Below are 144,179 nucleotides of genomic sequence, written 5' to 3' on the forward strand. Positions count from 1 at the left end.
GGAGTTTGCAAAATCTAGTGCAGCTCTGCACAGAAACCAATCAGCTTTCAGGTTTTATTGTCATAGCTTAATTGAACAAGCTGAACTTAGAAGCTGATTGGCTACCATACACAGCTGAACCAAATTCTGAGTGCTCCAGTTTTAGTAAATCACCTCCAAAGATTCAAACAACAATACATATGCTTCTGTATTTAGAAAACCCCTGCTTATCCTGTTTAGATTTAAATTAATTATGAGTTTTTCATTTAAATGCAAAATGTCAGTGTCCACGAAATCTGTGCCAGGAAAGTCGTATGAGAATTAATTTTAATTGTCTTCTGGGTGAGGTTTCTGTCCAAGTGCCATCTCCCACATAAAAGCTACAGCCTGGGGATTGAATGGGCTGAGAGAGCAGAAGCTACTGGACTTGGTACCACCATGATAAGATATGTCCTGTTCTTTGTTCTCTTCATTGCCCTCCTGGCCACAGGTTAGGTATTTTATATTTTTATTATAGTGTAATGTAAATGTCAGTATTGTTTAAGGACCATTTGTGTATTTTATGATGTCTTTAAGCCAAACTGCAGCCAATTTGTATTATTATGTATTGAGTGGGGAAGATCGATTAGAACAAATCTGTCAAATCTTGAACACTCTCCGTGGTTGAATTTTTAAAGGTGAATACAAGGTGAAGTTGCTCCAGAGCTTAGTAAATGAGCTGATGCTCTGCTGACTTCCGTTAATGTGCATTTATTTTTATTTCTCTTGAACATGATTGGGTATTCTTTGCAAAGTGAAGCTTTACCTCATTTACTAAGCTCTGGAGCAACTGCACTTGCAGAGTGCACAGTCTATTTGTCTTTAGTAAATCAACCCCTCTGTATCTCCATGGAGGAAATTTTCATATTTTCCTACATTTTCTAACACCCACCACTTGGACAGTGACAGTGGTTACATAGTTAGTCAGGTTGAAAAACGACACAAGTCCTTCCAGTTTAACCATAAAAAATAAATAAAAATTATATCATACAATCCCATATACCCAATTCTATACCCACAGTTGATCCAGAGGAAGGTGACAAACCCCAGCAGAGCATGGTCCAATTTGCTACAGCAGGGGAAAAAAATCCTTTCTGATCCCCTGAGAGGCAATCGTATTTTCCCTGGATCAACTTTACCTATAAATCTTAGTACTCAGTTATATTATGTACATTTAGGAAAGAACCAGACCTTTCTTAAAGCAATCTACTGAGCTGGCCAGAACCACCTCTGGAGGGAGTCTGTTCCACATTTTCACAGCTCTTAGACCTTGTACACACGACCGAGAAACTCGACAGAATCCATCAAGAAACTTGGTGGGAGAGCTTTTTTGTAGAGAAAACCGGTCGTGTGTATGTTTTTCATCAAGGAAACTGTCGAGGAACTCGATGAGGTAAAAAGAGAACAAGCTCTCTTTTTCCTCGACGGAAGTCTTAATTTCCCCGCCGTGTTTCTCGTCGGGCTGGTTTTTGACGAGAAACTCGAGCGTGTGTATGCTAAGAAACCCGTGCATGCTCAGAATAAAGTGTGAGACGGGAGTAAAAGTAGCAATTGTATTGGAGATAACACATTTTTCACGCTGTAACAGACTGAAAAGTGCAAATCGTCTCTTACCAAACTTTTACTTAACACGCAGTAACATGAGATTAGCAAAAGCAGCCCCGAGGGTTGCGCCAGTGGAATCGAACTTCCCCTGCCATTGTATGTGTTGTACGTCACCTCGTTTGAGAACGAGGAGATTTTGTCTTGACGTGTGTACGCAAAGCAAGCTTGTCGAGTTCCTCAACAAGCCTAACAAGGAACTTGTTGAGGAAAACGATGTGTCTTTTCCGACGAGTTCCTCGGTCGTGTGTACGAGGCCTCACTGTGAAAAAACCTTTCCATATTTGGAGATGAAATCTCTTTTCCTCTAGACATTAAGAGTGCCCCAGTGTCCTCTGTGATGACCGTAAAGTGAATAACTCAACACCAAGTTCACTATATGGACCCCTTATATATTTGTGTTGATCATATCCCCCCTTAATCTCCTCTTCTCAAGAGAGAATAAAATCAGTTCCTCTCATTTTTCCTCATAGCTGAGCTCCTCCATGCCTCTTATCAGTTTGGTTGCCCTTCTCTGCGCTTTCTCCAGTTCCCTGATATCCTTTTTAAGAACTGGTGCCCAAAACTGAACTGCATATTCCAGATGAGGTCTAAAGCCCTGTACACACGATCGGTTTGTCTGATGAAAACAGACCGATGGACCATTTTCATCGGACAAACCGATCGTGTGTGGGCCCCATCGGTTTGTTTTCCATCAGTGAAAAAAAATTGTGAAAGAAAGAAAGTTACCGCTCCAGGTGACTTGTGTTAGGATGATCAGTATGGTCTCAGGAGATCAAGGGTGCTGGCAATGCACAAGGCAACAAATGTAAAAAGAAAATATGGACAGCCGCACTCCAAAAAACCTTGATGGTTGTCTTTATTAAAAAAAAGTGAAAAAAAATAGAACATGTTTTAAAATTTTCCTATGGATAAAAAACCGATAGAAAAAAAAGATCGTCTGTGTGGAAGTCCATGGGTCAAAAATCCACGCATGCTCAGAATCATTGAACTTAATTTCTCTTAGCACGTCGTAGTGTTTTACGTCACCACGTTGGACACGGTCGGATTTTTGACCAATGGTGTGTAGGCAAGACTGATGAAAGTCAGTTTCATCGGATATCCAACGAAAAAATCCATCGGATTAGATTCCATCAGATATCCGATCGTGTGTACAGGGCATTACTAATGATTTGTACAGGGGCAACATGATATCTCTCTCTCTCTGGAGTCCAAACCCCTCTTAATACAAGAAAGGACTTTGCTTGCTTTGGAAACCACAGCTTGGCATTGCTACCAGAAGCCCCAGATCCTTCTCCACTACGGATTTCCCCAGTTGTACTCCTCCTAGTATGTATGATGCATGCATCTTCTTAGCCCCCAAGTGCATAACTTTACATTTATCAACATTAAACCTCATCTGCCACATAGTCACCCAATTATACAGAGCATTGAGGTTGGTTTGTAAATTGGAGACATCCTGTAAAGACGTTATTCCACTGCATAGCTTGGTGTCATCTGCAAAGACTGAAATGTTACTTTTGATCCCAGACCCCGTCTTACTGAGCGGGCACCCCTGGGCACAGCCTGGGGGCCCCGCGTTCGCCTGGGGCACAATCAGGGCCAGACATTTCAAGCAATAATCCGCCGCTCTCTGGCTTTGGCACTTTTTTTATGCAGAGTTCAGCGGGAGCGTGCCAGCAGACAGCAGGGATTCGGAGAAGGTGGCCAGCGAGGAGGGGAGTTGGGTGTAAAAGCTGACCCGAAGAGATGAGGGCTTCCTCCCCCCGCTCCCAAAACTTGGATGCCTCCACCCAGTGCCGGCCCAAGACATTGTGCTGCCTGGGACCAAGAATGAAATGCTGCCCAACCCCCCCCCCCCCAGAAAAAAAAATCACGCCAACCAAAAGGCCCCCACATTCATTGTTTTATATCATGATAACTAAAGGGGACCTGTCATGGCTCTATACATGTATAAATGAGTATAAAGAGGACCTGTCATTACTCTTTACATGTAAAGGAATATCAAGAGGACCTGTCATGGCTCTATAAATGTATATAGGAGTATAAAGAGTACTTGACATGGCTCTATACATGTATAAAGGAGTATAACGAGGGCCTGTCATGGCTCTATAGATGTATAAAGAGGACCTGTTATGGCTCTATACATGTATATAGAGGACCTTTTGAGACTCTTTACATGTAAAGGAATATAAAGAGGACCTGCCATGGCTCTATAAATGTATATAGGAGTATAAAGAGGACCTGTCATGGCTCTATACATGTATAAAGGAGTTTAACGAGGGCCTGTCATGGCTCTATACATGCATATAGGCGTATAAAAGGACCTGCCATGGCTCTATACATGTATCCAGGAGTATAAAGGGACCTGTGAATTGCCGGCGGCCACAATGTCTTTTGCGCAAACTAATCAATGTACGCTAATTGTGTTTTTTTTTTTTTTGGTACCAAAAATATGTAGAAGAATACATATTGGCCTAAACTGAAGAAAATAGTTTATTTTTCTAAATTTTGGGGATATTTATTATAGCAAAAAGTAAAAAAATATATATATTTATAGCACAAAAAATATGCTGCCCCCCTAAAAGTGCTGCCTGGTACCCATGGTACCACCCGGTCCCATCGTAGGGCCGGCCCTGCCTCCACCTCCTCTCTGCTCCAGGAACCGTGCGCCGTGTGGCCCGGGCCGGAGGACAGGCTGGCTGGGAACCTGGAAGAAAGAACATGCGGAAGGTCGAGGCTGCCAAGGAGCCACTGGAAGGAGCAGAGTAGCGAGACCCCCCTCCTCTGCCTCTCAGACCCCCCTCCTCTGCCTCTCAGACCCGCCTCTCAGACCCCCCTCTCAGACCCCTCTCCTCTGCCTCTCAGACCCCTCTCCTCTGCCTCTCAGACCCCCCTCCTCTGCCTCTCAGACCCCTCTCCTCTGCCTCTTAGACCCCTCTCCTCTGCCTCTCAGACCCCCCTCCTCTGCCTCTCAGACCCCCCTCCTCTGCCTCTCAGACTCCCCTCCTCTGCCTCTCAGACCCCTCTCGTTTGCCTCTCAGACCCCTCTCCTCTGCCTCTCAGACCCCCTCCTCTGCCTCTCAGACATCCCTCCTCTATCTCTCAGACCCCCCTCTCAGGCCCCTCTTCTCTGCCTCTCAGGCCCCTCTCCTCTGCCTCTCAGACCCCTCTCCTCTGCCTCTCAGAACCCCCTCCTCTGCCTCTCAGACCCCCCTCCTCTGCCTCTCAGATCCCCTCTCAGACCCCTCTCCTCTACCTCACAGACCCCCCTCCTCTGCCTCTCAGACCCCTCTCCTCTGCCTCTCAGACCCCTCTCCTCTGCCTCTCATGAGGTTGGTGTCAGTGGGGCAGTGGATGGTGCCTTTTTTATTTTTTTATTATTTAAAAAAATATATACCGTATATTTAATTTGTACAAACAAGAAGTTATCATATAGAATTTGTCAAATAACGCTTACGGTATATTGGAAGAATGGTAAATAAAGTATGTGCGGTTCATCTGATAATAATAATTTGTACTCTTAATGTAATATTAATTGTTAAGCATGGATGAAAATTGGACCATTTTACAGTTTAACATTTTAACAATTCTAGATTCCTTGTCAAAAAAACATTCTAACTTAGTCATTTAGAGTATTTTAGAGTATGATAAAGCATAATAAAATAAGATATAAAATAAAAACAAAAATCAAAAACTAAAGAATAAAAAAAAAAAATATAAAAATAAAAGGGAAGGAAAGGTAAAGGCTGAAACTGTTGAACAGTGGAACCTTGGTTAACGAGTAACGCGGTTAACTAGCGTTTTGAAAGACGAGCATCTTTATTTTAAATCCTGACTTAGTTTGCGAGTGTTGTCTCACAAAACGTGCACGATTCAAGCCAATGGAGTGTGCAGTACCATATTTGGCCAGAGGTGTGGGGGTGCCAGTGACACTCTGAGCTACTCGAAATCACTCGGAAATACTCCGTTCCAGAGTGTTTCCAAGCATTTCCGAGTTCAGCCGAGCTGTCCCCGAGTATTTTCAAGACTCTCCGGCGCCCCCCACCTCTGGCCGCATGCAGTATTGCATGCAATAGAAGTCAATGCAGAACAAATTATCTTTGTTTCCATTGACTTCTATGGGGAAACTTGCTTTGATATGCGAGTGTTTTGGATCACAAGCATTCTCCTGGAACTGATTATGCACGTAATCCAAGGTTCTACTGTACCCATGTGTAAGAAAGTGTAATTTCAGTCTAGAGGCTATGTGAAGAATTGCGATACTTGCCAAAGGGATTTGCAGAGGGCTACGGGCATGTTGTAGATAATGTATCTCAGTTCCAACCTGCCCAGTGAATTAGAAAGGCTTTCTTATACCTTTCCATTGCTGTTAATATGCCATTGCATGACAAGCCGCAGCTGTGTGAACCGGGGGCTAAAACTCTTGATCTGATCATGTGACCCAAGTTGGCAGCTCCTCCCACTTAAAATCGACAAGTTCATTGACAGGGTCTCTCTTCAAATTTAAAGCCTAAAAATATATGTATGAAATATATTTTAATAAACACCTGGCAGTGTATATATTTAAATTTTGTGCCCAACAAAACTATAGGTTCACTTTCACATTAACAACTTTAAAATACTGATTATACCTGATAACATATGTTCATATTTACAGGCCATGGGCTAACATGTCAGGAGTGTAATACCTCCAGTGGAGCCTTCTGCAGGGGGCACTCCCATAAGTGCCCATCAGTATCAACCAGCTGCATGAAGAGGGTCTCAATAACCAAAATCGGTGAGTCAAATTAAGTGACAAAAACAAAACTGGTGAGTCAAATTTTGTAAACATAATGAATAGAAAAATAATGAATGTTCGAATGTGCAGAGGCAGACAGCTACAATTACACGCTGCCTGCCAACCCTCGTAGCTATTTTCAAGTATCTGAAGCCACCAAACATTTGTTTTGGATAAAAATGAAACTCCAGAAAACTTTTTTCTCCAAAGGGGACAGGTTCAGAAATGAAAACATTGGACTTCCACCACCTTATTCAAAAGTTATAAAACATTTCTTAATTGTAACGGTCAGGGGTTAACACCGTTTACAATATTCCATTCCACCAACCCAAGACAGCTTATCCAACACTCCGACAATCCAGCAGACACGATCCATTAGAATTCCCATTAGAATGCATTAGATGTAAAGCGCTGCGCAAACTGTTGGCGCTATATAAATCCTGTAAAATAATAATAATAATAATAATTCCCCAGAAGGACGAGACACACAGCTCTGTCTCTGTTTCAAACGAATGAATGCTTTAATGGTAAACTCTCAGATTTTTATACAGTTAGAAAGCATGCTGCAGTAATCACAGGGATAATGAAACACTCCACCCAAAACATCACACAATGGGTGCTTAACGAGTCCCCCTCAATCCACATCCCAGACAGACATTCTGGCACCGAATCTACATGAATCAATTACTATAGCTGCCATCAGGACTTTTGGAGTGTGTTAACTCACAACACATATTAGCATCAATAGAACTTTCACACAATACAGAGCTAATTAGCATAGCACAATGAAATATCTTAGGAGCCAGACTCAATTAACACCTCAACAGTCTATGTACCACATTGAATGAATCACTGTCCTGTTGACCTGTTGTGGACATAATTAACCACTTGTAATATCTCAAGTTATCCTGCAATACATGAATTATCATTATTGTCCCATCTCATGTAATTCATGATATCATTTCTCAGTCATCCTAAGCACCTACTGGACATAGGAGGACCCTAAACCCAAGAGTCATTAGTGAAGCTAGCACAGGAGTACCCCACATCCTTCAAAGTCTCTGGGTATCACGGGCCATTCCATTACAATTTTCATCCAAAAAAAAAAAATTAAAAAATGTTTTATAGAGTAGAGAAGTCAAGCTTTTATTGCTTGTAGAAATGGATGGATGGAGCTGGATCCCCAAAGTTTTTTGGATTCTCCTAATAGTGTGGGGATGGCATTGCTGCACAAGATCTTACCACTGGGCTGGTAGCGTCTGCTAGCCCTTATAGCATGCCCGAGACGACGTGACCTATCACAAAATGCGTAGGGCGGAAAGAGCGGCGTGCTGACGTCATCACCCTCATCTGCTCGATCCCTACACGGATGGGTTTACCTGTTGGCGTCCGGCCAGCGCAACAGGTTTAAGGCTGGTCATATGCTTGCTATATGTGAGTTTTTTACTGTCTGATATATATTTTAATAAAGTCATTGGTTTTACACTATCGAGGCATCTGTTTTCCTTGCATGACATGGTATAATAATTGGTGCCTATGCTGTGGAACCTGCCGATTTCCAAACATCACGAATCTTTTCTGCCTGCTGGGCGTATTACACATGCTGGTCTGGGTCCTGTAACAAGGGTCAAGGGACCATTGGCTCTGGTAAGCAGATTACCTACACTACGGTGGTGGATTTCACTTTGGTTTTATTTACTCCGAGAAGAAAGTTCATCTGACATCTTGGAACATCACTGTTTTTTTTTTTTTAAACTACAGATATATGGACTTTATTCACTTTTTTCACATTGTGATTTTGGTTTTGCTTTATTGTTTAAAGTTATGCACTCATATTGTCACTTCATTGATGGCATCTTTTTGGCTTATTTATGTTTACTTATTTCGTTTTCATCACTGATTTTATGATTTGGGTTTGGTTTGATTTACATTTGTACACTCAAAATGTTCAGTAATTTTAAGCTTAGTTCATGGTATGATCAATATTTATATATTGCGCCATTCACTCCACACTTATGGAGGAGGTGATTGAGTCACTCCCCTCCTAATTTGTGGTTCTATAATTAGCGCAGCTATATATATTTTTTCCATTTTTGTTCACTGTTTATGTTTACAGATTAGTTGCTGCTCAATAACTGGAGCCTCAGGCCGCATTTATCGTACATCTTAGCGCGGTTTCTTTTTCCAATTTTCTTATATGCGGTGTCTACTAGCCCTTAGATGTGGTGTCTAGTGTTGAGCAGAATATGCCATATTCGATTTCGCGATATATCTCGAATATATATTCGAATATTCGAGATATATTCGCTAAATTCGAATATTCGTGATATTTTATCGAAAGTAAATGATTGCGATTTTTCGCTATTGCGAATGCGAAAATAATTGCGATTTTTTGATAACTGCGGTAGGAGCACTCTGATTGGCTCAGAATATTCGTGATATTTTATCGAAATATCGCAACATGCGAATGCGATATTTATTGCGCAATTTCGAGAAATGCTGGAGGAGCGCTCTGATTGGCTCAGAATATTCGTGATATTTTATCGAAATATCGCAACATGCGAATGCGATATTTATTGCGCAATTTCGAGAAATGCTGGAGGAGCGCTCTGATTGGCTCAGAATATTCGTGATATTTTATCGAAATATCGCAACATGCGAATGCGATATTTATTGCGCAATTTCGAGAAATGCTGTAGGAGCACTCTGATTGGCTCAGAATATTCGTGATATTTTACAATACAAAATAATTGCGAATATTCGGCAAATGCGGAAGGAGCACTCTGATTGGCTCAGAATATTCTTGATATTTTACAATACAAAATAATTGCGAATATTCGGCAAATGCAGAAGGAGCACTCTGATTGGCTCAGAATATTCTTGATATTTTACAATACAAAATAATTGCGAATATTCGGCAAATGCGGAAGGAGCACTCTGATTGGCTCAGAATATTCTTGATATTTTACAATAGAAAATAAAAAGTGTTTTGCATTGGTGGTGATTCTTTACTCTATCCATCTGTCACAGCCGTTTGTCAATCAAACACCTTGAAGATTGAACACGTTCATGCTGCATGCTTTGGACTTTTTTTCACTTCACATATCAAAGACATTTTTATGATTATTTTTCTATTATTGGGACTATATTTCTTTATATATTTGTTTCACTGTGTATTTCACAAGTTATTTGCGCTTGCTTATTTTATAATTTGCCCACATGTCTTGTCACTAGACATATTTTTTATTCTTGTAGAGCGACTCCATTTTCTGTCTTGTATTAATTTATGTTGTATAACATTTTTGAGTTGCTGCTGTATTCTCCCCTTTTTTAAGGTATGCGCAATTTTTTCCTTCTTACAAAAAATAATAATATCAAACATACAAATATTCATAACATACACATACACAAAGCCCCCCCCTTTTGCATCAGAGACAATCAGAGTTCTCCTACCACAGTTATCGAAAATTCGCAATAATTTTCGCATTCGCAATAGCGAAAAATCGCAATTTTTTTTTTTCAATTTGGCAACATAATAGGATCGCCTCAGCTTAGCTACTCGGCCCAGGGTCTCTAATCATACCAGCAATGCTTTTAGACGTCGATAGGATGTGATCTGTTTTAAAAATCAAATTGAAAAAATGCGAATATTCGGAATTGCGAATATTCACCGCGAAATTCGAAATATAGCGCGATTTCTCGAATATGCTATATTCGAGTCGAATATTCGCAATGCGAATATTCGTGAGCAACACTAGTGTCTACTAACCCTTAGATGTGGTGTCTACTAGCCCTTAGATGTGGTGTCTACTAGACATTAGACACAGTGCCTACTAGCCCTTCAATTCATTGCCTACTCTTCCTTAGATATGGTGCCTACTATCCTTTAGATGTGGTGCCTGCTAGCCCTGAGACACGGTGCCTACTAGCCCTTAGATGTGATGCCTGCTAGCCCTTAAATGCGGTGCCTACTCTCTCTTAGATATGGTGCCTACTATAACTTAGATGTGATGCCTACTATCCCTTAGAGGTGGTGCCTGCTAACCCTTAAAGGTGGTGCCTGCTAATCCTTAGATATGGTGATTAATAGCCCTTAGATATGGTGCCTAATAGCCCTTAGATATGGTGGATAATATCCTTTAATTGTGGTGCCTATTAGCCCTTACATGTGGGGTCTACTGGACCTTAGATGTAGTGCCTGATAGCCCTGAGATGTGATGTCTACTAGCCCTTAGACGCAGTGCCCAATACCTCTTAAATGTGGTGCCTACTAGCCCTTAAACACACTGCCTAATAATAGCCCTTAAATGTGGTGCCTACTAGCCCTTGAAAGTAGTGCCTGCTATTCCTTAAATGTGATGGCTACTAGCCCTTAGATGTGGTACTCAAATATTAAATAAATCCCCTGCATAAGCTGTATCTGTATATCTGCAGCCCTCCCACCTCTACAGCCCCCTAAAGCACACATTTTATGCTGATATTTCTGAGCTTCAGAAGGCAGGGGGGCAGGGATCTGATGTCACACACTGCACATCATAGAGAAGGGAGCTGAGTGTAATCTGAGACCTGAGTGGAATGAAATTACAGACCTGAGTGGAAGGAAATTACACCCCACCCCCCTTTACACATCTCAAAGGGAAACATGCACAGCTGAGACTGTGCTGGAGGGAAGGAGAAAGCCACCTCCCAGGATTGATTGTTGTTGACACATACTGTCAGAAGTGATTTATGCAGATAGCAGAGGGATGGGAAAGGAGACAGAACTCACACTAGGTGTTTTGGATCAAGGAAAGAACACACTATAGAAGGATATGCTCTGTTCATTTTTCATTTCAGAAGTTTACAACTACTTAATCAAACCAAAAGCCAGCAAATAAGAGAATGTCATTGTTGGGTTTACATACACTTTAGTTGCCTTTATTATTATTATTATTATTATTTTTTTTTTTCATATAGGTGATAAATCATTTCAAAGCTTTTCCAGTGGCTGTAATGACGATGAGGATTTGTGTAACAAGGACTTTATAATGAACAGCGGAGCAGGCAATGAACAAATACGTGTTCTTACTGAGTGCTGCTACCAGGATAACTGTAATAGGTGCAAGACAAAGAGTAAGTCTATTCTCTTATGACTTCCTAGATGTTGGTATAAGTGCAAATAAAAATTGACAAGAAGAGAATTTACACTAGTGACCAGTGGCGGCTGGTGCTCAAAATTTTTGGGGGGGCGCAAAACAAAAAAAAACAAAAAAACAATTGCAGCCTCACTGTGCCCATCAAACGCAGCTACTGTACCCATCAGTTGCAGCCACTTTTCCCATTAAACGCAGCCACTGTGCCCATCAAACGCAGCCACTGTGCCATCAATTGTCACCACTGTGCCATCAATTGTCGCCACTGTGCCATCAATTGTCGCCACTGTGCCATCAATTGTCACCACTGTGCCATGCCAAACGCAGCCACTGTGCCATCAAACACAGCCACTGTGCCATCAAACACAGCCACTGTGCCATCAAACACAGCCACTCTGCCACCAAACACAACCACTGTGCCATCAATTGTAGCCACTGTGCCCATTAATTGTCACCACTGTGCCATGCCAAACGCAGCCACTGTGCCCATCAATTGTTACCACTGTGCCCATCAATTGTCACCACTGTGCCATGCCAAACGCAGCCACTGTGCCATCAAACGCAGCCACTGTGCCATCAATTGTCGCCAATGTGCCATCAATTACCTTTCTTGGGTCAGCCATCCTGCTTCCACCGTCCCTCGATGTCTTCTCCCGCCTTGGATGACGCTTCAGTTAATCAGGCTACGGGTAACCCGAACCGGTGAACCTGATTGGCTGAGACGCCTGTCAGTGTTAACCAGGGAACGCACCCCCCGTGCGTCCCCTGGATAACTATTTGGAAGCCGATTACAGCCTGAGGGCTGTAATCGGAAAGCCTATCAGGGCCACTGGCTCTGATAGGCACTTCCAAAGCCAACCAGCTGCCGTTATTCAGATGGCCGGCACTCACCAGGGGGCCGGCCATCTGAATAGTGGGTGGCAGCAACAATACATAGATTTATGCAATGCATGAATCTATGTATTGTATTCAGTGGCGGTGCAGGAGCGAGAGGGGGCGGCGCTCCTGCGCCCTCTATGGACACACCGCCACTGCTAGTGACATTAAAGTTAATAAACCCACAACAGTAAAATCAGTCTGAATACGCATGCTTGTTATACTCACTGTGGAACCTAAGGTGGTAATCCTAAGCTTTGTGCCTGCGCCAGTGCCATAAATCAGTGCCTACCAGTGCCAGCAATCAGTGCCTACCAGTGCCAGCAATCAGTACTGGCTTTCAGTTCCCATCAGTGCCGTCCATCAGTGCTGCCAACCAATGCCACCCATCAATGCCCATCAGTGCTCCCCATCTGTGACGCCCATCAGTGCCCACCAGTGCTGCCAATCAGTGCCCCCCCCCATCAGTGCCCACCAGTGCCACCTATCAGTGCCCACCAGTGCCACTCATCAGTGCCACTTATCAGTGCTTATCAGTGCCACATATTGCCACCCACCAATGCCCATACGTTCAGCATATTAGTGCAACCTAATCAGTGCCCATCAGTGCAGCTTATCAGTGTCCATAAGTGCAGCCTCATCAGCGCACATCAGTGAAGGAGAAAAAATACTTATTTACAAACTTTACTGACAGAAACTAAGAAAAACAATATAACAATTGTCATTCAAAGTGTGACAGCCATGAAAGCTGAAAAATGGCCTGGGCAGAAAGTGCCCGGTATTGTGGTGGTTTACCACTTAAGACCCGGACCAATATGCAGGTTAAGGACCTTGCCCCTTTTTGCGATTCGGCACTGCATCGCTTTAACTGACAATTGCGCGGTCGTGCGACGTGGCTCCCAAACAAAATTGGCGTCCTTTTTTCCCCACAAATAGAGCTTTCTTTTGGTGGTATTTTATCACCTCTGTGGTTTTTATTTTTTGCGCTATAAACAAAAATAGAGCGAGAATTTTGAAAAAAAATTCAATATTTTTTACTTTTTGCTATAATAAAAATCCCCCAACAAGATATAAAAAACCTTTTTTTTCCCTCAGTTTAGGCCGATACGTATTCTTCTACCTATTTTTGGTTAAAAAAAATCGCAATAAGCGTTTAACGATTGGTTTGCACAAAATGTATAGCATTTACAAAATACTGGAAAGTTTTATGGCATTTTTATTCATATATTTATTTTTTTACTACTAATGGCGGCGATTAGCGTTTTTTTGTGACTGCGACATTATGGCGGACACATCGGACACTTTTGACACATTTTTGGGACCATTGTCATTTTCACAGCGAAAAGTGCTATAAAAATGCACTGATTACTGTGAAAATGGCAATGGCAGTGAAGGGGTTAAAGACTAGGGGGCGCTGTAGGGTTTAAGTGTGACCTCATATGTGTGTCTAACTGTAGGGGGGCGGGGCTGGACGTGTGACGTCATTGATCATCTTTCCCTATATCAGGGAACAGACGATCAGTGACACTGCCACTGTGAAGAGCGGGGAAGGTGTGTTTAACCTCGCCTCTCCTCGTTCTTCAGCTCCTGTGACCGATCGCGGGACACCGGCGGCGATCGGGTCCGCAGGTCCCGCGGTCACGGAGCTTCGGACCGGGTCGCGTGCGCGCGTCGGCGGCGCGCATGCGCGACCCACGGCTGGGCTCTTAAAGGTGACGTACATATACATGCCTGTGCCCAGCCGTGCCATTCTGTCAACGTATATCGGCGTTAGGCGGTCCTTAAGTGGTTAAAATGTTTATATATCTTGCTGACTTCCTCTTATATTGAATAGGCAATGCCATGAATTTAAATTGTATACCTCATTTTTTCTTACACAATTTTCTGTGTTTTGTGTTTCAGTACCCCCTTATAATAACACTCGGAATCATCTCCTTTGCCCCGTCTGCTTGAAGTATGAGTCCTATGAGTGTAAACATAAGGGTTACATAGAATGCAGGGGCCATGAAAAGGAATGCTTCGATATTGCTGCGACTGTTCTGAGAAAAGGTAAGAGAATAAAATGTGACATAAAGGCAATATATTATATGTAACCCTAATCAGAAACAAAATGAGCTAGTCAACCTTCTGGGTTAAGGATCTGTTGATATTTATAGCCAGATTCAGATAGACTGGCTTAATATTGAGACGGCGTAGCGTATCGCATATACGCTACGCCGCCGTAAGTCAGAGAGGCAAGTGCTGTATTCACAAAGCACTTGCCTCCTAAGTTACGGCGGCGTAGCGTAAATGGGCCGGTGTAAGCGTGCCTAATTCAAATGATGAAAAGGGGGGCGTGTTTTATGTTAATGACTAGTGACCCGACGTGATTGACGTTTTTAACGAACGGCGCATGCGCCGTTCGTGGACATATCCCAGTGCGCATGCGTTGGATAGAATGCCTAAGATACGTCGAACACTGCCTACGACGTGAACGGAACTTACGCACAGCCCTATTCGCGTACGACTTACGCAAACGACGTAAAAAGATAGGCTTGTTCTGACGTCCATACCTTGCATGGGCTACGCCACCTAGGGAGCAGCTTTATCTTTACGCCAGCGCATCTCTTACGTAAACGGCGTAACTAATTGCGGCGGGCGCACGTACGTTCGTGAATCGGGGTATCTTGCTCATTTGCATATTCGACGCTGCAAACAACGGAAGCGCCACCTAGCGGCCAGCGTAAATATGCACCCTAAGATACGACGGCGTAGGAGACTTACGCTGCTCGTATTTTAGCCTAATTTAAGCGTATCTGGTTTCCAGAATACGCTTAAATTTACGACGGTGTATCTACTGATACGCCGGCGTAAACGTCTCTGAATCCAGCTATTAGATTGTCCAATTCTACACATTTTACAAACATCAGCCAGGCTGCCAAACGGTCTTGTTTTTGTTTTTTTTACGACTCAACAAATAAAGTGGTTGCAAACCTCAGACATTAAAATATTAACAAATCATATCCCTCTATCGTGTCTACTTGTCTCAGTTAAGAGCACTAAGTGCCATTTCTGTCTGCTGCTTCGTTCCTCGGCTATCAGCATGAGTCACTTTTGACCAGTTTTCCTGACACTTATGCCGCGTACACACGATCGGTCAAACTGATGAGAACGATCTGATATCTTAAAGGGACGTACATATACGCCGATCTGGAGGCATTGTGTCGAAGTATATATGCGTGAGCCGGTCCTTAAGCGGTTAAAAAAAATTGGACAATCTAAAACAATGGTGAAAACTAATTGCCTGCCTAATCTTACTTTCTTTAACTGCAGGTCATTCTTCGATGAAATATGCCAAGATGGGATGCACCACTTCACGTGGCTGTTCATTGGGACACAAAATTATCCCAGGGATCGCATTAACTGATATACACCACGTATCTTGCAAAGCAGGCTTTCCAATCACTCACTGATGAAATCTCCAGTATCTGACATCCTATTCATATTACAAATAGTACACAGAGTACTTCTTATTGTTGCCACAAGAATTGTTAAATTGTTATCTCTAGCTACGGTGATTGTCATTTTTAAAATAACAAATACATTAAACTTATCTGCTCTGTGCAATACCATTGGACCTGAACCTCCTTTTCTGGTGTCCCCCGCCGGCTCTCTCAGCATCATCTATTTGCGGTCTGCCCGGCTTGGAAGTGAGCCCTCAGGTGCGGCCACATAGGAAGCAACTTCCTATGGCGACGCACCTTCAGGCTCCCCCCCAAGATGGGCTGTGTGCAGCTATTGACACACACAGCTCGGCCCCGCCCCTACTCCCCCAGTACAACATTTTTTTTGACAGCAGCAACAGCCAATTGTGCCCACTGCTGTCTCTAAGCCTGTGAGGCCTCGTACAGACGGGCGGACTGTCCGCTGAAAACGGTCCGTCGGACCGTTTTCAGCAGACATGTCCGCCCGGAGATTTCTGTCTGATGGTTGTACACACCATCAGACAGAAATCCGCGCATACACGATACGCGGTGACGTGGCCGCGCCGTCGCCGCAACGATGACGCGGCGACGTGCGCGGCCCTGGAAGTTCAATGCTTCCACGCATGCGTCGAATCACTTCGACGCATGCGAGGGTTGGCGGCCGATCGGACATGTACGGTGAGTCTGTACAGACGACCGAACATGTCCGACGGACAGGCTTCCAGCGGACATGTTTCTTAGCATGCTAAGAAACATGTGTCCGCCGGAAAACGGTCGGCTGGACAAATGTCCGCTGGAAACCTGTCCGGTCGGCCGTACACACGACCGAACATGTCTGCTGAAACTGGTCTGCGGACCAGTTTCAGCAGACATGTTCGGTCGTGTGTACGGGGCCTGAGAGGGAAAAGAGAGTTATCACTGGGCTAGATTCAGCATTGATTTACGCCGGCGTATCTATAGATACGCCACGTAAATTCAAAGCTGCGCCGGCGTATCTTGTTTCTGTATTCAGAAAGCAAGATACGCCGGAATTAGGCTAAGATCCGACTGGCGTAAGTCTTTTACACCGTCGTATCTTAGGGTGCATAGTTACGCTGGCCGCTAGGTGGCGCTTCCGGCTTCAGCGTAGAATAGGCAAATTGCCTAGATACGCCGATTCACAAATGTACGTGCGCCCGGCGGAATTTTTTTACGCCGTTTACGTAAGGCTTTACCGGCGTAACATTGCTCCTGCTTCTATAAGGCGTACGCAATGTTAAATATGGACGTCGTTCCCGCATCGAATTTCGAATTTTTTACGACGTTTGCGTAAGTCGTTCGCGAATAGGGCTGGATGTAATTTACGTTTGCGTCGAAACCAATACGTCCTTGCGGCGTACTTTGGAGCAATGCACACTGGGATATGTACACGGACGACGCATGCGCCGTTCGGAAAAAACGTCAATCACGTCGGGTCACCACCCATTTACATAAAACACGCCCCCCTCATACTCATTTGAATTAGGAGCGCTTACGCCGGCCCCATTTACGATACGCCGCTGTAACTTAGGAGGCAAGTGCTTTGTGAATACAGCACTTGCCTCTCTGATTTACGGCGGTGTAGCGTAAATACGATACGCTACGCCGCCGTAACAATGCGCCGCCCTACCTGAATCTAGCCCACTGTGTTGTAGACAGCCACAGAGCTAGATCGATGCAGGACTATGCAGGTATTTAGTAGACATGTGCAGAATGAAAACAATTGTTTAGTTTAGTTTTGTTTTGATACATTATTTACATAAATGTGTTTAGTTAAATGTGTTAAATTCTTTTTCAGGATTTGTTTCATTTATTTGTTTTCAAATCGATTTGAAAAGTTTTCGAATTCGAATAGTTTTTCAATTTCCAAAAAGAATAAAATAGACTAGAATATATATATATATATATTTTCTACCCTATTCCTTTATTTATCATTCTATTTTATTCTCTTTGGAAATTGGAAAACGATTCGAAAAGTTTTCGAATTTGAAAACTATTTGAATTCGAAAAGCTTTCGAAATCGAATTACATTTTTTTTTTCGAAAAGTATTTTGAAAAGTATTCAAAAAGTATTCCAATTCCGTCCGAATTCGAATTTCATTATTTCAGATTTGTTTAAATTCGGTACTATTCTAATTTGGAAATTCAGATAGAATAAGAAAATTCATCCAAATTTTAATTCGGAACGAAACAAACCGCACATGTCTAGTATTTAGAGAGGGGGCTGGGGGGAGCATCTATTGGAAGATTTGTTTTACCTTTAAAGCGGGAGTTCACCCTAAAAAAAAAATTTAAGATTAGATTCATGCTCATTTTGTCTAGGGGAATCGGGTAGTTTTTTTTAAAAACTAAGCAGTACTTACCGTTTTAGAGAGCGATCTTCTCCGCCGCTTCCGGGTATGGTCTTCGGGACTGGGCGTTCCTTCTTGATTGACAGTCTTCCGACAGGTTTCCGACGGTCGCATCTATCGCGTCACGAGTAGCCGAAAGAAGACGAACGTCGGTGCGGCTCTATACGGCGCCTGCGCACCAACGTTTGGCTACTTTCGGAAAATGGTGACGCGATAGATGCGACCGTCAGAAGCCTGTCGGAAGACTGTCAACGGTAAGTACAGCTTCGATTTAAAAAAAACTACCCGATTCCCCTAGACAAAATGAGCATCAATCTAATCTTAAAAATTGTCATTTCCGGGTGAACCTCCACTTTAATCAGGTAATGCTTTAAGTTAAAAAAAAAAACCTTCTGGCTTTTGAAGTTAGAACCACTAAAAAAATATGAATAACAATGGGGAAAAAGGTATTTAATACTTTAAAGGAAATTATTATAAATACCACAATTTGCATCTTCAGAAATTTTATATAAAGCTCATTGACCATTTGCTGAAAATAACAGGAAGGTGCACCTCTAGGGATGAGCAAATGTTGGAGAATTTGCTCCGCCCCTGAGTTTCTGGCTAATTGGTGAAACTGACACTATAACAGAACATGAGGAAAATCTCTACAATGGAACTCGGGATAGCAATAAAACCCAGGAAGGGTTCTAACCCCTCTTCCCTCTAACTAAAAGTAACTAGTTGCTGCCCACGTAATTTATATGTGTAGCGGCAAATAGGAGTGGGCTTTGATGCACACACACTGCACATATGTGTCCATGGGTAACAGAGGGTTCTGTGACGAAAATGGACTCACTGTGCACTTAGAGCACAATGACCAATAGGGGCCCGTCCATTAAAAGTGCACACGCGCCCCCCCCCCCCATCCATGCTTCTGCCCCCCCCATCCATGGGGCGTTTTTTTCAAGCACTGATTAGAGCCAGAGCCTTCAAAATAGGGTGGGCTCGGAGCGCACCCTGTTGAGCAACCCAATTGTAACACAGATCTTCCTTCTGGCCAATTAGGAAGCAGGTCTGAGACCCGTCACCCAATTAGCTGAAAGAGGACTGGCTATTGGATGCCTTTAGGTACCGCCGCCATTCATATTTTTACCGAAGGGTTAAGACTCTCTCTATGTACATCAGGAGGAATAAGACTGTGTAGCTTGGGGGGAAGCAAGCATTTGATCTGGACATTTTAGTACAATCATTTCAAGTGTTAGTCCAGTCAAAACTGATTTCTTAAACCCTTCCTGCCTAGCCCTGATGTCCCTTTAATTGGGCTTTTTCTACTAGGAGGTGGGATGGTCTGCCTGATTACGTGACCACAGCGATTGGTTGTCACACGGGTCACATAATCAGGGGCCAGTCCTGCCATAGGTGTGCGCAGCCTATTGCATTAGGGTGTGCACCCCAAAGCTCCAACACATATGCGTTTGACATATTTACCAGCCTCTTCACCGCTCTCCATCCTGAAACAATGGGAGGAAGGGGGGAGAAAGGGAGCACATGGGGACAAAAGGAAAAGGAACAGGGAAAGGAGGGGTGGCATATATTAGTACTGGTCCCCTATATTTTCCTCCTGTGGCAGCTGAATGTTGACAAAAGGGAGAGGAGGAGAAGCCTACTTTCAGCTGCTGCAGGAGGAAAATACAGATCGGTTCCACTAAATTCCACCCCCACCGCCTCTCCTGTCCAGATTCTGAGGTTTGGCAAGGAAGTGTTGCGGTTTACCTGTCACCTGCCCACTATTGACAGGCTGTCAACCACAGGATTTGGGTGTTCCCAGGCACACCTGGCACACCCCTTGCGCACGCCTATGCCTGGACCACTGAACCAGCTGTGTGGGCACTGACAACTCATTAATACAGGTAAGTACAGCAGAGACAGGGAAGATGTAGTGCATACTTTTTTTTATTTTTTTTATAATACTGTAATATTGTTTTTAATGATTAAAATCAGAAGTAGAAATTGTTGCACTCACAGACATAGAAAAGGATTCTTGCATATACATCAACAGATTCGCCTCCTCTGATGGTCTGTGTGGTTGGATTGGCTCCAGAACCCAATGGGCGATGAGAGAATTTCAGGGCCGAATTCACTCACATCATTTCCCCTTCTCGGCTGCGAGTGACGTCACGTGACGCCGGCTGGTCCGGGCGCATGCACAGCTCCTTGCACCGCTGGGCGGGACACTGTGGTTAGGCTTAATAGGAGTAATATCTCTCATTGCCCATCGGGTTCTGGAGCCAGTCCAGCCACATAGGCCCGGGAGAGGAGGCAAATCTGTTGATGTGTACGCGAGAATCCTTCCTATGTCTGTGAGTGCAACAATTTCTACTTCTGATTTTAATCATTAACCACTTGCCGACCGGTTCACGCACTTAAACGTCAGCAGAATGGCACGGCTGCTCAAAGCAACGTATATATAAGTTGGTTTGAATTTCACTCCGTACGGGCGCGCATTCGCCCGCTACACTGGCGCACATGTGCCCCTGCCGTGAGGGACCCACGGGCTCGATGTCCGCCGGTGTTCAGCGATCGTGTCACGGAGCTGCAGAATAGGGGGATGCCAATGTAAACAAGGCGTTTCCCTGTTCTGACTTGTGAGGCCCCGTACACACGACAGAGTTTCTCGGCAGAATTCACCGAGAAACTCGGTCAAAACCCGGATTCTGCCGAGAAACTCTGTCGTCTGTACAGTTTTGGCTCGATGGAGCCGCCGAGGAGCTCGACGAGAAAATAGAGAACATGTTCTCTATTTTCTCGTTGTTCTATGGGAGAAGGCGGCCCGCCGAGCTCCTCGGCGGCTTCATCCCAAAACTCGACGAGGAACTCGACGTGCCAAGCACGTCGAGTTCCTCGGCCGTGTGTACGGGGCCTGACAGGACAGTGATCTACTGCTCCCTGTGATCAGGAGCAGTAATCACTGGCGTGTCACTGGTAGTCCATCCCCCCCACAGTTAGAATCACTCCCTTGGACACACTTAACCCCTGCAGCGCCCCCTACTGGTTAACCCCTTCCCTGCCAGTGTCATTTACACAGTAATCAGTGCATTTTTATAGCACTGATCGCTGTATAAATGACACTGGTCGCAAAATAGTGTCAAAAGTGTCCGATGTGTCCGCCATAATGACGGAGTCACAATAAAAATTGCTGATCGCCACCATTACTAATAAAAAAAAAATTATAATAAAAATGCCATAAAACTATCTCATATTTTGTAGACGCTATAATTTTTGCGCAAACCAATCAATAAACGCTTATTGAGATTTTTTTTTTACCAAAAAATTGTAGAAGAATACGTATCGGCCTAAACTGAAGACAAAATGGGGTAGATCCACAAAGGAATTACGCCGGCGTATCTCTTGATACGCCGCGTAATTTCAAATTTTGCGCGTCGTATCTTTATTTTGGTATCCACAAAACAAGATACGACGGCATCTGTGTTAGATCCGACAGGCGTACGCCTTAGTACGCCGTCGGATCTAAGATGAAATTTTCCGGCGGCCGCTAGGTGGCGTTTCCGTCGTATTCCGCGTCGAGTATGCAAATTTCCGACGATCCACGAACGTACGAGCGTCTGTCGCATTCTTTTACGTCGTTTCCGTTCGGCTTTTTCCGGCGTATAGTTAAAGCTGCTATATGGTGGCGTACTCAATGTTAAGTATGACCGTCGTTCCCACGTCTAATTTTGAAAATTTTACGTTGTTTGCGTAAGTCGTCCGTGAATGGGGCGGAAAATTTTAGGGACGGCGCATGCGCAGTTCGTTCGGCGCGGGGACGCGCTTCATTTAAATGAAACACGCCCCCCTACCCGCCGCATTTGAATTCCGCGCCCTTACGCCGCGAGAGAGACACTACTCCTCTGGCTCGGGGTGAATTTTTTATACCAAAAGCGGTATCCCCGAGCCAGACTCTGGGCCGCCTCGCAGCATCCACAGGCACAAGTTACTTACCTTGTCCCTGGATCCTGCGATGCATCCCCGCTGTGTGAGCGAGCGGCGTCCTCGCTCGATTCACACAGTGCCCGTGTGCCGCCAATCTCCGTTCCCGCACGGGGGTGGAGAACGGCGCCAAATTCAAAAAAGTAAATAAACACAATACATACAGTATACTGTAATCTTATAGATTACAGTACTGTATGTAAAAAATACACACCCCCCTTGTCCCTAGTGGTCTGCCCAGTGTCCTACATGCACTTTTATAAAATAAAAACTGTTCTTTCTGCCTGCAAACTGGAGATTGTCCATAGCAACCAAAAGTGTCTCTTTATGTCAAAAGTGATTTTAGAGCAGCTAGAAAACAGCGATAATAAATTATAATCACTTGCAGAATTGTGCGATAGCGATTTGTGGGGAAATTCGTCATACAAAATAAAAGTAATGACAGCGACAATTCTGCAACTGAGCACATTTCAGTGATTTTGATTTGATTACATTATTGAATATTTTTTATTATAATTATATTATTATTTGTTATAATTATTTATAGTTATTTATTATATTATAATTTATGATTTTGTGTTTCAAACTTTATCATACCCGGGATGTCTACTAGACTCTTGTTTGGACAGATTTAAGTGAGTTATTCCTAAGGCCCCATACACACGAGAGGATCCATCCGCTGGAATTGATCCGCGGACCGGCTCCAGCGGATAGATCCCCTGGTGTGTACGGATCTGTTTCCGCGGATTTTTATCCCCTGGGATGGATTTCCAGCGGATAAAAATTTGAAGACATGCTTTCAAATCTATCCGCATGAATCCATCCCAACGGATTGATCCGCTTGGTCTGTACAGACTCACCGGATCAATCTGTCCGAATCAATCCCCCGCATGGTCGTAATGATTCGACGCATGCGTGGAATTCCTTATATGACAGCGTCGCGCACGTCGCCGCGTCATCATCGCGGCGTAATGATTCGACGCATGCGTGGAATTCCTTATATGACAGCGTCGCGCACGTCGCCGCGTCATCATCGCGGCGACGGCGCGACACGTCATCGCGATGGGATTTTGGCGCGGATTTCGATCCGATGGTGGACCGTATCCGCGGATAAATCCTCTCGTGTGTATGGGGCCTTAGAATTGCAGGCCTCTCTACTCTTCCTCCAGCTCTGGAGGAAGAGTAGAGAGGCACAGAATCCAAGTTGTATGCGGTCCAGTGTGAAGTTTCCACAGTCAGTGATGATTTGGGGAGCCATGTCATCTGCTGGTGTTGGCCCAATGTGTTTTATCAAGTCCAAAGTAGGCACAGCCCTCAACCAGGAAATTCCCTCTGTTGACCAGCTTTATGGAGATGCTGATTTCATTTTCCGGCAGGACTTGGCACCTGCCCACACTGCTAAAAGTACCAATACCTGGTTTAATGATCATGGTATCACTGTGCTTGATCGGCCTCCATGCCACGCCGCATTGATGCAGTATTTAATGCAAAAGGAGCCCCGACCAAGTATTGAGTGCATACTATACTGTACACGAACATACTTTTCAATAAGCCAACATTTCTGTATTAAAAATCTATTTTATATTGGTCTTATGTAATATTCTAATTTTCTGAGATGCTAAATGTAGGGTTTTCACTAACCGTAAGCCCTAATCATCATAATAAAAATATATAAATGCTTGAAATATATCACTCCGTATTTAATGAATCTACTGTATATAATATATGAGTTTCACTTTTTGAATTGAATTACTGAAATAAATTAACTTTTTGGGGATTTTCAAGTTTTTTGTGTGAGATGCACCTGCAGACACATGTGTAAACAAGCTCTAAATTTAGAAAGTAGCAAAAGACGGATGGACGGCCGCACACCAAAGAACTCTTGAGTTGTCTTTATTGAAGGAACATAAGCAAACACCGCAAATACACAGCAAGAATCATAAACAGCCGACACGTTTCACACTTAGTTAGTGCTTATTCATGGCCATGCTCTAAATTTATTTTTTAAATGTACCGTATATACTCGGGTATAAGCCGAGTTTTTCAGTACATTCTTTTATGCTGAAAATGCCCCCTCGGCTTATACCCGAGTCACCTTTCTGCGCCTGATCTCCCGGAATTTGGGGACCTGGTACTGGCCGGCCGTAGGTCCCCTGGAGTCGAAGCTTGGCATACATGTAGCCCCAGTTCTCCTCTACACGTGTACAAAGTTTGCTGTCTGGGGGAAATACGGCCGGGGAGCACCGATTTTTCAAACCCACGCACCCCTTCTATATACTCCCATGATAAACATAAGTCTAGTCATGGACACAGTGAGGCATGGGTACATTGAGGCATGCACATGGGCACAGTGAGGCATGGGCACAGGGAGGCATGCACATGCACACAGTGAGGCATGGGCACAGTGAGGCATGGACACAGTGAGGCATGGGCACAGTGAGGCATGGACACAGTGAGGCATGGACACAGTGAGGCATGCACATGGACACAGTGAGGCAAAGTGAGGTACAGTGAGGCATGCAGAGGGACACCCTAGGCTTATACTCGAGTCAATACGGTTTCCCATTTGTTTGTGGTAAAATTAGGTGCCTCGGCTTATATTCGGGTCGGCTTATACTTGAGTATATATGGTAAGCTGTGTAATTACCAGAATTTGACCTGGAATCAGCCTCTTGCAGTCCCTATACAACAGAATTGGAGTGTGAGCGAAAGAAGCAGTAAAAGGTGCCAATCAGTTCATGTGTTGATGAGAAACATGCTGATAGGGGAGAAAGCAGAGTCTCCCTGCAGGGATGTAGTCCCAAGGGAGGGGGTGAGCATGCTGACTTACCGCCACAGCGTCTCCTCGCAGGGATGTAGTCCCAAGGGAGGGGGTGAGCATGCTGACTAACCGCCACAGCGTCTCCTCGCAGGGATGTAGTCCCAAGGGAGGGGGTGAGCACACTGACTAACCCCCAGCCAGAACGGCCCGGATGATGGGGGCAAGCTTACTGAGGAGAAACAAAAAGTGAGAAGTTCGGCCAAAGAAAAAAAAACATTTAGTAGGGAAATGGAAGGAAAAGGTAAGTGAACCAACAATGCACTAGCTTAAAGGAACCTATTTAGAAAATAAAAAAAAAAAACCTTTACAACCCCTTTAATGGGTTATTCATTTATTCTTGGTATTTGGAACCAGAGTACTGCTTTGGGAGGCCTGGGCAAAATCTGAGCATATTTTATAATCTAGAACAGGGGTCTCCAAACTGTGGCCCTTTGCTAGCCTTTATCTGGCCCTTGGGGCACTATTCCTTACACTGATATGAGGCACTATTCCTCCCACTGACACCAACAAGGGGGCACTGTTTCTTCCACTGATACCAATGATGGGATACTATTCCTCCTACTAATAGGGGGCACTACTCCTCCTCCCACTGACCACCAACCCTGAGGCCATATTTATTCTCACTGATGCCGGGCCCGGGACTTTTTCTGTGCCCACTGGCCACAATCCGGCCCTCCTAAATTCTGAAGGACAATAAACTGGCCCTTTGTTTGAAAGGTTTGGAGACCCTTGATCTAGAAGAAAAATGAAAGAAGCCATATGTAACAAAATATATTTTGGTATGATGCAACTTTTCTTTCATCTCTGGAAGATTCTGAACAGATGGTGAAGCTTGGCAGGTCTCTGTTTACCTCTGTAAACAATTGTCAGGAACTTCCTCCAGGGATGAGGGTTTCTGCCAGAAGTAAAATTTTCCATAAGATTTTTAAAAAAAGGGGGTAGCCACCCGGAGCCCTGGGGACCTCTGGGCCTGTTAATGAAAATAAAAAATAAAGAAATAAAACAAATATATAAAAAAAAAAAATAAAATGTTTATAAAAAAAAAATATATATATATATATATATATATATATATATGTATATATATATATATATATATATATATATATATATATATATATAAAATTATATATATATATATTTTTAAAGTGGGAGTTGCCATCTGGGCCTTGGGGACCTCCGGGCCCCTTACAAAAAAAAGTAATAAAAAATGGGTGTTGCCATCTGGCGGCCCTGAGTATAGGCAACAATATCCCAAATCCAAGCATATAAAGCAAGCATTGAATCTATGACATAAGTTACTTAAAGTGGTTGTAAAAACTCAAGTTTTTTTTACCTTCATGCAGTCTATGTCTGACTCGGGCAGTGGGGCAGGTACAGGAGGATGTGCTAGATTTCAATTGGCTTGGCGCTTGTTTCCACTAGTTTGAAGAAGTGGGGCAGGAGAGAGAGGACGGACAAATGGATTGCCTGTTCCTGAGCAAGCTTGATGTACCCAATAGCCCACTCTCCCACATTGCCCTACCGCCTGCCAACCGTGCCCTACAGGCTGCATGCATGGAATGAACAATGATTTAGGAGGGAAGTGTGACTAGGGACCCTAAGGTAAGGGGGGGGGGGCGGGAAGATACTGATATAAGGGGGAACTCTGCAAACTCCAGTGTAAAGAGAAACTCTGATGTAGGGGGGGTCTGTCACCAGAGCCTTCTTACATCAGAGTTGCCAGAATTCCCCCTTAAATCTGGATGCCTAGGGCCCCCCTTCATCAGAGTTCCCCCTTACAGCTTAAAGGGGAACTTTACACATTCTGATGAAGGGGTTCATTCAGACAGATGCTGAGTCCACACAGATGCTTTCTACTGTGTGTCCATCCATTTTGGATCTGCATGCAGGCATCCCATAAAAGTGGATGCAGATGCAGCAGCTGCTTTAGATACATGCATCTGCTCCTGCCAGTTCAAATTTTGATATGCACTTTTGTCCGTGGAACTACTGTGCTTGCATAACTGCATTCATTTCTATATAATGCCTGCATGTAGCTCCAAGGTCGATGTGTATACAAACCTGGGGGAGAGTATATCTGTGGCAGACGCCATTTTTCTAAGTCTTTCGCAGGTTCCAGGTGCGGCTCCCACCTTCAGGGTGTGCGCATCCAACGGACCCCGGCGATGGCCTACCAGGCCGGGGTCACATTTTACGCGGAGTTCCATGTTCCTGAGAGGGGCCCCAGTGACTTACTGGGTTCCCAATTCTGTTGAGGAGATTCCAGGCAGGATGCCGGTCGATGGGGGTCGGCTTGAGGAAAACCCGAGGGCAGGTTGTCCGACAGGGCTTGAACGAACCATCGGGGATCTGGTGACCGGATTGTTGACAGGTACACTATTGCTGTCATCTGGTGACCTATGCTTAATCTACTGGGAGGATTCGCTCAATCTCAATCTGTTTATTTAGCTCATTCAAGTAATTGGCCTGTGGCAGAGACCTGTTCCTCCCTGGAACCTAAAGTGACACTTCGGCTGCCAGGCTCGTGGCAGGAGTCTGTCCGGAGGCACTTCACCCACTCTGGCTAGAGTGGCGACGGATTGCAATTGATACTACTGAGAGCAGGATTGCTCGGTCCATATCCAGGCCTGATACTGCAAAGTTCTCTCTTGCTTCATTAACCTTTTCTCCCTATTTGATGTTGATGTTGGCCGTGTTAGGCTTGGAAATAAAGCATTTGAAAACCTTTATTCATTGACTGGACATTAATATGCCGATTTCAACAACAACCAGCGGCTCCTTCGGGGGTAGCGTTACAACGGGTTCAGCTTTAGGCAATATCAAGTTTGTAATGAGCCGTTTATTAGCACTTGTAATTAAAAGAAAATCTAAAGCCTCGTACACACGACCAGTTTTCCCATCTGGAAAACTGCCATTAGAGCTTTTGGCCGGGAAAAGTGGCCTTGTGTATGCTCCATTGCAGTTTTCCCGACAGGAAAACTTCCCGGGAAAAAAAAGAGAACCAGCTCTCTTCTTTTTTGCCGGGATTCCCGGCGATGGAGCATACACACGGCCGAGATTCCCGACCAAAGCTCTCATGGCAGTTTTCCTGTCGGGAAACCCGGTCGTGTGTAGGGGGAAAAAGTTAGCGAGCAGGTTCTCGGTTTTCCCCTCGGGTTTCCTTTAAGCCTCATACGTGTGCACGAGGCTTAATGATCCAACAATCTTATGACAAGTCAAGAAACAGTGACATTCTTTGGCAGCTCATCTAAAGAATAGGTACACAATTCAAGAGCCCTGGCCAAAATCTGAGCACAATTTATGATCCAAGAAGAAAATACCAGAGGCATTTTGCAGTAAAGTAAATTTTAGCATGATAGAAATGTTTCTGCGTCTCTATAAGCTTCTGCACAGGTGGTAAAGCCTTGGCGAATCTTTGTTTACCTATGTAAACAATGTTCAGGATCTAACTTCAGGGAGAAGAGATTCTGCAGGGAAAAAAATAAGGTATTGGTCTGCAGCTTGGCACATTGTGCGCACGTGTTACTTACCAAAGGACATTGTAACTTTAAACATCAGTGGTGGTCCAAGCCTCTGGGAGGCCTGTTAAACAGGCTTCATTACTTACCAGTAAAGTTGCATGCAAGTTACAGAAACTGTTCTTGTCACCAGGGCCATCTTAATAGCATCATGGGCCCCTGGGCAAAGAAATGCTCTGGGGCCCCTACAACAATGACAGTGCAGGTAAACAGACATCAAGTAGGTAAAAGGCAGACTGCCTCCCCTGTGTATCTATCACTCTCAGTGTCATCATGGGGCCCCCGATTTCAGGGCAGTGTGGGCTCAAGAACCAGCTGCTTTGGGGAAAGTGCAGGGGCCCCCCATGCAGCTGGGGCCCCAGGGCAGTGCTCAGGTGTTCCCTCTCATTAAGACAGCCCTGCTTGTCACAGTTCAGACAACAAGGCATAAAAAGTGGAAAAATAAACACTAAGGGCTAGATTCAGAGAGGAGTTACATTGGCGTATCTCCAGATACGCCGTCGTAACTCCGAATGAGGGCCGTCGCATCTCTGCGCCTGATTCATAGAATCAGATACGCCTCACTATTGCCTAGATACGAGCGGCGTAAGTCTCCTACGACGTCGTATCTTAGGGTGCATATTTCCGCTGGCCGCTAGGTGGCGCTTCCGTTGATTTCCGCGTAGAATATGCAAATGAGCTACATACGCCGATTCAGAAACATACATCCGCCCGGCACATTGATTTACATCGTTTACGTAAGGCTTTTTTCGGCGTAAAGTTACCCCTCCTATATGAGGCGTAGCCAATGTTAAGTATGGACGTCGGGACAGCGTCAAATTTTCCGTCGTTTACGTCGTTTGCGTAAGTCGTACACGAATAGGGCTGTGCGTAAGTTACGTTCACGCCGAAAGCATTGACTATTTGCGATGTGATTTCGAGCATGCGCACTGGGATACTTTCACGGACGGCGCATGCGCCGTTTGTTAAAAGCTTCAAATACGTGGGGTCACGAGTAATTAGCATACAACATGCCCCCTACCAGCCTATTTTGAATTAGGCGGGCTTACGCCGGCCCATATACGCTACGCCGCCGTAACTTCGGGCGCAAATTCTTTCTGAATACGGGACTTGCCTGTCAAAGTTACGGCGGCGTAGCGTATATGAGATACGCTACGCCTGCCTAAAGATAGGCATTTCTCTCTGAATCTAGACCTAAGGTCTCAATTTAAAAAGAATTGGTATAGATAGTCTCACCGTGGAAATACCACTGCTTAAAAAAGTGTTATTAAAATAAAGGGGATTCCCCAGGTAACAGGAACACCCCTTGGACTGGATGATTCCTGATTCAGGGCTGATAAGTTTATTTTAGGGGGCCAGCTTGGATATTGGCCAATACATCAATATTTGGCAAATATGCTATGAAAATCTGGGCCAAGTGGTACTACATATACAACAGACCAGTGGTACACATGTTGGGCTATTGAGGGGATCCTCCTTTAAGGTGAGCTACTAGTGCAACCATGTCCTTTAAATATTAATGGCCTGGGGGCAGCAGGGCTCCCAATAGCCACGCACGGCCATGCATAAACAATGTTTTTTGACAATCAGCATCTGTCTTGACACTTCCCGGGTGATTGAATTAATATGACTGGCTATACATGCTATGGTATGTTTCTGACAGTGATTAAAGTGGTTGTAAACCCTTACAGACCACTTTCACCTACAGGTAAACCTAGATTAATGCTTGCCTGTAGGTGTTTGAAATATCTCCTAAACCTACATGGCTTAGGAGATATTTGCAATGTCCCCGAACGATTCTGTCTACTGCACATGCTCCAATGTTTTCGGCATGTGCCCTTTCAAGCTGGGGTCATGCCGTAACTGGCGGCTCGGGAGTGACGACATCCGACTCTGGCCAGTCACAGAGCCGGAGATTGTGGCCCCGGGAAGCAAGAGGGGTGAAGAATGGACACTCGCTGTCAGTGAGGAAATCAGGGACATTGCAGGCTTCGGTTTGAGGTAAGTGACACATAATGGGCTACAATGCGATGCATGCTTTACCTTTGTAGGGAAACAAAGAGAAAGTAAAACCCATCAGTATTTACTTTCTCTTTAAAGCTGAGGAACCTATTTGGATAAATAGTGAAGAGTCTTCATTGCTGAACAAGTCCAGTTGAATGTGGCTAACTAATACTATGTTCTCCGTGGCCCCTTCTTCTCCCACGTAACTTAATCTTTGTCTTTCCCTGCATCTTCAACCCAGCCACCATTGTGATGGAAGTTACTAAAATGAATATTTTTGTGTTGATTACTTTTCTCCTGAGCTACCCAAATGTTGCCTTTCTTTCATTGTATTCTTTTATTTCTTGATCTATATATATATATATATATATATATATATATATATATATATATATATATATATATGAGTTATAATACATATGTATGTATGGGTATATGTTACAATACTGTTATTATCCTTAAATGAAGAAACAGATTATAATGTTTTAAAGTTCAGCTTGAAATGGAGACACAGAAGGACTAATAATAGGAAACAGATGTCACTTCAAACGACCTCCTCCTCCTTCTCCTTCTTTCACTGAGGAACCAAATATGTCTCTGAATGAAACCCCTGTAAGCTTCAGGATGGGACCCTGTGTTTCTGGACATTCCACAAGGAACTTTTCTGCCTCGTGGCAAGAAGAACGTGTAACAGGAAAAGACCCATATATGGACTGACCTATATAAACTGACCTATCAGTGTGCTCATGTGAATGATGTCATGTTGTCTTTAAAAAGCCAATAAAAGTCCCGCCTCCCTCTCTTGGACGCTGGAACACAGAAAGAAGCAGTTTGTTCCTCAGCTCTCTGTATGCTTTCATGATTTGGGTCAACGGCATAATGGGTTTTGCCCTGAAGTTGAGTCAGGGGTTTAATCCTTTTCACCATCTTTTATTCGCCTTTTTTTTTTTCATTTCCTAGGTTAAAGGGAATGTAAACCTTAACAATTAACTTCTCTTATTTGGTTCCTTGTGGTTTGTTAAATATACTATTGAAAGCCTTGTATTTGTTCTCGGCCTGTGCTGCACTCTTATTAGTAATAATGTTACCATTCTAGGACATGAACCTCATTACGACCCCCAAAAATTACACAATTATTTGGGGACTGCTAAAACAGTGGCCAATATATTGCTACAAAATACCCTGTTTTCCAGTAGGGCTTCATAAAGCGGGTATTACACCTGACAGAGAGGTGAGGGAGACTCCAGTTAAGACCCTTTCCATTGTAGATTTCATGAGACGAGAGATGTGGAGATATGTGGAGAAAAGGCCTTTGACATCGCTGCCTGGAATGTCATAGCTGCTAATCTGCAAAATGTGTCTATTCATATATATGAGGATCTCTATTCTATACTCTAAGGCCCGGATTCTGAAAAAGAGATATGCCGTCGTATCTCTGAGTCCGGCCGTCGTATATATGCGCCTGGTTCATAGAATCCGTTACGCATAGATAAGCATTAGATCAGACAGGCGTAAGGATCTTACGCCGTCGGATCTTAAATGCATTTTTTTTTGGCCGCTAGGTGTCGCCGACGTCGTTTTTCCTGTCGAGTATGCAAATTAGGGAGATACACAAATTCCCGAACGTACGCACGGCCGACGCAGTGAAGTTACAACGTTTACGTTAGGCTTGTCCCGGGTAAAGTTGCCCCTGGGTATATGAGGCGCAGCCAATGTTAAGTATGGCCGTCGTTCCCGCGTCGAAATTTGAAAATTTACGTTGTTTGCGTAAGTCGTCCATGAATAGGGCTGGACGCCCTTTACGTTCTCGTCGAAAACCAATGACGTCCTTGCGACGTCATTTGGAGCAATGCACCCTGGGATATTCTTCGGACGGCGCAAGCGCATTAGGTTCGGCGTGGGAACACGCCTAATTTAAATGCTATACGCCCCCTACCCGCCTAATTTGAATTAGGCGGGCTTGCGCCAGGGGATTTACGCTACGCCGCCGCAACTTTACAGGCAAGTGCTTTGTGAATAAAGCACTTGCCTGTAAAACTTGCGGCGGCGTAACGTAAATGACATACGTTACGCCGCCGCAGAGATACGCAGACCTCTGAGAATCTGGCCATAAACCTTCTACCCAAATTAAGCCAAATTGTTTCCTCTCTTAACTGTTTGCAATTACTAATGGAACATGACATGATTTCCCTCTGCCCCTCCCCCCCATAATTTTATTTTCGCTATTGAACCTTTCTTTAGATTAGAACAATCAACTCTACCAATATCAGGGTAGGCTTCAATGACTTCCTTGAGCCTTTATAGATGACTTACTCTACTATATAATGCAATCTTTAACTCCTGTCCTTAATCTTCTACAGTTATCTGAAGAATACGGCTGCCTTCCCAATTTCAAAATCTCAGAGGCCCTAAACATAACAACCCTCTGGCAACACTGGATATACTTAAAGCGGAGGTTCACCCTAAAAAAAAAATTATATATACACCATTACATCCAGCATACTTCCGACATCTACAGTATGATGTGTTTTTTTTGCTGTACATACCGTTGTATTGTTATTTTCCCCCCGGCATCCGGGTTCTGGCTCCCGCGGGAGTGGGCGTTCCTATTCAGAGGTTAGATGATTGACGTCTGCTGCTGGTATGATAGGGATGGCTAAACAAATAGTGAAAAAAAAAGAGAATAATAGGCGCTCCTTCTAATTCCTTCCACCCCACTGCGCCAATGACTGTGCGAACCTCAAAAAAAGCAGCTACTTAAATAATAATAATGTGTACCAGAAATTCTGTATGAACAAAAATAACTAAACGTTTCTAAATATTAAACAATACATTCGTGATACAGAAAATATTGTGAGGAATGCAGGAATATATAAATAAAGTGAAAAAATTGTATAAATATATATGTGAAAAAGCATCCACATAGAAAATCCAAGGTGATAATATTCCAGGTGAAATCAATTAAAGTGTCCAAAGGAAAACAAATCTTCAAAAAATCTTCTTAATATGAGACCTTTCACCACACCAAAGTGCTCAGTGACTCCACACCCATAGGAATTGCGCTTACCAATGCGATATGCCTTGCATTCTCATGCTTGGCACAAACAGCAAAATATTTCTCCACACAAACTGACCAATTCCACCAGTGATTCTCACAAGCCGAATCGTTGTTCCACATGAAAGGTAAAGTGACTCCGATGGTGAAGTATATCAAACTTGTTTATTTAAAATCGGTAAAACAGCTTCACACATTGCACTTACATTTGATACAGCAAATCAAGGTACTTCAATAGTGAACTAAGCAGCGGGTTCCTCACAGGTGATTATCTTGTTGCATTATGGTCACAGCGGACCTGAATAAAAATCGTCAGCCTCACCCCCTGCTCCGTTCGTCAGCTCATTATATACGATCATACAACATGATGATGCCTTACTGGCACTCAATTGGGCATTAAGCAGACGTGAGGACATACCGCATGTGCAGAAATGCTTTTTGGGCAAAGTGCTGGACTTCTGTATGGCCCACAATTATTTCTGGTATCAGTACCAGTTCTTCTCCCAGCAGGTTGGCGTGGCTATGGGAGGAAAAAAAAAATGTCATATATGTTTTTGGGGGATATTTATTATAGCAAAAAGTAAAAAATATTTAATTTTTTTCAAAATTGTCGCTCTATTTTTGTGTATAGCGCAAAAAATAAAAACCGCAGAGGTGGTCAAATACCACCAAAAGAAAGCTCTATTTGTGGGGAAAAAACGACGCCAATTTTGTTTGGGAGCCACGTCGCACGACCGCGCAAATGTCTGTTAAAGCGACGCAGTGCTGAATTGTAAAAACCCCTTGGGTCATTTAGCAGCATATTGGTCCGGTCCTTAAGTGGTTAACAGAGTGTGATTGACATTTGGACTGACGGGGCGAACGTGTGGGCGTAACATGATGCGTGTCAGAGGTCAGCCCATTGATAAAAGGGAAGTTATGAGTCCGTGTAAAGCAACCCTGCGTGAAGAAGTCCAGAGCGACGAAACTAGTGTAGGGGAAGTTACACGGCACACCAATGAAGCGTCCGAGTACCGACCATCGCATGTGTAGTGTGTTTTTTGAAGTGACGAGTGAGACGAACGGAGCAGGGGGTGAGGCTGGCGGTTTTTATTTAGGTCCGCTGTGACCATAATGCAACAAGATAATCACCTGTGAGGAACCCGCTGCTTAGTTCACTTATTGAAGTGCCTTGATTTGCTGTATCAAATGTGAGTGCAATGTGTGAAGCTGTTTTACTGATTTTAAACAAACAAGTTTGATATACTTCATTTATATATTCCTGCATTCCTCACAATATTTTCTGTATCACAAATGTATTGTTTAATATTTGGAAACGTTTAGTTATTTTTTAGCGCTACTATTTTGTTCATTCAGAATTTTTGGTACACATGATAGGGATGGCGCATACACAAGGGACACTGATATGGTCACCTATACCTATCAGTTAGGTAGTAGGACTTTCCTGTAATCCTTTCCGTGGCCCGGATTCAGATAGGAGATACGACAGCGTATCTCCTGATACGCCGTCGTATCTCTAAGGCCGACCGGTCCTATCTATGCGACTGATTCATAGAATCAGTTACGCATAGATATGCCTAAGATCCTCCAGGTGTAACTGTGTTACACCGTCGGATCTTAGGCTGCAATTCCAGGCCGGCCGCTAGGTGGCGCTTCCGTGTCTTTTACGTGTCGAATATGCTAATGAGCATTTACACGGATTCAGAAACGAACGCCCGCCCATCACTTTTTTTTTACGTCGCTTGGGTTCGGCTTTTTCCGGCGTATACTTACCCCTGCTATGTGAGGCGTAGCTAATGTTAAGTATGGCCGTCGTTCCCTGCGCCGAGTTTTGAATTTTTATGTTGTTTGCGTAAGTCGTTTGCGAATACGGATGGACGTAATTTCCGCTCACGCCGAAACCAATGACGTCCTAGCGACGTCATTGGGAGCAATGCACGCCGGGAAAATTCGCGGACGGCGCATGCACATTTAAAACGTCGCGGGAACGCGCCTGATTTAAATACTACACTCCCCCTAGCCGCGGAATTTGAATTCCGCCGGGGGATTTACGATACGCCGCTGCAAGTTTTGAGGTAAGTGTTTTCTGAATACAGCACTTGCCTCACAAAATTGCGGCGGCGTAACGTAAATCAGATAGGTTATGCGGATCTAAAGATCCGCTAACCTATCTGAATCTACCCCCTTGTGTCCAGTTGTACATATTAGGGAATTGTAATTTTATTTCTGTTGATTGCTGATGAGAAAAATAAACAGATGGATTTATTTGCCCCTAATCCTTCCTTTGCTCACTGCCTGGACCACATACATTCATCACTGTGCTACATGTTTTCTGCTGCACCCCTGGCATGGTTATATCCTCTTAGTCCTCCATAAATTTAGCAGAAATTTGTGCTTAACTAGCAGAAATCAGAACTAGTGTCCCCACTGGAAAAATTCAGGGCAGGTCATAAACAGGAAGGGGTGTGACCTTGACAGGAAGGGATGGATCATATTTAAATTAGGGGTTGCACAAATTTAGTCAGGCCTAGGGCAGCACAAAACCTAAATACACCACTGGGCTGATCTAGTGTATTAAGTGTTCCTGTCTGCAAATATGTCTGCTTTCTTTTTGTGAATCCTTGCTTGGGTGATCTTAATTTTCGTTACGGTGAGGCAGAACATGGGGTTTTTCCATGCCTTGTCTATTTTTTGGCTGCCATGATCCCTTTTTATTGGAATCTATTTACAAATCATTTCTCCAGATTTTGCACAGGTGTCTAAAATATTTAAGATCATTGGTTGAGTAAACATAAACCTTCCATAAATTGTGATTTAAACAATACCCAAAGGAACGGGAACTATTTGCTCCTTGGCACAACATGACACATAATAAAGTATAAATATCTATCATGTCACCGTAACTCAGCACTCAGCTCTAGACTCTCAGGTAGGTGACTACAAAACCGGACTAGCAACTCAACTATCAGCCTTCAAACCTGAACCGGGACTTCTATAATCATGAATAACATCTTCGTCTTTTTGATCTTGAGCTGTTTGGCAATTACAGGTAAGGAATACTTGAAATGTAATGTTTTTATGTATTTTGCACCAACATACTAATCAGGCCTCGTACACACGACAGAGTTTCTCGGCAGAATTCACCGAGAAACTCGGTCAAACCCGGATTCTGCCGAGAAACTCTGTCGTCTGTACACTTTTGGCCCGATGGAGCCGCCGAGGAACTCGTCGAGAAAATAGAGAACATGTTCTCTATTTTCTCGTTGTTCTATGGGAGAAGGCGGCCCGCCGAGCTCCTCGGCGGCTTCATCCCTGAACTCACCGAGGAACTCAACGTGTTTGGCACGTCGAGTTCCTCGGTCGTGTGTACGGGGCCTCAGAGTATTTCTATACCTGAGTGATTTTCCTTTACATGAAGCATTCAGTTTAAAGGGGTTGTAAAGGTTCGTCTTTTATTTTCTAAATAGGTTCCTTTAAGCTAGTGCATTGTTGGTTCACTTACCTTTTCCTTCCATTTCCCTTCTAAATGTTTTTTTTTCTGTGTTTGAATTTCTCACTTCCTGTTTCTCCTCAGAAAGCTTTCCACCATCATCCGAGCGGTGGAAATTCATTTAGAACAGCTTATTGAGGAGGAACAGGAAGTGAGAAATTCAGACAAAGAAAACAAAGAAAAAAAACATTTAGAAGGAAAATGGAAGGAAAAGGTAAGTGAACCAACAATGCACTAGCTTAAAGTAACCTATTTAGAAAATAAAAAATAAAACCTTTACAACCACCTTAAGTCCTCCACTTTTCTCATATGTTCTGAAAGGCATTCTGCATTCTGTGTACCCCTTAGGCATGTGCATTTCGTTTCAATCCGAATCGAAATTCGGACAAATTTTTCATTATTCGGACATTCGGATGCATACGAATTCCCGAATTGTAATATTAACGAATTTACCGAATCCGAACGAACGTTTTCGAATCAAAAACCCGCGGACGAAATTCGATCGAACATCGAAAACAACTTCTATTCGTATTGAATTTAAAAAAAAATTCTATTCGTATCGAATTTGAAAACAATTCGATTCGAAAACAAATTTGAATGAAAATTTAAAGCAAATTTGAATCAAAATCTAAAAAAATATAAATCGATTTCTAAAAAAGAATACAATAAAATATAATATTAAATAATAAAACAATAGAATGAAAATCAAAAAATAGTAAAGAACAGAATGGAATTTAATAGAATGTAATCAAATACAATAGAATATGACCTGGCTTCTTCTATCTATCTTCCATTTTCTGAAATTCGAAATTCATATAGAATGAACTCAAATTCGAATAGAAAAATATTAGAAGAGTAGAATAATAAAATATATATATATATATATAAATAAATTTTATTCTACTCTATTCTAATATTTTTCTATTCGAATTTGAGTTCATTCTATATGAATTTCGAATTTCAGGAGATGGTTTTATATATAAATGTAATTATATATATATATATATATATATATATATATATATATATATATATATATATATATATATATATATATATATATATATATATATATATATATATATATTTCGAATTCGACCGTATTTTTCGAAATTCGGTCGAAAACGAACGAATTCTGAAAAACAAATTTAACACATTTAACGAATCTAACTTAACAAAATTAATTAAATAACAAATTAAAACGAAACAAAACAAAATGTTCCCTTTTGCACATGCCTAGTACCCCTGCCCATACAGACAGTAGCATTGAGATGTCTTTATAAAGCTTGGAACTGAATTGCCTGGAAATGGTTGGACTGGGAGAATGGATAATAACATGATAAAAAAAAATAAAAGTTGGTCTATATAAGGAAGCACAGATGTCCACAGCCCATTGCAGATTAGTGCAGCCTAAAGTAAGGTGACCACATTTTTTAAATGAAATCCAGGGACATATTTTTTATTTATTTTTTATTGGCAAATAGTCAACTATTTTATAAGCATATTTTCCTCAAATGATATATGCAGTGTACGTGGTATGTGTTTATGGAATGATTGTATTATATATACGCTATTTCTCACATTTCATGCATGAGATAAATAAATTGGGGAGCCGGAGGAGGACCCGGGGAGCCGGAACAGGGCACGGGGCACAGAGATTCAGGGACATTTGATGGGAAGTCAGGGGTGATCGGTGCGGCAGTGGGGGCAGTTACAAGCACCGATCTCCCTGTGTGGCTTTCAATGAAGCAGCTGACAGCCGCAGGAGGGAGAGGAGGAGAAGCATCTGTCAGCTGCTTCATTGAAAGCCACACAAGGAGATCTGTGTTTGTAACTCCCCCCACTGCCGCACCGATCAGTGCTGGGGACAAAACCGGGGGAAGACTTGGTCCGGCGACAGTGTCCTCAGTCCAGGGACTGTCCCCTGAAACTGGGGACGTCTGGTCACCCTACCCTAAGGCTCAAACACACATGCATGTATCTGTGACTACATATACAGTACATGGTCCCGGTACAATGATCTCCCTGCCGGCACATTCTCTTATGGCAGAGCTGATAAGAGGAAGATCTTTCCCACTTCCCTGCCTGCACTCAGAGTGATAATGCTAATGCACATGAGGTGATTAGGGTGTGCCCAGGCATAAATTGTGGGTTGAATCCGTTTGGACTGGCACCCGGAAATGAGTATATATAAAGTTCTTGATTTTACATTATATTAATGATAATAGTGTCTTAAGGGGCTGGGTTTGGGGTTTGTAAAAATGTACCTGTCGAATCTACCAGAAATCCAGTGAGCTGATAGCTTTCTGTCCCCTCTGCTTGTGCTGCATGGAAATCCCAAGCAGTTGTTATCAGTCCTGCCAAGTTCTCTGGGGACTACAGAAAACCTTGCACCTATATTGCGGAGAAGAGGAGAGGGGGAGGTGGCTACCAGTCTTAAGGGGGGCAATACATATACTATCAATGTAAATGGGTGCACTAACCTAAGTGTTCTGCACTGACCATCAAAGTAGTTGGGTGCACTACACAGACCCCCCAGGGAAAAGTCACTGACTGTAACTGGGGATACTTTACTGGACCAATATAACTGGTCATACGTAACCGCTTGAGGACTGCCGTGCGATGATATACATCGACAAAATGACACGGCTGAGCACAAGGGCGTACATGTACGTCCCCTTTAAGCCGTCGGTGCACTGGCAACCCAGTCCTCTTCTCCGTAACCGTCCCCGTGGGAACAGCGGACCCGATCGCCGACGGTGTTCTGTGATCGGGTCACAGAGAGGAAGAACGGGGAGCGGTAAGTGTAAACAGACTGTCACTGATCGTCTGTTCCCTGTCATATTGAACAACGGTCAGTGACATCAAACACCAAGCCACGCCCCCCACAGTAAGAATCACACATTAGGGCACACTTAACCCCTACAGTGCCCCCTCCTGGTTAACCCCTTCACTGCCAGTGTCATTTTTACAGTAACCAGTGCATTTTTATAGCACTGTTCGCTGTAAAAATGAGTGTCAAAAGTGTCCGATGAGTCCGCCATAATGTCGCAGTCACGATAAAAAAAACCTGATCGCCGCCATTACTAGAAAAAAAAAATAATAATAAAAATGCAATAAAACTATCCCCTATTTGGTAGAAGCTATAAATTTTGCGCAAACCGATCAATAAACGCTCAGTAGAGGAAACTAGAAAAGTTTAGTTAGGGCCACAGGAATGCAGAGAGCCTTGTAAGCGGCCTGGGGCTTATCCATATATTTGCAAATGTGTGCAACCAATCCTCTGCTTTTAACATACAAAGTTAGACAGTTGAATTCGGCTTGCAATTTGGTTGGTAAGTTTGAGCCTGGTTATTACGCTATACTACTTTATTTATTTACTTATACATACTGTTTGCATCAACACGCATCTCATTTAAAGTCCCAACCCTTTCTTTCTTTCAATTTTCAGGGATGGAGGCATGTGTCATCCACATGCCTCATTCAAAGTCCCAAACCCAGTTCCATATTGCTGGTCAAAGACCAGAGCACTTTTTGCGATTCGGCACTGCGTCGCTTTAACTGACAATTGCATGGTCGTGCGACGTGGCTCCCAAACAAAATTGGCGTCCTTTTTTTCCCACAAATAGAGCTTTCTTTTGGTGGTATTTGATCACCTCTGCGGTTTTTAGTTTTTGCGCTATAAACAAAAATAAAGCGTCAATTTTGAAAAAAAATAATATTTTTTACTGTTTGCTATAATAAATATCCCCAAAAAATATATAAAACTTTTTTTTCCCTCAGTTTAGACCGATACGTATTCTTCTACATATTTTTGTTAAAAAAAAAAAATCGCAATAAGCGTTTATTAATTGGTTTGCACACAAGTTATAGCATTTACAAAATAGGGGATCGTTTTATGGCATTTTTATTAATATATTTGTTTTACTAGTAATGGCGGCGATCAGCAATTTTTTTCGGTACTGCGACATTATGGCGGACACATCGGACACTTTTGACACATTTTTGGGACCATTGTCATTTTTATAGCGATCAGTGCTATAAAAATGTATTGGATTACTATAAAAATGCCACTGGCAGGGAAGGGGTTAACACTAGGGGGCGGGGGAAAGGGGTTAAGTATGTTCCCTGGGTGTGTTCTAACTGTAGGGGGGGGTGGACTCACTAGGGGAAATGACTGATCTCTGTTCATACATTGTATTAACAGAAGATCAGCATTTCTCCCTCTGACAGGACCGGGAGCTGTGTGTTTACACACAAAGCTCCCGGTCCTCGCTCTGTAACGAGCGATCGCGGGTGGGCGGCGGTGATCGCACCAGCCTGGCACGCGCGTCGGGATCAGGGACGAGCGGGGGGCGTGCGCCTCCGGCGGCACGCACACGCCCCTAGTGGCCGCTTCGCAAGGTGACGTAGAGCTACGGGCGGAGTCGACCTGCCGCCGTATAACTGTTATACGGCGGCGGCTGGTCGGCAAGTAGTTAATCCCTGTGTCTTACCGTTTCCTATTTCAGGCCAGCTAAACACCACATGCAATCAGTGCTGGAATATCGACTCAACCCAATGCTGTGAGGAAAGAAAGCTTCAATGTGATGGATCAGGTTGCATGACCTTGTCGGAGTACACCGTTATCGGTAAGTGAGATTGTGTTTTTCCATGCTATGGTTCCATGCTATGGACTCATCTTCCCTTGTTTAGGAGGTAAGATGTATTTAAAGGGAAATCTGAAAAATGTTATTAAAATTTCTAGATTTTATGTCTATAAATGTATAAATGCACAATGTATTTAGGCTGCATTCAGCTCGTAAAACGCTCATCTCAAAAGTTACAAAACGCCCAACAAGCAAAATCCCATTTATTTAAATGGCCCCTGTTCACATCTGAGCATTCTGTCGCATAAAGGAAAATGCCTGAAGCTCAAAAAAAGCGCATGCGCTTCTTTTTTACTGCTTTTTACATTGGGGACCTTTGGACCTCAAAACGCCTGTACAAAAACACTTCAAAAACTCTGCAAAAACGACTGAAAAAATGCCCTAAAAAGCACCTGAAAACGATATGCTCATGTGTGAATGCAGATTTTAATTAATTTCATAACATCATGTTGCCACCCATTAGGAGCTGCTTGTGGGTATATATGTGTAGCACTACCCCGGAAGGAGCTGCTGATTGTTTCAAATGGCACATTACCTCATGGCTCTTCCGAATTCCTAGGGGTGAAGGATGAGTATTGCATATAGTAGAAGTAAAGGAATGTCCGCACAGGTGCTCTTTGCTGTGTTCTTTATTAACCAGCCGGGTAAAAACAATAAAACTTGTGGCGAGGAAAGTAAAGTTGAAGAAGAAAGGAGAATAGCAAATTCAGGCGTAATGATAGCATAACAATTCTATGCGCCACTCCTGCCTGAGTGGGGTTAGCGTACCCGGACAGGCCTCACTCACTGACCTGGCAGCCGGAGTATCACTCGAACATTTGTAGGATAAAGTCCCTGCCACAGACCCTCCTTAGTGAACTTAAACTTGAGGAAAAGTCTCTGCCACAGACCCTCCTTGGTGAACGTCAGGGAGATACCTCTGCCACAGGCCCTCTTTGATTTGTAGTTACGGAGGAAATCCTCCTTAGATGAATCACGCATGGATCCCCATCAACTTGTCACCCAGGTACCGACTGACAGGTGATCAATCCTTCAGTGTCCGGCTACCTTGATCCCCGGTGGTTTGTCGAGGCCCTTTTGGACCGCCAGCCTCTCAATGGCGCTCCTTAGACAGACTCCCCACCGAACAGCAGTACAGCTTGGGATCCTCAAAAGTGGGAACCCAGTCGCCCACTGGGTCCCCGTCGCTGTTCAGATGCTCCTGGCCATCGTGGTCCCGGAACCAGGAACACCGGTAGGCCATAACGCCGAGGCGCCGTGATGTGGTCACCCTAAAGGTCGGTGCCACACTTGAAGAAGAAGACCTAGAACCAATGGCGTCTGCCCCATAAATACCCCTCCCCAGCATGCACAGCGAGGTCACACCCTCCTGATTGGCTGCTGGGAAAGAGCACCCAAACCTTGACTCCACTGCTGCCACCTACAGCATCGGGGTTGGAAGAACACCCCAGCACAGCAGAATAAGGCCACAGCACAGCCAAGCTGAGACAGAGACCCTGTTTAACACATAACAATTTGGATCAGAGTTTATATAGGATGCATTAAGGTGAAAAAAACACGATGGGTTACAACCCCTTTAAAGCCCTACATTTGATGCTAGTCCTTTACAATATATATTTGCTTTTGGATTTAAACACATTTGAATGTTTATTTTCTTATTTTTATCCTCCATCAGATAGTGATAAATTTCGTACAATACAGAAAAGCTGTTCTGTTCCACTATTATGTGGTAATTGCTTTTCTGTAACCACCAACGATAACTTCCTTGTCCGAGTGAGCGGTCAATGTGGGGTAGGAAATGGCAGCAATGAAAATCTAAACTATAAAGGTGAGTTTATGCATCCATATCTTTGAAAATAAGTAAAACATTGTATAATATAATAGTTAACGTATTTATCGGGGTATTGCGCGCTCTGGCGTATAGCGCGCACCCCTAATTTTGACCCTAAAATCCTGTAAAAAAAACATTTTATTACATTTTACTACTTACAGTTTTGGTGTCTTGTCCGGCGTCCATCGGCGGCCTCGTCCAGTCCGGCGTTCGTCTGCGGCCTCAGTGGTGTCCTCCCGGCTTCTCCCGCGCTGTCTTCATGTCGAATCCCTGCTTCCCGCGCTCAGTTTGAAGCCTCCGCCGACGTATACCGAGCGCAGTACACCCAGGTATATTCGGCCAGGCTCGGCTTCTCACGCAAAAACGTCACAGAGTGTGACTACGAGCGAAGCCGAGCCTGGCTGAATGTACCCAAGTGTACTGCGCTCAGTATATGTCGGCGCAGGCATTCAAACACGGTGTGGGAAGCGGGTATCGGCGTATATCGCGCACCCACGATTTTGCCCTGATTTTCAGGGCAAAAAAGTGCGCGGTATATGCCAATAAATACGGTACTTTGTGACATACTTGCCCAAACCAAATATGCAGATAAAGTCAGAGGTATAGTCAAAATTCCTGAATGGAAATTTTTGTTCTTTATTGAAATGAGTGACAGACCTAAAAACTGCTGTCACGTTGTCACTTCATGAGCACAGGTCAGTACTGGCCCCAATATAGATCTGGGAAGTCCATCCAAGTTTCATCCTGTGCTGAGCCCTGATGAAGGGGATGCGTTGTCCTGAAATGCTTTGGCTGTTTTTATATGACTTTTTTTTTTTTTTTTTACAAATGATTTAAACCAGAGTTCCCCTTATATCAGGTTCCCCATCTGTGTCCTCCCTTACATCAGGCTCCCCATCTGAGTTCTCCCTTACATCAGGCTCCCCATCTGAGTTCTCCCTTACATCAGGCTCCCCATCTGTGTCCTCCCTTACATCAGACTCCCCATATGTGTCCTCCCTTACATCAAGTACCTCATCTGTGTCCTCCCTTACATCAGGCTCCCCATCGTGTTTCCTCCCTTACATCAGGTTCCCCATCTGTGTCCTCCCTTTCATCATGGTTCCCCATCTGTGTCCTCCCTTACATCAGGTTCCCCATCTGTGTCCCCCCTTACATCAGGCTCCCCATATGTGTCCTCCCTTACATCAGGCTCCCCATCTGTGTCCTCCCTTACATCAGGCTCACCATCTGTGTCCTCCCTTACATCAGGTTCCCCATCTGTGTCCTCCCTTTCATCAGGTTCCCCATCTGTGTCCTCCCTTACATCAGGTTCCCCATCTGTGTCCCCCCCTTACATCAGGCTCCCCATATGTGTCCTCCCTTACATCAGGCTCCCCATCTGTGTCCTCCCTTACACCAGGCTCACCATCTGTGTTCTCCCTTTCATCAGGTTCCCCATCTGTGTCCTCCCTTACATCAGGCTCCCCATCTGTGTCCTCCCTTACATCAGGCTCCCCATCTGTGTCCTCCCTTACATCAGGCTCCCCATCTGTGTCCTCCCTTACATCAGACTCCCCATATGTGTCCTCCCTTACATCAGGTTCCCCATCTGTGTCCTCCCTTTCATCAGGCTCCCCATCTGTGTCCCCCCTTACATCAGGCTCCCCATATGTGTCCTCCCTTACATCAGGCTCCCTATCTGTGTCCTCCCTTACATCAGGCTCCCTATCTGTGTCCTCCCTTACATCAGGCTCACCATCTGTGTCCTCCCTTTCATCAGGTTCCCTATCTGTGTCCTCCCTTACATCAGGCTCCCTATCTGTTTCCTCCCTTACATCAGACTCCCCATCTGTGTCCTCCCTTACATCAGGCTCCCCATCTGTGTCCTCCCTTTCATCAGGTTCCCCATCTGTGTCCTCCCTTACATCAGGCTCCCTATCTGTTTCCTCCCTTACATCAGGCTCCCCATATGTGTCCTCCCTTACATCAAGCTCCCCATCTGTGTCCTCCCTTACATCAGGCTCCCCATCTGTGTCCTCCCTTACATCAGGCTCCCCATCTGTGTCCTCCCTTACATCAGGCTCCCCATCTGTGTCCTCCCATACATCAGACTCCCGATCAGTGTCCTCCCTTACATCATACTCCCCATCTTTGTCCCCCCTTTCATCAAGTACCCCATCTGAGTTCTCCCTTACATTAGGCTCCCCATCAGATGCTCAATTGCATTAGGCTTACCATCTGATTCCTCCCTTAGCTCAGGTCCCTTATCAGAGTCTCTCCTTGCATCAGGGTCCCCATTAGAGCCTGCCCTTACCTTACATTTACAGCGTAGCAGGATGGGAGCTGGGAGGCAGAGATGATCGCTGGGGCAAGTGCGTGATCAGTTGTTAGGATGCTGGAAGTCTTAGCAACCAACAACAGGGAAAATGACAGTGCAGCAGAGGGAACCCGAAAGAAAACTTGACCTGAAGTCAGACCCATGTAAGAGCACAGTGGGCCCACATTGAAGGTGGGCCACTGACCTTAACTGCTCCCTTACACCGGGCTCCCCATCTGAGTCTTCCCTTACACCAGGGTTCCCCATCAGAGTCCTTCTTTACATCAGGGTCCCTGTGAAAGTTCTACTGACATCAAGCTTGCCATCCGAATCCTCCCTTATATCAGGCTCCCCATTGGAGTCTTCTCCTTACACCAGGGTTCCCCATCAGAGTTTCCCTTTACACTTCCCTTTATAAAAACCAACAAGTATATAAATGGCAAACAGATGAAATCTATCATAATAATTCTATAGAAGAAGAATCGAGAGAAAACTCCCCAGAAATGGAAACTAATATTTGGCAACCCACTACAAATGTGGAAGCGAGACCAAATAGAACCGTACGTACCACTAATATGACAGCACCACAGAGGAGGGAAGAAATAAGTCCCATACGTCAGACGTATAGAGAGAGACCACAAAACGAAGAAAGGAGACCTCAAGCACCATACACACCAAGGATTCCAAGACATAGAAACAGGTTCTCCCCATTAAGGAATCACCCACAAGAAACTCCATATAGAGGAGGACAAAATAGAGTTTTTTTTCCCAGGAGATACAGAGGCAGACCACCCGTCGTGAGAGAAGACAACCGACCTTACAGGTCACAAGGATGGAGACAACCTTTCAGGTACCCACAGAGGAGAGGCCCATACGGAGAACAACAAGGATGGGGCCAGAGACCATACAGACACCCGAGAGGGGAATATTGGGACCAAGAAGAGAACGAGTGGGAAGAGAGGAGAGACCAGACTTACAGACCACAAGGATGGGACCGAGGATACGCAAATGAGGCAAACGAGGGGGGCACAAGAAAAAGAAGGAGAGAATATTAGGAGGAGGCATTTTTAATTTAAGTAATGAAATTTTTACGGAAGATGAGATGAGAGTTTTAGATTTAGGATTGAAATATGCACCGGATAAAGAATTGGATAAGTTTGAAGCATATATAGATCTACAAAAATTTGTACGCAAACTGAACATAAAAAAATTTTTTGCAAATAAAACACCAAAACAAATGGATAATATAACACAATATCAGCATTCCAACTTGAGAAATAATTCAACTTTCAATCCCAAGAGTCAACAAAATGAAAGTCTGACAGTTTTTAGAAAAATGGTTGAAGAAGATATAAGAATTTTAAAAGTTAACAAATCAAAACGTAACAAAATATGGAAAATTATTAAGGAGCTTGAAAAGAAGAAAGATATTATTATTCGTCCCGCGGATAAAGGGGGAGGATTGGTCATACTTAAGAAAAAAGATTATGAAGAAGAAATGAGCAAATTATTAACCATCCCTAACACGTATAAGAGATTGAAGACAAACCCCAAAAAAGAATACAATAAGAAATTGATTACTTTCGTAGAAAAAGGCAAAAAAATGGGCATCCTTACTAAGAAAGAGGCAAAATATCTAACTCCAAAAACAGCAAAAACACCTATCATTTATTATGTTCCAAAAGTACACAAAGATGAAGTCCATCCTCCAGGGAGGCCAATTATAAGCGGCATTGACTCGCTTTTTTCAAGACTTGGGGCATATATCGATGGGTATTTACAACCGCTAGTCAAAGAAGGACCATCGTACCTCAAAGATAGCAGGCAGCTTATAATAGAACTCAATGACATGGTAATAGAACCTACTGACCTTTTAGTTACCATAGATGTGAACTCTTTGTACACTAATATAGTACAAGAAGATGGTATTAAAGGAGTAAAATGGGCTTTGCATAGAGATTCCAAACTGAAGCAGGAACAAATAAACTATATTTTGGAGGGTTTAACTCTAGCTATGAGCCACAATTATTTTTGGAATAAGGGACAATATTACGTCCAAACAAAAGGGGTGGCCATGGGGGCTAAGTACGCCCCCAGTGTAGCCAATATCTTTTTGAATCACTGGGAGGCGGAACAAATACAAGGAATAACGAGACCACCATTGAAATTCTATAGAAGATATATAGATGATATTTTAATTGTATGGGGAGGCACAGAAATGGAATTACAGATGTTTTTTGACGAAATCAACAACAACATCTATGGCATTACGTTCTCGGGGACCTGGAATACAGAATCGATAGACTATCTAGATCTACAATTATTTAAAATGGACAATAGAATTCACACTAGAACTTTTTTCAAAAAAACCGACAGGAACAGCTATATCCCTGTAAACAGTTGTCATCATAAGCAATGGATTCAAAATATCCCCAAGGGACAACTGATGAGACTGTTTAGAAACTGTAGTAACAGTGCTGACTTTGAAATACAGGCCACACAAATTATTAACAAATTTGTTGAAAAAGGCTATAAAAGAAAAGAGCTAGAAATTTTGAAAACGAAAGTCATGAGAATGAACAGAAGTAACATCATAACAGGCACATACAACAAGAAAAAGAAGAAATTTATGGATACAGCGTTCCTAACAGGTTATAACATACAGCACAAGGACATTGAAAGAATTTTTAAACAACACTGGCCTATTCTACAATCAGATAAAAGTCTAAAAAATCTGTTACCAAACAAACCGAGTTTTATATACCGAAGAGCCCCTAACCTCAGAAATAGACTAGTCCACAACGCAATAGACCCTCCCAAACAAATTCAAATTTTTAAAAACTTGAAAGGTTTCCACAAATGTGGAAAATGTTTACCATGTCGTGTTAGTAAAAAAACTAACAAGAAAAAAACAGAGTTCTCCTCAACAACAAATGGTTCCTTACACAAAATAAGAGAACTCATTACTTGTAACAGTACACATGTGACGTATGTTTTAGAATGCCCCTGCCACAAGCAATATGTGGGCAGAACGACAAGAGAATTACATATTAGAATAAGAGAGCATATTGCCAACATAAAAAAGGGTTTCCACAAACACAGTGTGTCCAGACACTTCAGGGATTATCACAACAAAGACCCTGGGTGTATGACATTTTATGGGATAGATAAAATAAAAGAACACTGGAGGGGTGAGGATAAAACTAAAAAAGTATCCCAAAATGAAACCCGATGGATCTATACATTAGATACCCTCCAGCCGGCAGGTATGAACATTGACGTAGATTTGAACTGCTTTTTAACCAATTTTTAACAATTATTTTAATGTCATTGGAAATGTGAGCTGACACATTACAATACTTACCATTTTCACTTATATCTCCATTTATATCTTCAATACATTTTAACTGCTTTTTATAGCCTCTCCACTTCCAATATACATATATACTATTAAAGATATCCTATTCTTCTTTTTTATATATATATTTATATACTTTTTATATATATATTTATATATTTTTATATTAATATTTACATATGTTTTTAACTTATATTATTTAAGGTCTAATATGCAACTCTCAAGCTCTAATAGCAATGACCTATATAATCATGTAATCTTCATTGTAGCACTTTATGTCTGAAAAACACTTGCTTTTACGATTCAAATATTTGCACCAAAATACCATTCTGTTTACCAACGCATAGTATTTTCATTAATATAACAAGGGAGATTCGTTTCATTCCGTTTGTTTTAATATACAGAGTAATTTTTAAACAGGACTCCGGTCTCCAAAAAACCACAACATGGCGAATGTGTCTTTTGTTTTGTTTTATTTACATAATAGGGAGACACGCTCGATGTCTTTTTCCTAAATACATAGAGTAATTTCAGCTCAGGACTCCGGTCTTCACAAAACCACAACAGATGCATTTGCAAGCCCAGTCTAACACCAGAAAATCCCATAAGATCTCTATTAGGTGGACTTCTGTCTGCCATAATCTACAACATGGCGGATGCGGTTTTTTAAACTATAGGGCCTCTAGTGGCTGGACTTCGGTCCTCAAAAACTACAACATGGCGGACGTTTCAGACATAAACGTCCCATATAAATAAGGTAGTGCTGGGGCTTAGAGGCGCGCTCCAGATGACGTCAGATCGACGAAACCGGTAGAGCAGACGCTACTCTAAGCTACAGCACGTTTTTATGTTATGTGTATTAACCTTTCTACCAAATTGTGAGTACCCTGTATAATGTGAATAAAAATTGTTCCTTTTTAAAAACGATATCACACTATTGGGCAATCCATTTGTCTCCTCCTCTTCTGAGCGGTGGAATTTTAGATTCTGGGAAGATCCAGGGATCTGTCAGTATTTATACTGTGAACGCCTGTTACCCCTGTAGGGGTTCAAGTATCTGGTGAGTGCGGGACCATAGGGAGCGAGCACGGTTTTTTTGCACAGAAGATTTATACCTACGTTGCTCTCACGTGGAAGAAGCACACAGCACTTTTAATATTTTATTTATTTATTTATTTTTGCATGATTTTTTGCATAAAGACTCTTTTACTGACAGTATGGAAACTGTTTGTTGAAAGCACACTGCACTATATTTATATTTTTACTTTTATATTTATATTTATATTTATATTTATTGATTCACTCAATTTTGCATGAAGCAGAGATGGAATGATTTTTCAGCACTTGAACACTTTTTGAGTTTTTTGTTTCTTGAATAGTTTTTTGAACAGTTTGTTATTTGGATCACCACGCAACAATTTTGTTGTTTTTGTTTTTGTTTTTGTTTTGGCTTTATTATACCACCCATACAACATTCATTATTTTTTGATATTTAATCTACACTTAAGGTTGGCGCCACCACCTGCTTCCCATATTTCTCCCTTTACACCAGGGTCCCTATCAGAGCCCTACATACATCAGGCTCCCCATCGGAGTCCTCTATTATATCAGGCTCACCATTTGAGTCCTCCCTTACCTCAGGCTCCCCGTGAGAGCCCCACTTATACCAGGCTTCCCACCTGAAATCAGGGTCTCCCATTAGAGCTCACCCTTGCCTTACACATATAGCATAGCTGGAGCAGCAGGATGGGAGCTGGGAGGCTGAACAAATCTGTTCTTCTGTAATTGCTGAAAAAAGAACATGATCGGTTGCCAGGATTCTGGCATTCATAGCAACCAACAACAGGGAAAATGACAGTGCAGCAGGGGAAACCTGGCCTAAAATGAGACCCATGTAAGATAAGGTGACCAGATTTTTAAAATGAAATCTGGGGACATATTTTTTTTTACTTGTAATGGTGGCAATCAGCGACTCTCTGCCTGTCGCCGCCACCCACCTCACAGCCTGTCAAGTCTTACATCAGGGTACCCTGATGTACAGAGTCCAGCACATCAGGGTACATGAGGCACATGAGGGTACATGGGGCACATGAGGGCACATGGCACATTGGGGCACATGAGTGTACATGGGGCACAATCAGGGCACATGAGAGCACATCAGGGCACATCAGGGCACATGAGGGAACATGAGGGCACATGGGAGTACATGAGGGCACATGGGAGTACATGAGGGCACATGGGAGCACATGAGGGCACATGGGAGCACATGGGAGCACATCAGGGCACATGGAAGCACATGAGGGCACATCAGGGCACATGAGAGCACATGAGGGCACATCAGGGCACATGAGAGCACATCAGGGCAAATGAGAGCACAATCAGGGCACATGAAAGCACATTAGGGCACAATCAGGGCACATGAGAGCACACCAGGGCACAGGTCAGCATTTACTTGTTGTTTTCTTCAAAGGCAGAGTAGCGCAGGAAGCGTCTGTCATAAGTTCACTTGTCTCTCATGTCACGCTGCTATTCCCCCGGCAGCCCCCCCCCTCTTGTCCATCTCAGATAATGTCACAAGAAAATGGGGATGGACGAGAAGAGAGGAGGGGCCGCCGGGGAGTAGCAGTGTGACATAAGAGACAAGTGAACTTATGACAGACGCTTCCTGCGCTACTCTTCATGCACCTCGATCTACACTTCCGCGGCACCCGCCCTGCCTGCGGGCCATTTAAAACCGGTCCGCGGGCCGCAAATGGCCCGCGGGCCGGTACTTTGAGACCCCTGGTGTAGACAGTTGTTGTCATTAGCTGTGATTGGCCAGAGCTAATCACATGGTACAAATGGGCTGTGATTGGCCCTCTCTGTATCATGTGATCACTGTGACCAATTACAGCTAGCAACACAATTTTATACAATGTTGTTGGACGAGAAGGCCTGGCTCGCAGTCTCTGCTCTAAATTATCCCAAAGGTGTTCTTTGGGGTTGAGGTCAGGACTCATCTATGTCTTTATGGACCTTGCTTTGTGCACTGGTGCGCAGGGCCATCTTAATAGCATCACGGGCCCCTGGGCAAAGTAATGCTCTGGGGCCCCTACAATGATGACAGTGCAGGTAAACAGACATCAAGTAGGTAGGAGGCAGATGGCTTCCCCTGTGTATCCATCACTCTCAGTGCCATCATGGGGCCCCCAATTTTAGGGCAGCATGGGCTCAAGGACCAGCTGCTTTGGGGAAAGTGCAGGGGGCCCCCCATGCAACTGGGGCCCATGAGAAGTGCCCAGGTGTGCCCTCTTATTAAGACAGCCCTGCTGGTGCGCAGTCATGTTGGAGCTGGAAGGGGCCATCCCCAAACTCTTCCCACATAGTTGGGAGCATGAAATTGTCCAAACTGTCTCAGTATGCTGACGCCTTAAGAGTTCCCTTCACTAGAACTAAGGGGCCAAGCCCAACCCCTGAAAAACAACCCCACACCATAATCCCCCTCCACCAAATGATTTGAAGGGGTGACCCAATACTTTTGACAATATTGTGTGGATGAGCAAGTTTGGGATGGAGGAACTTGACTGGCCTGACCTTAACTTGATAGAACACCTTTGGGATGAATTAGAGCGGAGACTGCAAGCCAGTCCTTCTTCTCCAACATCAGTGCCTGACCTCACAAACACGCTTCTGGAAGAATGGTCAAACATTCCCATAGACACACTCCTAAACCTTGTGGACTGCCTTCCCAGAAGAGTTGAAGCTGTTATAGCTGCAAAGGGCGGGGCCAAATTCAATATTGAACCCTACGGACTAAGACTGGGATTAAAGTTCCTGTGCGTGTAAAGGCAGGTGTCCCAATACTTTTGGTAATATAGTGTATATATCGTTCCACTTGCAATGTTTTATAAATGGGCCCTTTTTTATGAATCACTTATTTATTATTATTTTCCCTCTAGACCCTTGTGACGGTCAGTTAATACCAAACAACTATCAGTGTCCAAGCTGCTTCAGCATTGGTTCCCCTACAGGTTGCGAGAGCACAGGATATGTGGACTGCCTTGGAATGGAAGAGGAATGTTTTGATTATGGTGCATTTGTTATGTTGTCTGGTAAGTATCTATTCCTATCAATGCACTTTTAGCAGCTGATTTAATCATTTACTGAGTGTGCAGCTATCTTTTTAATCCTTGCCTTTGTTCCAGTCTAAGTTGGGGCCATGACCAATCCCCCAGATTTCCTGTTTCAGGGTGGCTCCTTACACTTGTAGGGACTAGAGTTGTGTCTCCCTAGTCCCTACACTGTGTGCATCAATAGAAAAACACAGCCCTATAGCCTAGGGTGGCAAGGCACTCCTCCCACCTCCCTCCTCCTCTTCCCTCCACCTCTCCCCTCCCTTCTCTATACAAAAAGAGTGGTTCTAGACTGCACTGTCCATTTTTAATTACTGTATTTATCGGCGTATACCGTGCACTTTTTTGCCCCTGAAAATCAGGGCAAAATCGTGAGTGCGCGATATACGCCGATACCCGCTTCCCGCACTGTGTTCGAACCACTGCGCCGACATATACAGAGCGCAGTACACTCGGATATAGTCAGGCAGGCTAGGCTCCTCTTGCGGTCACGTCCTGTACGTCCTTTACGCGAGAGGAGCCGAGCCCGCCCGACTATACCCGAGTGTACTCCGCTCGGTATATGTCGGCGCAGTGGTTCGAAAACAGCGCGGGAAGCAGGGATCGAGCAGGGAGGACACCACGATGGCTGCAGAAGGACGCCGGACCGGACGAGGCCGCCGATGGACGATGGGCAGGACGACGGGCAGGACGACGGGCAAGACACCGACGAGGGGCATCCAAACTGTAAGTATTTTTTTTTTTTGCAGGAATTTTCCTTCAAGTTCGGGGGTGCGCGCTATACGCCGGGGCGCGTTATAGCCCGATAAATACGGTATTTCCAGTCAAGACTGTAAGTTAAAGTGGTTGTTTAAGTTCAAGTTTTTTTACCTTTATGCATTCTATACATGAAGGTAAAATAACCTTCTGTGTGCAGCACATCCCCCCCTCCCCCCCAATACCTGCTAGGCTCTGATGAAGAAGGTATCACTTCAAAACGCATCAGTCAGCAGAGGTCCTGATGTACTCTCCTTTATTTTTTGGAGACCGTTGACACCTAGACCGATTGCCACCATTAGGAGGCTTTTACAAAGTGATTTTTCTTCACATGTTTGTGAGTAGTTTTTAATTCTGTTTTTAATAATACATTTATATAAGGATAATACACAAGGCCAGTGCGCTCTCTTTTCTTTATTTCTTTTATGCTCCACAATACCTACCTGAGCCCCATCTCGATCCAGCAATTTGCACGAGATCCTCAGCTATCCCAGCTCTCTCCCTCCTCATTGGCTGAGACAGCAGTGGGAGCCATTGGCTTCTGCTACTGTCAATCACAGCCAGTGAGCCAATGAGGAGAGAGTGGAGGTGGGGCCAAGCAGCGGGTGTGTGTGAATGGAGCAAGCAGCTTGCTGTGGGGGCACTCGGCAGGAGGGAGGCGTCTGGTGTACCAGGAAGGGACCCAAGAAGAGGAGGAGCGGGGTTGCTCTGTGCATAAAAAAATGCCTTTAATATCCCTTGTACCATGTGATTAGCTCTGGCCAATCACATGGTACAGATGGGCTGTGATTGGCCTTGTCTGTATCATGTGATCAGGAAATAAAGAATGCTGTATCTAAACAAATGGAACAGAATTAATTAATAATAATAATACAAATTTTTTATTATTATTGTTATTTATTATTATTAATTTGTTATGCTCCATTCGTTTAGATACGGCATATACTTTTTTAGATCATTTGTAACTTTGAATAAATTAATTTTCGCTATTTTCACTAACAGCCAAATCTGAAAGGAAATTCCAATACCTATAATTTAATACTTAGTAATAGTTGAGTAATTATTAGTTAGTTATTATTTCAGATTTTCGAATTTTCAAATTTTCTGACTTTTGTTATATTCAGATTTTCGTTGTTTTGAATTTCCGTTCTTATTTCCGGATTTTTTAATTTTTGGATTTTTGAATTTATAACTTTCCGAAATTACAGATTTCCAAATGTTTTATTTCCGAATTTTTGAATATTTGAATTTACGAATATTTGGAAAACTGGTTTTCGTTAATTCGGATATTTTTAAATTAACGAAGTAGTTGAAATTCCATATAAAACTAATTAGAAACTAAACAAATTGCACATGTCTAAAGCTCACCAACCATACCTTCCCCTTGCCTACCAAGCTGCATGTTCGGATAAGGGTCCGGTATGGAATATTGGGAGGATTCCAGGAAATGTTCTGTGAGTCCCCCTTAAAATTCATGCCATATCATACTTTAGGTATTATAGAAAATAAAACTTTATTTTAATATTTGAAATTTGATTTGCAGATGGAAAAACAATGAATGTGTCACTTAAAGGATGCATTACCACTGGTGGTTGTAACATTGGATATTCAGGTGTACCTGGAAACAAGGAACTGCAGAGGGATCATATGATTTGTACACCTCCAATAAAAAAAGAATAGAATGTGGTATAATATCACTATACAAGAAATGCACATCAGAACCTGCATCATTGTTAATGCACAGAAACTTGTATAAGAGATGTATAAAAAAATAAGCTTTGCCATAAAATCTCTGTCAATAAAATCTAGCCATTATTAAAAAGTAAACAGTCAATGTGCTTAATAATTCTAAATAAAATCTTAGACTCCTTGTAAGTGTCACTTTATTTTTCGCAAAAGATAAACATGAGAACGATGAGAAAGCGCTTATTCAATAATGTGCCATAAAGTAATATACTCAAAGAATGAATATGACGAGTATCCAAACATACAAATAAATACTAGACATGTGCGTTCCTGTTCGGAACAAATGGATTTTCGTACAAATTTGTTAGTTTTCATACATTCGGATCAATTCGAACATCCAAAAAGCTGAAAGAACCAAAATATGAAAATTACGGAATTACGAATAAGCGAAAATACGAACGTATGATTGGACAACCTTACTAAAATACGAAACACCGAATGAACGATTTGCATTCCGTATTTTAAATCCTTTGTCTGTTCGTAATTTCGCATATTCGTATTTTCATTCCTATGTTCGTATTTTCATTTGTGTGTTTTGTAAATCTGTTTCTTTGTCTGTTCGTAAATTTGTGTACTCATATCGTTCTTTCGAATGGGCAGTGTAGTTAGTGGGCTAGATTCAGATAGGTTAGCGGATCTTTAGATCCGCGTAACCTATTTGATTTACGTTACGCCGCCGCAATTTTTTGAGGCAAGTGCTTTATTCAGAAAGCACTTGCCTCTAAAGTTGCAGCAGCGCATTTTATTTATAATTATATTTATTTGTCCAATTACATTTGAGCCCATGAAATTGGGGAGACTGTGTATAAAAATGGTTGCAGTTCCTAAAATTTGTACTTGATATTTATGTTCAATACCTTGAATTAAAGCTGAAAGTCTGCACTCCAAATTTATTAAGATTGTTTCCTTTTATTGTATTCTGGTGGCATATAGACCCAAAAGTATGAAAGTTGTGCCGGTGTCCAAATATATATGGACTTAACTGTAATAGCACTGTTGCACCCACTAATAATGTAAGTGTAGACAAATTTACTTTTGAAGGACTCATGGTAGCTGTGTGAGTCTGTAATTAGGTTGGGTTACTGCAGATCAGGCTGGATGGCTTCACAGGATGGGTTTCTGATAACCCCCCCATCTTCACCCAACTGCCCCTGGTGGCATGACTCATACCTATTTATGAAGTGAGCTGCCTCCTGCCAGGCCTTTACTGGGGAGGCCCTCATAAATATTCCAAACAACCCCTCCATGGCCTCCACCCACTGTGTTTAGAACATTCTCCAATGTCACAGAGAACATGGGGAGGTACCAGAGAAGCTGCTAGGATGAGTCACCCAGCTCTGAGTCACTAAACCCTGACCCAGATCTAAGGCTTATCCCTGAGCTAAACTGATTTTTAGATATGTGCATTCCCGTTCGTACGAATGTTATTTTCGTACGAAAATGTTAATTTTCGTACCCGCAGAATAATGTGTACATACGAAAAAATGAAAGCACCAAAATACGAAAACGACAGGATTACGAATGAGCCGCATAATGAACAACCGCAAATACCAACGAACGATCTGACGAAAATACGACAAAACGAAAACGGCAAAAGATTGAAAATGACATCTATAACAAAAGATTTGCATTCTGTATCCTGTTTGAATCCCCTCTCTGCTCGTATCCTCAGCCGTATGTTCACACGACATCCACAACAAAAGATTTGCATTCTGTATCCTGTTTGAATCCCTTCTCTGTTCGCACCCTCAGTCGTATGCTCACACGACATCCACAACAAAAGACCCGCACTCTGTATTTTGAATTCCTTTTTTCTGTTCGTATTTTGCATTCAACAGAATGCAGATCTTTTGCCACAGATGTCACACGAACACACGACCGAAAACACGAACAGAAAAAGGAATCCAAAACACAGAATGCAAATCATTGACGAAAATTCACGAAAATTATTGTCTAACAAGTAACGAACATGAATTACTGTAAACAGAATAACGAACCATCCCGCATGTACGAAAATAAAACGGTAACGAAAATACGAAACGACCTGAATACGAAAAAATCTCGTCGTACGAAAAACGAACGGGAACGAACAGGAAAACGTGCGTCTTACGAAAAACGAACGGAAACGAACCTACGGAACGATACGAAACAGAACAGAAAAAAACGAAAAAAAATTCTGTGCACATGTCTACTGATTTTTACCTACACTAACAACAAACCTATCTACATCTAGCACCCTAGAAGATACTACACTAATGCTTCCGTTACTGCTCAATAACTGCTGTTAATTTGTTTCTCAATGAGGACAGATCACTACTGGTTTTAATACATATCTATCTATCTATCTATCTATCTATCTATCTATCTATCTATCTATCTATCTATCTATCTATCTATATGTATATATACTGTATATATATATATATATATATATATATATATATACACACACACTGTATTTGCTGGTGTATAAGACTACCTTTTACACTTAAAAAAAACTGTCCAAAAAGCAGGAGTCGTCTTATATGCCAGGTCAGCTGCTCGGGTGCCTGCTGGATGTGCGGTAATACTGTATGTAGCTTCGACTACATGCAGTATATACCGCTTTGCCAATACCGGTGAGCAAGGTATTCAAATGAATACAGAGCCTACTCATATTGGAGTAACAACCTCTGCCAATCCGAACAGGCTACATACAGTAGTCTGCTCGGATTGGCTTTGAGAGTCAGAGAGGTGTGGGCTAATGATGTTTCAGCCTCTGCCAATCCAAGCAGGCTCTGTATTTATTAATAGAATACATCGCTCGCCGTGATTGGCTCCAGCAAAAATGAAGAAGAATATGACTCCAGAAGGAAGAAATATGAAGCGTCGGAAGCCTCGGAAGGGGGGTCGTCTTATACACTGAGTACAGGCAAAAAATCTTAAAAAACTGTAAAATTAGGGGGTTGTCTTATACGCCCGGTCACCTTATACACCGGCAAATATGGTATATATATATGAAGTCACTGTCCACCCAAGTTTTATCCTGGGTTTAGCTCTAATGAAAGGGGAGTGTTGTTGCCTTTGAAAAATGTTGACTGTATTTTTATGATAATTTTTACCAATTTTTTTTTATTTTTAAATTAATTTTTTATCTTGAACTCTTTTATCTTGTTTTGGTCTGGCGGCCCTTTCTGTATTTATATGCTTTGAGCTACTGTTGGGTGCTCTTCTAGGGAAACCTTGCTGTACGGGAGCTACCTTGCCAGAACTATTAAGCTTGTTTGAAGTTTCCTTCACCTAACTACACGTGCAAGCATAAAAGTTCTCAGCTCCTCTTTAAGTATGTTGTTCTAGATTTATCTACCCATGGCATCCTTACTCTGGTGTATTAAGTGTTCCTTTCTACAAATATTGCTTCAATCTTTTTCTGAATCCTCTATGGGTGACCTTGGTTTTGATTTAGGTGAGGCAGAATATGGTGTTTTTCCATGCCTTGTCTTTTGTTCGGCTGCCATGATAATTTTTTATTGGGATCTATTCTGTCACAGGATTTGCACAGGTGTGTGAATATTTAAGATCGTAATTTCAAGAATACTGAATGGCATTGGCATCGCTAGGGGGTGGCTACCATGCCCACCAGCGCTGAATTTGGGCACCCGGCCCACTGACATTTTCACCACTGTTGTCTTCATTGGACAGCGGCAAGCGGTCAGTATCACTGGGCTGGATGGGTGTGGGAACTCCTGGAGTTAACTTTTTACATTAAACAGCAGGTGATTGGTTGCCAGGTGATCCTAGCAACCAATCACCAGCCAGGTAATGTGAAAAGTTTACTTCGATCTCTGTGATGTCGATCTCTGCTGCTCTGCTTGCTGTACACCTGTGTAAGGTAGGAGAGTTCTACCTACACAGTGTGTGTTTATGGGGTTTAGGGGACAGAGGACACTACAGTGGGGGTGCAGGGGACAGCGGACACTATGTTGGGGGGTTTAGGGGACAGAGGACACTACAGTGGGGGGTGCAGGGGACAGAGAACACTATGTTGGGGGTTCAGGGGACAGAGGACACTATAGTGGGGGTGCAGGGGACAGCGGACACTATGTTGGGGGGTTTAGGGGACAGAGGACACTACAGGGGGGGGTTCAGGGGACAGAGAACACTATGTTGGGTGTTCAGGGGACACTACAGTAGGGGGGGGGCAGGGGACAGAGAACACTATGTTGGGGGTTCAGGGGACAGAGGACACTACAGTGGGGGTGCAGGGGACAGATGACACTACAGTGGCAGGGGGTGCAGAAGACAGAGGAAACTACAGTGGCGGGTGCAGGGGACAGAGGAAACTACAGTGGGGGTGCAGGAGACAGAGGACACTACAATGGGGGTGCAGGGGACACTACAGTGGGGGGTACAGAGGATACTACAGTGGGGGTGCAGGGGACAGAGGGCACTACAGTGGGGGGTGCAGTGTTGAGCACTGTTGAGCCTGCATCCCTGGGCACAGGTAAGGCTGCATCCTGGGCACTGATAAGGCTGCATAGATGAGCACAGTTGAGCTCTGCATTCTTTATGAAGCGCACTCCTGAGCCCTGCATTCTTTATGTAGTGCACTCCTGAGCCCTGGTGCTCTCTGGAGACCCTGATGTAAGGAAGGGGCTCACTGGGGACCCTGATGTAAGGGGGAGTGATCTCTGGGGACCCTGATTTAAGGGGGTATTTCTGGGGACCCTCATGTAAGAAGGGAGGCTCTCTGCAGACTCTTATGTAAGTTGGGGGCTCTCTGGGGACCCTGATGTAAAGGGAGATCCACACTCAGATATGTAGCAATATTTTATATATAATATTAATATATAAATATATATATATATATATATATATATATATATATATATATATATATATATATATATATATATATATATATATATATATATATATATACATATACACACATACACACACACATATATTATATACCTGTGTATGCCCGCCCAAGCATATGACTCTCTTTACTTCTCTGCTATGGGCTCTAGCAGCACTCCTGCTGAACGGAAGAGGAACTGTTTGCACCTTGGCATAAATATCTTTCTTGTCACCATAACTCATCACTCAAAGCTAGATGCAGACAAGTGACTACAAGACCGCACTAGAAACTCAACTATCAGCCTTCAAACCTGCACCAGGGCTTCTATAACCATGAATAACATCTTCATCTTTTTGATCTTAAGCTGTTTGGTAATTATAGGTAAGGAATACTTAAAATTGTATTTTATTATTTATTTTGCGCCAACATACTAAGCAAAATATCCTTTCACATTAGTGCTTGTGCTTTATATTAAGCATTCAGTTTAAGTCTTCCACTTACTCATATGCTCCCTAAAGGCAGCCAGTTATAGTATATGTAGACCCTAACAGCAAACTTCTCTTATTTGCTATGCTGCCTTGTAACCACTTCAATGCTGGGTTCTTTTACCCCCTTCCTGGCCAGGCCACTTTTCAGCTTTTAGGCCTTGTACACACGACCGAGAATCTCGTCGTAAAAGAAACGTTGTTTGCCTCGACGAGTTTCTTGACAGGCTTGTCGAGAATCTTGTCAAGCTTTCTTTGCATACACACTGTCAAGACAAAATCTCGTCGTTCTCAAACGTGGTGACGTGCAACACGTACGACGGCACTATAAAGGGGAAGTTTGATTCCACTGGCTCCACCCTTGGGGCTGCTTTTTCTAATCTCGTGTTACCGCATGTTAGTAAAAGTTTGGTGAGAGACGATTCGTGCTTTTCAGTCTGTTACAGCGTGACAAATGTGCTATCTCCATTACGAACGCTACTTTTACCGAAGGTGCGCTCCCATCTCATACTTTATTCTGAGCATGCGCGGGTTTCTAAGCATACACACAAACGTGTTTTCGTAAACCAGCCCGACGAGAAACACGACGAGGAAATTGAGACTCGGGACGAGAAAAAAGAGAACGTCAAGATCCAGGACAGTTTTTTTCGACGAAAAACATACACACAATCGTTTTCCTCGGCAAAAATGCTCTGGCGGAAAACGGTCGTTTGTACGAGGCCTCAGCACTGTCACATTTTGAATGACGATTGCGTGGTCATGCAGCACTGTACCTAAACTACATTTTTACCATTTTGTTTGCACAAATAGAGCTTTCTTTTGGTAGTACAGTAAAATCTTGGATTGCGACCATATGTCATTCCAGAAACATGCTTGTAATCCAAAGCACTTGTATACCAAAGCGAATTACCCCATAAGAAATAATGGAAACTCAATTGATTCGTTCCACAACCAAGTTCTTCAGTTTATAGTCCATAAAAAAAGATTATAGCAATGTGGTTGTGTAACCATAAAATGTCCATTCACAAATGGAAGCCTCCACAAGGGGATTAGAAGCAAAATCCATCAGGAGCTACAGAGTATAAAATAGAAGAGAGGAGCCTCTGAGGCCTCGTACATACGACCGAGGAACTCGACGGGCGAAACACATCGTTTTGCTCGTCGAGTTCCTTGTTAGCCAATTTTCTCCATTCCCGTCGAGGAAAAAGAGAACATGCTCTCTTTGGCCTCGTACACACGACCGAGTTTCTGGGCAAAAAACAGCAAGAAACTTGCTGTGTTTTTTTTTTTTGCAGAGGAAACCGGTCGTGTGACGAGGAAACTGTCGAGGAACTCGACAAGCCAAAAAGAGAGCATGTTCTCTTTTTCCTCGACGGGAATGGAGAAAATTGGCTTGTCGAGTTCCTCGACAGCCTAACAAGGAACTCGACGAGCAAAACGATGTGTTTCGCCCGTCGAGTTCCTCGGTCGTGTGTACGAGGCCTTTTTGGCTCGTCGAGTTCCTTGACAGTTTCCTCGTCGAAAAATGTACACACGACCGGTTTCCTCGGCAAAAAAAAAAAACAGCAAGTTTCTTGCTGGTTTTTGCCGAGAAACTCGGCCGTGTGTACGAGGCCTAAGTGTAGCAATATGGCTACATTTAATAAAGGTACATAATTTAGCAACTCACATGGTTGATGATTAAAACAGACACATCCAAGTATGCAGGGATCCGGGTTAAAGCTGTCCAGGATGCCGGCATGCTTAGATGTGCCTCTTTTTTTTTTTTTTTTGTTTCAAATATTTTATTGAGAATTTTCATAGGTAAATACAGAAAATGATACTTGCACAAATTGTATAATATGCATATCATACAAAACATTACTCAGAAGACAAAATCGTTTGTTAAATAGATTTACAAGAAGTCATCCGAGTACAAATGTAAGGAAAGAACAAGGAGAGGGGAGCGGAAGAAGGGAAGGGGAGGAAGAGGGGAGAGAGGAAAAAATAAAATAAAAATAAACAAATAAAATAAATAAAAAAGAAAAAGGGGGGGGAAATTTCAAAAGAGATGGAAAATGTATGCAACCCATCTGGTAAACCTCCCTTATCGAGAAAGTAAAAGAAGGAGAGTTCAGAGATGGTGAAATTAAGCAATCTTGAAAAATATCAATAAAAAATAAAAAAATAAAAAAACTATTGAAATAAAAAGAAATTAAACAATCTTATAAAGAAGCAGTCCTTATTGAATGAAATTCAACGGAGCTCTTGAAAGATAACCAGCATGCCCATATGTCGTAAAAGGTCTTTGGCGAGTCTTTGGATTGAGAAATAAGCTCTTCCATTTCGGCTATGTGCCCAATTTTGGTAAACCAATCCGAAATGAGATGTGCCTCTTTTAATCATCAACCTTGTGAGTTGCTAAATGTTGTAACTTCATTAAATGTAACCATATTGCTACACTTATACCTTGTACACATGATCTGAATTTCCGATGGAAAAAGTCAGACGTTTTTTGCCGGAAAAAAATTCTAGCGGAAATTCCTTTCATCTGTAGGGAATTCTGACCGAGAAAAAAACATGCATGCTCAGAATCAAGTCGACGCATGCTCGGAGGAATTGAACTTAATTTTTCTCGGCTCGTCGTTGTTTTGTACATCACCGCGTTCTTGACGGTCAGAATTTGGTGTGACAGTGTGTACAGTATGTAAGACAGCTTGAACGGAATTCCATCGGAAAAATCCGTCGGAGTTTATCCCGACGTAAAATCCGATCGTGTGTACAAGGCATAAGAGACGTCTCTCTTCTCTTTTATTCTCAGTTGTGATGTGACGCTACTTGTATATCAAGACATCACTTGTATATCAAGTCAAAATGTATTAAAAAAATGTTGCTTGCCTTGCAAAACGCTCTCAAACCAAGTTACTCTCAAACCAAGGTTTTACTATATTTATAGTTATAAAATTTTGCAAATTATTATTAATTTCATGAATTTAGGCCAAAACGTATTCTGCTACATTTCTTTGGTGAAAATAACCCAAATCAGTGTACTGTATATTATTTAGTCTGTAGGAAAGTTATAGAGTCCACAAACTACTGTATGGGATATATCTGGAAATTGATCAGTCCTGATGTACTGACAGACAATCTAATTTCTTGAGGCCCAAAAATGTCAGCACAGTAAAAATATCACCAAAATGACTCCTTTTTGCAAAGTAGACAGTCCAAGGTATTTAGTAAGAGTTTTTTGAAGGTTTAATCTTTTGTCATAATTTTATATATACTATCACCAGTGCAGTGCAGGGCCATCGTATAACTGGTGTGGCGGTGATCAGGGACACTGACTGGTGACAGTTCAGAATCAAAAAGTAATAATAATATATTGTTTTTTTTTTAAATATTTTTTATTACATTTTTCTTTTTTTACTTATGATTTTTTTTACACACTTTGACCAGAGCAATATGTACTACATTCTGCTACCCTAATGAAGTGATCAGTATTTTTTTTTCTTTTTACTCATTGTGTTTGCATATAGCAATGAATTTCATTGCCATTTGCAAGCATTTAAAGTGGACTGTCAGTAATTTTTTCATCTTTCCATCTATTAAATCTTCTGCCCTTGTTGTTTTAACTTTGGATAGTAAAACATATTTTATTCTGCCAGTAAATACCTTATACAGCCCACTTCTTGGCTTATGACATCATGCACAGCTCTCTCTCTATCACTCTTGTGGGAGTTTGCCAGGAATGGAGGTGGGGGGGAGTCACAAGAAGTCCAATGAGAGCTTTAGGGCTTCAGAGCTGGAGGTGTCTCTCTGTGTCTGTGTAAATCCAGCTTCAGCTGCCCACAGTTAAAATGGATGCAGCCAGACTCAATGGAGGGTGATTTCTGCAGCATATTTGGCAAGTACAGAATCACAGTATACATAAAATAATATGCAAAGTGGTTGAAGGGAAGCTTCAGAATGGCAAATATATTTTAATTACAAATTATGTGAGCAGACTGCAGTGTCTTTTTTGTTTTGTTGTGATTAGCTGTGATTGGCCAAAGCTGATTACATGGCACAGCTGGGCCATGATTGGCCCAGTCTATACAATGTGATCACTGTGACCAATAACAGCTAGAAACACAATTGTACACAATGGATGGCTTGAAAAGAAGCCTTCCATTGTTTACAACTGTCATATGACCTGCTGTGATTGGTTACAGCAGTCACATGGTACTGGCAGGGGACTGGTCCAGTAATCAATATTTTTCCTCAGTTTAGGCCGATACATATTCTTCTACATATTTTTGGTAAAAAAATTGCAATAAGCGTATATTGATTGGTTTGCACAAAAGTTATAGAGTCTACAAAATAGGGGATAGATTTATGGCATTTTTATTATATATTTTGTTTACTAGTAATGGCGGCGATCTGCGAATTTTATCTGTCTGTGACTTTATGGCGAAAACATCGGACACTTTTGACACATTTTTGGGACCATTGGTATTTATACAGAGATCAGTGCTATAAATGTACACTGATTACTGTAAAAATGTCACTGACAGGGAAGGGGTTAACGCTAGGGGGCGATCAAGGGGTTAAATGTGTTTCCTATAGTGTGTTCTAACTGAAGGGGAGAGGGGAGTGACTAGGGGAAGAGACTGATGACTGTTCATACATTGTATGAACACACAATCAGTTTCCTCGCCCCTCAGAGAACGGGGCACACACATCCCCGTTCTCGCTCTGTAATGAGCAATCGCGGATGTCCGGCGGTCATTGTGACCGATGGGGAAATGCATCAAGTCCAGGCATGTGTGCGCCACCGCAGGTGCATTAAAGAACAGGCGTACTGCTACGACGGCTCACACAGGGGGGCCAGCCTGCCGCAGTAAAACTGCAGGGGCTGGTCCGGAAGCGGTTAAAACAAATAACATGGAGTATACATTACAATAGCAACTGATAGTACAACTTGTGCAAAATGATGATATGCATAAGATATCCTTCACTTGACGCGTTTCAGAGTCTGTTATAGACACTCCTTCCTCAGGGGTAGGTAAGATATCAAATCTAATTGTTACAGTTGAACATATGCAGCCACTCCATGTAGCTTAAAAACAGAACACAGCGCAGCCATAGAGAGTTGCTCCCCTTCACATCCCCATCAAACAAAGGCAAGTTCGGTTATATGTGAAATGGACATCAATATTCCAAACGCCATGGGGAACCTCAAGGGGAGTCCCCTGTGTGTAAAAAGAATCCAGACCCACTGAGGCACACAGATGGGATCCTTGGAATTGAAGGCTCAACAGTAAAAAAAACGTTGTCCTCCTGGATGGTGTGTAAGAGGGGCGCCGGATTTAGACAGCATCCATCTTGGGTCCTGGCCTAGTATGGACAGGTTGCACTTTCGTAACTAGAGACACTTCACTGGACCAATGTAACTAGTAGTACTAAACTGACCACCAATGTAACTGGGGGGGACTATGCCAACCATCAATATAATTGGGGGCGATAAACTACACATATACATAAATACATTTCTGTTCCTGAAAATTATTTCATAAGATTACATTTTGTGCTTTGCCAGCTAGGTTATTAATCCCTGTATCTCACCTTTTCCTATTTCAGGCCAGCTGACCACCACATGCAATTTTTGCTGGAATATTGGCTCAAACAAATGCTGTGATGAAAGAAAGCATCAATGTGATGGATCAGGTTGCATGACGGTGTCGGAGTACAGCCTTGCCGGTAATTGGGATTGCGTTTTTCAGCCATCACTCTAGTGCCAATAGAAGACATGGACACATCTTCCCTTGTGTGTGTGTGTGTGTGGGGGGGGTAAGATGTATTTCAAGGGAAAAATAGGGTATTTTTAATTTAATTCAAGTTTCTAGAATTCTTTCAAGTCTATAAATGCCCATTGTATTTACAGGTAAAACTCGAGAAATTTTAATATTGGGCAAAAGTTAGTTTATTTCACTAATGCAACCTAAAAGGTTAAACTAATATATGAGATAGACTCATTACAAGCAAAGCAAGATAGTTCAAGACGTGATTTGTCATATTTGTGATGATTATAGCTTACAGCTCATGAAAACCCCAAATCCACAATCTCTGAAAATAAAACAAGGATTGTACATAGAACAATATCGGACCTCTGAAAAGTAGAAGCATGCATATGTACTCAGGACTTGGTTTGGGCTCCTTTGCAGCAATTAATGCCTCAGTGCGGCGTGGCGTGGAAGCAATCAGCCTGTGGCACTGCTGAGGTGTTATGGAAGATCAGGATGCTTCAAAAGAGGCCTTCAGCTCTTCTGCATTTTTCGGTCTCATGTCTCTCATCTTTCTCTTGGCAATGCCCCATAGATTCTCTATGGGGTTCAGGTCAGGCGAGTTTGCTGGCCAATCAAGCACAGTAATCCCACAGTCAATGAACCAGGTTTTGGTGCTTTTGGCAGTGTGGGCAGGTGCCAAGTCCTGCTGGTAAATGAAGTCAGCATCCCCATAGAGCTCATCTGCGGAAGGAAGCATGAAGTTCTCCAAAATCTCCTGGTAGACGGCTGCGGTGACCCTGGACTTAATAAAGTTCAGTGGGCCAACACCAGCAGATGACACAGCTCCCCAAATCAACACAGAGTGTGGAAACTTCACACTGGACTTCAAGCATATTGCAGTGCGTACCTCTCCATTCTTTTTTTTTTCCACAAAGGTTTTATTAAAGCTTATTACAAAACATATAATAAGACAGATGCAATACAGGATCATACATCTATGACTAACAGTTGTCACATTACATAAAATACAAACAAATTACATTGTCAGATGAATGAGTAGACATTACATGGGGCATATATATGCTATAGAAATATTATAAGAAAGAAATGGGGAAAGGGAAGGTATTGGGGTAGGGAGGGAAGTTGAAGGGGGGGGGGTAGAAGCATAGTGGATGGAGCCCAGAGGTTAAGGTAGAGGTGATATAACAACAGTCTATAGGTTGCACAGCATGAGATAACATTAACACATTATCCTTCCTTGGTACATGTTCAGTGTAACCTCATGATTTGGCAGGTAATGAGTAGTTGGAATTCCGGGGAGTAGAAGAATAACAACCATGGATGCCAGGTTTCGTTAAAATTCGTTCTATTCTCCTTTTTCATGGCAGCAATTTCCTTCATTTTGTAAATGTAGTTCACTCTATCTAACCAATCACTGAATTTGGACATATGTGTGGTCTTCCAGTGAAGGGGGATAAGTGTTTTAGCTGCTAATAAAATATGTCTGGTAAGGGACTTCTTGTATTTGCTTATGGTAATCAAGCAGGCAGCTGCGGTAAGTTCTAATTTGGTTTCTGTGATGAATTTAATCCATTTTCTAACCTCATCCCAGTACTCAAGAATTAGTGGGCATTCCTAACATATGTGAAGGAAGGTGGCAGTTTCGTTACCACAACACCAGCAAGAGTCTGAGGTTGTGAGGGACCACCTCCTGGCTCTCTGAGATGTAATGTACCACTGGGCAAGAATTTTGTAAGAAATCTCTTGATATTTGGAGCTCAAAGAGCCCTTGTGAGTCATAATACATGCCTTTTCATGCCTTTTCCCATTGTTTTACCAATATCTTAGTTTTTAAATCACTTTCCCATTTTTCTTTATGATTTATATCATCCATATGCTGAGCATGGTTTAACCGGGAATAGGCTAGAAGATGCTCTGAGAAGACTAGTAAAAAATACCTCAAGAATTCTAATGGGAAGGGCGTTAAAGAGATAGAGTAATCTCGGAAGAATTGTCATTTTCAGAATTGAAGCTCTGCCAAACCACGAAAAGGTTTTGGAGGACCATTTTTGAAGATCTCTAATCAACGAGGATAGTAGTGGTTTGTAATTGTTGTGGTAGAATGTGTCTAAATTGTTGGTCAAATTTATTCCTAGATATTTCAGTGTGTTTTGCTCCCACTTATAATTATAGTTGTCCTTTAATAGCTTCAGTTGGCTTGGTGGGTTGGTTGATATTTAGGGCTTCAGACTTAGATTGGTTAATTTTGAAGTTGGAGATAAATCCAAAGGTTTCAAAGATTTTTTTAAGATTGGGAATAGAGATATGAGGTTGTGTTAAGAAAAATAAGAGATCATCTGCGTAAGCGGCTATTTTATACTCTCTCTTCCCCACCTTGAATCCATGTATGTCCTCAGTTAGATTTACTTTTCTTATTAGGGGTTCCAAAGATATAATGAAGAGGGGAGAGGGGGCATCCCTGGCGTGTACCATTCGGGATTTTAATAGGATCAGAAAAAATGTTGTTGACTTCAATTTTAGCCTGGGGGTTTTGATAGAGAGCTGAGATCCATGATAACATATTATCATTTAATCCAATATGGGAGCATGTGGTCATCATGTAATCCCAGGAGACCCTATCAAAAGCCTTCTCGGCATCAGGAGAAAGCAAAAGGCCTTTTGTAATAGAATTTGGGGTGAAGTGAATTAGGTTTAGTGCTTTAGTAATATTATCTAGGGCTTCCCTACCTGGCATGAATCCTACTTGTTCTGGTCCTATAATCTTTGATAGAAGGGGTTTCAATCTGTTGGCTAGTATTTTGGCTAGGAGCTTCAATTCAGTATTCAGTAGGGAGATGGGTCTATAGTTTACACAATCCGTATGGTCCTTATCAGGTTTGGGTATTACCGCGATATGGGCCATGAGAAAGGAGTCAGAGTATTGTTTTTTTTTTGCTAGAAAATTAAATGCAGATAAGAGGGGTTTAACAAGTAAATGTGTATAGGTTTTGTAATATTGCAAAGTGAAACCATCTGGTCCTGGGCTTTTCCCTGTTTTTAGGTATTTGATGGCTTCCAATAGTTCATTGGTGGATATTGGTCCTTCTAGTTTAATAGCATCTTCTTCAGTGAGTGAAGGGATTTTGCTATCTTGTAGGAACTTATAAATTGTTTCCTGTTTCATGGTTGACAGATGTGGAGGTTTATGTTGTTCTAGGAAATTGTATAGTCTCGAGTTTTTTTCCTAGCGCCCCATTTCATGAGTTCCCCTCTTATAACGCTTTTGTGAGCCTCCCAATTATTTAAAGGATTGGTATCAGCGTCTACATTGGTTCTAAAATATTTGTTCATTGTGTCATGGTTTTCGTCTTTTACAGTTTGGTCAGTCAGGAGTGAAGCATTGAGTCTCCAGTTAAAGGTTGATTGTTCGGGAGGCTCGAATCTTATGGAGACAGCTGTGGTGGCGTGGTCTGAAAGAGAGATAATACCTATCAGCTCATGTGTACAGGGCAAAAGTCTGTAGGGTATAATATTAAGTCGGCCCACCCTGTACATCTATAACAGCTTCAACTCTTCTGGCAAGACTGTCCACAAGGTTTAGGAGGGTGTTTATGGGAATGTTTGACCATTCTTCCAGAAGCACCTTTGTGAGGTCAAGCACTGATTGGACAAGAAGGCCTGGCCCGCAGTCTCCTCTCTAATTCATCCCAAAGGTGTTCTATCGGGTGTAGGCCAGTCAAGTTCCTCCACCCTAAACTCACTCATCCATGTCTTTATGGACCTTGCTTTGTGCACTGGTGCGGAGTCATGTTGGAACAGGAAGGTGCCATCCAGGGCTCAAGTCCTGCAGGAACTCGTGGGAACGGAGTTCCTGCACTTTTTTCACAGCAGGAACGCAGTTCCCTTTGCAGGACTAGAGCAGCCGAGCCGCCCGAGCCAATCCTTCACTAAGCGGCGATGCCCAGCTCGAGTCACTGTCAGGGGCAGGCGAACCTTAGTAATCCTTTGTTACTGGCCGCTTCCTGTATATGGATTCATCAGGTAGTGTGCGGGTATTCCGTCACTTCCTCAATGCCGCAATGTCTCCTGGGAGCTTTTGTCATTGTTCCCAGGAGACTTTGCGGAGATCTGCCGCGAGTTATTGCGGGATTTAGAAAGAAGTTGCTTAAAAAAAAAAACATGCGTTTTAGTAATTATGCATATGAGGGTATAATTTTTATTTATTTTTTTGGTGGGGGGAGTGGATCTTGGGTGGGAGTTCCCACACTTTTTTCCCCAGGACTTGACCCCTGGTGCCATCCCCAAAATGACGCCTTGATGCCCTGTATACACGATCAGGTCGTCTGATAAAAACTGATCGTTTGTGGGCCCCATGTTTTTTTTTTGCCCATCGGTGAAAAATCCACACATGCTCAGAATCAAGTCGACGCATGCTCGGAAGCATTTAACTTCATTTTTCTCTGCACGTCGTTGTGTTTTACGTCACCGCGTTGGACACGATCGGATTTTTAACTGATGGTGTGTAGGCAAGACTGATGAAAATCAGCTTCATCGGATATTTGATGAAAAAATCCATCGGTCCTTTTTCATCGGATGAACCGATCGTGTGTACGTGGCATAAGAGTTCCCATCACTGGAACTAAGGAAGGATGAGCAGACATCCCGGTTTCCAGGGACAGTCCCCGGATTGAGGACACTGTCCCCAGTTTTGCCCCAGGATTGGATTTGAACAGGGCTGGGGCAATTTCAAAGACAGCCAGTGCAGAATAAAACAATAATAATTCTGAATTGCACACTCCCGCTCCGCCGCTCTTACTAGCTTAGGGGGGTGTATTTTTTCCATTATCTGTGCCCCTTTCTGATGATCATGTGCTGGTCGGAGTGGAGGGAATATTTCTTCAGTTTCGGGTGCATGCCCATTCAGCTCCGCTCGCATGTTCTCCTGCCTTGGCTTAAATCCCGGCCAGCTGCCTGCCTGCTTATCTCCTTGCCTTCCCTGGCGGAGTGATCCTCCTCCGCTCCCCACCCAGTAGAGGAAGACTTAACAGGCTGTGAGGTTTCGTTTTAAAAATCTGGTCACCTTAAACCAGTGTTTCTCAATTCCAGTCCTCAGGCCCCCCCAACAGGTCAGGTTTTCAGGATTTCCATTATTTTGCACATGTGATTTGATCAGTTTCACTGCCTTAGTAATCACCACAGCCTTTTCATCTGAGGGAAATCCTGAAAACCCGACCTGTTGGGGGGGCCTGAGGACTGGAATTGAGAAACACTGCCTTAAACTAAGGAGCAAAGCCCAACCCCTGAAAAACAACTCCACACCATAATCCTCCCTCCACCAATTTCATGCTTCCAACTTTTTGGAAACAGTTTGCGGATGGCCCCTTTCTGTTCAACCCAATAGAACACTTTTGGGATGAATTAGAGCGGAGACATCGAGCCAAACCTTCTTTGTTCAATCAGTGCCTGACCACACAAATGCATTTCTGGAAGAACGGTCAAACATTCCCATAGACACACTACTAAACCTTGTGGACAGCCTTCCCAGAAGAGTTGAAGCTGTTATAGCTGCAAAGGGTGGGCCAACTCAATATTGAACCCTACGGACTAAGACGGGGAGGCCATTAAAGTTCATGTGCGTGTAAAGGCAGGCGTCCCAATACTTGGGATAATATAGTGTGTGTATATATATATATATATATATATATATATATATATATATATATACACACACACATATATATTTGTTTTGGGATTTAAATACAATATTATGGTTTTTTTTTTATTCCATCAGGTAAAGATGAATATCCTTCAATACAGAAAGGCTGTTCTGTGCCACTATTATGTGGTAATTGCTTTTCTGTAACAACCAACGATAACTTCCTTGTCCGAGTGACCGGTCAATGTGGGGAAGGAAATAGCAGTAATGAAAACCTAAACTATAACTATAAGGGTGAGTTTCTGAATCCATATCTGTGATTTTTGTTTTATTTTTTATAAAAATGTAATATAATAGTTACTTTGTGACATACTTGCCCAAACCAAATATGCAGATAAAGTCAGAGGGATGGTCAAAAATTCTAAATGGAAGATTGTCTCCCAGCGCTGTCAATCAAAGCCAGTGATAAGGGAGCAGGGGGCGGGGCTAAGTCCTGCTGTCTATGTAAATGGACACAGCAGCGGGCTCGGGTGCGATCACTGGAAGCGGCTTCCCAGGGGGGCACTGGATAGAGGGGAGGGGCCAGGAGCGCAATTCATTTGGGGTCCGAAGCTCCGTGACCGCGCCCCCGAGATCCGCGGACCCGATCGCCACCGGTGTCCCGCGATCGGTTACCGGAGCTGAAGAACGGGGAGAGGTGAGTGTAAACACACCTTCCCCGTTCTTCATTGTGTCAATGTCAGTGATCGTCTGTTCCCTGATATAGGGAAAGACAATCACTGATGTCACACATCCAGCTCCGCCCCCTACAGTTAGAAACACATATGAGGTCACACTTAACACCTTCAGCGCCCCCTAGTGGTTAACTGCTAAACTGCAATTGTCATTTTCACAGTAATTAGTGCATTTTTATAGCACTTTTCGCTGTGAAAATTACAATGTTCCCAAAAATGTGTCAAAATTGTCTGATCTCGCAGTCATGAAAAAAATTGCTGATCGCCGCCATTAGTAGTAAGAAAAATAATTATTAATAAAAATTCCATAAAACTATCCCCTATTGTGTAAACGCTATAAATTTTGCGCAAACCAATCGATAAACGCTTATTACGATTTTTTTTTTTTACCATAAATAGGTAGAAGAAAACGAAAACTGAGGGAAACATTTTTTTTAATATCTTTTTTGGGAAAATTTATTATAGCAAAAAGTAAAAAATATTGAATTTTTTTCAAAATTGTCGCTGTATTTTTGGTTATAACGCAAAAAATAAAAACCGCAGAGGTGACCAAATACCACCAAAAGAAAGCTCTATTTGTGGGAAAAAAAGGATGTAAATTTTGTTTGGGAGCCACGTCGCACGACCGCGCAATTGTCAGTTAAAGCGACACAGTGCAGAATCTCAAAAAGGGGCAAGGTCTAATAATGGTCCGGGTCTTAAGTGGTTAATACAACAAAAAAATAACCCTTATTCACTTTAATGTGGTGTATTTATAAAATGCTCCTCCAGAAAAATTCATGCAAGCTAAACAAAACTTCATCACATTTTGTAATAGATTAATTCCTGTATCATCAGCTCCATCTAGTGGCCAATATGAAATATACAGATAGATTTCTGAAATTATGCAATATGAACATTATGTCCACTAGATGGAGATGATGAAGCAGGAATTACCATGTGGTGATATTTTGTTTCGCTTGAATGAATGTCTCAGACCCTTTATTACGAATAGTTTATTGATTATTTTCCATTTTTTTGCTCTAGACATTTGTGACACTCAGTTAACACCAAACAACTATCAGTGTCCAAGCTGCTTCAGCACTGATTCCGCCTCAGGTTGCGAGAGCACAGGATATGTGGACTGCCTTGGATTAGAAAAGGAATGTTTTGATTATGGCGCATTTCTTATGCTGTCTGCTAAGTATCTATTCCTATCGATGTTTCCTTAAAATCATTTTAAATCCTCCGTTTTTATGCACTTCCAGCAGCTGATATAATAATTTACTGAGTGTGCAGCTTCTTTATCTTTTAATCCTTGCCTTTGTCACAGTCTAAGTTGGTGCCATGACCGCTCCCCCAGGTTTCCTGTTTTGGATGGACTCCTTTCGCTTGTTGGGACTAGAGTTGTGTCTCCCTATACTGTGGGCATCAATAGAAACACACAGCCCTATAGCATAAGATGGCAAGGCACTGCCCTGCTACTCCCTCCTCCTCTCCCCTCCCTTCTGCACTGTTCATAGTTAATTCTTACCGATCAGGACTGAAGGAAGCAGCACTGAGAGAACAGTAGCAAGCAGCACCGAGAGAACTGTAGCCAGTATCACTGATTGAAAGGTAGCAAGCAGCACAGAGAGAACAGTAGTCAGTATCACTGAGAGAACAGTATCCAGCAGCACCGTGAGAACAGTAGACAGCAGCCCTGAAAAAACAGTAGCCAGCAGCACCAAAAGAACATTAGCCAGCAGCATTAAGAGAACAGTAGCCAGCAGCACTGAGAGAACAGTAGCCAGAAGCACCGAATGAACAGTAGCCAGCAGCACCAAGTGAACATTATCCAGCAGCATGAGAGAACAGTAGCCAGTAGCACTGAGAGAACAGTAGCCAGCAGCACTGAGAGATCAGGAGCCATCAGCCTTGAGAGAAAAGTAGCAGCAGCAGTACAGAGAGAACAGTATCCAGCAGCACAGAGAGAACAGTAGCCAGCAGCACTGAGAGATCAGCAGCCATCAGCCTTGAGAGAACAGTAGCAGCAGCACAGAGAGAACAGTAGCCAGCAGCACTGAGAGATCAGCAGCCATCAGCCTTGAGAGAACAGTAGCAGCAGCAGCAGCACAGAGAGAACAGTAGCCAGCAGCACTGAGAGAACAGTAGCCAGTAGCACTGAGAGAACAGTAGCCAGCAACACCAAGAGAACAGTAGCCAGCAGCCTTGAGAGAACAGTAGCCAACAGCCTTGAGAGAACAGTATCCAGCAGCACTGATAGTACGTTGTTCAACAGCACCAAAAGAATGGTAGCCAGTAGCACCGAGAGAGAACAGTAGCCAGCAGCACCAAGAGAACAGTAGCCAGCAGCACAGAGGGAACAATAGCCAGCAACATTGAGAGAACAGTAACCAACAGCCTTGAGAGAACAGTATCCAGCAGCACTGAGAGTATAGTATTCAGCAGCGCCAAAAGAACGGTAGCCAGCAGCACTGAGAGAACAGTATCCAGCAGCACCTAGAGAACAGTATCCAGCAGCACCAAGTGAACAATAGCCAGCAACACAGAGGGGACAGTAGCCAGCAGCACTGAGAGAAAAGTAGCCAGCAGCACTGAAATGTGTAAACTGCTGGGATAATAATTTTAACTGGGGAATGTTTATTTAACCGTGGTCAACATTTTTGGCTAAAAACTATAAGGGCTTATTTCTACTTTATCTGCCATATCCATAGTGCCATATTAAAATGTATGTATAGGATTTTTTGTTTTGGATAGAGTAGGAGAGGATTGGAATGCCTGTTGAACTTTCATTGACCTCTATGTCCATTTGGGTACTCATCCTCTTTATTCTTCCTGACGACCACTGCCCCCGAAACAGAAAGTTATGGGAGAGAGGTCCAGCTTTTATTCCAGAAGGGTCTGGTATAGATGAAGGAAGCAGCCAAAGCTGTTATAAACTCAATTTTTATCTTTAGAAGGTCACTACCAAATGTATTTATTTTTGATTTACTGCATGTCCCCCAGAGTATTTCCCAGCCCTTCGTGTACAGTATTTGTTTGATAATCTCTTCCCCATTAGCCTAGAAGGTAGCCCAAACAGATTTTTAACATTCAGCATCTGTGACTTCACTAGGGTTTGGATTTGACAACCAAACTTCTGCAATGTTCATCAAGCCTAATAAATACAGTAAATCAGTGACGGCTGGTGTTCAACTTTCTTGGGGGGGGGGGGCAGCAAGCACCAACCACCCCCCCTTAGCCAGCCAACCACCCCCTACCCCTGGCGCTCGATTGATCGCCGCTTTCCCCCTCCATTGCTCAATCGATCGCCGATTCGCTAGCCTGTCGCCCGCTTATTGCCCTGCCAGCCCCGCACTTACCCCATCCAGGTCGCGCCTTCGGCGGCTTCTCTCCCCCGGGTCTCCTCCCGGGTCCTGGCGGTTGCTTCTAAAAAAAAGCTGTTATGCCGCATACACATGGTCGGAATTTCCGACAACAAATGTTTGAGAACTGGTTCTCAATTTTTCCGACAACAAAAGTTCTTGTCGGAAATTCCGATCGTCTGTAGCCAATTCCGACGCACAAAAATCCTACGCATGCTCGGAATCATTGAACTTAATTTTTCTCGGCTCGTCGTAGTGTTGTACGTGTTTGCGTTCTTGGTGTTCGGAATTTCCGACAACATTTGTGTGACCGTGTGTATGCAAGACAAGTTTGAGCCAACATTCCGTCGGAAAAAAATCCACGGTTTTGATGTCGGAATGTCCGATCGTGTGTACGCAGCATTAGTGTCTGCAAAAGACTTGAGACTGGGGTGGAGGTTCACCTTCCAGCAGGACAACGGCCCTAAACATACAGCCAGAGCTACAATGGAATGGCTTATATCAAAACATACAGGGGCAGATTCTGGTAGATTTGCATAAAAATTTGGCGGCGTGACGTATCTCATTTACGTTACGCCACCGCAAGTTTTACGGGCAAGTGCTTGATTCACAAAGCACTTGCCTGTAAAGTTGCGGCGGCGTAGCGTAAATCCCCCGGCGCAAGCCCGCCTAATTCAAATGATCCGGGTAGGGGGTGTGGATCATTGGCTTCGACGTTAACGTAAATGGCGTCCAGCGCCATTAACGGACCACTTGCGCAAATAACGTAAATTTTTAAATTTCGATGCGGGAACGACGGCCATACTTAACATTGGTTGCCCCTCATATAGCAGGGGCAACTTTACGCGTCACAACAGATACGGAAACGTCATAACTTCACTTCGGGAATTTCGTGTAAATAGCTAGTTTGCATAGACGACGGGGAAAATGACGGAGGCGACACCTAGCGGCGGAAAAAAAATTGCATTTAAGATCTGACAGCGTAAGAGCCTTACGCCTGTCAGATCTAATGGATATCTATGCGTAACTGATTCTAAGAATCAGTCGCATAGATACGACGGCCCAGATTAGGACGTACGATGGCGCAAATGGCGTTGCGCCGTCGTAAGCCCTTTCAGAATCTGGGCCACAGTATTCATGTGTTAGAATAGCCCAGTGAAAGTCCAGACCTAAATACAATTGAGACTCTGTGGCAAGACTTGAAAATTGATGTTCAGAGATGCTCTCCAAAATGTATTAGGTACTAATGGGAAGTTCCCCTAAGGGGTTTTAATGCAGCAAATTATATGAATCCAAGAAAAATAATTGTATAGAAATCTTTTATTGAAATATATTGGGATACACGTTATCACTAAAATATAAATATAAATTCTGGTAGTAGAGATACAGTACAAATTCCATAATACAGCAAGGCAGCCACGTGATTTATACAGCATTACATTATATAATCAAACTGTATGTAGACCCCGACGTGTTTCGACCTTAGGGTCTCTTCAGGGGGATGAGTGGCTCCTGAATAAGGTAGAGGGTCATGTCCATCTGATAAACTTATACTTTATCACTTCAGGTGAAGGTAACGTTCGCTAAACCTAACTTGAACCAAATGCAGGTTCATTTGGCTTCCTATTCAAAAAATAAATCGATTTCTATATTATAAAGGGTCTTCTGATTACACTTAAAGAAGAATTCCATGCTTCTTTGGAAAGAAATTCTGTATCTGCTGTTCAAGGTTAGGACACTTACCTGTACTGGAATCCAGCGATGTCGGCACCCCAGCCGATGTTTCCTTAGGCCGCCGCCATTGACTGTAAGTGAACCTGGGAGTGAAGCCTTTCTGGCTTAACAGCCGGTTCCATACTGTGCATGCAAGAAGTGCTCTGTGCTTTGTGAATGACCCGGAGGCATGAAAAGGAGGAGGGGGCCGCACTTCCGGGTGATCTTGCTGCATCAAAACCAGGTACACGTCCGCCCCCCCCCGAAAAGGTGCCAAATGTGGCAGGGGGGGGGCAGATAAGCGGAGCTTCCCCTTTTGGGTGGAGCTCCGCTTTGAGATCTTCTGCATTTTTGCTAGTTTTCCTTCTGAATTTTGTCACAGATTTCCAAAGACAGAAAAAAGAGGCAAAGAAAATAGGGAATGAGCTATTACAAATTATAAATGATAAACATTATAGTAATCATTATCTTGTAAGTTATAAAAGTTGCCATCTGAGTTTATTATTACTCAGGTTTATTCATACTTTAGGTATTATGGAAAATAAAACGTTATTTCAATATTTGAAATTTGATTTGCAGATGGAAAACCAATCAACATGTCAATTAAAGGATGCTTGACCACCGGTGGTTGTGAAATTGGATATTCAGGTGTACCTGGAAGCAAGGAACTGCAGAGAGATCATATGAAGTGTACACCTGCAATAAAAAAAGAATAGAATGTGATATATAACTATACAAGAAATGCACATTAGAACCTGCATCATTAATATTGCATAGAAACCTGTAAAAGAGATGTATTAAAAATAAGCTTTGCCATAAAATCTCTGTCAATTAAATCTAGCCATCACTAAAAAGTAGAAGGTCCATGTGCTTAATACATCTTAATAAAATCCTGAACTCTTTATTTTTCACGTTTATGCTCAATATTGCATATGGAGTACATGCGCACAGTAAGATAACTCGCTGTACAATGGGTGCGCCTCAGTGAAGGTAAAAAATCTCAAACACTAGAGAATAAAATGTAAAGCCAAAACATGTGACCTGAAATTAAACTTGAAACGATAAGCAAGATTTCAATCCCTCTAATCCTCAGGAATAGGGCTGCAGGCTCACTGATCCAGCGGTAATAGAATCTATAAACATGGAGAACGCTGCACTCCCAACCCAACCGGAGTGTAAATGTCGATGCTAGACGACCTCAACCAGCAACCGTGCAAACCACGACCCCTGACACATTTTGTGCCGCCCACTGGGGCTTAGTGATAGAGCCCTCTATTACTAAGCCCCAGTGGGTGGGGTGAAATGCATCAGTGGGGTGTCTACACTTCTACACTTCGGTTGGGTTGGGAGTGCAAGAGTCTCCATTTTTATAAAGCTGAAACATGTTGTTTTAGCTTTGCATGGAGTGGAGATTAATTAGAACTCCTGTGAGGTTTTAATTACCCAAAGCATAAACTAACAGAAGGAACACCATAAAGGAGTCAAAAGCAACTCTAGGCCTATGTCATATGAGTGGGGGTCCCTGATGCTTCTCCAAAAAAACAATCTATAATGAGGTTGTTTTTGCAGGTGTCTAGAAGGCCATACTGCATCGTTTCTGAATGCCTTTTTTTTAGCACCACCTGCCACTGCCTGTGATGCTGGTATGTATACCTTATCTGGGATGCTGACCTATATACCCTATCTGTGCTGACCTATATACCCTATCTGTGCTGACCTATATACCCTATCTGGGATGCTGACCTATTTAACTCCTGACACTATGGGTGGAATACAGGGAACGGAGTGGGTGGATTCTATAAGGGGTGAGGCTTATATGAAATGGGAGGGGTCAAAAAGGATGGGCGGGGTCTGGAACCCCTCCACCCAAAAACTTCACCAGCCGCCACTGATCTTCCATAACTCTCTAAAGCAACTTAAAGCCCACTGCATGTTTAAAAAAACCCAAAACATCTTTAATCTCACTCTCCCTATTAATTACAAAGCATTAAGTCATAATAGCGAAATGTTTCTGTATTTTGATTGGTAAAATTACATTACTCAATCTCGCTCAACTCCCTGATTGAGGAATAAGGCTACCCGTGTGGGAGATTGACATTGGCAAATATGATACAGTGTGAATGAGCAAAGGGCATGTTCAGCTTCAGAAATTCTGTAATTTTGAAAGTCTGTAATTTTTAGATTATTAGCACTTGTATGCAAAAGGGAACATTGGCTTGGCCATCTAAATTGGAGCAGAAGGGGTGAAATGAACTAATTTTGAAAGATCCAAAGATCTCATGACAAGTCAAGAAACAGTGACGTTCTTTGACAGTAGAACACTTTAGGAGCCCTGGGCAAAATCTAAGCAAATTTTATAATCCCCTGAAGAAAATGTCAGAAGATAAACACTATGCAGAAAAGTATATTTTCTGGTGATGCAACGTTTTCTTGGAAGTCTCCACAGAAGCTTCTGCACAAATAGAGAAGTCTGAAATTATTGTTTATCTTTGTAAACAATGGAAAGGAACCAACATCAGGGATGTGAGTTTCGGTGGAATAAAATTGAGACATTTGTTTGAAGCTTGGCACATTGAGAGCAAGTGTTCATTTCCAAAAGAACATTGTGACTTTAACCATCAACGCGGGTCCAATTTTCTAGGAGGTTTGTTCAACAGGCTTCAGTAATCACCAGCAAAGTTGCACACATGTGACAGAAACTGCCCTTGTCATGGGTCAGACAACTGGCCAACCAGGCGAAAAATTGGAAAAAAAAACATTTCAGGGGTGTAATATTCTATGAAAATGTATATCATTGCTCTTTGGACATGATATGAAATATGGCTTCGCTCTAGGAACACACTGCAAAATAACATTTACACATTTAGCCAACTTCAAAGAGGGCTAGGCCTTAGATTAATGCATGGGTTCATTAACACTTGACTAGTGGAACACCTGCCCCCAAACCCCGACAGTATGGGTTACCAAAGAGGGAGGGATGGGATGGACATTCTCAATTCCAGGACCCCTGCAGGGGTCTCCTGCCCAGATCTCGATAAAATGACTTTTCTCCTGGGCTAAGAGATGATGTGGACAGCTGATGTGGTGATTAAGAAGTCAACTGTAAGCCTGGGAATGCACTTTAATGACCTTTTGTTTAAAGGGATTGTAAAGGTAAAACATTTTTTCCTAAATAGCTTCCTTTACCTTACTTAGTGCAGTCCTCCTTCACTTACCTCATCCTTCCATTTTGCTTTTAAATGTCCTTATTTCTTCTGAGAAATCCTCACTTCCTGTTCTTTTGTCTGTAACTCCACACAGTAATGCAAGGCTTTCTCCCTGGTGTGGAGTGTCATGCTCGCCCCCTCCCTTGGACTACAGGAGAGTCAGGATGCCCACTAACACACAGATCCTTTCTCTATCTGTATCGTAGAGAGCATCCTGACTCTCCTGTAGTCCAAGGGAGGGGGTGAGCACTACACTCCACACCAGAAAGAAAGCCTTGCATTACTGTGTGGAGTTACAGACAGAAGAACAGGAAGTGAGGATTTCTCAGAAGAAATAAGGACATAAAAGCAAAATGGAAGGATGAGGTAAGTGAAGGAGGACTGCACTAAGGTAAAGGAAGCTATTTAGGAAAAAAATTACCTTTACAACCCCTTTAAGATATCTTCACTGACTTAGAGATCACCTGTTGAAATGTTTACAGAGTGATGAGTCCCACAATGCCTGGTTGACCTCTCTGTATTCAGGAGGTCCAGGTGGTCTGGTAAGAGTACATCTTATTTGGGTGTCGCTTTTGGCTTTCATGGTGGAGGGAAGTATTTTCCTTATTTGGATTGGTTGAGAATCACTCTTATTTTTCATCAAAACGTTAATGGATTAATTCACTTAGGACACTTGCATGAGTATTTGAATATATTCAACTATACGGCCACTAAGAATAATAATTTAATTATTTCTTTTATTTTTGCATTTATATAGACATTTGATGTTTTTTTGAGCGTGACACATTGTATCGATTATAATGTTGGATGAAATATTATCTCACTTTAGTGTTCACAGCTAAACTTTGAGTCACACACAAGCACAGTTCTTGATTTACCATCTTCTCTGACAGCAATTACCAACCTCCCTCCAATGCCCTGGAGGGCATGTTTTAACTGTGGAAAAAAAGGGCTCTTGGTATGAGAGATTCAGAGAGAATGCATGTATGCGTGTGTTAGATAAGTGGAGATCCCCTTCCGCTATTACCTCATCCCCTCTCCTTATTTATAACTGTAATGTATTTGTATCCCTATTGTAAGTAAATTCAACCCTTTAAATCACTTGCCTACCACTATTGTAATATGACGGCCGCAGGTACCCTTCGTCCCCCCGGGCGGCCGTCATATGAGGTCCTCGGGGTTCCCGGCATTGTGGAGAGCGCACTGCAAATTCCGCCGGGCACCCGCGATTGCTCATCACAGAGCAGGGACATGGATCTGTGTGTGTAAAATAGAAATGCGTAGAATATCACTATACAAGAAGTGCACATCAGACCCTGCATCATTGTTAATGTAGAGAAACCTGTAAAAGAGATGTTTAAAAAAAATAAGCCAATCATGATCGTGATGTGCATGGTAGCAGTTCTCTCCGCTGTCACCCTGATTGATAGCCATTGGCTCCCGCTGCTGTCAATAATACATAGTTACATAGCTAATCTGGTTGAAAACAAGACACAAGTCCATCTAGTTCAACCAAATAAAAGGAAAAAAAATACAATCCTATATACATAATCCACAGTTGATCCAGAGGAAGGCAAATAAAAACAGCAAAGCATGCTCCAATTTTCTCCAGCAGGGGAAACAATTCCTTCCTCACCCCCCAAGAGGCAATCGAATTTTCCCTGGATCAACTTTATCTACAAATCAAATTCTGTGGGAAGAGTTGGTGTGGGGCAAAGCCAGGTGCACCAGCTCCCCAGAACAGGAGGATTGGGGCTGTTCTGTGCATATCATTCCACAGAGGAGGTAAGTATAACATGTTCATTATTTTAATAAAAAGAGCCATAGCAGGTGCGCGCCCATGCGTTGCACGGCGGGGGACCTGATGCCCGTGGCCTGGTCCCCGCCAGTTACCCGCGATTGTGGGCATGAGAGCAGGAAAAAGGATTTGTGTGTGTAAACACACAAATCCCTGTCCTGCCCTGTCCTAAGTAGGAACAACGATCTGTCTCCCCCCCCCCCAATCAGTCACATCCCTTCACACACCTAGGGAACACACTTAACCCCTTGATTGCCCCCTGGTGTTAACCCCTTCTCTGCTAGTGACATTTATATAGTAATCAGTGCCTTTTTTTTTTAGCTCTGATCGCTGTATAAATGTCAATGGTTCCAAAAAAGTGTCAAAAGTGTCGGCTGATCACCGCCATTACTAGTAAAAAAAAAAAAAATAATAAAAATGCCATAAGTCTATCCCCTATTTTGTAGACGCTATAACTTTTGCGCAAATTTGAAACGAAAAAATTGGACAGCCGCACATCCACAAAATCCTTAAAAAGGTGGCCTTTAATAAAAGAAATGGAGCACTACAAAACACAGCAGGCAGTGGGGTGTATAGCTGATGCGTTTCGCACTGTAATGTTCAATTTTTTTTTACCAAAAATATGTAGAAGAATACACATTGGCCTAAACTGATAAAGACATTTTTTTTTATTGGGATATTTATTATAGTAAAAAGTAAAAAATATTGGGCCAGATTCACATAGAACTGCGGTGGCGTAACGTATCGTAGATACGTTACACCGCCGCAAGTTTTCATCGCAAGTGCCTGATTCACAAAGCACTTGCGTGGGCGTGTGCCATTTAAATTAGGCGCGCTCCCGCGCCAAACCTACTGCGCATGCTCCGTTTCCTAACTCCCGCCGTGCTTTGCGCGCCGTGACGTCATTTTTTCGAACGGCGACGCGCGTAGCGTACTTCCGTATTCCCGGACGTGTTACGCAAACAACGTTAAATTTTAAATTTCGACGCGGGAACGACGGCCATACTTTAGACAGCAATACGATTGCTAACTAAAGTTAGTGCAGGTCAAATAACGACTAAAATTGCGACGGGAAACTTGACTACGGACAACGTAGCGAACGCGAAAATCCGTCGGGGATCCGCCGTAACTGCTAATTTGCATTCCCGACGCTGGTTTACAGCGGCGGCCGCGGTATTGCATCCTAAGATCCGACAGTGTAAAACAATTACACCTGTCGGATCTTATGGATATCTATGCGTAACTGATTCTATGAATCAGTCGCATAGATAGAAACAGAGATACAACGGCGTATCAGGAGAAACGCTGTCGTATCTCTTTGGTGAATCTGGCCCATAGTTCTGGGAGAGGAATACATAAGAGATTAATTCGTCATAATTATTGTTGTCTTTCTACGTTCAATAAAGTTTTCCAACTTTACAGAAGTACAGGAGGAAGAAAAAATAAAGAATCTCAATACCTCTAATGAGCGAGAAACTTATGAAAACAATTGACTTTTGATTTTTGACGACTGATATAATTTTATCCATCAGATGTATTGCAGTTTTTATATATCAACTTTTTATGTGAAGAGATATGTTTATCATATCAAGATGAGATATTTTTTACACATCAATTTTTATAAACACATGTAGTGTACTTTCAGAGTTGATAGGGTTAAACCTCTTTTACAATAGAGTCATTCTAGTTAGGAGAACCATCTTGTGTTAAGATAGAGTACATTTTCTTAAGGGTACATAAACAAGATAGGATTAACTTTACATTGTAAAATGCATGTTGTTTTAAAATCATTTCACATATATGAACAAATTGAAGTTAAGAACATATTATATGTTTACATTTTGACAAGGTTATTTGAAAGATTGTATGGTTATAGTTAAATATGCTAAACATATATTGGAGGGAAAATATGAAACATATATTTCTGAAATGACATTCATATTTCAAAGTATTGTACAACAATGTTACATTCATGAATTTAGAAATATTAAGGGGATTGATTTTATGGTAAAAGAAATTAATAAGGTAGAAATATTTTTATGGTATATGAAGCAAAATGTTTACTGTAATCACTTTTCCTTGTGTGGAATTAAATTTGAGATTATATTCAAGTCAATTATCTTAAGATCTAGGTATGTTTGGATACAAATGTGATGCATTTGATTATGAATTTAGATAGGAAAATGATTGGAGATTGTTTAATCAATCATTTTGAGAGGAAAATGTTAGAAAATGTTCTTTAATCTAACATCTAATATGTATCTATTAACAAATATTAACAAATGAGTGAATGGATTTGTCAGACTATTTGGGGTTAAAAGAATACATATAAGATTGCACATTTTATATGTTTCATAGGGTTCCACATTCATATAAATGTTTAGTAGAGGAGACACCATTTTGTGTCTTAAGTTGAGTCACAGTTCTAAACTTGTGAATAAGGCTGTGTTACCAGATGGACTTTATGTCTCACAGGGGGGTGTATAAACCTTGTCTGTGCCATCTCCCAGGTCATATTTCTTTTGGGTTTGACACTTATAAGATAAGAGAATGATGAGGAATTCTGGTTTCACATGTGAGATGAAAGGCGCTGCACAGCATGACACAACATAGTATTGTCTTTATATATTGAGGCCATGGGTTTATTCACAATCCCGGTGGAATGATATACTGTATCTTAAATAGTATTCTTTCTTTATAATGCCATAACAATATATGTGTATTAGTAGTTCATATAGTATAACTCGTTAAGCACATATACATATATTATTATCCTTACAAATGTGAGATCACAAGTGACACTAAGAATCTATATTTGGAGAGCAAGGGTTCCTGTAAAGATACTTCAAAGGTTTTCACTTGTCTTAAGAATTAAACAGATGTATGAGCTAATGATATGTAAACATTCCCAACCCACAATTCACTAAGAACGCCAAGATGTCTGACAATTGTTTGACATATAAAAAATTTATGGTGCTACACCAAGATAAAGTCAGAGGGGTCGTAAATCCTGATTAACTCTGAATAACCCTAAAATTAGGAATTATTCCTTAGGCACCACTACCCCTTACAGGTTAATATCGGCATGGTTCAAGATGGTCACCCACCAAAACATATTGTGTCATGTGACATCGCCAGTCATGTGATAGTGAAATACACACCCACTTCTTTGGGGAGATAAAAAGTGATTAGACAAGAGAAGAGGAGATCTGGAAAAGCTCGGTGGGGGAGAGATGGCCAGGCTGAGGGGAGCTGATCTCTGGAGGGCTGATGGCTGAAGCCTGTTCTGATCTCTGATCTCTGAAGGAAGCTGGAAGGCATAGAGTGACCGCAAACATGTAAGGGGTTCACAGAAGTCCTTCATTTGGACTTTCTCACTTCTCAATACAGGAAGAGCTCTTACATACTGGTAAAGTATAATCTTACATCCTCTATGCAATAGGTAGTTTAAACAGATACCAACTGGGGACACTCTATTATCTTAGCAAGTGTTAATTGGATCTGGAAGATCTTTAACTGCAGCATAAGATCCTTCAGAGGCAATTAAAGAAGTAACACATAGACGTACTGTATATAGACACTTGTTACATATACCCAGGGCTTTTTTTCAGGGGGAACTTGGGGGAACTCAGTTCCACCACCTCTGGCTCAGACCCTTTGGTGTCTGCTCACCACAATCACTTGTAAACACAGAAGTCTGGTTTCTGTGTTTACAAGTGACAGCTTTGTAACCCCCTGAACTCTGCACTCTGTATGTAATGCAATTCTGGTATTTAATGCCCCTTTAAGACCTTTCTACTGTTTGTGAAATCTGAACGGGTCGTGGTTGAGTTCCTGCACCTATTTTCTGAGAAAAAAAGCTCTGCATATATCGATCACAATATCATTGTGAATCCTAGTGAATGGCCTAATGTTGGGATATGTTTAAACAGGTGATGCATTAGAGATAGCCTTGTGTGTTAAAAATACATTATTGGCCAAATTACCAAGAAGTGTCCACAGGACATCTTGTCTTTGTGTTTTAAGAAGCAGTAGCTAGAGATCTGTTTGATATTGAGAAGGAATAACACAAGGTCAAATTACAAGCTAAAAGGTTTTAAATACACCAGGATGATTTAAATAACAGCTATGAATATACCTTGTCATATAATGTACATATCATCTGAACATTCAACCATTGTTCATATCTGATTGTAGAAGCATACCAATTATTTGTTGTAACACGAATTGTACCTGGTTTTAGTTTTTACACTATATCTTTAGTTAATAAAAATATATATATTTTAAATATTCATTTGTATTGCTTGTCCTCAAAATAGGACGGATAAAAGAATTTTAATATCTTGTATCGTAGGAAAAGTGTATATCTCCCAAAGCACAGATTTACATATTTCCATAAATACAGTAATATTTTATAGTTCAGAATAAACATTCTGGGGCAGATCCACGTACATCGGCGCATATATCCGTCAGGCGTAGCGTATCTCTGATACACTACGCCGCCGTAACTTTTTTTTTGAATCCTCAAAGAATGCGCGCCATAAGTTACGGCGACATAGTGTATCTTTGGTGGCGTAAGGGCGCGCCATTCAAATGGATGTGATGGGGGCGTGTTTTATGTAAATACGTCTTGACCCGACGTAAATTACGTTTTTTTTTCAACTGTGCATGCGCCGTCTGTGGGGGTATCCCAGTGTGCATGCTCGAAATTAAACCAGAACAAGCCAATGTTTACGATGGTGACGTCATTCTACGCAAAGCCCTATTCGCGAACGACGTAACATTTCTAAAATTCGACGCGGGAACGACGGCCATACTTAACATTGGCTGCGCCTCATATAGCAGGGGTAACTATACGCCGGAAAAAGCCGAACGCAAACGACGTAAAAAAATGCGCCGGCCGGATGTACGTTCGTGGACCGCCGTATCTAGCTAATTTGCATACTCGACGCAGAAATCGACGGAAACGCCACCTAGCGGCCAGCGTAAATATGCACCTTAGATCCGACGGCGTACTAAGTCGTATGCCAGTCGGATCTAGCACAGCTTCAGGCGTATCTTGTTTTGTGGATACAAAACAAAGATATGCCGGAGCAAACTAGAAGTTACGCGGCGTATCAATAGATACGCCAGCGTAACTTCTTTGTGGATCTGCCCCTCTGGCGGTATATGTAGGCTCTATGCCGAGATACGTCAATGGTTCTGACAGATTTTTCTAATGATAGTTTCTTAACAGCTCAAACATGTGGTTGCAAATTAGTCTGAATGGTTTTCTTCTACCATCCTCCCATCGTAAGAGATAAGGTTACATCCTTTTGTAGGATACAAAAGTTTCAGTTTATGCTAGCTCAGATTATAAGTTCTTAAATATTACAATGCTTCTTGATTAGGATTTTGGTGGGAACATTCGGTTTTCAATTAAATAATACACATAATGATTCATATTAGTATTTGATTTAGATGTTAAAGGAAACGTGTATTGTACAAGTTAAATATTTCTCACATGACTTCTCAGGAATGTTAGACTGAGTAGCCCCACCCTTGGGTAAATAAGGAGAACATTGAAATTTGCGGGCTTTTCTGTAGAACTACAAGGCAGATAAGGAACATTGAATTAGCCTGTTTTAGAAAGATGGGGGGCGAATATAAGAGCAGACATGAGGAGACTTGGGGTCTCTTGAATGCTACACACACTCACACTTGGAGACATGGGAACTGATTAATCTACACAAAGACATGTATTTGATTCAATATTAATTTTTAGGAATAATCACATTATTGATGCTATGTTTTATATTCTACAATTGATATTGAGAACTGAAAGATTTTCTTGGAACTTTCCTCATCAATATGAATTATTGAATATCGATTATTAATACAGTAATATTATCGATTTATTACAGAACGTCAGACTAAAACCAGATGAAAGAGTCCTAGATCATTTTCATTTTTGGTAACAATATAGGAGCAGTTGTTGAGTAGCAATGGTCTCCATTACTGCTCAACAACTGCTGTTAAGTTGTTAAGTTAAGTTGAGATCACTACTGGTTCTTATACAGATCTGTAAAGTCACTGTCCACCCCGGTTTTATCCTGGGTTGAGCTCTGATGACTGGGGAGTGTTGTTGCCCCTGAAACATGTTGACTGTATTTTCATGATTTTTTTACCAAAAACTAAAATGAACTTTTATCCAATTTTGGTCCGGCGACCCTCTCTGTATTTATATAGTTTAATTTACCATTTGGTCCCCATCTAGAAAAGCTTTGATGTGCGGTATCTACCTTGCCAGAAGGTTTGAGCTTGTTTGCCATTTTTCTTCACCTGATTACACTTGCAAGTCTAATGCTGCGTATAGACGATCGGACATTCCGACAACAAAATCGTGGATACATTTCCGATGGATGTTGGCCCAACTTGTCTTGCATACACACGGTCACACAAATGTTGTCGGAAATTCCAAACGTCAAGAACACGGTCACATACAACACGTACAACGGCACAATAAAACAGAAGTTCCATACCAAGCGTGCCGCCCTTTGGGCTCCTTCTGCTAATCTCGTGTTAGTAGAAGTTTGGTAAGAGACGATTCGTGTTTTTTAGCCTCGTGCTTTTCAGTCTGTTACAACGTGACACATGTGCTATCTCCATTACGAACTCTAGTTTTACCAGACTTAGCGCTTCTGTCTCGTACTTGATTCAGAGCATGGGTGGAATTTTGTGCGTCGGAAATAGTCTACACACGCTCGGAATTTAGATGGATGGATATTGTTGTCGGAAAATTTGAGAACCAGCTCTCAAATTTTTGTTGTCGGAAATTTCGACAGAAAATGTCTGAGGGGGCCTACACAGTTGGAATTTCTGACCAAAAGCTCCCATTGAACATTTGTTGTCGGAAATTCCGAGCATGTGTACGTGACATTAGAGTTCCCAGTTCCTTTATGAGTATGTTTTTCTCGATTTACAGTATCTACCCATGGCATCCATACTTTAGTGTATTAAGTGTTCCTGTCTGCAAATATGGCTTGAATCCTTTTATGTATAATTGCTTGGGTGATCTTGTTTTTGCCTTTGCTGAGGCAAGAAAATTGGGTTTTTCCATGCCTTGGCTATTTTGTTTTTTGGCTGCCATGATCCCTTTTAATTGGAATCTATTTACAAATTATTTCATAAGATTTCATAAGATTTTGCACTGGTGTCTAAATATTTTGGATAATTGGTTGAGTAAACATGCCTATCCAATGTACTTCAAAGACTACTAAAAGGAAGAGGAACAGTTTGCACCTTGGCATAGCATGACACTCAATAAAGTATAAAAATCGATCCTTTCACCATAACTCATCACTCAAAGCTAGTCTCAGACAAGTGACTACAAGACCGGACTAGCAACTCAACTATCAGCCTTTAAACCTGAACCAGGGCTTCCATAACCATGAATAAAATCTTCGTCTTTTTGATCTTGAGCAGTTTGGTAATTGCAGGTAAGAAATACTTAAAATTGTATTTTATTATTTATTTTGTGCCAACATACTAAGCAGAGTATGCTTTCACATTAGTGCTTGTCTTTTGTATGAAACCTTAAAGTGATACTATAGGTTTGTGTTTTATTTTTTTCGGTATGCTTCTAGCATTAATAAATATATAAAAAGGTAATTTATACTAACTTGTTTTAAACATTTTTTTTTTTAATGTCTTCAGTTTTTTACTGGTTTTTGGCCTAGGCCAAAACAATGTTATACATCCCAAGAGCCTCTTTTTCTTTCATCTGGAAGAGGGGCTTTCCCAGCTAAGCACACCCTCCTGTATGCATGCCTGACCTAAGGGCAGATGGATTCCGAGAAGAAAATGCTAAATGAATCATCTGCCCTTACTCTAGGTGGCAGCTGCTAGAAATAATAGGGTGATGTTTTTCAAAGTGATTTCTCATCAAAATAAAGCACGGATGAATGGGCAATTTGCTTTGAATATTAAAATAAATGAAATAGCATTTTCAGTTTGCGGTGCTCAGACACAGTTAGATACTAAAGTCTCTGTTTTTCTTTCTTTAAAAATAACAAACTTGTTATACTTACCTGCTCTGTGCAGTGGTTTTGTACAGAGCAGCCCCGATCCTCCTCTTCTCGGGTCCCTTGCCGGAACGTATAGCCCCACCCCCCTGCCGAGTGCCCCCATAGCAAGCAGCTTGCTATGAGGGCACCTAAATGGAGCTGCTGCCTGCCCCCTCTCTCTCTCTCTTCTCATTGGCTCACTGACTTTGATTCACAACAGCGGGAGCCAATGGTGTTGTGCCAATGAGCAGGATGAGTCCCAGGCTGCCGAGTATCTTCGCTGGAAATAGGTTTCAACAGTAAAATAAAGTACACTGGTCCAGCATACCTGTGCCCTGTGTACAAAGCCAGCTCTATAAAGGCTGATATATGGGGGGGGGGGGGGCAATATGTTTACTATCAATGTCAAAGGGTGCACTAACTTCAGGGTACTGCACTGGCCATCATAGTCGGGTGCACTACATTGACCCCCAGTGTAATAGGGGAATGTCACTAGCTGCAACTGGGGACACTTCACTAAACCAATGTAACTGGTGCTACTAAACTAACCACCAATGTAACTGGGGGGACTATACTGACCCCCAAAGTGATGGGGGCACTACACTAACTGTAAGCAGGGGTACTTTAGTGACCATCAATGCAACTGGGGGTACTAACCTGACAACCAATGTAACTGGGGGAACTACATTGACCACCAATATTATGGGGACCCTACATTGACCACCAATATTATAGGGACCCTACATCGACTAATGTAACTGGGGACAGTACAGTGACCCCCCAGTGTAATGGGGGACCATCATTCACTGTAACAAGGGACACTTCATTAGACCAATGTAACTGGTGGTATAAAACTAACCACCAATGTAAGTGGGGGAGGGGGGGGACAATACCGACCCCAAAAGTGATAGGGGCACTACACTAACTGTAAGCAGGGGTACTACAGTGACCATAAATGCAATTGGGGGTACTAACTTGACCAACAATGTAACTGTGGACAATATTACAGGGACCCTACATTAACCACCAAGGTAACTGGGGACAGTACACTGACCCCCAGTGTAATAGTAGACTGTCACTCACTGTAACTGGGGACACTTCACTTGACCAATGTAACTGTAAACTGACCGCCAATATAACTGGGGGGACTATATTAACCCGTAAAGTAATAGGGGAACTACACTAACTGTAAGGGGAGGTACTACACTGACCAGCAATGCAATTAGGGGAATCACTGGCGGTGCATCCATAAAGGGCAGCATCTGATGGGGCGCAGTAGTGTAACAGTAACAGACAAAATACAGTGGCAGTGTTTGATGGGCACAGTGGCTGCGTTTGATGGGCACAGTGGCTGCGTTTGATGGGCTCAGTGGCTGCGTTTGATGGGCTCAGTGGCTGCATTTGATGGCACAGTGGCAGCGTTTGATGGCACAGTGACTGTGTTTGATGGCACAATAGCTGCAATTGATGTTTTTTTTCCGGTTTGTTTGCACCCCCAAAAAAATTTGAGCACCAGCCGTCACTGTTAGGGGTGCTAAACCTACTCCCAATTTAACTGGGGCACTATAGTAATTATCACCAATATTACAGGGACACTACATCAACCACCATTGTAACTAGGACACTACACTACACACTACACTGACCCAGTGTAATGGGAGAACTGCACTGACTGCAACAGGGTACACTTCACTGTACTAATGTAACTGGTGGTACTACCCTGACCCCCCCCCCCCACATCTACTGTAATAGGGCCAGTACCCTAACCATCCCAAAGCTCAAACACACATGTGTGCATGAGTGTATATATAACACAGTTTACTACGTTTCATTTATGTTTAAACACAATGAGTGATTCGTACTGACTCACTCACTGTGTTCATTCAGAAAATTAAGGGGCTGGTAAATGACATAGGGGCCCAGGCAGCAGGGGGAATCTGCACCACATGGGGTGTTTAGGGTGTGCCCAGGCACATCCATCATACCCTGTGCACACGCTTGTGACCCTAACTGTAATTGAGGGCACTACGGTGACCGTCAATGTAATTGGGGGTTACTAAACTGACCACCAATGTAACTAGGGCACTAAACTGACCAATAACATTACAACAACACTTATCAGCAATGCAACTAGGAGAACTTGATTAAGCATCAATAAATTGGAGTCACTACATTGACCATTTGTTATACATGTACATAAGGGCATTTCTGTTCCTGCAAATTATTTCATATGATTACATTTTGTACTTGCCAGTTGGGTTGTTAATCACTGTGTCTTACCTTTTCCAATTCAGGCCAGATGACCACATGCAATCGGTGCTGGAATATCGGCTCAACCAAATGCTGTCGCGAAAACAAGCTTCAATGTGATGGATCAGGTTGCATGACCTGGTCGGAGTACTGCAATGTCAGTAAGTGGGATCGTGTTTTTCAGCCGTGGCTCTAGAACCAATAGAAGCCATGGACACATCTTCCCTTGTTTAACCGCTTAATGCCCGCCGTCAAATGACGGCGGGCGGAATCCACTATTGTTCTGACAGGACGTCATATGACGTCCTGTCATTTAAAGCCGCTACGGGGGCGCGCACGCGCACCTGTCGCGTTACTGGGAACACAATACGCGTGCCCGGCAGCCGCGATGGCCGTCGGGCACCCGCGATTGCCCAGTAACTGAGCAGGACCGTGGATCTCTGTGTGTAATGATGGGGTGTAAACACAGAGCTCCACGTCCTGTCAGGGAGAGAGGAGACCCATCTGTGTCCCTTGTACATAGGGACACAGATCGGTCAACTCCCCCTGTCACCCCCCTCCCCCTACAGTTAGAACACTCACTAGGCTACACATTTAACCCCTTCCCCGCCCCCTAGTGGTTAACCCCTTCCCTGCCAGTCACATTTATACAGTAATCAAGGCATATTTATAGCACTTATCGCTGTATAAATGTGAATGGTCCCAAAAATGTGTCAAAAGTATCCGATGTGTCCGCTATAATGTCGCAGTCCTGAAAAAAAAACGCAGATCGCCGTCATTCCTAGTAAAAAAAGAATTAAAAAAAAACATTATGTCCCCTATTTTGTAGGCAATATAAGTTTTGCGCAAACCAGTCACTATACGGTTATTGCGATTTTTTTTGATTTTTTTTTACCAAAAATATGTAGAAGAATACGTATCGGCCTAAACTGAGATAAAAAAAATGTTTTAAATGGTTTATTATAGCAAAAAGTTAAAAATATTGTGTTTTTTTTCTAAATTTTCACTCTATTTTTGTTTATAGCCCAAAAAATTAAAACCGCAGAGGCGATCAAATACCACCAAAAGAAAGCTCTATTTGTGGGGAAAATAGGACGTCAATTTTGTTTGGGAGCCACGTCACCTGACCGCGCAATTGTCAGTTAAAGCAACGCAGTGCCGGAAGCTACAATTTTGTCTGGGCAGGAAGGGGGTGTATGTGCCCAGTAGGCAAGTGGTTAAAGGGTGAAATGTATTTAAAGGAAAATTATGATGGCATTTGGTCAATATAGTTTCTTAAATGTTTTCAAATATTTACAGTAAATGTAAAAAAATAAAAAAAAATGTCTTTAATTACATTTTATAACATTTATTTTGAAAAAAAGGGTGCTTTCATGGTGTTTCGATGACAACCAACCATACTAGCCAAGGAATAACCAAGAAATAAATTAACCACTTAGGGACCCCTTCACACCGATATACGTCGGCAGAATGGCATGGCTGGGCACAAGCACGTACCTGTAGGTCCTCTTCAAGGCCCAGCCGTGGGGTTGCGAGTGCGCCGGCGTGACCCGCGGACACGATCGCCACCGGTGTCCCGCGATCGGTCACAGGAGCTGAAGAACGGGGAGAGGTGAGTGTAAACAAACCTTCCCCGTTCTTTATTTTGACTTGTCACTGATCGTCTGTTTCCTGATATAGGTAAAGATGATCACTGACGTCACACGTTCAGCCCTGCCCCCTACAGTTAGAAACACATATGAGGTCACCCTTAACCCCTTCAGCGCCCCCTAGTGGTTAACTCCTTCCCTGCCAGTGGCATTTTTATAGTAATTAGTGCATTTTTATAGCACTGATCGCTATAAAAATGCCAATGGTCCCAAAAATGTGTGTCAAAAGTGTCCGAAGTGTCCGCCATAATGTCGCAGTACCAAACAAAAACGCTGCTCGCCGCCATTACTAGTAAAAAAATTATATTAAGAAAAATGCCATAAAACTACCCCCTATTTTGTAAACACTATAAATTTTGCGCAAACCAATCAATAAACGCATATAGCGATTTTTTTTTACGAAAAATATGTAGAAGAATACGTATCGGCCTAAACTGAGGAAAAAAAGGATCACCTTTGCAGTACAGGCCCCAGTCAGACAACTGGGCCCAACAGACGAAGCCGCAGCCCCCGGCCAACGTGGTCCCAGAACTAGGATTCACAACACGCACCCCTGGCCAGGCGGGCCACAAATCGCGAACTGACGAACCCCACACCAATGGCGTTTATCCCTTAAGTACCCCTCCCCAGCATGCACAGCGGGGTAACCACTCCCACTAATTTGTTGCTGGTGGGGGAGCACTCAATATACCATGACCTGGCTGCTGCCACCCTCAGCCTGGGGTGGTAATAACACCCCCAGGCAATCAATGGTGGATCACTCCCAGCATAGCCATGGCTGGAACAGAGGCTAAATTGCCTTTAATCATTCTGGTCTGAGCCAAGTAACAGCTCAGACCCCCAATAAATTTGAGGCAGCGCCTGTTCATCAGAAGCAGGGCGCTACATAAAAAACAGAATTTTTTTTTTTTTATAAAGGCTGACAAGCTGATATATACAGTATACATATTTTTTTAAAGTTTAAGTACATTTTAATGTTTATTTTCTTTTTTTCTTCCATCAGACGGTGTGGAGTATGAAACAATAATGAAAGGCTGTTCAGTTCCATTATTATGTGATAAATGCCTTTCTGTAACAACCAATAGCGGCCTTCTAATCCGAGTGGGCAATGCATGTGGGGAAAGAAAAGACCGCAATGCAAAACTGAACTATAACACCAGTAAGTTAATGTGTCCTGTCCTATGAAAATAATAAAAAGGTTAGAATAGAAAAATGACTTGTGGATGACATGTGGATGAAGACTTCCTTTGAGTTACACAAAGCCTCAGGTTTTCATTATGCACCATTACAACCTTCTAGCTGCCGGTGTCCTAAAGACCAATGGCATCAGCCGTTGATATGGAAGATATCAGTCTTCTGCACAGCATCCTTGTATCCCCCTTCCCTGCCCCTCTCCATCAGCGTTGGGGTGGCATTAGCTGAGTGATAGAGAAAAACCAAGGGAGAAGAGAAACATTGGAATACTAGTCAGTACCAGTTTGCGAAAGTGGGCCAGATCCACAGTGAGAGTACGCTGGCGTATCTACTGATACGCCGGCGTACTTTCAAATTTCCCGCGTCGTATCTTTAGTTTGAATCCTCAAACCAAGATACGATGGCATCTGGGTTTGATCCGACAGGCGTACGGCTTCGTACGCCTTCGAATCGTAGATGCAATACTTCGGCGTCCGCTGGGTGGAGTTTGCGGCGTTTTCCACGTCGAGTATGCAAATTAGCTATTTCCGACGATCCACGAACGTACGCGCGGCTGTCGCATTCTCTTATGTCGTCTGTAGTCGGCTTTTTCCGGCGTATAGTTAAAGCTGGTATTTTGCGGCATATAGTTAGACTTGCCATGTTAAGTATGGTCGTCGTTCCCGCGTCGAAATTTGAATTTTTTCTTTTTTTTGCGTAAGTCGTCCGTGAATCGGGATGGACGTAAGTCACGTCTAAGTTTAAAAAATTCCGTCGTCGCGACGTCATTTCGCGCAATGCGCGGCGGGAAATTTCGAAACGGAGCATGCGCATTTCATTCGGCGCGGGGACACGCTTCATTTAAATGAATCACGCCCCCTAATCGCTGATTTGAATTCCGCTGCCAGAGATACACTACGCCGCCGTAACTTACGGCGCGAATTCGTTGTGGATTTGAAACAAAGCCAAGTAAGTTACAGCGGCGTAGCGTATCTTAGATACGCTGCGCCGGTGCCGATCTATGTGGATCTGGCCCAGTGTATTTAGTTTGGATGAATAAATCACCTCTAACGTTGGGTGTCCTACTTTGTGTTGCTGCATTATGTAAATCTATTAGAATGCTTTTTACATTTTAGAATGGGGTGCCTCATCATTTTTAAAGGGTGCCTTGAGATTGTCCATCATTTTTAAAGGGTGCTATGACTGAATAAAGGTTGATAAACACTGCTCTAGACTGATAACCTATAAAGAACTTTAAAGCCTTGCCATTCAAATTTTGGGTACCGGAGTTTTTTCTTTGCAATGTGCACAATTGTCCAGCCAGGACAGAGGCTTTTGGAGGCCTGCAAGGTGGCCTCTTACCCACTGACTATGGGCCCTAGCATTTTTGGGGACACTACTCTTTGGGAGGTGTATGCCTGGGGGACCCTTGGAGTGTTCTTGTTTCTGATTCAAGTTCATGTCTCCACAAAATACAGACTCTGGGAATCTAGGCCCCGGATCCATGTTTAGGGCCTAGATGCCCCATTACCAACAATAAATGTTCAAAGTAAATTGATTCAGCAGTATCCTGATATAATCTGTTTAAGGTGTTATGTGTCAAGGGTATTTCTCCCATTGTTAACCAAGTCACCTATTGTTTCTGTCTGTCTGCTAGTATTGTGTGAACTCCACATAGGCTGATTTAAGTGACTAGTTAATTAGCTCAAGTTAATTATATCACTGTCAGCTATTATGCCCTGTACACACGATCGGATATCTGATGGAATCTAATCCGATGGATTTTTTCATCGGATATCCGATGACGCTGACTTTCATCAGTCTTGCCTACACACCATCAGTCAAAAATCCAACGCGGTGACGTAAAACACTACGACGTGCTGAGAAAAATGAAGTTCAATGCTTCCGAGCATGCATCGACTTGATTCTGAGCATGCGTGGATTTTTATGGGCAACTGGGCAAATATCATGCATCTACCATTATTTTATTCCCCAGGATCTCGCCTTTCAGAATTTTTTTTTTTGCGCTGGGGAATTATAGAAATTCCTTTATGTCACATGACTGCATATCTGAGTGATGTGCAGGGCCACAAGGCCAACAATTCCTTATGGCGTTGATATCACATACTTGCTATCTTTGCTCTAGGAGTTGTTGAAGGGGGAGACAGTCTCCTCTCCCTCTCTTCAAGCAAAAAAGCACCTGATACCTGGAGGGGCAGTGGGGGTATCTGCATTTAAAAGACAGAGCTTAAACTTTTTCACTAACTCTTAAGGTATTACTAAAGGCAAACTTTTTTTGTGTTGGATAAAGTGAAGATTAATTTAGAATGCTTGTCAGATTTTATTGTTGTCTGTGCCCCCTATTAGTGAGAGTCACGCTTTCTATTAGTAACTTACCATTATCATTGGAAGAGAAAGAAAAGGAAAACCCCAAATTTTGGGTTGTTCCCTGAAAAGTAATACAGTAAAACCTCGGATTGCTGCTGGGGTGTGCAGTACCGCATGTGGCCAGAGGTGTGGGAGCACCGGTGATGCTAGGAGACGCTTGGAGACATCCGTTCCCGAGTGTCTCTGTCTCTGGCTCCCCCATACCTCTGGCCACATGCAGTACTGCATACACCGGCAGTCACTGTGGAACGAATGATCTGAGTTTCCATTGATTCCTATGGGGAAACTCGCTTTGATATATGAGTGCTTTGGATTACAAGCATTGTTCTGGAACAAATAATGCTTATAATCCAAGGTATGAGGCCTCGTACACACAGGCCAGAATCTCGTCAGGAAAAAAACGTTGTTTTTCCTGACGAGATTCTTGGCAAGAATCTCTTGCCGCCCAAGTGTAAACACAGTCCTTTCAAAAGAACCGCGGTTCTCTTGAAAGGCAAGAACGTGGTGATGTCATCGCGTACGATGAGCATGCGCTCGTCACATTCGATGCCATCGCCGCCATCTTGCTTCACCCTACCTGTGCCGTGGAAGCTACCGCGCATACGTCAACGTCATTTCGAGCATGCACGGGTTTCCACCGCGACAGGTAAGTGTACACACTCTCGGGTTTCTCGTCGGGAAACAGGCCAACAAGAATCTCGACGAGAAAATAGAGAGCAGGATATCTATTTTTCTCGTTGAGATTCTGGCCAGATTTCCAGACGAGAAACCTAAAAGCCCCGTACACACGCTCGGTTTACTTGGCAAGAAGGCTCTGCCAGCAGTTTTCTTGCTGGTTCTTGCCAAAAAAAACGAGCCCGTGTACGAGGCTTAACTGTAGAGGGGAAATCTTCCAATGAGAACACTAGTTCTGGTGATCTTGGGGGCCTCTTTCCTTAATTCGTAGGGATTTCCTCTCACTTCCTGTTTGGGTATGGGACAGGAAGAGATGGGAAATCTCTGCAATGGAACACAGGTGGCATAACAAAAAAAAATCTGGCATGGGTTACAACCCTCCCTTGCTCTATCCAAAACGGGGGAAAAAAAGCTTTGCCTATAGCTCTACTTTAACTCCTAATGGGACTCTGCCATAAGAGTAGTCTTATAAGAGGAAGGCATTGCTGAACTTTCCTTTTAAGAATGCTTGGTCCCTGGCTGAAGACCGGTGTGGTCTGAGATTACGACCCAGAAAAAGTACTGAGACAAGGATTCTGACTCTTTTCTGGAACCCATTATATCAAATTAGAAACCCTTTGCTCATGACAGGGTCTCGTTAAATGTAACACACTGAAATGAGTCATCAAGCAAATACTTAGGGGTCTATATATAAAACACTCCTTGCATGAATGTCAGAAACATTAGCGCAAGCTGAATGAAATGTCCTCATATGTTTTCTAATAGATTAATTCTTGTATCATCAGCTCCATCTAGTGGTCAATATGAGGTATAGTTTCCTGAAATAATTCCATAAGAATTTATACCACATTCTGGCCACTAGTTGGATCTGATGATATAGGGATTATTATTATTATTATTATTATTATACAGGATTTATATAGCGCCAACAGTTTACGCAGCGCTTTACAACATCAGGGAAGACATTATAGTTACAATACAATTTAATACAGGAATGATCAGAGGGCCCTGCTCGTTAGAGCTCACAATCTAGAAGGGAGGGTGAAGTGGAACAGAGGGTAGTAGATGTGGGGGGTGATCAGGTGGGCAAAGTTAAAATACAGTTGTTAGGTGTGGGTAGGATAGGCTTCTCTGAAGAGGAGGGTTTTCAGGGATCCTCGAAAAGCTGAAAGAGAAGGAGATAGACGGATAGTTTGGGGTAAGGAGTTCCATAGGCTTGGAGAGGCTCTGGAAAAGTCCTGTAGACGAGCATGGGAGGAGGTGATGAGAGAGCTAGAGAGCAGGAGGTCTTGAGAAGAACGAAGAGAGCGATTAGGTTGGTATTTGGAGACTAGGTCAGTGATGTAGCAGGGGGCAGAATTGTGGATGGCTTTGTAGGTCGTAGTTAGTATTTTGAATTTAATTCGTTGGGTGAGCGGAAGCCAGTGGAGGGATTGACAGAGGGGAGTAGCAGAGACAGAGCGGTTGGTAAGGTGGATAAGTCTGGCTGCAGCATTCATGATGGATTGAAGGGGGGTTAGAGTATGCAGCGGTAAGCCAATGAGAAGGGAATTGCAGTAATCAAGGCGAGAGATGACCAGGGAGTGAATTAAGAGCTTTGTGGCGTCATTGGTTAGAAAGGGGCGTATTTTGGAGATGTTGCGGAGGTTGAGGCGGCAGGATTTGGACAGTGATTGAACATGAGGCTTAAAGGACAGTTCAGAGTCCAGGACTACTCCTAGGACCTTGACATGTGGGGATGGGCTGATAGTTGTGCCATCAATTTTGACAGAAAGATCAGGGGAAGAGGCACGTGGGGGAGGAAAAATGATAAGTTCGTTTTTGGATAGGTTGAGTTTGAGGAAGTGACGTGACATCCAAAGTGATATATCTGATAGTAAATTAGTGATACGTGAGGAAAATGAAGGAGTGAGTTGAGGGGCAGAGAAATAGATTTGAGTGTCATCAGCGTAGAGGTGGTATTGGAAGCCGTGGGAGGCTATCAGCTGACCCAGGGAGGAGGTGTAGATTGAAAATAAGAGGGGTCCAAGAACAGAACCTTGGGGGACCCCAACAGAGAATGGTAGAGGAGAGGAGGAAGTAGAGTTGTAAGTAACGCTGAAGGTGCGGTTGGATAAGTAGGTAGAGAACCAGCGAAGAGTAAAGTCACAGAGACCAAAGGTGTGGAGTTTTTTGAGGAGGAGTGGGTGGTCAACCGTGTCGAAGGCGGCAGAGAGGTCCAGGAGTAGGAGCACAGAATAGTGTCCTTTAGTTTTGGCCGTTAGTATATCGTTTGTTAGTTTTAGGAGAGCAGTTTCAGTGGAATGTTGTGGACGAAATCCAGACTGAAGGGGATCAAGAAGGTTATTGTCAGCAAGGTGTATGCTCAGTTGGTTGTAGACTAGACGTTCAAGGAGTTTGGATAAAAAGGGGAGCAAGGAGATGGGGCGTAGGTTGTCAAGATTGGATGGGTCCAGTGAGGGCTTTTTAAGTATGGGGCTGACTAGTGCATGTTTCAAAGAGTTAGGGAAGATGCCAGAAGAGAGGGAGAGATTGAAGATGTGGGTAAGAGAGTGTAGAATAGAGCAAGAGGGTGAACGTAGCATTTGTGAGGGAACAGGATCTAGAGCGCAGGTGGTAAGATGGACATTAGTTAGTAATTTAGCGACCTCCTCTGTAGTGGTGGGGTTGAACGAGGGAAGTAGTGACTGTACCTGTGTGCATGAGGTGTGAGGTGTGGAGGATGTCTGAACAGTAGAGATCTCCTTGCGAATTGTATCAATCTTCTGTTTGAAGTGATTGGCAATCTCCTGGGCGTTAGACTACTAAATTAGACTACTAAAAAACATAAAGTGAAATTTTGTTCTGCTTGCAAATGTTTTTTTGTTTTCTTTAAATAGGCCCGTTACTGATGAATAGTTTATTATTTTCCATTTTGTTCCCCTTTAGACATTTGTGACAGTCAGTTACAACCAAACAATTATAAGTGTCCAAGCTGCTTCAGAACTGACACCTCCGGAGGCTGCGAGAGCACAGGATTTGTGGACTGCCTTGGATTAGAAGGGCAATGTCTGGATTATGGTGCAAGTGTTATTCTGCCTGGTAAGTACCTATTCCTACTATCAATGTTTGCTAAAAGTCATATTAAACCCTCAGTTTTATGCATCCTTAGCAGCTGATTTAATAACTTAGTAAATATGTACAGTAGGTGACTGCGATATTTTGTCAATCTCGCTCCCTTTCTCGGCGAGATTGACCACCTACGAGCACCATCGCGGGAGCCAGCGCCGAGCTGGCTTGCCGCGATGGAGACAAAGCCGTCATAGAAGCGACGGGAGATCCGACTTGGATTCCCGCCAATTCTAGCTGCGGCATTTGGTATGCATTCCTGAGAGGGAGAACTCCACGCCAATTTTTAAATAAAAAACCGACATGGGTTCCCCCTCCAGGAGCATACCAGGCCCTTAGGTCTGGTATGGGTTGTAAGGAGCCCCCCCCCTCCTGAGCCGTACCAGGCCGCATGCCCTCAACATAGGGGGGTTGGGTGCTCTGGGGCAGGGGGGCGCACTGCGGGGCCCCTCCACCCCAGAGCACCCTGTCCCCATGTTGATAAGGACAGGGCCTCTTCCCGACAACCCTGGCCGTTGGTTGTCGGGGTCTGCGGGTGGGGGGCTTTTCGGAATCTGGGAGCCCCCTCAAATAAGGGGGTAGGGAATCGGGCGGTGAAGCCGCAAGGCTTCACTTCCTGATTCCCTGACCGAGAATGGCGGCGGGCAGTCAAGAACCGAGCGTTTGCTCGGCTTCGGCTACCGTCAACTCGGGCACCCTGGACAGGTAAGTCTCCTTAGTAAAAGTCAGCAGCTACAGTGTTAGTAGCTGCTGAGTTTTTTTTTTTCACCTGACCTTCGCTTTAATTTAGTCGACTAAAATTACTAAAACATTTTAGTCGACAAAATAAATACTATTTTGGTCGAATAAAATACGACTAAAACTTAAACAATTGAGATGACTAAAATTTGACTACAACTAAAATGCAATTTTTAGTCAAAAGTCTAAGGGCCAGATTCTCGTCCAGCGGTGTAATTCTGTGCGGGCGTAACGTATCAGCTTTACGTTACGCCTCCGCAACTTAGACGGGCAAGTGCTGTATTTTCAAAGCACTTGCTTCGTAAGTTGCGGCGGCGTATCGTAAATCGGCTGGCGTAAGCCCGCCTAATTCAAATTTGGATCAGGGGGGCGTTTTATGTAAAACTACTGTGACCCGACGTGACGCCCTGTCTGTGGAATTTCCCAGTGTGCATTGCTCCAAAGTACGCCACAAGGACGTAATTGGTTTCGACGTAAATGACGTCCAGCCCCATTCACGGACGACTTACGCAAACGACGTAACTTTTTCAAATTTCGACACAGGAACGACGGCCATACTTAACATTGGTACACCGCACTTATGCCTCATATAGCAGGGGCAACTATACGCCGGGAAAAGCCTAACATAAACGTCGTAACTTTACTGCGTCGGCCGCGCGTACGTTCGGGAATTTGCGTATCTAGCTAATTTGCATACTCAATGCGGAATTCGACGGAAGCGCCACCTAGCGGTCAAAAAAAAAATGCAGTTTAGATCCGACGGCGTAAGAGACTTACGCCTGTCGGATCTAATGGATATCTATGCGTAACTGATTCTAAGAATCAGGCGCATAGATACGACGGGTCGGATTAGGACTTACGACGACGTACATGGCGCTGCGCCGTCGTAAGTCCTTTCAGAATCTGGCCCTAAGACTAAAATTTAAATTTGACTTCAAAATGAACACTGGTCTGTAGTGTATGTTCATACCTCAATCATAAATAATAACATATTAGATTTTTCACGCCAGCAGTATATAATGAGTTTGGACATTGTAGAGAAATGTTAACTAATGCATTACAATTCAATTACACTCATTAGATTTTAGACGACTAAAATTAGTTTTAGTCAACTAAAATGTACTGGAGATTTAGTCGACTAAATACGACTAAACCTAAAACAATTGCAGAAGACTAAAATGGGACTAAAACTAAAATGCCATTTTAGTCCTAAGACTAATGCTGCGTACACACGACCGTTTTTTGGGATGTAAAACGTGATTTTTTTTTTATGTAGCGCTCACCCCCGAAGGAGCCGCTGGTTAGATTGGGACGGCATGTTATGTTACCTCTATGATGTGCCTAGGGATGATGATGATGATGAGAGCAATGACGGAATGTCCAAACAGCAGGGTGACGTTTTCTATGCTTTTATTACTGGTCCAACATGACCAACAGTTAACTCGAGGTAGATAGAGAAAGGTTGGTGAAAGGAGAAACTTGCAGATTCAGGCCTATGGATAACAGAAGCAGTCCTGCTTCTAATGGTATCTCTTGCTTCGTCGCCACTCCAGCCGGAGTGGGTATAGTGTACCCGGACAGGTCTCTCTCACAGGCCTGGCAGCCAGGGTGTTACTCGGAATTGTTGAGAAGGAACAAGTCTCTGCCACTGACTTGGCTCAGATAGGAATGAAATTAGAAGTGAGACCTCTGCCATAGGCCCTTCATTCAGGAACATGGATAGTGGAGCAAATCCTCTCAATGAACATAAATTTGCCTGAACCTCCCTCAGGTAGACTTCTCAGTTTTTGAGGTCACCGACTGACAAATTGCAGCATTCAACCTGTCAGTGTCCGGTCACCCAGATCCCCGATGGATCGTCTAAGCCCTGTTGGATCACCTGCCTTCGGGTTCACCTCAGACCGACTCCCCACCGAACAGCATAACTCACTTGGGATCTTCCTCATAGAATGTGGGGAACCCAGTAAGTCACTGGGGCCCCCTTGCAGCTTTAGTTGCTCCGGGCCATGAGGGCCCAGAGTCAGGAACTCCGTGCATCATGTGCGCCCCGGCCTGGTAGGCCACATTGCCGGGGCCCGTGATGTGCGCTCACCCTAAAGGTGGGTGCCGCACCTGGAACCAGGAACGTGCGAAGAACCCCACAAAATGCCGTTTGCCAAAGAAATACCCTCCCCCAGCATGCCCTGCAAGGGAAACACTCCTCTGATTGGCTGCTGGAGAAAGGCGCCTCCGCCTGGACCCCTCTGGCGCCACCTGTCGCCCAGAGAGGAAAGGTATCTCTGGAACACAGAAGGAAACCACAGGACAGCCCAGAGCTGGCAGAAACCCAATTTAAACAAATCAACATGGATGAGAGCAAGGTAACTCTCTCATCCCCCAACTAAATTTGACATAGCACCTGTACTGAAAGTACACAGGCGCTACACACTCCCCCCACTTGAAATGACACTGTCCCCAGTGTCCTAAGGCATTCAAACCTGAATGCCGGCCTAAATCTGCGTAACAGCAATAGAAAAGTAGGAAAGAAAAATATAAATGCATAACTTTGAGATACAAATATTAGCTTCCTGGAATACTACAGTAAGAACTATGACATTACACAATCCTATCTATCTAATCTGCCCCAGTCTCCGACAACGTTGATAGTAGGTCAACAACCTGCAAGAAATAAAAGAAAAACATACACACAAAATATACACTCCGATATATTAATTATTTCTATGTACAACTATAAGGTCAGAGTTGAAACTGCACCCTCCAGCCGGTGTGTGAAATTTCCCTTCCTCCCAGAGAGACATCAATAAGTGCTAGACATTTCTTCTGAATTGCAAGAAAAATAAAAACAAAATATGTACAGCAAACTTCTGCAATGGTAGAAAAGTTCCTGCAGAATACTGCCCCTTGTGGTCAGTGCGCTGGTACTACACGGCAGTCCATAGTTCAGTTCAAAAGGAACAGTAAAAGAAAAGAAATATAAAACATACGACGGCGCATCCATGGACTTATGCGGCGTATCATTAGATATTTTTTTCCAAAAAATAAGTAGAAGAATACGTATCGCCCTAAACTGAGGAATTTTTATTTTTTTTTATTTTTTTGGGGGATATTTATTATAGCAAAAAGTAAAAAATATTGCATTTTTTTCAAAATTGTCGCTCTATTTTTGTTTATAGCTCAAAAAATAAAAACCGCAGAGGTGATCAAATACCACCAAAAGAAAGCTCTATTTGTGGGAAAAAAAGGACGCCAATTTTGTTTGGGAGCCACGTCGCACGACCGCACAATTGTCAGTTAAAGCGACGCAGTGCCGAATCGCAAAAAGGGGCAAGGTCCTTAACCGCTTAACGACCGCCGCATGTATATATATGTCCACAGAATGGCACGTGCAGGCATATGGGCGTACATGTACGTCCCTGCCTTTCCGCAGGTCGGGGGTCCGATCGGTGGTCGGAAACCCGCGGGGATCGATCCGGGACGAGGGCGCGGCTATTCGTTTCTAGCCACCCCCTCGCGATCGCTCCCCAGAGCTGAAGAACGGGGAGAGCCGTATGTAAACACGGCTTGTGTCATCCCTTTTATAGGGAGACACAATCGATGACATCAGACCTACAGCCACACCCCCCTACAGTTGTAAAAACACACTAGGTGAAACATAACTCCTTTAGCGCCCCCTGTGGTTAACTCCCAAACTGCAACTGTCATTTTCACAATAAACAATGCAATTTAAATGCAATTTTTTGCTGTGAAAATGACAATGGTCCCAAAAATGTGTCAAAATTGTCTGAAGTGTCCGCCATAATGTCGCAGTCACGAAAAAAATCGCTGATCGCCGCCATTAGTACAAAAAAAAATAATAAAAATTCAATAAAACTATCCCCTATTTTGTAAACGCTATAAATTTTGCGCAAACCAATTTATAAACGCCTATTGCGATTTTTTTTAACCAAAAATAGGTAGAAGAATACGTATCGGCCTAAACTGAGGAAAATAATAAATTTTATATATGTTTTTGGGGGATATTTGTTATAGCAAAAAGTAAAAAATATTGCATTTTTTTCAAAATTGTCGCTCTATTTTTGTTTATAGCGCAAAAAATTCAAACTGCAGAGGTGATCAAATACCACCACAAGAAAGCTCTATTTGTGGGTAAAAAAGGACGTCAATTTTGTTTGGGAGCCACGTCGCACGACCGCGCAATTGTCAGTTAAAGTGATGCAGTGCCGAATCGGAAAAAGGGGCAAGGTCCTTAACCTGCATATTGGTCAGGGTCTTAAGTGGTTAAAAAAAAAAACTGCTGCGCAAATGCAGTGTGACATAAACGATTGCAATGACCACCATTTTATTTTCAAGGGTCTCTGCTATAAAAAATAGGGTAATTTTCTAGCAAAAAAATACTGAATCTTACTTGTAAACAACAAACGCAAAAAAAAATTGTAAAACATTTTTTTTTTTTGCTTTGCTTGTTTCCCGGGGCATTTCCCAACCCCCCATAATATTTGTTCTATGTTATTTACCCCATTTTATTTGTTCCAAAATAGATTCATTTATAAATTATACAGAGCTTTGTAAATCCTCCAAAAATCTTCTGCGCCTTTTTTTTTCTAGTTTTCTTGCTGATTTGAATCACATACAGTAATCCCAATAGTTGACAAAAGAGACAAAAAATAAAATAAAAAATAAGGAATATATTATCACAAATTGTAAAATAATAAAAATTGTAATAATTCTTTTTATCTGGTAAATTATAAACAAAAAGTATGTTGTTTGAATAGTGTTATGCCGAGACAAGTCGTTTTATTCATACTTTAGGTATTTATGGAATATAAAACTTTATTTCAATATCTGAAATTTGACTTGCAGATGGAAAACCATTGAATGTGTCAATTAAAGGATGCGTTACCAGCGGTGGTTGTGACTTAGGGCTTGCAGCATTTCCCGGATGCAAGGAAACGAATAGAAATCATATAACTTGTACACCTGCAATACCAAAAGCATAGAATGTGGTATATCACTATGCAAGAAATGCACATCAGACCCTAAGGAATAAGAAATCGAAATAAAAGATGAAATGTAGAAAAAACACGCTTTGCATAAGAACGCTGTTATTTAAATCCATCACTGAAAAGGAAATGGTCAATGTGCTTAATAAATCTTAACAAAATCTTCGACTCCTTGTGTCATTTTTTTTTTCTCACATGTTTATGCTCAGTATTGTACACTATATTACCAAAAGTATTGGGACACCTGCCTTTACAGGCACATGAACTATAATGGCATCCCAGTCTTAGTCCGTAGGGTTCAATATTGAGTTGGCCCACCCTTTGCAGCTATAACAGCTTCAACTCTTCTGGGAAGGCCGTCCACAAGGTTTAGGAGTGTGTCTATGGGAATGTTTGATCATTCTTCCAGAAGCGCATTTATGAGGTCAGGCACTGATGGTGGACGAAAAGGCCTGACTCACAGTCTCCGATCTAATTCATCCTAGGAGCCGGCCGCAATAGTTGCTTGTGTATGACAGCCATCGGGATTATGGAGGACTGGCAATCATGCAGTAGAGCGGCGTGCACCTGAAGGAGGCTGTGCGGGTTGGAAATAGTTTGAGGTTAGGGCAACATTTGGTCCACGGGTCATGGGTTTACCATGCCTGCTTTAAGAATTAAATGAGATAAAGGGGTTGATTTACTAAAGGCAAATAGACTGTGCACTTTGCAAAGTGAAGTTTCTCCAGAGCTTAGTAAATGGGGTAAAGCTTCACTTTGCAAAAAATACCCAAGCACATGCAAGGAAATAAAAATACTGTATATACTCGAGTATAAGCCGACCTGAATATAAACCGAGGCACCTACCTTTACCACAAAAAAATGGGAAAATATATTGACTCGAGTATAAGCCTAGGGTGAGAATGCAGCAGCTACTGTAAGTGGAAAAAAGGGTCAACAATGCCCATTTGCAGCCTCACTGTGCCCATTTGCAGCCTCACTGTGCCTATTGCATGCCTCACTGTGCCCATTGCATGCCTCACCGTGCCCATTGCATGCCTCACCATGCCCATTGCATGCCTCACGGTGCCCATTGCATGCCTCACTGTGCCCGTTGCATGCCTCAATGTGCCCGCTGCATGCCTCAATGTGCCTGTTGCATGTCTCACTGTGTCAGTTGCATGCATCACTGTGCCCGTTGCATGCCTCACTGTGTCCATTGCATGCCTCACTGTGCCTATTGCATGCCTCACTGAGCCCATTGCAGCCTCACTGTGCCCATTGCACGCCTCTATGTGCCCATTGCATGCCTCACTGTGTCCGTTGCATGCCTCACTGTGTCCGTTGCATGCCTTACTGTGCCCATTGCATGCCTCACTGTGCCCATTGTAGCCTCACTGTGCCCTTGCAGCCTCAATGTGCCCACTGCAGCCTCACTGTGGCCATTGCATGCCTCACTGGGCCCATTGCAGCCTCACTGTGCCCATTGCACACCTCGCTGTGCCCATTGCAGCCTCGCTGTGCCATACCTGATCAGCCCATGTCATGCATTGCAGTCAGATGGCGGCCATCCAGTGTACAAAAGCCTCGCCTACTCCTCGTCCGTGATAACACTCAAATTCACAGCAGTGAGTTTGTGTTCAGTGTTCCACCTATCATGGACATCCTCTCGTCCTCGTCCGTGATAGGCGGAACACTGAACATATATTATATACAGTAAATTAAAAAAAAAAATTCTCAAATAACTTTTTATTGAAAACAATTGCTTACAACAAACAAAAGCATGGAATATAGCATAAGGGAAGATGTACAAAGTAGGACACAAATCTGCATACGTTACAGACCTTCCAGCAATGAGAAGTATGGTTTGTCGTTGCACTGTTAAGCAGTAGTAAGCACATATCCGAAGTTAAATCTGCTAAATCATTGAAGCATACATTAGGACTTTGCGAAATATTAAACCTGAGGTGAGTCACAGGAGTACTCACGGAAGAAAGGGAAAAAAAGGAGAAAGAGAAAAAAGAGAGAAATGAAGGGGGGTAGGAAAAAAGGGGAGAGAGAAAGGTGTCATCGAATCGGCTCGTTTACCTGGTTATAGTGGGTCCTCCCGAAGGCACCACGGCTCCCAGACAATGTCATGGGCTTCCAGCCTGTCCTGTATCCTGGCAGTCGTTCTCTCCATCAGCTCCACATCCTTAACTCCAGCGTATAAAGCCTTTAGGGGTGGGGGGAGAGCGATTTTTCCAGTTGAGGGCTATGAGACAGCGCGCAGCTGTGAGAATATGGCGCGTTAACTTTTATAGGGCTTGGAGATTCTCAGGGGTGACAGGTCTAATAGGAAGAATTTGGGGCAATATCGGGACCTGCGTGTCCAGGAGACGGCCCAGAAGTTGTTGGACTGCAGTCCAGTAGGGGGAGATCATCAGGCAGTTCCAATAAATGAGGGAGCCCCTATCTGTTTGACATCGCCGACAGCGATCTGAGCTAGAGGGGTATATGGCGTGAAGTACGTCAGGGGTCATATACCAGAAGAAAAGTACTTTGTATGTGTTCTCCTTGTACAGTGTACAAAGTGAACTCGTCGCCGCCTGGGACCATATTATCCGCCATTGCTCTGTTAAAATTACCTCATTAAGGGCTTTTTCATATAGGAGTGTTCACCCTGGGATTCTAATCGATAGGTGTTTAGTATCCTGTATATGTCGGAAATTAGGCCTTTCTGGGCCGATCCGGCCAGGATCAAAGTCTCAAAGGGCATTGGAGGGGAAAATTGCAGGTCAGGCGCTATGGATAGGGCGTAGTGGCAAATTTGCAAATAGCTATAGAATACCTGCCAAGGGAGGTCAAATTTGGTTTGGAGGCTAGAGAAGGGCAGTAGTTTGCGTGAGAGAGGATCCACTAGGGTACCAAAATGAAACAGGTTCCGAGATGTCCACGGATGGGACATTTGGTGGGTGAGGCTATCTGGCACCTTGGGGTTATACATAAATGAGGTCATGAGCGAACGCTTTGAGGACAGCCCGAGCGGTCTCGACAGCCGACACCAAAGACGTCAGAGCTGTGTCATAGATCCCAGCAAACGTTCAGGGGGAACCTCTGAGTCCTCACTCCAAAGTAGGTTATTAGGATGAGTCCATGTGGAAGGCAATGTCCATGCCTCGCTGGACAGGGCGGTCAGTGGTAAAGTGCATATTACCGCTGACTCGTGGTCCAGCAAGCATGGACAGGGATGTTACCTCTCTTTCACGGCGCATTGGGTGACTCTGCTGGCAGCTGGGAAGGACACAGGGCAAGGTACAGTAGTGTTGGCGGTTGTTCCGCCACCATGCCTCCAAACCACTACTACTGGTTGTGACACAGCTCTCTCCTCCACCCCCTCCACTTCTTCTTCCTCTGTGGCCTCTTCCTGTGCTGAAATGTCCTCGGAACCAACCGTACTCTGTAGGCGTACGAGGGGCTACGCAGGAATGCAGGCAAAGAGATGCCATGCGGTGCTAGAGCTGGTGTGCTTGGGAGACAGGAGCCACACTGGGGCAGAGGTTCTGTCAGCTCTGCAGGGGCAGGCTCAGAGGTGGTTGACGCCACACCAGCTTAAGCCAGGAATGGTGGTTAGCGACAATGGCACCAACCTCCTCTCTGCCCTGCGACAGGGACAACTGACCCATGTGCCCTGTTTTGCTCATGTTCTGAATTTGGTGGTGCAGGCCAGTCTGTGTGCATTTCCGAAGGTCATATAATGCCACTGCTCGGCTGACAGACCTCCAAAAGGAATACAACCTGCCCAAGAACCGCCTAATCTGTGACATGCCCACCAGATGGAACTCTCTATTGGCCATGCTGCAGCGGCTGCACACGCAGCAGAGGGCCATCAATGAGTACCTGTGCCAATATGGCAGCAGAACTGGGTCAGGGGAACTTGGTTTTTTTTCTCCACGCCAGTGGGCCTTGATCAGGGATGCATGCACTGTCCTGTCACCATTTGAGGAGGCCACAAGGATGGTGAGCAGTGACAGTGCAGCATTAGTTTCCCTCTTATTCACATGTTGGAGCACACGCTACATGGAATAATGGACAGGGCCCTTGAGGCAGAACAGAGGGAGGAAGAGGAGGACTTCCTTACCTGTCAAGGCCCCCTTTATCTAGACAGTGGTCCTGCTTGCCCGCCTAGCACACAGGAAGAGGATGAGGAGGAGGAGGTGGAGGAGGAGGAGGATGATTGTATCAGCAGCATGGAGGTGGAGCCTAGCACTCAGCATCAGAAGCAGCAGTCTTCAAGGGATCACTTACAGTCCCAAGGAACCCATGGACTTTTACGTGGCTGGGATGAGGTGGCTGCGGATCCTGTCATCCTCAGTGACCCAGAGGACTGTGCCCCGAATGCCTCAGCAAACCTACGCTGCATGGCCTCCCTGATCCTTCAAAGCCTGCTTAAGGATCCTTGTATTCGTCGTATCAAGGAGAGGGATCATTACTGGCTGGCAACTCTCCTAGATCCACGTTACAAGAGTAAGGTTGCGGAGCTTATTTTGCCGTTGCAGAGGGAGCAGAAGATGAAACATCTTCGGGAGGCCTTGCAGAAGGGTCTGTGCAACGCGTTCCCAGAACCTGGGGGATTACCAAATCCTGGTCCTGGACAACGTGTTTCTGAGGCTTCGGTGAGTCACAGAAGGAACGGTAGAGAAGGTGGCCATCTGACCGATGCGTTCAGACAATTTTTTAGTCCGCAGCCCAAAGGTATGACCGGTTCCAGCAACCATCGCCAGCGCCTGGTTTACATGGTGCGGGAATACCTAGGGGCAAGATCAGACTTGGACACCTTCCCCACCGAAAATCCTCTGGCTTACTGGGTCTTGAGGATGGATCACTGGCCAGAGCTTGCACAGTACGCAATTGAGCTACTGGCTTGTCCTGCATCCAGCGTTCTTTCAGAATGCACATTCAGTGCTGCTGGAGGCTTTGTGACCAATCACAGGGTGCGCCTCTCCACCGACTCCGTCGATCGACTGACCTTCATAAAAATGAATCAGGCTTGGATCAACACCAGCTACCAAGCACCTGATGCTGATGTAACTGAATAATTTTTTGGAAATGTCAGATCCCTTGGAGACTGCCTATGCTGATGCTGAGTGACTGTCCTGTTATGCTGCTGACTGAATATCCTTTTCCTCCTCAATGATCTTGCTGATAGCTAGTAAGAACATTGTTGGTTCTGGGCACCGCCACCAGTGCCTAAGGCCCAATTTTTCTGTCCCTGTTTAACAGGGGCGTATAATAATAATTTTTTATGCAATTCTTTGCATGTGGCTCTTTGCTGCGCTACAATTACATTATCTGTGAGGGGTTGCAGTGTTGTGGCACCGCCACCAGTGCCTAAGGCCCAACTTTTCTGTCCCTGTTTAACAAGGGCGTATAATAAAGAAATTTGATGCAATTCTTTGCATGTAGCTCTTTGTTGCGCTCCAATTACTGTATCTATAAGGGGTTGCAGTGTTGTCCCTAAGGCCCAATGTTTCTGACCCTGTTTAACAGGGGCGTATAATAACAATTTTTGATGCAATACTTTGCATGTGGCTCTTTGCTGCGCTACAATTCCATTATCTGTGAGGGGTTGCAGTGTTGTGCCTAAGGCCCAATTTTTCTGCCCCTGTTTAACAAGGGCGTGTAATAACAATTTCCGATGCAATTTTTTTGCAGCAGGGCTTATTACTGCCCTCCAAATAGAGTATCTGTAAGGGGTTGCAGTGTTGTGGCACCGCCACCAGTGTCTAAGGCCCACATTTTCTTCCCCTGTTCTAGTATTTTTCTTTGTTTGATTATTTTCTAATTTGAGTCTATTGTAGCTTTCTCCTACGTTATCATAGTGCCATGTTTATTTTTCTGTACTAAATACTCATCATTGTCAATGTAAACACCACACATCTAGATTTGTTCTTTCAGGCAGAATTGATATAATAATAAGACACACATTGTTGAGTATCCAAAAATATTTATTGTTTCACAATTAAAATGTGTCATTTTTATTTTTTCAAAAAATATCTTAATAGAAATTGTTTATTTATTTATTTATTTATTTTTTATTCTCAAGAAATATATTTTTGCTTAGAAATATTTGTCAACATGAATTTTTTTTTCTTTAGAATTTTTTTTTTTTTTTTTTTAGAGATATCTTTTTTATTCTTATATATCTTTTTTTTGGTGTATTTTCTTTGACAATAACAAAATTAACAAATATCTGGTTAAAACGCATGAACAATGACCAACTTTTTAGCAGTTGTCATTGTTCATGCGTTTTAGCCAGGAAAATAGAGATTACACTTTAAAAAAATAAAACAAAACATACATAGAAAACCAAGAAAAATGTTAAATCTTTTTTTTGTTTTTTTAAACCCTCCCCAGAACATCCATTAAATTCTTTCGTTTTCGCTCCACCCTTTGTGTTTTCTTTCCACAGCCCTAAGCAGATGTGGATGTCCTCAATTTCAGCCCTGCAGGACAACACCTCCCCAATTAGGACCTGGGCACTGTAGGTGTCCAATCCGCCCCCAACAGCACGAATACCTCCTGAAATTTGGAAACAAACCATGTATTACAATTATGCAGGCCTACATCTATTACCTGAAGCTGTGCTGTATGACACTGACCTGATGGCATTTCCACTTCCTGCACATCCGGCGGGGGTGGGGCTTGGGTCTGTTTGGGGTTTGTCTGCTCCACTCCTGAAGCTTGATTGTGCCCTATGAGATTGTAAAAAAGGGATACGTGAATCAAAAAGATTAGAGGTCTGAAAGAGGAATATCAATCAATCTTTTTATAAAGTGTGGTACAATTGTCTGTTTTTACAATCCTTTTTTACACAGGATTTTCTCCATTGCCAAAGCTGCTACATTTCTCTATCTTTGGCAAAGTTTCCTACATGGAAAAACACAGATTATCCACTGGATCACCTCTGTGTGACATCCTAACTAGGTTGTTCTTGTGGCCAACACTCAGTGCCGATCCTGATCTCCTTGGGGCCCTAAGCAAAATGACATGGCACATTAAAAATGAGAAGCAGGGGGGCGCTGACGACAGTGACATGTCACATTAAAGAAAGTTGAGAAGCGGGGGAAGGGGTGTTCTGCTGTCGGAAATTAGATCTTACATTAAATTGAGAAGCAGGGGGTGCTGACTTCTTACCTCTTCTCCCATGCAGCCAGCGAGTTGAGAAGCGTGGTGAGGGGGCGAAAATGACTTCTTACCAGGCGGGGCCTCTAGTTATTTGGGGGGCCCTTCGCAGCTTTGCGGGGCCCTAAGCGGCTTGCATAGTGAGCCTATAGGGCGGATCCGCCATGCCAACACTTGTGCTACTGAGTCAATATGTGTAATCAACTGCTGAGCATACTCTACTTTTACTGTATATTGACTTAAGTTGGATTATTTAAATCTAGTTAAGAACACATCTACATTAAATAAATAATTGGTCTCACATAAATAGATCATAAATAGAATGAATGACGACTCAAAAGACCAAGTATTATTCCCACAAACATGAACCTTGAGACATCTATTCTTGAACTGTATATATACAACCTGAAAGAAAAAGAACATGCCGCAAAATAATAAAAACAAATAATCAGAGTACACATGAAAATTACTTACTTCTTCTGATGACTTTTTGAATCCTCTCCATCTGCTCCGGCTCTCTTAATTTAAGGTCAGACCACCATTTACGCAACTGTTCCCTTGACCTCTGCACCCCAAATTTCTAAAAGATACTCCTCTGCACATTCTCCAGGATCTGGGCCTTCACTTTCTTTGGGTTCTTGTAAGGGCCATGTTTGCAATCATAGTCTTCCCTCCTTAGGATTGCCACCATCTCTACCATCTCCTCAAAGGACATATTGGTGGCTTTGTACCTCCTGCTCCTGGTGTGTGCTACCGCCTGGCCTCGCTCCTGACTTGAGGTTGCAGCTTGTTGTGTGTCCTCCATGATGTCTTCACTGTATTGCAATGACCAACCGAAAAGGGGCGTGGCAAGTACTAGAACGATCGTCAGGGGCGGGGAAACGTGCGGAAATTCTGTAGCTGCTTTAAGGTTAGGATACTTACCTGTACTGGAATCCAGCGATGTCGGCACCCCAGTCGATGTTTCCTTAGGCTGCCGCCATTGACTGTAAGGGAAACTGGTAGAGAAGCCTTTTTGGCTTCACAGCCGGTTCCATACGGCACATGCAAGAAGTGCTCTGTGCTTTGTGAATGGCCGGGCGGCAGGGAAAGGAGGAAGGGGGCCGCACTTCCGGGTGATCTTGCTGCCTCAAAACCAGGTACATGTCCGGTGGAGGCAGATAAGCGGATCTTCCCCTAAGCTCCGCTTTGAGATCTTCTGCATTTTTGCTAAGTTTTCCTTCTGAATTTTGTCACAGATTTCCAAAGACAGACAAATGAGGCAATGAAAATAGGGAATGAGCTATTACAAATTATAAATGATAAACATTATAGTAATCATTATTTTGTAAGTTATAAAAGTTACCATCTGTGTTTATTATTACTCAGGTTTATTCATACTTTAGGTATTATGGAAAATAAAACTTTATTTCAATATTTGAAATTTGATTTGCAGATGGAAAACCAATCAACATGTCAATTAAAGGATGCTTGACCACCGGTGGTTGTGAAATTGGATATTCAGGTGTACCTGGAAGCAACGAACTGCAGAGAGATCATATGAAGTGTACACCTGCAATAAAAAAAAGAATAGAATGTGGTATATAACTATACAAGAAATGCACATTAGAACCTGCATCATTATTATTGCATAGAAATCTGTAAAAGAGATGTATTAAAAATAAGCTTTGCCATAAAATCTCTGTCAATTAAATCTAGCCATCACTAAAAAGTAAAAGGTCAATGTGCTTAATAAAACTTAATAAAATCTTGAACTCTTTGTAAGTGTCACTTTATTTTTCACGTTTATGCTCAATATTGCATATGGAGTACATGCGCACAGTAAGATAACTCGCTGTACAATGGGTGCGCCTCAGTGAAGGTAAAAAACCTCAAACACTAGAGAATAAAATGTAAAGCCAAAACATGTGACCTGAAATTAAACTTGAAACGATAAGCAAGATTTCAATCCCTCTAATCCTCAGGAATAGGGCTGCAGGCTCACTGATCCAGCGGTAATAGAATCTATAAACATGGAGAACGCTGCACTCCCAACCCAACCGGAGTGTAAATGTGGATGCTAGACGGCCTCAACCAGCAACCGTGCGAACCACGACCCCTGACACATTTTGTGCCGCCCACTGGAGCTTATGCCGCGTACAGACGGTCGTTTTTTGTGAAAAAAAAAACGTCATTTCAAATGACCGTGTGTGGGGAAAACGTTGTTTTATGTCTTCTGAAAAACGACCAAAGAAAAATTCGAACATGCTCGAATTTTTTGTGTCGTTTTTCAAAACGACGTTTTTTGTGTCAATGAAAATGATAGTGTGTGGGCAAAACGACGTTTCAAAACAACGTTTTTAAACCCGCGCATGCTCAGAAGCAAGTTGTGAAGCTAGCTTCAATGGAAAAGAGTGCTGAAAGTAACCGCGCTTTGCTAGAGCATTTTGAAAAAACGATGGTGTGTAGGCAACGTCGTTTTTGAAAATTAAGTTTAAAAAACGTTGTTTTATTTCATGATTCAAAACGTCGTTTTTTTTTTCATCACAAAAAACGACCGTCTGTACGCGGCATTAGTGATAGAGCCTTCTATTACTAAGCCCCAGTGGGTGGGGTGAAATGCATTAGGGGGGTGTCTACACTTCTACACTTCGGTTGGGTTGTGAGTGCAAGAGTCTCCATTTTTATAAAGCTGAAACGTGTTGTTTTAGCTTTGGATGGAGTGGAGATTAATTAGAACTCCTGTGAAGTTTTAATTACCCAAAGCATAAACTAACAGAAGGAACACCATAAAGGAGTCAAAAGCAACTCTAGGCCTCTGTCATATGAGCGGGGGTCCCTGATGTTTCTCCAAAAAACAATCTATAATGGGTTGTTTTTGCAGGTGTCTGAAAGGCCATACTGCCTCGTTCCTGAATGCCTTTTTTTTTTAGCAACACCTGTCACTGCTGACCTATATACCCTATCTGGGATGCTGACCTATATACCCTATCTGGGATGCTGACCTATATACCCTATCTGGGATGCTGACCTATTTAACTCCTGACACTATGGGTGGAATGCAGGGAACGGAGTGGTTGGATTATATAAGTGGTGAGGCTTATATGAAATGGGAGAGGTCAAAAAGGAAGGGCGGGGTCTGGCACCCCTCCATCAGAAAACTTCACCAGCCGCCACTGATCTTCCATAACCCTCTAAAGCAACTTAAAGCCTACTGCATGTTTAAAAAACCCCAACACATCTTTAATCTCACTCTCCCTATTAATTACAAAGCATTAAGTCATAATAGGGAAATTTTTCTGTATTTTGATTGGTAAAATTACATTACTCAATCTCGCTCATCCTACCCATGTGGTCGATTGACATTGGCAAATATGATACAGTGTAAATAAGCAAAGGGGACATTGGCTTGGCCATCTAAATTAGAGCAGAAGGGGTGAAATTAACTAATTTTGAAAGATTCAAAGATCTCAAGACAAGTCAATAAACAGTGACATTCTTTGGCAGTAGAACACTTTAGGAGCCCTGGGCAAAATCTAAGCAAATTTTATAATCCCCGGAAGAAAATGGCAGAAGATAAACACTATGCAGAAAAGTATGGGCCAGATTCACGTAGATCTGCGGCGGTGTAACGTATCGCATTTACGTTACGCTGCCGCACGTTTTACAGGCAAGTGCTTGATTCACAAAGCACTTGCCTGTAAAGTTGCGGCGGCATAGCGTAAATCCCCCGGCGCAAGCCTGTGTAATTCAAATCAGCCGGGTAGGGGCGTAGAGCATTTAAATTTGGCGCGTTCCCGCGCTGAACCTAATGCGCATGCGCCGTCCCTAAAATTTCCCGACGTGCATTGCGCTAAATGACGTCGCAAGGACGTCATTGGTTTCGACCTGAACGTAATTGACGTCCAGCCCTATTCACGGACGAGTTACGCAAACGACGTTAAATTTCAAAATTTCGACGCGGGAACGACGGCCATGCTTTACATAGGATATGCCACCTAGGGGGCATGTTTATCTTTACGCCGCGTATCGCTTACGGAAACGGCGTATATTTACTGCGACGGCAAGCGTACATTCGTGAATCGGCGTAACTACTCATTAGCATATTTTACACCGACCTCAATGGACGTGCCACCTAGCGGCCAACGTAAATATTGCACCCTAAGATACGACGGCGCAGGCCATCGTATCTTAGGCATGTTTAAGTGTATCTCAGTTTGAGAATACATTTAGACATACGACGGGCTTAGATTCGGAGTTACGTCGGCGTATCTACTGATACGCCGGCGTAACTCTTTGTGAATCTGGCCCTATATTTTCTGGTGATGCAACGTCTCCTTGGAAGTCTCCACAGAAGCATCTGCACAAATAGAGAAGTCTGAAATTATTGTTTACCTTTGTAAACAATGGAAAGGAACCAACATCAGGGATGTGAGTTTCGGTGGAATAAAGTTTAGATATTTGTTTGCAGCTTGGCACGTTGAGAGCAAGTGTTCATTTCCAAAAGAACATTGTGACTTTAAACATCAACGTGGGTCCAAGTTTCTAGGAGGTTTGTTCAACAGGCTTCATTAATCACCAGCAAAGTTGCACACATGTGACAGAAACTGCCCTTGTCATGGGTCAGACAACTGGCCAACCAGGCAAAAAAATGGAAAAAAAAAACATTTCAGGGGTGTAATATTCTATGAAAATGTATATCATTGCTCTTTGGACATGATATGAAATATGGCTTCGCTCTAGGAACACACTGCAAAAGAACATTTACACATTTAGCCAACTTCAAAGAGGGCTAGGCCTTAGATTAATACATGGGTTCATTAACACTTGACTAGTGGGACACCTGCCACCAAACCTTGACAGTATGAGTTACTAAAGAGGGAGGGATGGGATGGACATTCTCAATACCAGGACCCCTGCAGGGGTCTCCTGCCCAGATCTGGATAAAATGACTTATCTCCTGGGCTAAGAGATGATGTGGACAGCTGATGTGGTGATCAAGAAGTCAACTGTAAGCCTGGCAATGCACTTTAATGACCTTTTAAGATATTTTCATTGGCTTGGAGATCACCTCTTGAAATGTATACAGAGTGATGAGTCCCACAATGCCTGGTTGACCTCTCTGTATTCAGGAGGTCCAGGTGGTCTGGTAAGAGTACATCTTATTTAGGTGTCACTTTTGGTTTTCATGGTGGAGGGAAGTATTTTAATTAATTGGATTGGTTGAGAATCACTCATATTTTTCATCAAAACGTTAATGGATTAATTCACTTTGGACACTTGCACGAGTATTTGAATACATTCAACTATATGGCCACTAAGAATAATAATGGCTGGGATGGGAAAGGAGCTCTGCCAATAGACCTGCCAGGGGTCCCTGTCCTCTGATTCTCCAGGGGTAATCACTGTCCTCTGATGTAGGGAGGAACTCTGGGAACTGAAAATTCTTAAGCCACTTTGAGTATCTTGGCGTGCAGTGTGTGCATCTGCACGCACGGTGAAAGTGGTGAGTGATAGTGGGGGGGTGGGAGACCAGGTCAACTTTTGCATCGGGCCCACAAGCTTCAAGCTACACCTCTGCCTGCAGGAGAGAGGCCTAAGACGTCAACACTTAGCAATCCCTACGGAGACAGTGCTACATAAGTTATGAAAAAGGTTGCCATTTGACTCAGTATTATACCTAGGCAAGTAATATTATTCATACTTTAGGTATTATAGAAAATACAACTTTATTTCAATATTTTAAATATGATTTATAGATTGAAAACCAATACATGTGTCACTTAAAGTATGCGTGGCCACCGGTGGTTGTGACATTGGATATCCAGGTGTACCTGGAAACAAGGAAGCAGAGAGATCATATTTTTTGTACACCCGCAATACAAAAAGTATAGAATCTGGTATAATATCACTATACAAGAAATGCACATCAGACCCTGCATCATTGTTAATGTAAAGAAACCTGTAAAAGAGATGTATAAAAAAATAATAAGTATAAGTAGTAGGAATAAGTAGTCTTATTCCTTAAAGGGGAAAACCTGATTAATCCATCTGAGGGCCCCTCGGGTTTTGCCCCTTTAAGGAATAAGACTACTGAATATGTCTCCCTGAGGGATAACCGTAATAATCCATCTGAGGGCCCCTCAGGTTTTGCCCCTTTAAGGAATAAGACGGACAATAATAATTTTTTCAGGAAAGGGACCAAGCTAAAAGGGAAGAATTAGATGCCCTTATTTTGATAGGAATTTTCCATGTTCAGATTATTATCATATATGAATATTTCTACCTTTCGTGTCTGGTAAATATATCTCATGTTCCAATTTATGGAGATTAAGTAATAATGTTTTTTTTACATATATATCATTTTTATTAGGGTTGTCCCGATACCACTTTTTTAGGACCGAGTACAAGTACCGATACTTTTTTTCATGTACTCGCCAATACCGAATACCGATACTTTTTTTTAAATGTGTCCCCACAAATGCAGCCATGTCACCCCATAAATGCAGTCATGTCCCCCCATAAATGCAGCCATGTTCCCCCATAAATGCAGCCATGTCTCCCCATAAATGCAGCCATGTCCCCTCATAAATGCAGCCATGTCCCCCCATAAATGCAGCCATGTCCCCCCTAAATGCAGCCATGTCCCCCCTAAATGCAGCCATGTCCCCCCATAAATGCAGCCATGTCCACACATAAATGCAGCCATGTCCCCCCATAAATGCAGCCATGTCTCCACATAAATGTCTCCACAGAGAAAGCCAAGCCCCCCCCCCCCCGCCGCCTCCGCCTAATTAATCCCTTGCTCGGATTGGACGGGTGATCTATCTATCAAAGTGCCTGAGCAAGGGGGAGTGTCTATACATGACAAGGCGCGGCGGGGAACACACAGCTATTCAAATGAAAGCTGTAATGTTCCCCGCGCTGATCAACTAGGCAGCGGTGGCGGGGGTGGCTTTCTTTTTGAGGACACTGCTCGGCTCCGCTCTCCGCCCCCTCCCCACCCGCTCACTAGAAAAAAAAAGTATCGGGTTTGGCATCGGGAGCATTTGCGCGAGTACAAGTACTCGCGCAAATGCTCAGTATCGGTCCCGATACCGATACTGGTATCTGTATCGGGACAACCCTAATTTTTATGTATTTTTGCTTTTTTATATTTATGTATTTTTAATTATTCATTGTTACTTATATGGTAATGTTTTGGTATACATTGTCGTATTTAGACTCTACTAATGGGTGTTTTTATATGTGCTCATTTTGATAGAGCCTTTTTGAATTTTAAAAGTCAGGATATTAACATTGAACTTTTATATTGATATTTGCCGATTTCTAACTTTGTGATGTGCAGCTCGGATCCTTATGTGGTGAGCTCTAATTTGCTTATTAGGATCAGACTGCAAGCATTTGTGTATGGTAGTGGGACACACCGGTGACACAATTGCATTTTCCCCTTTTTGTTGTTTCCGGTGTCTCTCTCGTGGTCCACACCCTCTTTTGGTATTTAAATGGTGTGGTGCTTGGCGTCTGGATATGATCTCCTTTCCCAGAAGAATCCTTATGTGGGGAAATGCATTGGGTGGAGTCACTATCCTAGATGCTATCATACCTGAGCCAGTCAGGCTATGTGCTGTGGTTGTGATTTTTTTTGTTTTTTTGTGTGGAACTTTGTTTTTAGCTTGATGTTATGTTCTGATTTGGAGTAATACATCTTTTAAACTAACTGCCCCATGAAGCCTTTCTCTTTCTGCTCCTATTAACAATACCGGTATGGTGAGCAAGTTTGGATATCCATTTGATGTATAAAATCCATTGAAAAAGGAGTTTTGCATAGCTCGGACGGGATATCTGCACCTTCATTGGAAACTTCAGATGCTGATCCCTATCTGGCTGATGGTGTTCTGACATGCCTATTTGATCTCTATTACCTGAGATACAACAGATTTGGTAAGCGGCAGTGATTGCCTTTTTTCTTTGATGAACAGAAAATCTTACCTGCAGACAAGTTGTCATTCTGTTGTAATTGTGGATACCGGGAATTGTGAAGCTACTCCGATTATTTTTTGGATCCCTAATTGCTTGTTAAGGACATTGTATCTATTTTTCTAGATATTCTCTCATTTAAGGTTTTTCACTCATTAACACATTTTCACAAGGGATGAGCCGAACACCCCCCCCCCTGTTCGGTTCGCACCAGAACCTTTGAACGGACCGAACGTTCGCATTAACATTTAGAACCCCATTGACGTCTATGGGACTCTAACGTTCAAATTCAAAAGTGCTAATTTTAAAGCCTAATATGCAAGTTATTGTCGTAAAACATCTTTGCAAACCCGGGTATTGCCCCAGGGAACATGTATCAATGGAAAAAAAGTTCTAAAAACGGTCGTTTTTTTCAGGACTCCTGAAAAAATTACAGTCTTTATAACTTTTTTTCCATTGATACATGTTCCCTCGGGCAAGACCCGGGTTCTCAAAGACGTTTTCACAGGCATACTATAGACACCCAGCAGGTACAATATTTAAAGGAATTTTAAATTTATTTATTTTTTTATTTAAACATCATTAAAATCACTGCTCCTGAATCTTAAGGTGCAAACTACAGAGCACACGGGCAGTACACACCAAGTAGCTTTAGGTGCAAACTACAGAGGACACAGGCAATAAACCACGTAAGAATACTGCAGCTAGCACAATCACCTGCCTTCCAGTAAATTAGGAAGAACTGATCTATACAGTGTATAAATATATGTACAACACCTGGGATGTATATACTGTATATCCTCTACACACTGTAACATTAACTGACTAGCCAGCCTGCTCTATCTACCTGCAAAAAATGACACTCTCTCTGTCCTCTCTTAACCACCGAAACACACTACACAAGGCCGACCTGCAGGTGGCCTTTTATAGTGTGGGGCGTGTACTAAACCCCCTGAGCCATAATTGGCCAAAGCCACCCTGGCTTTGGCCAATTATAGCTCTCCGTTTTTTGCAAGTTGTGATTGGCCAAGCATGTGGGTCATAGTGCATGCTTGGCCAATCATCGGCCAGTGATGCCGCAGTGAATTTTGGTCTGTGAAACGTAACTCGAATTTGGCGCGAACGACCCGTTTTGTTTGTATTTCGATGAACGATCAAACATACGATGTTCGAGTTGAACATGAGTTCGACTCGAATACGAAGCTCAACCCTAATTTTCACCTCATTTATGTGGTAGCGCACTATTTTTGTTTTACACTATGAGATCCAATAGCCTTATAGAGGGCATTAAGGTTCTGAAACCCAGAAAATAGGGCTTTTTGCAGATGACATCATCCTAGTGGTGACGAACCCTGTACCCTCCATCATAGAAGCACTAAAATTATTAATTGAGTTTGGCCGAGTCTCATACAAGGTCAATACTAGTAAATATTTTGCTTTAACTCTTAATCTACCTTCAAGGAATAAAGTGGAGCTTAAAAATATATTCCCCTGCAATTGGGACCCTCCCTCTATCACTTATCTTGGGGTGCAGCTGTCCTCCTCTTCCAATAACTTATATCCTTGCAACTATCCACCATTATTAGCAAAACTAGAAGATGAAATGAACCAAATAGATGAATTGCATTTATCCTGGATGGGGAGAATAGCTGCATACCAAATGCAAATATTGCCTAAACTATTGTACCACTTTAGAACTTTACCTATCCCTATCCCCCCCAAAAAATTCTCCCAACTAACTAATAGCTTAAGGAAATTCATTTGGGCGGGGAAAAAACCTAGAATTGCGCAATTATATAAACCTAAACGCCTTGGCGGTGTTGGCCTCCCTAATGCACAACTTTATTATCATGCGGCATTATTGGATCAAATGCGTTATTGGTTTTCTTGCCAAACAGATAACCGGTGTTCAGACATAGAATGTGGAATTACGCAAGGGCATGATCTCCCAGCTTTGGCAATTGCTGCCTCTTTACACCATAAGCCCATCACCGCTCCTTACCCTACTGTGCAAGCTACTTTGACTGCGTGGTCTGTTCTGACCCGTCAGAAATTTACTAATACTCCAATGTATAACCTAAATACCCCGATAGCGGCCTATGAATACCCAATCCCTAATATAACAAATCAATCCTGGAAGAAAGAGGGTTTGAACTTCTCTTTATCTGAAAGAACCGATCTAGATGTACTTGATAAATACCACATTTTCCAAATAAAACATTACATTTCATTCAACACCAACAGGCCAATAAGCATACCCCGAATATTATGGGAATACTTGATTTCTAAGCATTCAGGGAAACGCAAAGGGATATCCATATTTTACAAATTATCTTCCCCCCTTCACATGCATAATAAGCTACCCAGTATGCTAAAATGGGAACGGGAATTGCAAAGGGAATTCTCTATATCCCAATGGCACTTAGCTATAAATTATAATAGTAGATCCTCTGCATGTGTGGATCATTGGGAGAACGCTCAAACAATTCTGCATAGGTGGTATTTAACTCCCCTACGTTTGCATAAAATGGACCCCAACATATCACCACTCTGCTGGCCAAACTGTCAGTCTACTGGCAACCTACTACACATATTGTGGAATTGTAGTGTGGTTAAATCCTATTGGTTGGAAGTGTCTTCTCTTATTCAAAACTCTTCCGGCTTTACAGTTACATTAGATCCTGCGTTGGCACTTCTAAGCATTGGTATTGATAACTTCCCTCCTCTACTGAGGAAAATGGTTTCTCACATACTGTTTGCAGCTCGCATTTTGTTGGCTAGAGGATGACGCTCAATTTCACCTCCAAAAATTGAGAAGCTAATATCTAGGGTAAATGCTCAATATGTAATGGAAAAACTCCTTGCATACAAGGAGAGAAGAGCTTCAGTTTTCCACAGTCATTGGGAGAAATTAAGAACTTCTTGTTATGCCTCATCAAATTTGTAAATGTTGTAATTCCTGTGACTTTTGATACTCATTAGATACCTCAGGTCATCAGTGGTTAGAACTATTGCATAGGATGGTCGTATTAGGTACTATTGTATAGCTTCTCTGAATTATTCACCACCTTTCGAATGGCATTTATGTATTCGACCGGTCTTCGACCGGTCTTCAGGATCGATACTCTGATCTATAAGCCTAAAGCCTCAGTGCCGGGATGTGGGCACTTTCCAAGTAAGCCTCCACTCGTCACTGTGTTTGTTTTTATCCTTTAAATTAAACGTTATTATACTATGGCGGTATCTCTCTGTTTTTATATTTATGCGATGCCCTAACGAGTGGACCAACAGGAACTTCAGATTCTTTATGTTTTGTCCATGGTGACAACCAAGCTTGAATTGACCTCTTTTTAGCGAAAAAGGTCAACTACATGCGGTAAGGGGCCATCTTCTTATGCACTATTGGGTGACTAGACCGGTGGAGGTGAAATCCTGTTTATCCTACATCTATCACACACGCAGTGTCGATCAAGGAATATATGGACATTTGCTATCTAGTCTATGTAGCCCATTGACTGTTTTTCTGTGTGTTTTCCATCCCTATGGTTTACACTTTGTGATTCACTCACAAAACTTTGTATTCATTGCACATGCACTTTAATTGTATTTTCTGTCCTCTTTGGACAGTTTCTTGTGATTAAACATAGGCACTTTATGTAGCATCTTTTCACGGTTAATATTTCAACATTTTTATGAACAGGCACTTTATTGTAAATTGTCATTATTTATTTGGATTTTCACATAACTAATTAGCGCCCCCTATCCATTTTTCACATTTATGTATTACTGAGCTGTTACAGTTTCTCAATGTTATGTTGTGGATTGTTATTATAATTGTGTTGAACTTACGATGAGCTCTGATTCCAAGGACCCTCATTAAGGTCCAAGGAGGTCTACCCGCTATTACATTTAAGCTGAGCCAGGTCACAGTGTGAACCTGAAAGGGGTGTCAGGCTCTACCTCCTGTTGAGGTTGAGAAATGTATTGCTATGAGTAGCCCACTCAAGAATGATATTTTAGTATCTGTAAGTTTGATGGTGAAGGCACATTCTGTTATTAGATGGTGTTAATCATAAAGCTTTGCATGTTATGTGTTCTCTATGTTTAAAAAAACAAAAATCAGTAATTTAGTAATTCTGCAAGTCTAAAATTTTTCATTTATTAGCACTTGTATGCAAAAGGAACATTGGCTTGGCCATCTAAATTAGAGCAGAAGGGGTGAAATGAACTTATTTTGAAAGATCCAAAGATCTCAAGACAAGTCAATAAACAGTGACGTTCTTTGGCAGTAGAACACTTTAGGAGCCCTGGGCAAAATCTAAGCAAGTTTTATAATCCCGGAAGAAAATGGCAGAAGATAAACACTATGCAGAAAAGTGTATTTTGTGGTGATGCAACGTCTCCTTGGAAGTCTCTACAGAAGCATCTGCACAAATAGAGACGTCTGAAATTATTGTTTACCTTTGTAAACAATGGAAAGGAACCAACATCAGGGATGTGAGTTTCGGTGGAATAAAATTTAGATATTTGTTTGCAGCTTAGCACGTTGAGAGCAATTGTTCATTTCCAAAAGAACATTGTGACTTTAATCATCAACACGGGTCCAAGTTTCTAGGAGGTTTGTTCAGCAGGCTTCATTAATCACCAGCAAAGTTGCATACATGTGACAGAAACTGTCCTTGTCATGGGTCAGACAACTGGCCAACCAGGCAAAAAAATTTCAGGGGTGTAATATTAGATGAAAATTGATATCATTGCTCTTTGGACATGATATGAAATACGGCTTCTCTCTAGGAACACACTGCAAAAGAACATTTACACATCTAGCCAACTTCAAAGAGGGCTAGGCCTTAGATAAATGCATGGGTTCATTAACACTTGACTAGTGGGACACCTGCCCCCAAACCTTGACAGTATGGGTTATTAAAGAGGGAGGGACGGGATGGACATTCTCAATACCAGGACCCCTGCAGGGGTCTCCTGCAGGGGCGTACCTAGAGCATTTGGCACCCGGGGTGGGTCCTATATCTGGCACCCCCCCTTAAAATGTAAAAACACCCCACTTTGCCCCCTGCATACCTCTGTATCCTTCAATATCTATTTGTCACTACTGTGTACCCCCTCTCCACAAATGCACCTCTGGACCCCTTTACATTACACAGCACCCTGCACCTCTGGACCCCTTTACATTACACTGCACTCTGGACCCCTTTACATTACACAACACCCTGCACCTCTGGACCCCTTTACATTACACAGCATTCTGGACCCCTGTACATTACACAACACCCTATACCTCTGGACCCCTTTAAATTACACAGCACCCTACACCTCTGGACCTCTTTACATTACACAGCATCTTACACCTCTGGACCCCTTTGCATTACAAAGCACCCTGCACCTCTGGACCCCTTTACATTACACAGCACCTACACCTCTGGACCCCTTTGCATTACACAGCACCCTGCACCTCTGGACCCCTTTACATTACACAGCACTCTGGACCCCTTTACATTACACAGCACCCTACACCTCTGGACCCCACAGCTCTAGATGCCTGTATGCTACACAGACACCCCCCTACAGTGCAGATCCCCCTACAGTGAAGACCCCCCCTACAGTACAGAGACCCCCTAAAATGCACATCCCCCTACAGTACAGACCCCCCTACAGTGAAGACCCCCCCTACAGTACAGAGACCCCCCTACAGTGCACATCCCCCTACAGTACAGTTCACATCCCCCTACAGTACAGTCACCCCCTCCCCCCCTACAGTACAGAGACCCCCCTACAGTGCACATCCCCCTACAGTACAGTTCACATCCCCCTACAGTACAGTCGCCCCCCCCTACAGTGAAGACCCCCTACAGTACAGAAACCCCCCCTACAGTGCACATCCCCCTACAGTACAGTTCACATCCCCCTACAGTACAGAGACCCCCCCACAGTGCACATACCCCTACAGTACAGACCCCCCCCCACAGTACAGACCCCCTTCAGATCCATAATGTATGTACCTCAGATCATGGACAGGACATGCACAGTGCTACAGCACTGGTCGGGTGACTGGTCCCCTCCACCAGTGTAAACAGGAGGGGGAGGCAGCTTCACTATGAGACTGATCAGAGCTGCGGAAGCCAGCTATGAGAGAAGGGGATCATTGCGATTGCGGGTCCCGGGTGTCACTCGGGTGCCTCGCACATCCCCCCCCCTGCAAAGCCACTACAGGCTAAGCTCTCCATCGCCACGTGTGTTGTGTTGCCACTGCGGTGCCGCTGCTTAAGCCCGCCCGGCGCCCGCTGTCTCTGCTTCAGTGGGGGGGAGCGCCGGCCTGACACCCCCCCACCACACTTACTGTGGATCCTCCAGTCTGAGCCGCTAAAATGTCCCGCTGCTTAAGCCCGCCTGGCGCCCGCTGCTTCAATCGTGGGGGGGCTAACACCCCCCCCCCCAGTGTGTGGCACCCGGGGTGGCCCGCCCCCCCCGCCCTACGCTTAGTACACCACTGGTCTCCTGCCCAGATCTGGATACAATTACTTATCTCTTGGGCTAAGAGATCATGTGGACAGCTGATGTGGTGATCAAGAAGTCAACTGTAACCCTGGGAATGCACTTTAATGACCTTTTGTGATATTTTCATTGGCTTGGAGATCACCTGTTGAAATGTTTACAGAGTGATGAGTCCCACAATGCCTGGTTGACCTTTCTGTATTCAGGAGGTCCAGTTGCTCTGGTAAGAGTACATCTTATTTGGGTGTCGCTTTTGGCTTTCATGGTGGAGGGAAGTATTTTACTTACCGTATATACTCGAGTATAAGCCAACCTGAGTATAAGCTGAGGACCTAATTTTACCACAAAAAAACTGGGAAAACGTATTGACTCGAGTATAAGCCAAGGGTGAGAATACAGCAGCTACTGCTGGGGTTTTTTGCCTTCCTCTGGATCAACTGTGGGTATGGAGTTGGGTGTATGGGATTGTACTGTGTTTTTTATTTTGTTTGTTTATTTTTTGTGGTTGAACTGGATGGACTTGTGTCTTTTTTCAACCTGACTAACTATGTAACTATGTAACTATGTAACTGTAAGCGAAAAAGAGGCTCAACAATGACCATTTGCAGCCTCACTGTACCCATTTGCAACCTGACCTCACTGTGCCCATTTGCAGCCTGACCTCCCTGTGCCCATTGCAGCCTGACCTCACTGTGCCCATTGCAGCTCTTCAACTCGACCATCCTCTCACCTACATTCTCTCTACTGTAACCGGCAGGTCCCGTTACCATTGCAGCCTGACTTCACTGTGCCCATTGCAGAATCCGATCTGTGTATCCGAGTCTGTGACATATTCAGACGGCGGCTGTGCAGTTTTAAAAACTCACGCTCCTCCTTGTGCTGTTCCGTGATAGGCGGAACATTCGATTTCCCAGCAAACACTGTGTTTAGTGTTCCGCCTATCACGATCGCCCTCTCGTTCGTGATATCCCCGTACTCAGGGGAGGCAGCAAAATGTATTTTGGGGTGCAATTCCACATATAACCATGGCATGTGTGAGCAATATTAGGATTTTTTGTACAGCCTTCACAAGTCTTGACATATGGATTATGTTCCTCATGCAGCCTCAGTTCGTAACAAGCAGTACAAACCTAAAAAGGAGGGGTGGGTGCTGTGTCCGTCTATGGACGACAGAGAAAAAGATTTTACGGTGAGTACAAAAAATCCTATTTTCTCTGTCGTCCATGGACGGACACATCCTTCACAAGTCTTGACATATGGGACGTCCCCAAGCAGTGTCGAAAAACAAGGGGTGGCAACAGTATCAATAAAAACAAACAACTTAACCCCAAAACAAGCATAGCTCCTCAACAGAAGGTCCTCCCGCATTGGCAGCCGTCAGGGTGCATCCGCCACCAGGCGCATGAGATCGGCGTACCAAGGACGCCGGGGCCAATCTGGAGAGATAGAATCATCGGGATCCCCTCAGTCTCCACTCTGCGGAGCAGACAAGGAAGCAACTTCAGTGGGGGAAAGGCATAAATTAGCCGATACTGACCCCACGGGGCCACCAACGCGTCTGACGCGTCTGCCAATGGATATCTGGACCTGGCCACGAACCTCAACACCTTGCGGTTGAGCCGAGAAGCCAGGAGATCCAAAACTTCATGCGTTGATGGGTTTGGTTGCCGGCTTGTTCAGCTTACGCACCCAGGGACGTTTCTGTCCCCCAGCTGAGCCTTTGTCAGCCTGGCAGGGTCTACCCGCGTGCCCTGACTGACAAAAATACAGCTTCTGCTTGGGAAAGGAAGGACCTGGCTTACGGCTTGGCTCCTTCCCCTTGGTGGACTGAGGGAGGAGAGTGCTCTTACCCCCAGTGACATTTTTAATAACGTCGTCCAGCGAGGTACCAAAAAGTCTCCCACCCATGAAGGGTAAATCAGCCAAAGCTTTTTTGAAAACTTGGTCAGCGGACCAGCATTTCAGCCAAATCAGGCGGCGCAATACCATCACAGATACAGAGGCTCTGGATATCAAGGGGGCCGTATCCAGAGTGGCATCACAGACATATACAAGGCCCTGGACCAGATGGTCGGCCAGTCCTACACATTCTGGAGGGAGCTGATGCTCCTCCACAGTCTGGTGCAAAATCTTTGCTCATTCAGTGAGAGTCTGAGACACCAAAGTTGCAGCCAAAATAGGCCGCAACGCAGACCCCAGCAGGGTAAACATGGAGTGGGTCACCGCCTTGGACCTCTTATCAGTATGGTCCTTGAAATCAGGGGTTCCTTCCACAGGCAGAGTGGTTACCTTATTCAACCGAGCGACCGGGGGGTCATCCACCGGAGGAGAAGCCCATTTTTTCAATTGGCTGTCCTCAAAAGGGTAACGGACCGCCAAGTGTTGAAGGACCACAAAGACTTTCTCATTCCTTATCTATGAACTTATCAAAGAAGGATACATAAGGAAAAACTTTTACAGAGCGGTCCAATTTGTGCGACCCAAAAGAGACTGACCCCTCTGTGGACGCCTCAGCTGCACCATCCAGCTTAAGGGAGTCCCTCACAGCATTGATAAGCACACTGACAAGTGCCCTGTCCTGCACTGACCCGGGCGAGGGGTCTTCCTCACAAGGAAAGTCCTGGTCCACATCCTCTGACAACCCAGAACCGGGGTCCTGTGCCACAGCCAGGCCCAGGTCTGAGTCAGAGCATTCCCCAGGAGATGGCGGGGGGAGGGGCGCTTTTTACCCCACTTACGCCCGCATGCTGCTTCTACCCTAGCAAAAAATGATTCCAGGACTGCCAACAAAGTGTCCATGGAAACCGCATGTGCAGGGGCACCAGCTGCCACCTCTGGCATGTTTGAGGAAGAAGGACCAGACACTGACTCCATAATACCACAGACAGCTCTCAGGGACTAATTCAAGACCTGAAAAGTCCACCCTCCTTGCCGCACTGACCGGGGGGGGGGTTACCCAGGGGACTCACCAACCCAGCAAGAGACTGCTCAGCGCCCTTGTCCGCCCTCTGTACACAGCCTGTGTGTGAGGAAAATCTGTGAGGAGAATTGTGCTGCACGCCGTTCAGGAAGCCAACACTAGAGGCCAAAAACCCACAACAAAATGGCCACCAGACGCCTCAGAGAAAAAGGGCGGGACAAGTCCCAATCAATATATCATTTTTGCTATTTTTTTTTACCAAAAATATGTAGAAGAATACACATTGGCCTAAACTGATAAAGACATTGTTTTTATTGGGATATTTATTATAGTAAAAAGTTAAAAATATTGTGTTTTTTTTTTCAAAATTGTTGCTCTTCTTTAATTAATGGCGCAAAAAATTTAAACTGCAGAGGTTATCAAATACCACCAAAAGAAAGCTTTTTTTAGTGAGGATCACTAGATGCTGAGGAGACCGGTTTTGGTTGATGTGAGAGACCCCGGGCGGGGGTAACTTGCCACAGGCTGTTGCGATCTCCTGACAAGAGATCTGTAAAGTCGGCAAGGAGATCTGACATTAGAGGTGGAGGAATCTTTGCTATAACATCTCATCATTTTTCCTTGGGTGCCTTATCGTTTGAAGTCACTGCTGATTAACTCATTGAAGGACTGTTTTTTTCTATTGTGTTATTTGGAACAGTTCCCACTGTCTTTGTTATTTTTATCAACTACAGTGTTATGAATTTGTGAAGGGGACTTCTTCATTTTAGGACTCAATACATTTTCACCAATCCATCATTTGTTGAATTACTTTTGAGGGTTATACGAAGAAAGAGGAAAGGTCTGGTGTCCCCAGTGACACACTTCCATAGACATAAGCGCAGCTGGACGCACTGTCCCATCTGATGGCATGGGGGTGCATTCATGTATGTGTGCCTCCCCTTGATGTCGGGTGCCTCCTGCACTCACATATCAGCCATCCACACATGGTGTTGGGGGCAGAGCCCTCTGAGTCCTTGTGGGCTTAAATTGGAGGTCAGACATGGCTTGGATTTCATTTCATTTCACTCTTCACTGAGGACACACACAGCTGTGGAGATTGCCTGCTGTCTTACTTTTTATACTTGGGATGTTCACCATACTCAGGTACTTGTTATATCCCCTTCATTATATTTAGGCACACTTGCATCTCATACACATAGCTCATTCTTTGAATTTATTTATTATTTTTATCTTTTTGGTTTGTTTTACTTTTTGATATCCTGGATTCCTCCACACTAAGTTCACCCCTTTTCTTCTCTCTTCCTCCCTCTCTCTCATCTTATCACTTGCTATTACCCTTTTGTTACCCTATGTTTTTCCTCATTTGCAGGTCTCCACCATCCTGGACCCAGGCCCTTTACTGAGACATATACATCCTTATGCCAATATTCATTAATTTTACTTTACTATTTTAGATATCTGACAAACATTTATAGCCTATACTCTTGTATGGATTAACAAAGGTTTCTAGCGACACATCACTACACACACACTCACTGTTCACCTCTCTTTTCTATCCTGTCATCTGCTAGTATCCCCCTGATTTCTCATGTTTCTAACCATCTCGCTACCATTTTTGGCCTAGGCCTTGCAGTCAGACATAATTCTATACTAATATTGATTGATACTACTTTAGTACTTTAGATATCTGACAAAACATACTTATGTTCACAGCCTATACTTTTTATGGACTATGAGGTCTCTATGGATACATCACTATATCTATGCCATGCCTGCTCTCCGTTTGGCCCCTGGAGGGGTCCCCGTTTTGACTCCGCCCCCTCAGACTGACCCCCCCATCACAGACCCCTCATTACAGACTGACCCCCCCCCCCCATTACAGACCCCTCATTACAGACTGACCCCCCCATCACAGACCCCTCATTACAGACTGACCCCCATCACAGACCCCTCATTACAGACTGACCCCCATCACAGACCCCTCATTACAGACTGACCCCCCCATCACAGTCCTCTCTTGATATCAAAAAACCCTGTCCTTTACAGCACAGCACAGCACAGCACATCACTCCTCCCCTCCCCACAGAGCCCTACCTTTTTACACAGGACATGAAGCGTGGGCGCTCTGGACAATGGGCGGGACTTTTCACGATAAAAAAAGTGAGTGCTTTATTGCTGGGACCGCCCCGCTGCCTAGCAACCAATCACCCACGTTTTAACTTAAAGTCCCGCCCATTGTCCAGAGCGGTCGCGCTTCATGTATTGTGTGATTGTAGACAGGCAGAGTGGGGAGGGGGCAGTGCAGACATATTAGTGAAGGCACTGACCTGCCACGCCTGCCATGCTGTGTTTATAGCATCATTGGCAGTGGCAGGCAGGCGTGCCGGGTGAGCTGGCGACAGGGAGAGGACACTACTTGGCGAGGCTGCGGACGGTCCGGTTAGAATGGCCACTGGGGCCGGAACCTGCCTGCGTTCCGCCATTTAGTGACGCCTGCTTTAGTGTAATAAGTGTTCCTATGTGCAAATATGGCTTCAATCTTTTTATGTATACCGTATTTATCGGCCTATACCGCGCACTTTTTCCCCCTTAAAATAAGGGGAAAATCGTGGCTGCGCGATATACGCCGTTACCCGCTTCCCTGCTGAGTTTGAACTGCGCTGTCGACATATACTGAGCGCAGTACACTCGGGTACATTCGGCCAGGCTCGGCTTTGCTCGCGGTCACACTCTGTGACGCCTCCTAGCCTTTATGCGTAAGAAGCCGAGCGTGGCCGAGCGTGCCCGAGTGTACTGCGCTCGGTATATGTCGGCGGCGGCGTTCAAACACAGCGCGGGAAGCGGGGATTCGACTCAGAGACAGCGTGGGAGGACACCACCGAAGCCGCAGACGGACGCCGGACCGGACAAGGCCGCCGAGGAGGGGCATTCAAACTGTAAGTATTTTTTTTTTCTGAAATTTTCCTTCCAGGTTGGGGGTGCGCGCTATACGTGGGTGCGCGCAATACCCCGATAAATACGGTAATTGCTTGGGTGATCTTGTTTTTGCTTTCGCTGAGGCAAGAATATAGGGTTTTTCCATGCCTTGGCAATTTTGATTTTTGGCTGCCATGATCCCTTTTATTGGAATCTATTTAAAAATGATGTCATAAGATTTTGCACAGGTGTCTAAATATTTTGGATAATTGGTTGAGTAAACATTCCTATCCAATGTACTTCAAAGACTACTAAAAGAAAGAGGAACTGTTTGCACCTTGGCATAGCATGACGCTCAATAAAGTATAAAAATCGATCCTTTTACCCTAACTCATCACTCAAAGCTAGTCTCAGACAAGTGACTACAAGACCGGACTAGCAACTCAACTATCAGCCTTTAAACCTGAACCAGGGCTTCCATAACCATGAATACAATCTTCGTCTTTTTGATCTTGAGCAGTTTGGTAATTGCAGGTAAGAAATACTTAAAATTTTATTTTATTATTTATTTTGTGCCAACATACTAAGCAGAGTATCCTTTCACATTAGTGCTTGTCTTTTGTATGAAACCTTAAAGTGATTCTATAGTTTGGGGCTCGGGTAAGTAAAATAGGGGCTCGGGGGGAGGAGAGCGCAAGGTGTTTCTTCACCTTAACACAAGGCTTTACAACCCCTTTAGGAAGAGGTGCTTTCCCAGCTAAGCACACCCTCCTGTCTGCATACCTGACCTAAGGGCAGATGGATTCCAAGAAGAAAATGCTAAATGAATCATCTGCCCTTACTCTGGGTGGCAACTGCTAGAAATAATAGGGTGATGTTTTTCAAAGTGATTTCTCAACAAAATAAAGCACGGATGAATGGGCAAGTTTGCTTTGAATATTAAAAAAATTAAATAGCATTTTCAGTTTGCGGTGCTCAGACACAGTTAGATACTAAAGTCTCTGTTTTTCTTCCTTTAAAAATAACAACCTTGTTATACCTGCTCTGCGCAGTGGTTTTGTACAGAGCAGCCCCGATCCTCCTCTTCTCGAGTCCCTTGCCGGAACTTATATCCCCTCCCCCCTGCCGAGTGCCCCCATAGCAAGCAGCTTGCTATGGGGGCACCTAAGCCAAGCCGCTGCCCTGCCCCCTCTCTCTCTCTTCTCATTGGCTCACTGACTTTGTTTCACAACAGCGGGAGCCAATGGTGCCATGCTGCCATCTCAGCCAATGAGGAGGACGAGTCCCAGGCTGTCGAGTATCTTCGCTGGATATAGATGGGGCTCAGGTAAGTATGCGGGGGCTGTTACACACAGAAGGTTAGAATGCATAAAAAAAATCTGCCTTTACATCCACTTTAAAGTATGAATACATTTTTAGCCACTTTGATAAACTATATAACCGCTCTAATCCCCATAGATAGATTCATGCATGGGGTGTTTAGGGTGTGCCCAGGCACATCCAGCACACCCTGTGCACACGCCTATGACCCTAACTTTAATTGAGGGCATTACGGTGACCGTCAATGTAATTGGGGGTACTAAACTGACCACCAATGTAACTAGGGCTCTAAACTGACCAATAACATGACAGCATCACTTATCAGCAATGCAACTAGGAGAACTTGATTAAGCATCAATAAATTGGAGTCACTACATTGACCATTTGTTATACATGTACATAATGGCATTTCTGTTCCTGCAAATTATTTCATATGAATACATTTTGTACTTTGCCAGTTGAGTTGTTAATCACTGTGTCTTACCTTTTCCTATTCAGGTCAGATGACCACATGCAATCTGTGCTGGACTCTTGGCTCAACCCAATGCTGTGGCGAAAACCAGCTTCAATGTGATGGATCAGGTTGCATGACCTCGTCGGAGTACTGCAAAATCAGTAAGTGGGATTGTGTTTTTCAGCCGTGGCTCGAGAACCAATAGAAGCCATGGACACATCTTCCCTTGTTTAAAGGGTGAAATGTATTTAAAAGGAAAACTATGATGGCAACCAACCATACTAGCCAAGGAATGAACAACTAGAAATTAAATAGACTCCTCCATCCATGCTGTTTACCTAAATACCTTAGACTGTCTACCGTATTTATCGGCATATAACACGCACCCCAATTTTAAGAGGGGAGTTTAAGGAAAAAATGTTTCCACAGCCCTCTTTACAGTACACAGCCCACCTCCCCAGTACACAGCTCCCCATTAATTATACGTCCCCCCCATCCAGGACACACCCCCCCATCCGTTATACAGCCCCCCTCCCCAGTAACAGCTCCCGTTCATTATACATTCCCCCATCCAGCACACATGCCCCTATCCAATACACAGCCCCCCATCCAGTATACATCCCCCCATCCAGTACACAGCCCCCCATGCATTATACATCCCCATCCATTATAAAGCCCCCCCCCTCCCCAGTACAGAGCACCCCATGCATTATACATCCCCCCATCTATTATACAGCCCCCTCCCCAGTATACAGCCCCCATCCATTATAACTCCCCCATCCATTATACATCCCTCCCATCCAGTACACATCCCCCTATTCAATACACAGCCCCCCCATCCAGTATACATCCCCCATCCAGTACACAGCCCCCCATCCATTATACATCCCCATCCATTATACAGCCCCCCTCCCCAGTACACAGCCCCCCATCCATTATACATCCCCATCCATTATACAGCCCCCCTCCCCAGTACACAGCACCCCATGCATTATACATCCCCCCATCTATTATACAGCCCCCTACCTAGTATACAGCCCCCATTCAATATACATCCCCCATCCATTATACATCCCCCCCATCCAGTACACAGCCCCCCTGCACTCCCAGAAGACCCCCAGTCTCCTGGGACAGTGCTGCCAGCATTCTCTACAGTTAAGTAAAAAAAAATAATCACTGTCAGCCCCTTCCACATGCTCCTCATGTGTCACTCCCATTGCAAACTGAAGCTTCCATATACCTCAATAGCTCCGTTTTTTTTCACTGACCTGGTCACATGGCTGCTCTCCTCTGATGTTACACAGATGGTCATGTGACCGCTCTCCTCCTCCAATCAAAGCTACACAGTATTGCATCTAAGATCCGAAGCTGTACGCCTGTCGGATCTTACCCAGATGCCGTTGTATCTTGGTTTGAGAATTCAAACTAAAGATACGACGTGGGAAATTTGAAAGTACGCCGGCGTATCAGTAGATACGCCGGCGTACTTGCTCTGTGGATCTGCCCCAAAATATATATATACACACTGTAAATGTAGCACTAGTGATAATAAGAAGCACTCAGTATCACACTGGGTGGCTGAAAGAAACAAATATGAACTAAACAGTAAATATAAGTGAAAAAAAGTCCACAAAATTTGTGAAAAGAAAGAATAATAAACAAATAATAAATAAAAAACAAATGAATGTCCATCAATATAAAATGTGAATTAACGCTGAAAGGCATATGGCCATGTGGATCATCATGGGGGAAAACATTCCTTCCGACTATGTAGAATAGATGGAATACGCTTACCAGATCCAGTGAATCTACCTGTCAGAGACAGCAGATCATAAAGACATAGGAAATCCCAGGAAGGATCGACTCGACTTGTCTGATGACTCTGAGGCCCCGTACACACGACCGAGTTTCTCGGCAGAATTCAGCCAGAAACTCGATCGGAGCTGGATTCTGCCGAGAAACTCGGTTGTGTGTACACTTTTCATCGAGGAACCCGTCGAGGAACTCGTCGGGCCAAATAGAGAACATGTTCTCTATTTCCTCGTTGTTCAATGAGGAAAGTCGGCCCGCCGAGATCCTCGGCGGCTTCAACACAGAACTCGATGAGGAACTCGATGTGTTTGGCACGTCAAGTCCCTCGGACGTGTGTACGGGGCCTGAGTGGTTAGAACCATGAACTTGGCCTTGTTGGGACCCGAAAATCCCTGACTGGAAACTCTGAATGGATGAATGGCAGTCTAGATCGATGGAGTAGACCCAATACGAGGGCGACCGCCCTGCTTCCAGGCAGACCCAAAATCCAAAGAATTTCAATGTCCACACACAATGTACCTCTTTCTCTTGGGGTTTATTTTGGAGAACTTTAGTAGAAAAGAGGAGTAAGGGGTGGAATTGTAGGTAAGCTTAGGTGCAAAATAAGGAAACACTCCTGTTTCCAAAAAACAGTTCTCGTCGCCACTCTAGCCAGAGTCGGTATTGCTCACCCGGATAGGTCCCCCTCATTGGCAGCCGGGATGGAGCACGGAATAAAGTGCAGTCTCTGGCACAGACCTTCCTTTCTTGGTGAGATGTTTTGGTCCAGAATCCTCTGCCACAGGATTCAGCACCCGGATCTCTTTAGCTTTTCTCACTAGAACCTTTAAACTCTACAGGCGACAAGCCTCTCAGTGTAGCTTGGATGAAGCTTCCAGGCCCTCTCCTAAGGTACCAGCCTCTTGCATGGTCCCTACCAGGATAGGTCCTCCCCTGGTCTCCTTCATCAAGTGGCTTTCTCCCGTAGGACAGACAGCACAGGATCACCTCTGCAGTACAGACCCTAGTCAGACAACTGGACCCAACAGACGAAGCCGGACCCACCGGGCCAACGTGGTCCCGGAGCTAGGATTCACAACACGCACCCCCGGCCAGGCGGGCCCACGAGGCACGAATGGACAAAATTCCGCACCAATGGCGTCTGTCCATAAATACCCCTCCCCAGCATGCACAGCGGGGTAACCACTCCCACTAATTCGTTGCTGAGGGGAACACTCAATATACCATGACCTGGCTGCTGCCACCCTCAGTCTGGGGTGGTAATAACACCCCCCAGGTGATCAATGGTGGTTCACTCCCAGCACAGCCATGGCTGAAACAGAGGCTAAATTGCCTTTAATCATTCTGGTCTGAGCCAAATAACAGCTCAGACCCCCATTAAATTTGAGGCAGCGCCTGTTCATCAGGAGCAGGGCGCTACATAAAAAAACTGAAAAAAAATTGTATAAAGGCTGACAAGCTGATATATACAGTATACATTTTTTGTTTTCAAGTTTAAGTACATTTTAATGTTCATTTTCTTTTTTTCTCCCATCAGGCAGTGTGGAGTATAAAACAATAATGAAAGGCTGTTCATTTCCACCATTATGTGATAAATGCTTTTCTGTAACAACCAAAGATGACTTTCTAATCCGAGTGAGCAACGCATGTGGGGAAGGAGATGGCAGCAATGCACAAGTGAACTATAACACCAGTAAGTTAATGTGTCCTGTTCTATGAAAATAATAAAAATGTTACAATAGAAAAATTACTTTGACATACTTATCCAAACCAAATATGCCGATAAAGTCAGAGGAATGGTCAGAATTCCGTATTGGAAATTTTTGAAAGGCGTGCCAGACCTAACAACTATTGTCAAGTGGTTAGTTCAATGCTGGTTCTAATATACTGTAGATCGGTGAAGTCCATCCAGATTTTATCCTGTGTTGATCCCTGATGAAGGGGGTGTATGGCCCCAAAACATGTTGGGCCGGATTCAGATACATTGGAGTATCTGTCCGGCCCGCGTAACGTATCTCCGATACGTTACGCCGCTCTAACTTTGGGCGCGAGTTCTTTATTCACAAAGAACTTGCGCCCTTAGTTAGAGCGGCGTAGCGTATGTGTTGCGGCGTAAGGCCGCGTAATTCAAATGGGGATGTAGGGGGCGTGTTTTATTTAAATTTCCTTTGACCTCGCGTTTTTTACGTTTTACTAGAACGGCACATGCGCCCTCCGTAAAATCTCCCAGCGTGCATTGCTCTAAATGATGTCGCAAGGACGTCATTGCTTTCGTCGTGAACGTAAATTACGTTCATCCGTATTCTCGAACGACTTACGCAAACGACGTAAAAATGTCAAAACTCGGCGCGGGAATGACGGCCATACTTAACATTAGCTACCCCTCATATAGCAGGGGTAACTATACGCCGGAAAAAGCCGAACGCAAACGACGTAAAAAAAATGCGCCGGGCGGTCGTTCGTTTCTGAATCGGCGTAACTCCTCATTTGCATGTTCGTCGCGTAATAATACGGAAGCGCCACCTAGCGGCCAGCCTGGAATTGCAACCTAAGATCCGACGGTGTAAGACACTTACACCTGTCGGATCTTAGGGATATCTATGCGTAACCTGATTCTATGAATCAGGTGCATAGATACGACCATCGGAACTCAGAGATACGACGGCGTATCAGGAGATACGCCGCCGTATCTCTTTCTGAATCGGGCCCGTTGGGTGTTTTTATATATCTTCTTTTTACCAAGCACAACAATTTTTTTGGACTCTTTATCTAGTTTTAGTCTGGTGCTTTTTTCTGTAATTTTATGGTTCGCGCTAGTTTTGGATTCCTATCAGGGAAGCCTTGTTGTGCGGGAACTACCTCGCCAGAGCTGTAGAAGTTGTTTGAAGTCTTCCTTCATCTGACTACACATGCAAGTCTACGGCCCCTTTCACACCTGTTTGCCAGACTCTGCTTGCTCAGCGGAGGATCGATCCACTGATCCCCGTTGAGCAGACGGATGACAGATTTGTCTCTGCTTCCTGAGCAGAGCAGAGACAGGCCCAGTCCTTCTATGGGAAGATCAGATGAAAACGGACCGCCTGGCCCTTTTCATCCGATCATATCCAATCCGATCCGCCAGACGGATGGAAAATAGGACCACCTTCCATTTGGATTTTGCGGACAGGATCAGATTGGATAACGGTGAATGTCAGCGAACATGTCACCGCTGACATCCGCCGCTCCATAGGGTTGAATGGAGGGTCCAATCAGATCCACCTGAAAAACTGACAGGCGGACCTGATCAGACAACCTGTTTGAAAGGGACCTGACAGTTTCCCAGGGTCTCTTTGAATATGTTGTTTTCTTATCCTGTGTTGAACCCTTAAGAAGGGGGCACGTTGCCTCGAAATGACTTGGGTGTTACATTACTTTTTTTTCCAAAGCATTACAATTATTTTGGTCCTACTTATACCTAATTGCAGCACACATGTAAGATATTGTGGCAAACGTTGGAGCGAAAGCAATAATTCGAGGGCCATAGTACACGGTTAATTCTAAACCAGCCTTTTTTTTTTTTTTTCTAGTGTATTTTGTGCGTGTACTCGAGAGAGGAGCCGGACTGCAGGAGTTGGAAGTAGGCAGGCCTCCCCCAGAGGCAATCTGCCACCTTTCTCCAAGCCCCGGGTGGCAATGGTGGGTGTGTGAGGGGGTCCTCCCACACAGCCCGCCCTACCTGCTCCGCTTTGAAGCCCAACGGGGCAGAGGGACTCCCTATAAGGGAGTGAGAGGATCTAGTCCGCTCAACCAGCCCCGTTAGTCCTTTGCCTCTCTTTTTAGAGACCGCGTGGTCAAAGTGCGTGCATGTTAACCCAATTTCGAGTGCGTGTAAGTGTGGTGGTTTTTGTGGGAGGGGGGTGGGCGTACTAGGCGCAGGCTTACCTCGCATAGCACACCCACCGGGAGCCGGGCTGAGACCACCAAACTCAATTCACATGTAGCTGAGACCGGGATCCGAACCCCTAGCTGCAGAGGTGAATGGCTTGTCAGCGCAGTGCCAATCACGTTGAGCCACCGCAGCTCTAAACCAGCCTTTTTTAACATTGGCACCCTGGTGTGCCTTGAGGTTTCTTCAGGGGTGCCTTGGCAAAATGCAAAACGCCAAGGCACCCCTAAAAAAAAAATTGTATACAAGCTGACATGTGGATGACATGTGGATGAAGCCTGTCTTTGAGTTACACAAAGCCTCAGGTTTTCATTATGCACCATTACAACCTTCTAGCTGCCCGTGTCCTAATGACCAATGGCATCAGCTGTTGATATGGAAGATATCAGTCTTCTGCACAGCATCCTTGTATTCCCCTTTTCTGTTCCTCTCCATCAGCGTTGGGGTGGCATTAGTTGAGTGAATGAGAAAAACCAAGGGAGAAGAGAAACATTGGAATACTAGTCAGTACCAGTTTGCGAAAGTGTATTTAGTTTGGATGAATAAATCACCTCTAACATTGGGTGTCCTACTTTGTGTTGCTGCATTATGTAAATCTATTAGAATGCTTTTTACATTTTAGAATGGGGTGCCTCAAGACTGTCCATCATTTTTAAAGGGTGCCTTGACTGAATAAAGGTTGATAAACACTGTTCTAGACTGATAACCTATAAAGAATTTTAAAGCCTTGTCTTTCAAATTTTGGGTACCAGACTTTTTTTTTGCAATGTGCACAATTGCCCAGCCAGGACAGAGGCTTTTGGAAGCCTGCAA

General features: G+C 43.4%; 5 protein-coding genes across 5 annotated transcripts in view; all 5 read left to right on the plus strand.

The window, feature by feature from the left end:
* The first annotated feature begins 353 nt into the window (after positions 1–353).
* LOC120916414 (phospholipase A2 inhibitor and Ly6/PLAUR domain-containing protein-like) lies at positions 354–16,022 on the plus strand. Its single transcript, XM_040327374.1, has 5 exons — positions 354–469; positions 6,281–6,400; positions 11,357–11,512; positions 14,311–14,457; positions 15,721–16,022. The coding sequence occupies exons 1-5, from the start codon at positions 418–420 to the stop codon at positions 15,858–15,860; spliced, it is 615 nt and encodes a 204-aa protein (XP_040183308.1). The 5' UTR covers positions 354–417; the 3' UTR covers positions 15,861–16,022.
* Positions 16,023–36,501: 20,479 nt separating this feature from the next.
* On the plus strand, positions 36,502–55,976 carry LOC120916415. Its single transcript, XM_040327375.1, has 5 exons — positions 36,502–36,660; positions 41,613–41,732; positions 43,426–43,578; positions 53,177–53,329; positions 55,650–55,976. Exons 1-5 carry the CDS (start codon positions 36,612–36,614, stop codon positions 55,784–55,786), a joined length of 612 nt encoding a protein of 203 aa, XP_040183309.1. The 5' UTR covers positions 36,502–36,611; the 3' UTR covers positions 55,787–55,976.
* Positions 55,977–60,921: 4,945 nt separating this feature from the next.
* On the plus strand, positions 60,922–79,228 carry LOC120916416. Its single transcript, XM_040327376.1, has 5 exons — positions 60,922–61,076; positions 66,779–66,898; positions 72,716–72,874; positions 74,341–74,492; positions 78,953–79,228. The coding sequence occupies exons 1-5, from the start codon at positions 61,028–61,030 to the stop codon at positions 79,088–79,090; spliced, it is 618 nt and encodes a 205-aa protein (XP_040183310.1). The 5' UTR covers positions 60,922–61,027; the 3' UTR covers positions 79,091–79,228.
* Positions 79,229–90,700: 11,472 nt separating this feature from the next.
* Positions 90,701–108,529, plus strand: LOC120916418 (phospholipase A2 inhibitor subunit gamma B-like). The gene is made up of 5 exons (XM_040327377.1): positions 90,701–90,856; positions 93,718–93,834; positions 96,326–96,481; positions 102,487–102,639; positions 108,265–108,529. Exons 1-5 carry the CDS (start codon positions 90,808–90,810, stop codon positions 108,399–108,401), a joined length of 612 nt encoding a protein of 203 aa, XP_040183311.1. The 5' UTR covers positions 90,701–90,807; the 3' UTR covers positions 108,402–108,529.
* A 27,707-nt stretch (positions 108,530–136,236) lies between these two features.
* The window catches only part of LOC120916419 (protein RoBo-1-like), an 18,815-nt gene continuing 10,872 nt past the window's right edge, over positions 136,237–144,179 (plus strand). Inside the window, exons 1-3 of the mRNA XM_040327378.1 lie at positions 136,237–136,389; positions 137,674–137,790; positions 140,979–141,134. Of these exons, the coding sequence (XP_040183312.1) occupies positions 136,341–136,389; positions 137,674–137,790; positions 140,979–141,134 (322 nt within the window). The 5' untranslated portion in view covers positions 136,237–136,340. The remainder of the gene's footprint in view (positions 136,390–137,673; positions 137,791–140,978; positions 141,135–144,179) is intronic.

This window comes from Rana temporaria, chromosome 10 (genome assembly GCF_905171775.1).
Source record: "Rana temporaria chromosome 10, aRanTem1.1, whole genome shotgun sequence".
NCBI lineage: Eukaryota > Metazoa > Chordata > Amphibia > Anura > Ranidae > Rana > Rana temporaria.

Coding starts and splice junctions, on each gene's coding strand:
- LOC120916414 (XM_040327374.1), top strand. CDS start 418: ATGATAAGATATGTCCTGTTCTTTGTTCTCTTCATTGCCCTCCTGGCC. Junction 6,401..11,356: donor GGTCTCAATAACCAAAATCG/GTGAGTCAAATT, acceptor TTTTTCATATAG/GTGATAAATCATTTCAAAGC. Junction 11,513..14,310: donor TAATAGGTGCAAGACAAAGA/GTAAGTCTATTC, acceptor TTTGTGTTTCAG/TACCCCCTTATAATAACACT.
- LOC120916415 (XM_040327375.1), top strand. CDS start 36,612: ATGAATAACATCTTCGTCTTTTTGATCTTGAGCTGTTTGGCAATTACA. Junction 36,661..41,612: donor GAGCTGTTTGGCAATTACAG/GTAAGGAATACT, acceptor TTCCTATTTCAG/GCCAGCTAAACACCACATGC. Junction 53,330..55,649: donor TGCATTTGTTATGTTGTCTG/GTAAGTATCTAT, acceptor TTTGATTTGCAG/ATGGAAAAACAATGAATGTG.
- LOC120916416 (XM_040327376.1), top strand. CDS start 61,028: ATGAATAACATCTTCATCTTTTTGATCTTAAGCTGTTTGGTAATTATA. Junction 66,899..72,715: donor GTCGGAGTACAGCCTTGCCG/GTAATTGGGATT, acceptor TTATTCCATCAG/GTAAAGATGAATATCCTTCA. Junction 72,875..74,340: donor CCTAAACTATAACTATAAGG/GTGAGTTTCTGA, acceptor TTTTTGCTCTAG/ACATTTGTGACACTCAGTTA.
- LOC120916418 (XM_040327377.1), top strand. CDS start 90,808: ATGAATAAAATCTTCGTCTTTTTGATCTTGAGCAGTTTGGTAATTGCA. Junction 93,835..96,325: donor GTCGGAGTACTGCAATGTCA/GTAAGTGGGATC, acceptor TTCTTCCATCAG/ACGGTGTGGAGTATGAAACA. Junction 96,482..102,486: donor AAAACTGAACTATAACACCA/GTAAGTTAATGT, acceptor GTTCCCCTTTAG/ACATTTGTGACAGTCAGTTA.